Below are 144,179 nucleotides of genomic sequence, written 5' to 3'. Positions count from 1 at the left end.
CAATTATTGTTCAAGAGAAATTCCATGTCCTCAACATTGATGAGAGTTCTTTGTATATATGTGTTTCTCATGCGTGGATAACTTCTTACAGAGTCCCAGGGAACACACTGGCATATTTGCATTTTTTGATTTGCTTTTTGAGGGGTGCTTGAAAAATGTGGGGCTTCTGGTTCATATTCAAGAACCAAGGAGGAGGGTTCCCTTCCTTTGACTGCCACTTCATTCTTATTTGTCCCCTGAGGTGTGACATCAATCGCATCATTACCACTCATGAGAATGGAATCTGATGCTGCCAGTATGGACAGCTCATCTTTTTGCCTTGGTTTCTTTCTTCCAGATTTTCCTTTCCTGGCCCTCATCCTGAGTTTCTTCAAAGAGTAGATCACCTTTTTTGGATGTAGACTTTTCCCTGCCATTATATGGTGGCATGTTCTGAAACTACTACAAGAACATGTTTCTTTTGGGAATAGCTTCACTACATATTCCTTCTCACGTAATCCTCTGACAATGAAGCAGCCAGATTGTGCTTGCAGAAATATGCAATTCTGGTTTACTATTAAATTGGCTAGTCCTTCAATTGTCTTAGATTTACGGTCAACTCTTTGCGATACAGTCTCTTGTTCTGTCTGCATCTTTCCTTGCTTTATAAGATACACAATCTAAAGGAATACAGTCTACTGGAAACTGCATGTCATCAGGATTAAGCTTTCTATTTGTAAATTCCACTAACAGATGGTAGTTTCCAATACCACACAGTCCTCTAAAAATTTCCTTCAGGTAATAGGTTTGAAGAAAGTAAAATGCCAGAATCATTTTGTCCATATGTTGCTCTTTCTCATTACAGAGCCTCTTGAACACAACATTCATGCTTTTGGATACATTTGTTGTGATACCACTTGTTTCCTTATAGATGCCTCTTTTTTCCACTAGCCATCTGCCTCTCTGTCAAAATAACTTTTTGCAGCTTCTGCTCAAAGTAAGCAAGAAAGCTAGCGCTCCACTTGACTTTCAGTTTCCCTAACAATTCCAGAAACTCCTTTTCACTCTTACAATCCAACAGCTGAAGAACATTGTTAGAGTAAGCCATCCGATCAGCTTTTCCACCATCATGTGCTGAAACCCAGAATTCCACATCTTTTATAATATGGTTCCAGCAGAGGACATGCGTACAGTGTGGAATACTTTTTTCTATTCCTTGCAGAATAGCTGCTTCTCTGTCTGTGACTATCACAGCAGAAGAACTGTTTATCTGGGGCACATGTTTCCCCATAAGACAAAAAAAAAAAAAGCCTCGTGCACATTTGTGGTGTGCTTCTCAGGAATCAAAATTGCAAGTAGTACTGCTGGCTTCTCTTCAAAAAACATGCACTGGAAAACTAAGGGGGAAACACAGAAATCTCTAAGCTGAAAAGTGGTGTCATGTGAAAGAAGAGTGGGTTTTTTTGTGTGTGTGTTGCCACTTCTTCAAATATGCTTATAATTTTGTGGTGTGCCAAAGTTACTGAGATTTCTGGGACAAGTGAGTATTGACATACAAACCCTTCCAAGGAATAGTGAAGCCCATACACAGCATTTTAATCATCATGACTAATTCTAGTTTTCTTCTTTTTATACTAGAGTTTGTTTTTTATTTGTTGTATGTCCTTAGGAAGCATAACTTTAACATGGCTAGGGGAAGCACTACTCATAGCTATTTTCTGCTGATAAACTTTGCAGAGACCATCATATGTCTGATCTACAGCTTCTTGCAGAACTGATGGCATGGCACGTACATGAGATATTGTCAGATATTTTTTCATATTTCCATGAGGCACAGAGGGCTGAGGTCTCTCATTTTGTCCAAGATAATGGACAACTACTCTGTCCATGCTTCTATCAGGAAGTTCATCATAATCATATCGGTGGAACATCACTTGCTCTCCATTTATCAGTCTTTGGAAGTACGTCTTTCGTATTAAAGGTTGCTGTCTTGGCAAAAGATGCCTTCCTTTTTGGACCCACTGAAACTGGCCAAATCTCCAATCATCTTTTTTATGTTTGTTTCCTTCAAAGCTGTGTAGAAACATCTGCTCACATTTTGGATTTGAAGCTGGAATAGTTGATATTTTACTTACATCAGGATTTCTTAATATTTCTGCTGCTTCCTGCAGTGAAAGGTGCTCAAACTTTCTCATGTATAATATATTCATTGTTTAGAGCCTCACTTTTCTGTGCTTCTGCCTCACTTTTTCCTACTTTATATAATGAAGAAAGACAATCTAAGTTGCTGCCTCTCAGCCACATTCACAAAATGATTTCTGCTCACATGGGTGTGGTTTGTTAAGTCTACATAGGAAAGTCTCATTCTTTTTCTGAAATACATACCAGACGTTTTAGCGCCCCCTAGAGGGGAAGAGGACTGTACAAAACCCATTCTTTCACCAAAAGATTTCTGCAGTGACATTCGCTTGTATCTAATGAAAAATCTTGAAAGGAAAAAAAATACATAGCCCCCTCCTGTGCCTCTGAGGGACAGAGAGAAAAAGACCAAGCAAGTCAGTCTTCTTGTTTAAGTTTTGCAAAGACTGTAACTTCATTAAAGAATTATTACCTGATTCTTAATCATTTGTTTTTCAATAATTTCATGCTCCAAAAAGTTCACATATGTGACAAGTTGGTGAAATTTCAACCATAAACACTACCCTTCAATTTTAGAAAGAAAGATCTCCTTTAATATTTTGTTCTACGATTACATTTGTATTACAACTGTCTAGCAAAATCAAAATAGTCCCCTAAACTCCAAGGTCCACTAACTAAAATAGGGTATCAGCAGTAAAAAAAATGACCTTAATAGAGAAATCAGCTGAAGTTAGAACTGACAGATCTAATAATTACACCAATCTAGTAATTTCTCTAATTCCCCCCTGAATGTAGTGTGATGCAAGCAAGGTACAATCCTGTGGAACCCCTGTCCATTCCACTGTCTCTTGTATATATGACCATGTTGTTAGCGCACTGTCTTTGAGCAACACAGAAAAGAAAGTAATTGCCATGCTTACAACTCAAGCCTGCATATACAAAACCCCCTAACAACCAGAATGATTAATTCTTCAAGATACCATCTGTGTATGGAATTTCACTTGTAATCAGATCTCAGTATCAGAAAGGCATCTGATTCCTTTGGATGTGTCTTTAGCTTCTAAAACTTTAAAGCCCACATATATTTATTTAAGATAAAGGTAGTCCCCTGTGCAAGCACCAAGCAGTTACTGACCCATGGGGATGGACGTTTTCTTGGCAGACTTTTGTTACAGGGTGGTTTGCCATTGCCTTCCCCAGTCATCTACAGTTCACTTTATCTCCAGGAAACTGGGTACTCATTTTATGGACCTCGGAAGGATGGAAGGCTGAATCAACCTTGAGCCGGCTACCTGAACCAAACTTCTGCTGGGATCAAACTCAAGTCCTGAGCAGAGCTCAGTTATGCCGCTTACCACTCTGCGCCACAGAGCTCTTCCATGCTGATATTTAAATCTATTAAAAGAATCTAACTGTTGTCAACCTTTAAAAGTCTATTTGTACAAAGATATTTGCTCAGAATGTCCCATTAGTTAATGGAAGAGTGCAGGAAATTACAGACTTTCAACCCAAATCACAGAATTAAATGAAACATCTTCCAGAGCGTAGTTTTAATTGTTACAGTCTCTTCTTGCCTGAACGTCCCAATGGACATAGTGTTTTTATTTCTGAGTAAAACATGCAGAGGATTGGTCTGATCCTCTCTTCAGTCTTCTAAGCCATTACTCTGTAGGCACATTTCACAGCAAAGTTTCTCTGTGCTTATGACACATTTTAATCTGGCTGTTATAGTTTGATGTGGAGGGCAAAGCATTGCAACCTCAAGGAAGTCTTTTGGGCAGCATTCTATGCACACTTACTTGTGAACTAATTAAACTAGGGCATAATTTTGCACGAAAATGCACAGGATTACAGCCTGCTGGCAGAATGACTCATTGTTTTGTTTATTACACACCACTCCAGATTACATTCCTCTAAGCATTTGAACCGTACATGTCAGTTTGTGCCTTCGTTCTCCCTCTCTTACCTTCCCAAGGACAGACCAAGTTTGCGGCAGAGCTGCCAATCCCATTGAAAGGTACCTGCGCTCAAATGGAATTCTTTCCTCCTCTGCGGGTAGCCCCAGTGCGATATACGGACCCTGGGAGCTTTTTACCGGCTGAGAAGGACAATCTCTAGCGCCCCTCGTAAGTACCGGGAATCAATTCCTGATGAAGCAAAGAAACCTCAGCGCCTCCTGATTTGCCTTTTTGTAGAGCAGGCAGCGGGCTGCTTCCCGTTTCTCCCGCAGTTTCCAGTTTCCTGCCTCCCTTTCCTCGCTTCCCCCATTACCCTCCCCCCTCTAATTTGCTGAATCATACGTCAGTCTGTATACATAGTACAGTACATCTAGAAGCATTTTATTCATGCTTGTTCTCAGATAACCTAATAGGAGTCCTCCATCAAGACTTAGGTTCATTTTATTGTCCAATGTGAATTTTGCACGTGTGAGTTTTCATGGAGCCATGTGTGAATCATGGCACTCACCCTGTTATTTAATTACCTGACTTGACCATCCATGACCCTGGGGAAGAATTCATTTGATCGACTACACAGATGCCAAAGCAGACTGCAAGATGTTTGAAGTGGATGACAGACAAGTGAACACATCTGTGGTTTGGTTTGTGAGTGATTTTGGCGGTCAAACACCATATATTTATCTGCTGAACCTGTTCATCATGAAGTTTGAATGGTCTTATGAAGTTTGTGGCATCTTTACACCTAAACAAAAATAAGCAATCCTCATTGAAATCAACTCCTTTGCTAGAAAAATGTAAAACTTAAATGAGATTCAGAGCGGGCAGGAAGTTATTTTCTTGTCCTGTCATTGGGAGGTCATTATTTTTTTCTTTTAAACTGTCTAGTTATGCTGCCTGTGGTTTTATGAAATCTTGGTTGGCATTTTTTTAAAAAAAGTCACAGCATGTAATCCTGCACATGCACTGCTTTGCCAGTTTGAGGGGCTTCTAAAGTTTCCAAAATGTTTTTACTTTTTTGTGGTTTTGTGGAAAGCTCTGCAGAAACATCACTCTAGTCTTTAACCTGGCTGCACCAAAATGTCTGTGTTTCGGTCCATACTTTGGCACTGGGCTCCTTATGGGAGGGAGAAATGAGCAAGTGCATCTCCCCCACCACCAATCAGGTCTGCTCATGAGGGGACCTCTCCCCTCCCTGCCTATCAGCTAAAAGTTTGGAAGGAAGACTTCAATCATAGGATGCAATTTAAAAGAGACTCCCCTGGGAAGTAAGCACTGTTGAATAACATGGGACTTACATCTGAGTAGACCTGCTGGGGTGCATCTTGGGTTTTTCTGCAGCACTATCTGGTCACTGGTCTCCCCTCCCCTCCCCCCCCCCCACAAAATCAAAGCACTTGGAATCGCTGCGAGGAAAAGTGCAGGGGTGGGGGGGAGATGGTCTGTTCAATCAATCAACCTTGATAAAAGCCCTGGAAGACTTCAATCATACAGTACAATTCTAAAGACCCTTCCCTGGGAGTAAGCAAAAGGAAACATGGCACCAAAGGTAAACATTTATTGGCACTATAGAAAAAGAAAAAAAGTGAACAGAAAGGATTTTAATGTCTGCTCACCTCCTTTCCCTTAGTCAACCACCTTCTTGCGACACTCACTTTCTTCAGGGTCTGTTGCTGAGTGTGTGTTTGTGTGTAACTCAGGGAAAACCTGGCAGGTCGATGATTTAGAGGGAGAACTGTGTTTTGTGGAATCTTGGTGCCGTAGCATGTAGAAACAGCTGCCTCAGCACCTCATTTCCTCACCCCTCCTTGAAAAGAACAGCCTGCATTTGTGGATGTGCAGCCAATGCCCGTATCTCACATATACAACGGGATGAAATTCATGAAATAAAAAACCCAAAGGGGTCAGATATGAGACAGTGCCAACTGACCCAGAACAAACTAGTAATAGAACAGGATTGTTCTGGAACCCCCACAATTGTTCTGAAATTGAAACTGAAATGGAAACTTTCTAGATGCACACTACTACGTTCACAACCAAGAGCAGCGGTGTGTACATATGGGGGTGACCTGAGCCAGGCCCACCCACAACCATGCCCCATGTCATGAAATGGGGCATACCCCCATGGAAGTGCAACCATTTTTTAAAAGTTTTTTATTAGGTGAGTAAGAAAACATTACAAATAAAGTTTTTATTTAAAACCTAAATATCAATTTCCCCCCCCCTTTTCCCTCCCCCCTTTTTCTCGGACTTCCAACAGCTTTCCAACCCATATCTTATTCTGTTACTTACTCACCTATTCCCTTTACATATTACTATCCCCTATTTCCTTAATAAACTAAATAATATCCATTAAAAACCAGTCTATTCAAAACTTAAACTTAATAATTAACACTTCACTATAAATGGTAAATTATCTCTGATAATTCCCCCAATTAGTAACTTTCAAATTGCCATAATTTCCCCTTCACGTCCCACTTTTTCTCCAAATACTCCTTCAATCTCCCCCAGTAATTGAAACATTCTTCAGAATTCTGGTCTCTCAGCTTTCTTGTCATTTTATCCATTTCTGCCATGTACAGCAATTTTTGTATCCACTCTCCAATAGATGGTATTTCTTGCACTTTCCATTTCTGCGCATATAGTATTCTTGCTGCTGTTGTCATATAGAATAACAGTGTTCTGTGTTGTGTAAGAACATCTTCCATATTTAAGTTCAGTAGCAGGAGTTCTGGGTTCTTTATTATTGAAATCTGCAAAATCTCATTTATCGTTTCTGAAATATCTCCCCAGTACTGCCTAGCCACCTCACAAGTCCACCACATATGATACAATGATCCTTCATGGCTTTTACATTTCCAACACTTATCAGACATCTTAGCATTTCCGTAAGCTATTTCTTTTTGGCGTCAAATACCACCTATATATCATCTTAAAGACATTTTCCTTAATACTGGTACAAGTTGAAATCTTCAATGTATTTTTCCACAAAAACTCCCATGCCTCCATTGTTATGTCTCTTTGACAGTTTATAGCCCACTTCACCATCTGGACTTTAACAGTTTCATCCTCTGTATACCACTTCAAGAGAATTTTATAAATTTTTGAAATTTTCTCATGGAAGTGCAACCATGATGGGAAGAAGGCTTCCCAATACTGGACTGTTAGCACACTCCTTTGCTAGGGATCCCCCTTTCCCTAGGTGGTTTGGGGTACCTCGCAGCTCCCCCATTGTGCTCTGTGGATCAGCTGGTTAAACCAACATAGGAGCCATTGGTTTGCAGGATCAGAGCTCGATGCATTAGCAGCAGCAGTTGATGGAGCAGTCACAATTACACTGAATTTCTTGACAGAATTGGTGTCATTTGGATGGCCACCACATCTGCCTCAGCAGGGTTTCCTGGAAAATGTAGTCCCCCACCCATGGGGGTGGGATTGAAAACCCTAATGGGGATACAGGCATGGCTGTGCCTGGCACGATGTCTGTGCTGTTTGGCACTGCTGCACATGTTTCCATTTAGCGTCTGTACAGAGAGACCAGGGATGGGAGTGTGACTAGTGTAGTCCCGCTTTGCTCAGTTACCAGTTGCATCCAGGCTCCTGGAACATCCTGCCTCAGGCAGATTTCTGACCGGCAAGATCACCTGATGCCTGCAAAGCAAGGGACAGCCTTGCCTGTCCACAGTTCCTGGGAGCAGCTTGCAAAGACACAAGTGCTATACTATGCAGAGGGATTTAGGAACCAAATTGTTCCAAACTCTCCATGATTTGGGAACCCAACTAATCAAAACTCTCTGTGATTTGCTGTTCAGTAAAGTCTGGGGTGTTAAACAACTCTGTCCCTGTCTGTGTGAGAGGTGATGATAAGACGAGGTCCACATCTCTCCCTGTTCTCATGTGTAACTTCCCATTATAGCTATCCCTTCACACATCTGAGAAGGTGGCTGTGGAGTAGTGGTTAGAGTGCCAGACTAGGAGCTGGGAGAACCAGGTTCTAATCCTCTCTGCCATGGAAGCTTGCTGGGTGACTCTTGGGCCAATCACATCCTCTCAACCTAACCTACTTAAACAGGATAAAATGGAGGAGAGCAGAATTAGCCCCACTGAGGGAGCACTTAGCACAGACACCCAAGGGGCAGAGTAAAGTCCATGCCTCTCTCCCTGGCTCTGTATCTCAGAGGAGTTGCTTTTAATGGCCACTGTGATGGGGGAAAGTCCAGCTGAAGGAGGAGCAAGTGTGTAACCATGTCTTTATCTGCCTCCTGCTGGCTCTCTGGCACCAAGAAGTTCCTCTTCATAAATTGGTAAACACCGTGCAGTTTTCAAATGATGAAATGTCGGTGGGAGGACCCGGAGGCTTCTCCATGCCAACACTGTGAAGTGGTTTGGTGCATATCCAGTTCCGTTCTGTGTCGCATCGTGTTGAACTGGCTCCTTCGTCATCCAGGTAAGCACAAAAGCCTTTTGCTCTAATTGTAAACCTGTAATAAGAACCGAGGAGAGTCAAATGCGTTTTCCGATATGTGCCAAGATAATCAATAGTTGGATCCCATGCTTTTCTTTTGCAAAATAAGGAGCTCCTAAGGAATGAATTGTGCTCTTGAGGAGCTTCAGAGCAGAAACCTTTCACAGCAGGAAAAAGTTATTGGATCCACTCCATAGTATTGGGGGTGGGATATACAGTGGCACCTTAAGATTCATCGTAGCATCAATTTCCATGAGCTCACAACCTCAGGTGCAGTTGCTGAAAATGGTGTTTCTCAAGCCCCTCACCCACATATTCATTAAAGTATACTGAAGTTTTGCATTGGGCGCCTGGGATGGGTTATAAGGAACTAGACTTCATGTAGAAAAGAATACTATTAATTATGCCCCACTTTCCCAGGAGATCAGAAGTTCAACGCATAGGTCTTGACTGGGTCAACCGTTCGTTTGAAGAACATGGCAGACATGCAGCATTTTTACAGTATTTGCTGGTATAGGGGTAGATCTCAAGCAGAGGCACTCCTGCATCAAATCCTCAGAGAGAGATCCTGCCCTGACCCAGGGTATTCTGCCCACACACAGCAGTGGCTCATGGCTTCTCTCTAACCACTCCAGCATCAAAACTAGTCTTTCTTTTTACACAAACACACACTTTCCATACTCACTCCCTCTTCCAATCACTAATGGTCGTGAACAAAAAAGGGCTATTTCCACACAGGGGAGGCTGCTGCCAGGGTACCAAGGCAGGGAAACAATGCAGGAACCTGGCATGTGAAAACCCCATTGCCACTGAGCAATTTTGGCTGCCACGGTAGCAATAGGGCAACTACACAAGCCTCCCCTCCTGTGAAAAACACCAATTTTTCAACAAGCCAAAGCCCATTGTAGGGATGTCTACAGTCATGAAGGCACATACGATAGACTTCCACAGTAATCTGCATCCAAGCCCTCAATAACACAAATAGAAGAAAGCTTTTGGGGTGAGAAACACATTTTAAGATGAAAGTTCTATGCCTGCTGCTAAAGCTTTAGAAAGGAAGGCCCCACACCTACCAGTTATTGAAGATGGAATCGTTTGTCCATTTCCATGACTCTCCTACCGTCTGTCTCCGGAGGCCAAACCAGTGATCGGCCGAAATCTTATAACGCATTAGAAAATCCTTTGAATTTAAATAAAATGCAAGTGTGTTAGCTTTTCAAATCTATTTAAATTTAGATTTTGCTTTTTAGATACCATTACCAACCCAGAGCCTCTGTAGCTAAGGTGGCTGCATGGAGATGATTCCGCACATGTTGAATAATGCATTTTCAATGCACTTTATCAATCGTTTGAAGTTGATTTTTTGTTCCACACATGAAAAAATCTGTTCCAAATGATCTATAAAGAGGAGTCAATGTGTGTGGAATCAGCCATGGTCAGAACAGTCAGAGAATTGCATGAGTGCAACAAGGAAATCAGTAGAATTATGTGGCTCACATTGTTACATTGGAAAGGAAGGGAGCAAGTTGAGAAGGCAATGTGGGAGGGAGGCAGCTATCTCTGATATAAGAGGGTCCTAAGTAATAACATTTCAGTCCTGAACAGAGTTATACCCTTCTAAGAACATTGACATCACTGGACTTAGAAAGGTATTATTCTGTTTAGGATTGAACTGTATGGGTTTTATGTGTGAAAAATAGATTCAGAGTCAGTGCCCAGAATTACTAGCCGGAGCAAATGCTGGGGGCACTGACTGAACACCATCAATTTCCAGTATCCATTAGAGGGCAGTGTACCACTGCATAAGTGGAGCTTCCAAACAAACAGCAAATCCCAGCAGCGTTACAGAAGATGCATCACAGCAATCTACTTTGGAGTTTACAAAGATAAGAATTATGTTGCTATGTCTGATGAGACTCATTGGAGTTGATAAAAGTGTTCCTGGCCACTACAAAAAAAAGAGGGGAGATTGAGGCACAGCAATGAATGCACTAGGAGCTGAAGGGTGCAAATCTGAGTAACCAGAGAAGGCTCAACCTTCTCCTTCTATCACAGACGTCAACCGCATCATTAGTTCATTCTTGACCAGATTCACCTTCATTCCAAGTCTTACAGTGCAATCTTAAATGGGGTTCCTCCAGTCTAAGACCATTGATTTCAATGGGATTAGACTGGAGTAACTCTGTTTAGGATTGCACTGTTAGTATGACCAGAGAACACAGTGGTATGAAAAAGAGAGACCATGCACAACATTATCATTATATAGAAGTTCATTAGTGATAATCCTTTCAGGGTCTAACCACCAAGCACATGTTAATCAGCTCCATACTCCATAGCATGAATACCTCTCTTACCATTTCTTCCGGAGTGTCTATTGAAGATAGTGAAGCATTGTAGGAAGAGCACTGCCTTTGGGCGAAGTCCCAGGTCCCTTCAACGTCGGAAAAATAGTAGCACCTTCCTTCATACCCAACCCAGCTTTTAGGGCATGAAATGATATATAAAAAGCATTGGCTAGGTGGTGACGGGCCAGCTGCTGATTTTTTGTGAACTAAAAGTAAGAAAATAACTTTAAGCAGGGATGTTAACTTGATTGAAATTTAGGTACATTAATTTTAGCAGATTAAATAACTTTGGATATGATTAAAAACAATAATTCTGAAGCAACTCTTGGCTTTTATCCATGAAGAATTCAGGTCTGCACTATTTAGTGGCTGTTCTGCAGCTAGGATCTCCAGCACACTAGCTGATCATACCTGTAGAGTGCAGATCTGCCAGGTGGGAAAGGAGCTTCTGCTATCTTTCCCAGCCAGGCAATTCCTAATACAGAATGACCCCATTGACCCACAGACACCACTCTATCCTGTCCTCTCAGGCACCAGCACCCACCTGAGTCTCCACCCAGCAACGCACCACTCTCCTGTCTTGCCTGACTCTTGGAGGGGTTTTCTCTCCCTCCTTCGGTATTAATTGATCATTTTAGGAATTACCCGTCTAGAGGGCCATCGCCTGTATCTCCCACTACCTAGTGTAGGGACAGATTACTGCACTTGTGCCCTCACAGGGAGTCAGTGATTTACCAACTGTACACCTCCCTTCCCCAGTGCCCTTTTCTATAGCCTTTTCAAATGGTGGAGGTCTATGTGGCATGGAGAACAACTACCAGCATTCAAAACAATAATTTGTTAAAAGTAAAATGTCCATGCGCCTACTCTTAGCACAGCAGCAGATATAAGAGAAAGATGTCAACAATCAATTCCTCTGCCCCTCCCTCTGTACATGATCTAGATGGTCTTGTAGGCAGGCTTTTAAAGTTTAGAGATTACAGTGTTCTCAAAGCTTCCCATTACCTCGGTGTCTCTGTTCAGGCCGCCAGCCCTTTGTCTGTTCCATGTGGTAATAGGGGCCTTCACTGGAACTCAGCTGGGAGAGCTCCTTACCTCTAGAGGGAATCAGCCAAAATGGACCCTCGCCCTCTGTGACAAGGAATGTTATTATCTCTGTTTGGCTACCCCCTGTGGGTCAAAGAATCCCTTCTGAAATCTCTATGAAGATACATTCTAGCTTCATTTTGCCACCTTTCCCTCTAGTTTCTGTGTCCCTTCTAGGTGTCAGCTTCCAGTTGGAGGTGTGAGCTGACCATTTTGTGGTCTCCAGCCAGTAAGGGCATTCACATTTCTGAAGCACTGATGGCCAGTACTTGGGGGAGGCTTGAGAGCAACTGACCTCCTCCCTCCTGCATCTCCTCTGTTAGGAGAGAGGAAGACTAAATGTGAAGGGTTTGTACAGTCCAAGCTTTCAAAACTGTATTGTATATGGCCAAAGGTCACTACTATACAACAAAAACAACTGCCTAAGCAGTGCTAAATAAAAACAATAAAAGCATAATGAAGTTGCAAGAAATGTTAAAATTTCCAAGGCCAAAACATAACATAAATTGCAGCACATTAAATGTCAAGCAAAAGTTTAATGTTTATTTTCTTAGCAGTCAGTGCATACAAAGACTTCATTTAAGTAATATCCTGAATGCCACTTCAGTGCACATTAGAATCTGGGAACCCTATGAGTATGGTTAGTTATATGCAGGGCTTTTTTTCTGGGAAAAGAGGTGGTGGAACTCAAGACTGCACAATGATGTCACTTTGGGTCAGCTGGAACAAGGGGGGATTTTTTAGAGTTTAAATTGCCCTTGGTGAAAATGGTCACATGGCCGGTGGCCACGCCCCCCGATCTCCAGACAGAGGGGAGTTTAGATTTCCCTCTGCGCCGCGCGGAGGGCAATCTAAACTCCCCTCTGTCTGAAGATCAGGGGGTGGGGCCACCGGCCATGTGACCATTTTTAAGAGGTGCTGGAACTCCATTCCACTGCGTTCCTGCTGAAAAAAAAGCCCTGGTTATATGATTCTTTCACATTCAACCACTTGGCCAGGGAGGACAGCAGTGACTTCGTGCCAAATGCTTCCAGGGTGGAATGGGAAGAAGCTACAGAGAAGGGCTCTCAGACAACTACCAAGAAGTGAGTCTTAGAAGCCAGAGCTAAAAAATGGCTTAGAACCAAGTACTAAGAAAAGAGCCAGAAAACTCACCTGAAAACCACATAACAACAACAAAGATGTGGAGGCCAATCAGTATAGCAATGATAATAAACATTCTAATTGTTTTCTTCCTACAAAGCGAAGAAGTGGTGCCTAGAGGAAGGCAAGGAGAAGTTAATTTATCTTTGTTAGAATGGGTATTTTCCTGCAGTGATCACATGAAAAATAAACCTTCCAGTGATTTTTGGGCTGCAGTTGCTAGAGCTGTGCATGCCACAGATCTACAGATACCCACTTGCCTTTGGCAAGGAAGAAATTAGTTGTCCCTAGGCAACCCGAGGAGTCTTCCTTCTGCCTTTCCCTTCCCCAAATTGGAAAAGACACAATTGAAGCCCTGGATGCAGCTATCAGTTAGCCTAAATCCTGGAGACTGAGCATCGGGCTTCCTGCACTAGTAGTCTGTCTTGAGACACCCTGCTGTGTTTCCATGCTCGGACCTGGTGGGGCTTTCAAATATCTGGCCTTTCTGTCTCTCTGTGGCAGAATACAGTTGCCCAGCCATATACTCTCTCCTTTAGGGTAAGGGCAGAGACCCAGTGTTGTGCAATGGTATAGTTTGTGCCTTCAGTCTGGCATGCTAACATGTGCTCCAGTGGGGCAAATAGTGACTCTCTGGGGTCATTTCAAGTCAGGAACAACATATGAGAGGAGGCTAAAAACCCCCCTCCCCTTGTGCTGCATTTGTAATCCAAATCACATCCCAGAATGCTTGATTCTCAGAGTCTCTCTACACAAGACATCTGACATGTGAAGAACACATATTGGGAGACACCCTGCGTGATTCCGCACACGTTGGATAATGCACTTTCAATGCACTTTATCAATCGTTTTTGTTCCGCACATGAAAAAACCCATTCCAAAAGATCTATAAAGAGGATTGGAAGTGCATTATCCAACGTGTGCAGAATCACTTAGCCAGGAAAGGTAGTTTAAAAAGACAGAGCTGGCAGTAGAGCAAAAACTTTACTATACTCCAGAGCTTTGTGAAGGGGCTGTAAAATGCCAGAAGGGAAACTTCAGCCCATATAACTTCTCCAGACCCAAGCCTAGCTCTGGAAGGCAGGTCTAGTCCATTTCCATTCTTCACTGCTCTCTGGTTGTGATACCACACAGTTTTAGACTGGAGAGGTGAAAGTGAAAGCCTTTGGAGAGATGAAATTAACAAACCCTTTAAAGAGAGATCTCCGCAAGCTCTGTCTTTTTAAACTACGGTTCCCAGCTAAGATTGTGTCTCCTTACACCTGACAAACATGCACCAAGGTGACTTGTACAGAAAGACTCTCAGAGTGAAAGCAATGCTGGAAAGGCTGTTCATGACATTCCCAGTTTCCTGTTCAGTTGAGTCCTGGGAGACTTGAGTTTGCATCCTTGCTGAGCCATAGATTAACTGTTAGCCAGTTACTCACTTACTCTGTCTCCCTCTTCAGAAATGAAGGACTTGTATGCTGTCCTAGAGAGATAGAGAGGAAGATACACTATATTGCTGTATCTCATGCAATCCCTTTGAGGTGTAGATTGCTACTCAGGGAACTTCCTTCCTCCCTCTTCTTCATCTCTCTTGCTAGCACACACTCTCTCTCCATCTTGCCACTATGGAGGACACGGGGCTTGCCCCCTGTATCAACTAGCATCCTAGCTTTGATAGATTAGATTCTATCTTTCCTCTTTCCTATCCGGAGTTTCCTAAATAAAATGACTCATATTTTCTGTACTAAAGCATGTACAATAAGCTCTGTGTGAGTTTATTGTCTGATCAGCACTCATGTACATGCTTAGCTGTGTTCACTGAGAGCCAAGCTAGAAGTGACGAATGACACTTGCCTGGCAAGTGAACAGACTCACGTGTATTCCTCCCTGCTCACTTGCCATTCACTTGCGCTCCACTGGATCACTAAGTGATCGAGTGAATGAGAGGAGGCACCTTGTGCCTGCTGTTTCCTAACATCTGAGGTGCTTTTTGCCTCCTTTTCTTTTTAAAAAAATATACTGTAATCATTGCTATACTGTAGTAACGCTATAGTGATATATCTACTACCGATTAAAAAACCACTCATTGGTGGCAGAGGGGCAATGGTCAGCACAGGAGGAATGGTGTTACATGTGGCACTGCATGCATTCAAGGAAGTGCAAAAACCCACTTTCCTATCCCAAATCTGTTTTGGGCATGATCATTCAGCAACTAGTGTTCCAAAGCAGATTTGGGAAATCAGTCAGAGGAGCCAGGGAACATGAAGTAAGAGCTCCACGGAGAGGTACCTCCCCACTTGAGCTATTATTTCCCACAGTATACTTAGCCAGAGGTGTGAGATCTATCCTGCTGACCTTATGAAGATGATCAAGCAAACTGCGGGACTTTACAACCTCAAGAAGGAAGGATGTTGAAATATCTCCCCCTAACTCTGAAAGTTATATAGTTAAACTTCTGTTTACTCAAAAGATTGCGAACTTTGGAAAAGGAGATTTGAGTCTGAGCACTTAAAAGATTGCAGTTTGAAGTGGCTCCACTGAAATGTAAACTCCTCTTGAGTTTTGGGCAGGGGATAATATGGTTTATTATCTTTTTAGTAAGCAAAGATTATCATATCCAGATTCCAAAAGCCTACAAAAAGGAATTATTTGCCAACTACCGAAGTCAAATGCCAATATTTTTAACTTGGGCATTTAATCAAAATTGCTCTATGGACTACTTGCTGTTTCCAGGTTGCCAAGGCTATTCATAGCCATTCCACCTTACTTTGCTCTGTTCTTTTAAGAGGCTCCTTCTCATCATCTGACTTCTCTTGCAGGCAGACACTTTCAGACTTACTGTCTGTGGGAAACGTCTCTTCGTTCTCATGGCTGTCCATAGCTGTAAACTTAAGCAGAACAGGTTGTTTCTTCTGTCATGATGCTGAAGTTGTGAATGCGATTTATTCAGGCTTCGGGAAAGATGGCGAAAAATAGAATATAAGACAGGTTAGTTCTCATCCTTAATTACTGCACTAAACACAGCATAAATCTCAAAACGGAAGTACAGATCTGTCAAATAGGATAGCGTGGCAGGGAAGGAACTGGGGAAGATCCAGATAACATCTTGCCGAATCTGTTCTCTTCTGTGCTGATAGGTACTTGCCCAGAGGTGCAAGCCAAAGGGCTCTTATCATTCTGCTCTTAGCCTGAGGGATAGCCTGGAGGGAACATCAGCGAGCAGAGACAGGTAAGACCTACTTGGCACTTAAAAGGCTTCATCCCCCTTTCGTTTGCTCCTGTAGTATTGTTTCTGTATTGTTAGCCACTCAGGGTCATTAGTGGGAAGAAAAGCAGGAAATCAAACCTATATGCAGAAGTAACCCCTATGAGCTAATGGGTTTAGTCCAGTAGGACGGGTCAGTAGCTGGAGTCAGGCAGCAGGGGAGGAAGTTGGTTGCTGGGGAGCTTGATAATAATTAATGGGCTCTTATCACCTTGAATAAGGTAATCAGAACCGTTGTATGTGAACAGTATGACTAAAAGTGGTGTGTGTGTGTATTGTGTTCGGTTGATGTTATTACTGAGATTGTATTGTTCTTGCATGGCTGTAATTCCCCAAGCAGAGGACAGAAGCCTGATCCACTTGCTTCAAATTGGAAGGATTGTAGCAAAAGACTCCAGCATTTGGTGAGATCTGACAAGTTGAACTGTTTACCTTGAGTGGTTTTCAGAGACATTGTTGGCTGAAAATTTTGGAATGGTTGCACTTATGAGTTTAAAGAAAAGAAAAATAGTTGTATTGTACTAATTGTTAAAAGTTTTTTTTTAAGTTTTTTCTTAACTTACAGGTGTGTGAAAGTTTGCTTCTTAAATTACCCTACCAGAACCCATAAAAAAAGAGGTTATACATACAAACATACAGACATGTTATTAGAGACATGCTGATATTTTTTTACAGACATGCTGATATTTGAGATCCTACAGAGAAAATGTCTTTTAAATTTTGGAGACACCATCCCATACAAAAATCTAATACTAATGACTGCAGACATCACACAAACTCTCTCTCTCTCTCTCTCTCTCTCTCTCTCACACACACACACACACACACACACACACACACACACACACACACACACTCACACACAAGTTACTGTTCTACCAAAAAGAGGCTCCCGTGGGGGAGATATACAGAAACTCAAAAACAAAATCTCCCACTTAAATTCGAGTAAGGAAATGGTAGCAAAAATATTGTGTATTTATAAGTGCATAGAATATTCAAAGTGCTCAGTGCATATAATAAATATGATTAAATACATTAAAGTCAATGGAATAAATATAATAAATACAATCAATACATAGCTCCATGGCAAAATGCATCCAAACATCCATCCGACTAATATACATATAAACATACATCTTTATCAACAGTTCATTCACAACCAATCCTCCTTAGTACATTCCATGTCAATTACACTCCTTCAATGGGGTACATCCAATTCGTACATTTCTTAATCTAAATCAAGTCACCGTCTACAAAACGTCTGTGGTTCGGTCTCAAATGTTACGGTCCAAATTACATGAACTATGACAGCATTGAAATGTATGATCACCACTACATATTAGAACAGTATCACTCCTTATCCTTGAGAATTCATGGATGAAGGTTTTGCCAAAAAAACCACTAGCTGCATTTGTTTCAAGCTGTGGCAACCCTATGGCACCCATCAATTAAAAGAGGTACTTCTGGTGTGTAAAAGAACTCCGATGTGTTTATTATTGCCCTTGAAAAAGCTCCAAGTAATTGGATGGGAGACCTCCAACAAAGACCAGGGTTGCAGAAGCAGGCAACGGCAAACCATCTCTGTTAGGCCTCGCCATGAAAACCCCACCAGGGGTCACCATAAGTCAACCATCACTTGAGGGATGGTTGCCCAGTGGGGTGGAGTCAGAAGCTAGAGGCAGGCTGCTGAGGAGTGGCTGTTTGCTGGGGAACTTAATAAATTATAAGCTCTTATCACCTTGAATAAGGTAATCAAATGTTGTATGTAAAATATGATTTAAAGTGGTGTTTGTGTATTGTGTGTAGTTGGTGTTACTGGGATTGTATTATTTTTGCAGGGCTATAATTCCAACAAGAAGACGGAGGCCTGGGGTGCAGCTGCTTCAAATGGATGAGAGGGGACTCATCACTTCTTGGATGTGGAACTGTTTGCCTTTTCAAGGACATTGTTGATTTGGAGTTAATTTTGGTATGGTTGCACTTAAGAGTTGATTTTTTTTAAAGTTGTATTTTATTGTTAAAAAGTTTAAAAGAAAAAAAAGGTATTTCTTAAAATTTTGTGAAGGTGCTTTCTAAGCCCCATAGAAGCCATGAAAAGAGAAGTTACATACCATTCCACACAGAGCTGAGTGAAAAGACTTTCCTCCTTATCTGTACCCAATACAGGTTCAGTTGGGCCAAGGCAAACCGTTGGTAAGGACTCAGAACCAGCATCCGAGGGCAGTTGCTCTCACACACTTCCCTGTACGGAGCTCCTTCATTCTGCACTAGAACCCAAATAAACGCCCAACTGACTATTCTCTGACAGCGGCACAATTATTTCCCTCTCCCCAGAGTTCACCAGGACACTTTCCTTGAACAAGCCCAAGCTCTGGCTGCACCTATTTACAGAAACAGAAATCGAAAGCTGGCAGAATATTTCCATTGTCACAAATATAACTTCCTCCCCCCCCCCCCCGCCATTTGTTGTTTCTTTGGATGATCTCTCTGAATGCCATGCTGCTCAGGGAATGCAGTTTGGTATGAAACACACACAAACAAAACATGAAAAATTGCTTCATGGTATCAACAGAGCATTTTCCTAGGAGAAAACACCATTGAACAGACCTTAGTTGGATTCTGAGTACATCTGCCTAGGAGATCCCTCTCTCTCTGTCTCGCTCTCTTTCTCTCACTCACACACATGCACAAATTTATTTTATATTTATTTTTATATTTCAATTTGTATACCGCCCATCCCCAGGGGCTCTGGGCGGTGAACAGTTAAAATCGATAAAAACAAGAACTAAAGTCAATATACAAACAATAAAACAAATTAACAAAGTGCAGTGGTGGGGAGAACCCTCCCCCACCCCAAAGGTGGGAGGCCGACATGGCACCGCCCCCTTCAATCACCGAATGCCTGGCGGAACAGCTCTGTCTTACAGGCCCGGCGGAACGATAATATGTCCCGCTGGGCCCGGGTTTCCATTGACAGAGCGTTCCACCAGGCTGGGGCCAGGACTGAAAAGGCCCTGGCCCTGGTTGAAGCGAGGCGGGCTTCCTTAGGGCTGGGGACCACAAGTAAATATTTATTCACTGATCGAAGCGATCTCCGGGGAACGTACAGGGAGAGGCGGTCCCGAAGATATGCCGGTCCCAACCCGCTCAGGGCTTTAAAGGTAAGAGAGAAGGGAGAAGCTGAAATAAATAGATCACCAAGATATTAATTTTTTAAAAAAGAAATCCCTGCTTTTCAAGGTTTAGTACTCTCAGTCACTGACAAAAACAAATGAATCCTTTCTAGAGGCAAAGAATGCACCCAGGCTTTCTTAAATCCAGTAGGGGAAATGTATCTGTTTTAACTAACTGTGCATGTAAGCCTTTAAATGCACTATGAAAGGCTGGAAATACTTTTTTTTAACATCTGGCTCCTGGAGATCATACCCGTATCTGCTCCATGAATTAATACAAAGCATTTGATTATACCCTGGTTTGTATTAAGTGGTATCAAATGATGGCCAAATACTTTGCTTGTAGACACTGAAACTAGTTTAGGAAAGAAACCCCTTGATTTATACTACCAATATTTAGAAGGCGAGAGAGAGATGAGAGCCTCTTTGACATTCATAGCTGTGCAGAAAGAGGACTTTTTGTGACTCCTGCTTGTCATATCATGTAAGGTTGCCAGCCTCCAGGTGGTGGCTGGAAATCTCCCGGAATTACAACTGATCTCCAGGGGACAGAGATCGGTTCCCCTGGAGAAATGGCTGCTTTAGAGAGTGGACTTTATGGCATTATACCATTCTGAGGCCCCTCCCCTCCCCAAACCCCACCCTCTCCAGGTTCCACCCTCAAAATCTCCAGGAATTTCCCAACCTGGACCTGGCACCCCTATGGCTGCATGAGTCAGGATTTCCTCTCCTGGACAACCATTCTATTCTTCCGAATCCTTTTCAGCCTGACCCCAGAACTAAGTCACAATAAGTTCAATTAGTGGTACTCCTACTCATGGAATCTAATTACATAAATACACTTCCTGAGTTGATCCTGAGATCTCTCAAAGAGATGTGGGCTTTCCTGCACACTTGACTTATTCCTGATTTTCTTAAGCCATCGATCCACAAGCATTAGAATAGGTTTGGATACAGTTCTTTAGCACGTCTGCCCTCCATCTGCATTTTTACCGTTGTGGAGTCCGTTCATTTTCTTCCTCACATGCCATAATCAGGATTTTCAAGCAAGGGCACTGTTGTCATCTATGGTATCATTGGTGATGTCACTACACCTCCCCCTTTTTCTTTTCTTTTTTTTTGCACATGGTTTTCTATATTGATATAAGGGCTGATTTTTTAAAAAAAGATTGAAAATGAATCCACTGTCAGTCTTTGCATGGGGAAGCTTAAAAGGGGAGCAAGTCTGCCACCCATCTCTATCTCCCCTCTGTGGTCCACCAAGCCCAGGCTGACCCACAGTCAGGAAGCGGAAGACGGCACTGGCAGGGAAAACCAACTTCTGTTAAGATGGTACCCCAAATATATAATATTTGAATCTGTACCTCAGAGGTGGTCTGACGTAAGGAACTCTTCCTTAAAATGAAGGATGCTTGAAATGCAAAACTCCCCATCGCTCCTCTATCTTTTGTATTCACACACATTTCACTCTCAGTTCTGTCACAGCCCTCTTTGTCCCCATCTTCCCTGAAATGGCATCTTTATATAGATAACAGGTACATATAAAATCAGGGCTACCAACCCAAATAGTCCCCAAGGAGAATTTTGTGTACTTCCTTCCTTCTCTTTTTATTGAATTAAAAACATAAATAGGTATATATGCTTAATTTATATATTTTAATAATGCATTTTATAGGTATGTTGTAAACTGCCTCAAGCACAGAACATGATGTAGTACATAAGTTAAATAAATAAAATAAAATCCTATGTATCTTTTACTCACATGCCAGTAGTGACTGTCTTATTTATTTTTTTAAAAATCTGATCCACCCCTCCCTGATCTAGCATGGCACGGAAGAACAGAATTGTCTCCACAGGTCTGGGGAAGGAAATACATCACGTAAGGGACCAGGACAGAACAGAAAAGGGGGAGGTAATGCCACTTCACTGGATGACCTTACATACTCAGCTTAACCAACCTCACTGGTTGGTTGTGAAGGTCAAATGGGAGAGGAGGAGCTACGTGTGCCGCAGGAAACCAGCACGCTTAAGTTGCAGTTTTTAAAAAACGCTAAAGCATTAAAGGAGAAACCACCTAGCCAAACGATGTTATGCTGGAAATCTGTGACTAGATGCTGACATGTAATTTAGCCTTAAAAGGAGCTGTGAGGGTTGAGTGGCAAGAAAGGAGGGGGAAGTACAGCTCTTGCACCCACACTCGCCAGGCTGCTTCTCAAACTAGTGCTCCAAACTAGTTGCTTTTAGCCCTCTTAGAGCAAAGAAGGCAGTCCGAGTGAACGTACCTCTTTCTTTCTCTACCAGAGCTAACGGCTGCCTTTCTGCTCATAGGAGTGGTTTCAGTTGGCAAAATGGGGGAGTTAAGTCCCTCAGTCACACATTCAATCTGATCTGCCGGCACATAGAGCTAAGTTAATCGATATATCTTTTGGACTCACCTCTCCGTAGTGAAGAAAAGAAAAGACGTTTAGGCAGTCTCGTGTGAGCAACTGAAGAAAAGTTCGCTGCAGGCAACAAATGCTTTCATTTTCAAATTACTTTCATTTTCGGCAAGTAAGGGAGCTGCCCCTTCCTTTTCCTGTTTGCTGTTAAATATTGACTTCCCATTTTTCCACCTTTTTGATCAGATATCATATAACCATTTTTTTTACTTCTTAAGTAGAAATTCCCCTTAGTATTGCATAAACTGACTTGCTATTATGCTCCTGACAATCTTCACAAATACATGAAATTAAGAGCAGAATGGAGACCAGAGACAGGGCTTTTTTCAGTGATGGTATCTTGTCTTGGACACAGGTTTGCCACTTGCCAGCCATCTGTCAGCAGCCCCTGAGAGCTTGTGGAGGCAGGGAAGCATGACCTCACAGTGCACAATACCATGATATCTATTTTCAGCTTTTTTCCTTGGGGACCTGGCCACCTTATTTAGATAATTCCTCTTCTGGAAGCTCCCCTGGTACCCATCTTACTCTCTTTAAGCACCGGGCCAAAACATTTCTTTGTTTCCCAAGGTTTTTAATAGTGGGGTTCCATCCTTTTAATATGCTTTTAATGGTCTGCTTTTAGTCTGTTTTATAAATACTGTTTTAAGATATTAAATGTTTTATGCTGTGTTTTTAGGATTTCCAGGCTCAGAATGGCAACCAGTGGGAGTTTGAGAGGACAGGAACATGGGCGGGGTGGCCATTGATGACAGCATGATGGATTTTGCTGCCTAGGGATGTGGTTGGTTCCCCCTCATTGGAAGTCTTTAAGGAGTGGCTGGACGAATGCATGTCAGGGATGCTTTAGGTTGTTCCTGCATTGGGCAAGGGATTGGACTAGATGGTCTGTAAGACCCCTTCCAACTATGATTCTATGATTCACTACCAGGTAGAACTTCCAGGAAAAACTTCCAGGAAAACCCCTGCAAGTGACTTCATGCTGCTGGCCTGATGGAAATTTTATAAATAAACTTTTCTGCCACCACTGTGGGAAACGAGGTAGAGATAAGAGATTCCCCTGACCGCCATGAGGACTAGCAACCTATGAGGTTTTATTATTTTGTTGCAGTCTTTTGCTTGAGAGCTGCTGTGATGGACTGCACTTGAAAGCAGGTTTCCTAAGTGCAGCAATCAGAGAGATGGGAGGGAAAGAGTTAACTACTGCTTAGAATCGAAAACTTGAGTGACAGGCTGCTCCCTCCTCTCTGATTGGTCAGTTAGAACCCAGCTGAAGGGCTGATGTTTCTGACAGGATTGTTCAGAGAGAGTTTGTGAATTGAGTCTGACAGGGAAGATCAGACAGGTTCCCTTCTGGAGTAGGGGAAGAGGAAACTTTTACCGTAACTATAACATCACTGTCCTGAAGAAGAATTCAATTTAAGAATTATTAGTATAAGTGCCAGCAGAAGCTGAAGCCTGCTTGACACAGACACCATAGAACTGGGAGTGTGTTTTGGTAAGAGTGCTTGGGTAGTATGTTATATTCCCTTTTAAGCCGAAAGAAGAAGGGCTATATCTTCTTAGAAGATGATTAATTCCTGTTCAGTTTCTAAAGAGGGTTTGGCTGTGAGGAGGACCCTGGGTCTGTTGTGAAGGGAAAACAGTTTTAAACTAACTCCAGAAAACTTGAGATGTCATAGGAAACTCTGTGAAGAAACGTTGTTGCTGTAACTAAAGTATTAAGTAAAACACCTCTCACTGCTAAGAACCAAGAACATAAGAAACTAAACTTCAAGGAAACTATCTTACCTGTTAATGTGTATTCTGTTCTACCAATAAAATTTTACCTCAGCACTTTCATTCTCTGACTATACTTATTCAATCCTTGGCTGTTAAATAAAGTTGATCTCCAGTGCCATTTCCAACAAAAAGGAAGAGGGCTTCTGCTTCTCCCCATCAAGTTCCTGGGCTGGTCAGATTAACATTTATCTCCCTTTTTGGTTGGTCAAGGGAATGCTGTGGACATTCAGTAAGGCTTTTGATAGGGTTCCGCATAGAATCATAGAATCATAGGGCTGGAAGGGACTTCTAGGGTCATGTAGTCCAACCTCCTGCAAAATGCAGGAAATTCGCAAATACCCCCCACCCTCCACACACACCCAGTGACCCTTACTCCATGCCCAGAAGATGGTAAAACACCGTTAGGATCCTTAGCCAAACTGGTTTGGGGAAAATTGCTACCTGATCTCAAGGTGACGATCCGCCTTACCCTGTGCATGTAAGAAGGGGCCATGAGAACTACGCACTGATGTAACCCTTCCTGCCCTTCCTCTCATGATCTGCCTAGGTTCACAGAATAAGCATTGCTGTCAGATGACCATCTAGCCTCTAATTAAAAACCTCCAAAGAAGAAGAGCCCATCACCCTTTGAGGAAGCCTGTTCCATTGAGGGACTGCTCTGTTAGGCAGTTCTTCCTAATGTTTAGCCAAAAACTCTTTTGATTTAATTTCAACCCATTGGTTCTGGTCCAATCTTCTGTAGTAGTGGAAAACAACTCCACACCATCCTCTATATGACAGCCCTTCAAGTACTTTAAGATGGTTATCATATCACCTCTCGGTCGTCTCCTCTCCTAGTTAAACATACCAAGCTCCTTCAACCTTTCCTCGTAGGACTTGGTCTCTAAACCTCTTGCCATCTTTGTTGCCCTCCTCTGGACACATTCCAGATTGTCTATATCCTTCTGAAATTGTGGTGCCCAAAACTGAACACAGTACTCTAGGTGAGGTCTAACCAGAACAGAGCAGAGCAATACCATCCTTTCATGTGATCTGGACACTATGCTTCTGTTGATACGGCCCCAGATTGCATTTGCCTTTTTAGCTACCACATCATATTGTTGACCCATGTTCAGTGTATGGTCTACTAGGACCCCTAGATCCTTTTCGTACATACTACTGCCAAGATAAGTCTCCCATATCCTATAATAATGCATTTGATTTTTCCTACCTAAATGCAGAATTTTGCATTTATCTTTGTTGAAATTCATTTTATTTCTTTTAGCCCAGTTTCCCAGCCTGTCAAGATCATCCTGTATCCTGACTGTCTCCTACCATATTCCTCCCCCTCCCAATTTAGTATCATCTGCAAATTTAATAAGCATTCCTTCTGTTTTTCATCCAAATCATTTATAAAAATGTTGAACAGAACAGGTCCAAGGAATGATCCTTGAGGTACTCCACTTGTCATTCTTCTCCAAGAGGATAAGGAACCATTTACAAGCACTCTTTGGGTGCAATCTGTCAACCAATTACAGATCCACCTAACAGTAATAGGATCCAAACCACATTTTACCAACTTGTGACAAGAATATTATGTGGAACCTTATCAAAAGCCTTACTGAAGTTGAGATATTCATGATATTGTTGTTGACAAGTTGGTAAAATGTGGTTTGGATCCTATTATAGTTAGGTGGATTTGTTGACAGATTGCACTCCAAGAGTGCTTGTAAATGCTTCCTCATCTTCTCGGAGAGGAGTGACGAGTGCCACAGAGATCTGTCCTGGGCCCTGTGTTGTTCAACATCTTTATACATGATGTCGATGAAGGAATAGAGAGGATGGCTGTTGTGGGTTTTCCGGGCTGTCTTGCCATGGTCTTGGCATTGTAGTTCCTGACGTTTCGCCAGCAGCTGTGGCTGGCATCTTCAAAGGTGTAGCACCAAAAGACAGAGATCTCTCTGAGAGATCTCTGTCTTTTGGTGCTACACCTCTGAAGATGCCAGCCACAGCTGCTGGCGAAACGTCAGGAACTACAATGCCAAGACCACGGCAATACAGCCCGGAAAACCCACAACAGCCATCGTTCTCCGGCCGTGAAAGCCTTCGACAATACAATAGAGAGGATGCTCATTAAATTTGCAGATGATGCTAAATTGGGAGGGACTGCAAATAGAATAGAAGACAGTAAAATCCTAAACAGAATTATTCCAGTCTTACCTGTGCAGTTAGGTTTGGCCAGGGAAGGTACTTGGTCCACATTTCCCCCCATCATTTGGCAATTTGCCTGTGGCATTGAATTTCAGAATGGCTGGATTTAAAGCTTCACATTCTTTTTTATGCTTCCGAAACAGCAAGACCAGTCTTTAAACCCTGGAGCATGGAATGCTGGAGATGGTAATGTAACAGAATGGCTAAAAGAGCAGGGTCAAATCCACATTACTCATTCTAAGTCGCATGTTCCCCGCATTCCCCACACAATCCCGAGTGCCGGTCACATTAACTCATTAAACAGATGCATTTCATTCGCATTTCTCCCGAATATGTAGTCACAGGTTTTCAACGGGAGTTTCACGGTGGCCGTGAATGGGCCAATGCGCAATTTACGTGGTTTTTTTAAAAACCACCCACCTTCCTGTCTCTCCGGCCATTCCGAGAGTTCCTATTGGCTGATTCAACTTGCAAGTGCTCCGTAGTCTGCAAAAGACTGTTTTTGACTTCATAGCATTGGATTTATTGATTATGCTGTTTCTGAATCAAATCTGGTAGTTTGAAAAATCATTTTGGGGTGAATCCATCCTCAGAATGGACTCGCGAAACTTCCTTTTTAACTGTTTTTTATTTTTTTTTATTTTATATTACTGTAATATTGAAATTACAAAATATCGAAATAATGACACTCCAAGGAAGTGAAACTTCAGTAAAATTCAGGCACTGAACTGTCCTGCATAGGAAATGCCCACGAAAGCTTCCCACATGCTTCCAAATTTCCAAAAAAGAAATGGGAGAGAGCCATCAGTGCTGTCAGTGGGGGAAAGAGAGGCATCATTATCTTCAATGATGTTTCTTTATAAGGCAAGATCGAAATAACGGAAAAGTGCGCTCAAAAATTTTTTTTTAAATGGGCGGGAAAAAAAGGTCCCGCCCAAAAAAGCGGTTTTTGAGCGGCCGTATGACCGGAGGGACGCGCGAGAAAGATGGATTGGAAGCAGGAATGTGAACGAAGAGGAAAAAATCACGGATTGGAGGCAAACAGAAGATATCCGATAAACATGCGGGTAATGGGTGAATGTGGATTCGACCCAGGCTGAGATCCAGGAGCCTGTTTAAATCTCACCTCTCACCTTAGTTATTCTCTCTTTCAACCCCTTTCCCCCACTTTTTGCAATGAAGAAACACAGAAATTTGAGGAAGAGGAGGAGGAGTGTCTGCCTCAGACCTTTTTTTGTGCCATGGAACATCACAGATCATTTGCTCTGTGATTTGTTATGCTGCGATCCATGGTCACTTTCATTGTAACAGAGAGCCAACCAAGATGTCACTGCCATTTTAAAGTCATTTGAAAATGCTGTGAGGGCCCTAGCATAGCACTCTTGTCCTCCTCTCCCAACATGCTTTTTCAAATGCAGAAACAGCTATAGAGAGGAGCCATTTTAGCATTTGATAAGGTGTGGGGGGAGGCAAGAGTGCCACACTGTGGACCCAATCAGCATCAGGCTGTTGCAGCATTTTAAATTATTTTAAAACTAGAAACAAAGCCCGTTGTGCAAATAAATACAACGGGCTCTAGAAACCTGGGGCTGGGGCATGCCTAGAAATAGCTCAGGCTGTTTTTAGGCCTGAGGGCAGGTTACCACCATCACCAAAGCAGGATCATCCTTCCATCTTTGTTAGAAACCTTCCAGTTTTTTCCCCTCTTTCCTGCAATCTTCCCAATTCTGCATTGCTCAATATTTTGGGAAAGATCACAGCAAAGCTGGGGCGATACCAGTAAGGGCAGAAAACTCCAGAGCTTCCTGGTCCCATCCTTATCAACACTTTCCCCCCTGCCTTTCTTTTTATATCTTCATAATGAAAGGGGCTAAAGCTGGGGATTCAGAGAACCTGATAAACAACTTGTTATAATGTTATAATGCTATAATAATATGTCAACTGCTGATTTTATGAAAAGCAAGGCCCTCTGGTACCAGGGGGGTAATAGTCTATCAGGGGCTGTGGCATAAGAAATGTAGGGAAATCTGCCATGTGGAAGCCCAGTTGCTACTGTGCTATATTGGTAGCTGCAGCAGCAAGGGGGAAACCATCCAAGCCTGTCCCCCTGTGAAGACCTAAATCAGTTGAGAGAGGCAACATAGATTGACAGAGGCGGCTGGGAGGTGTTCCCTTACTGGCAGCTATAATATTTGTTTCTCCAAGTAGGTCTGAGGCCCTGAATGTGAAATAGAAAAACTATTAATTTTTCTTTTGGGGGAAAAATGGGCTTTGGGCAGCCTTCAGTAGATTAGAGAAAAACCATGATGCTGTGAGGTGGTCAAATGCTCAGAGCCCCCATTTCCTGTGTGACTCTCTTCCTTGACACTGAGAAGCGGGTAGAGTTGCTTCTCCCACAGAGGTGATTTGGGTGTTTTAGAAAAGAGCTCTAGCATCAACCAAACAACATCTTGCTAGATGGAAGATGCGTGCTATACAAACTTTCGGCCAAGGAAAGAGCAACATAGACACAATCCAATGTTACAGTGGCAAGGTAAGTAAAGGCTCTTGTGTGTAAATTGGGTTTCTAGTTGTTAACATTGAGTTGTGTCAGCAGCACAACAACCCTCTGCAGAGCTCAGGATGTGATATTATCATGCTCCAATGTCTCAATATTCCTGCTCATCCAGCCTGCAAATGTGCTTAGCTTTTGCAGGGAGGAGGGGCTAATTTGCAAAAATAATCTTTTGGTTCATTTACAAAAATCATATTTTTTTCTGCATACCAGGGAGTCACCTAAGTGTTTAGAAACTCTTTCTTTGTAGGTGGGTTGTATGATTTTGTTTTCCTGCTGGATCAAATTAATGGTCCACCTAGAAGAGATCCAGCAAGGGCCCGCCAAATGACTCATGAAGGTCCAGGTACCTATAATAATATCTTTTCTCTGCTGTTAATTTCCATAATTTGGTAAAAACAAAAGCAAAAAATTGTTGGTAACACCTTTAATCAGTGCTATTACTACTGCTACTAGTAGTAATAAACCCAAGGAAATTAAGATTTTCTGGGATTTCAAAGTCAAAAAAATAAGAAATTATCATATAATACTCTAGATAATACTGTGGTTGAAATTTAAAAGGCCAAACTGATTGCTGTGGCAATCCCAGGTGACAGTCAAATTGAAGTTAACAAAATATCAAGTGCTACGATCTGAATTTCAGCATCTCTGGGAGAAACATACAACAATTCCAGTAAGGATAAGAGCACTAAGTGTGACCCCCAAAGGACTGACTAAACCGGTTCAAGGTTTTGGTGTTGACCTATAAAGCCCTATGCGGACTGGGCCCAGCATATCTGCAGGACCTCCTCTCCCCATATGTACCCCAGAGGATGCTTCGTTCAACAAATAAACAACTGTTGGTGGTCCCTGGCCCAAGGGAGGCCCACCTGGCCTCAACCAGAGCCAGGGCCTTTTCGGTCCTGGCACCGACCTGGTGGAATTCTCTGTCTGAGGAAACCAGGGCCCGGCGGGATTTATTATCTTTCCGCCAGGCCTGTAAGACAGAGATGTTCCACCAGGCATATGGTGAAGGCTAGGTTGGGCCCCCACTGGCCACACTAAAGATCTGTCCACCACCCCACGTATGAGTCAGGGCTTGAAAAGCAGTATTTTATCATCGCCATCTGAAGAGAAGCTGTATTGTATAAAGTTGTTTTAATGTTATTTGTATACTGTTTTATCTGTTTTTAACTGTATTTATGTAATTTGAAATGTTGTACTCCGCCCTGAGCCCGCCTGGTGGGGAGGGTGGACTAAAAATATAATATAATAAATAATAATAAATAAATAAATCTAGGTGATATTGGGATAGACAGAATAACAACAGGACAGTTGCAAACAACCGCATTACTTGGAACGTGCCACATACTAATGTGCCACATACTCACTGTCACCTAGATTCTTAGATAAAATCTGAGTTGGTAAAGGATCAAAAAATTCCAGCCCAAATATCTGGTGGACTGTGATAACATCACCTAATAATAATTTGCTTCAATAGACTAGCACTCTCTTATCTTTAGAGCTCATAACCTTGTAGTCGGGGCTAAACAGCTACTGAAAATGTAAGCAGAACTTAAGCGATTGGTGATATAATTTTATCCTTTCTTGAATCCTTTCCCTGCCCTTCAGCAGCCAATGACATGGGGTTTGGAGCAGGCAGGGAAACCTACAGTGCAAAGGCATTATATCTTACAATCAAATTAAAATAAACATCATTATAATGAGGAAGGTTTTAATGAACGTCATGATGAGTGTCTTCCATTATGCAAAGTTTGGGCTTTTGAGCAAGAAAATCAGAGTTCATCTCTCTGCTTATCAATGCAGCTCACTGGATGACTTCTCCTATAGATTTACTGTCACCCTTATAATGGGAGAGCCATTTATGCCACCCTGAAGTCCTTGGAGAAAGGCTGGAATGCACATTTAGAAAGTCATCCATAGCTTTTGGAGCCAGAGATGTCGTTGTGCCAGACTCTTGTGTTCAAACGAGTAATAAGGCATGATTGGTAGGCTTACTGGTGTACCTTAAATAGGTGTCCCACTTTCCAGGAGAGGCAGCTGCCGCACGAGGCTAATCCATTCACCTTCTCGTGAGGTAACATGGTGTTAACTGGTTGCCTCGTGAGGTAACATGGTATTAACTGGTAGGGGTGAACCAGGAATTTGTGGATGTCCTATGACTGGCTCTGTTAGGAGGTTATTTTTTGCCTGCTTCTTGTTGCTTGTAGAGGGTGGTATAATCCATGGCCTGGTCCATGGATTGGTTAGGCCAGATTTAGGGGTAGTAGGAATCGGTCGTAAGGCAAATTGTTTAGAGTCCTGAGGCCTCCAAGGATGATGGCCGTTCCTGAAACAGTCTACCACTCAGTGTATGGCAGGGTGGGTTGAGGAGGGAATATTCTTGGTGCTGAGCCACATCAACCAAACCTTTCACTGTCTATGCAGCGCCCTGAAGGAAGGGGGATGAGGTTTAACATCTCTCATCTCCAGGCAAGCAAGACCAGAGGTTATCACTGACCAACTTTGGCACCAGGATGAAGTTGCTTAAAATGTGGAAAGCTGCTGGGCTCCTGAGTTGCAGCCCATCTATAAAAGTAGCATTATTTCTGAGTGTGCCGATCAGCCATTTGAATAAACTAGCCCAACTTACTAATGGAAACACCACCTCTCTACCTTTCCTTTTAGAACACTTTCGATAGATTTTACTCACACTCGCTGTATGACTCATTGCCATATATGAGGAACAAGGAAAAAATTGTACTCTTATTGTGATGAGTGGTCCTGAGTTGGGTTTTGCTATCCTTCATAGTGGTTGATCAGTCTTCTTGTTTGAATACTCTATTTTTTTAAATGTAGACATTACAATTCATGGTGAATGTGAATGCTGATGTTCAATGCTATCAATCAATCCAAGAATAATTTTGTCCATGACCAAAAATAGATCTACTTCCTCATGTACCACTGAATGCTCACAGTTGCATTTAGATGTCTGCCAAGAGGTACTGGTATATTTTGGGGGCTTCAGTTATCACAAAATTTGCCTGGGATTGTTAGTATTTACATATGAATATGCAGGGCTTTTTTCAGCTGGAACGCGGTGGAATGGAGTTCCGGAACCTCTTGAAAATGGACTCATGGCTGGTGGCCCCGCCCCCTGATCTCCAGACAGAGGGGAGTTGAGATTGCCCTCTGTGTGGTGCGGAGGGCAGTCTAAATTCCCCTCTATCTGGAAATCAAGGGGCAAAATATTAATCAGATTTTCCCAGAGGATGTAACAGCCTTATTCCACCATTGTCTGACAACCAGTTACTTCCAATGGGACAACGAATTCTATGAACAGATGGATGGGGTGGCCATGGGGAGCCCTCTCAGCCCAGTTATAGCAAACTTCTACATGGAACATTTTGAAAAAACAGCTCTAGAATCAGCACCCCACAAACCGAGTGTATGGTTCCGGTTTGTGGATGATACATTTATCATTTGGAGCCATGGGGAGGAAGAATTGATGGGGTTTTTGAATCATTTCAACAACATCCACCTGAACATACAATTCACCATGGAGAAAGAAATCGAGGGAAAACTCCCATTCCTGGATACCTGGGTCATCCGCAAAGCAAACTTTCAGTTAGGTCACAAGGTCTACAGGAAACCAACTCACACTGATCGGTACCTACACAAAAACTCCAATCACCATCCCCGACAGAAAAGAGGCATAATGAAAACATTAGTGGATCGTGCAAGACGGATATGTGAGCCGCACTTTCTCAATGAGGAAATTAATCATCTAAACCACGCACTTCAGGCAAATGGCTACTCCAGAAATGAAATCCGAAGAGCAATCAAACCCAGGATGAATCAAACAACCAAAGAAAAACAGTCTCCCACAGGAAAAGTGTTTTTGCCATATATCAAAGGAATTACTGATCAGATGGGAAAGCTTATGAAAAAGCATAACCTTCAAGCAGTATTCAGACCCACCCGAAAAATACAACAGATGCTACGATCAGCAAAAGACAGTAGAGACCCCCTAACCTCTGTAGGAGTATACCGTATACCCTGCAGCTGTGGACAAGTTTACATCGGGACCACAAAGCGTAGCATCCAGACAAGAATAAAAGAACATGAAAGACACTGCAGACTTGGACAACCTGAAAAATCAGCAGTGGCTGAACATAGCCTAACTCAAACAGGGCACAGTATCTTATTCCAGGACACCAAAATACTGGACAACACTTCCAACTACTTTGTCAGACTGCACAGGGAAGCCATTGAAATTCACAAGCATAAGCAAAACTTCAACAGGAAAGAAGAAACCTTAAGAATGAACCGAGCATGGTTTCCAGTTCTGAAAAACACCAGGCTAACAAAACACTCCACACCCGACAATAGCCCTGCAGAGAAGATTAGCACATCAAGTACCAATCCCTATGCAAAAGAACCTCCTCAGGATACAGTGAAGCCTCCCGCCATTAGCATTCCACACCCTGGGAAACTCTTACAGGATGACTCAGCTCAACCCCACCCCTCCTGAGTAGATACAAATGACCTGCCAACATCTTTTCCGCACTGTGACACTGAGAGATCTCTGTCTTTTGGTGCTACACCTCTGAAGATGCCAGCCACAGCTGCTGGCGAAACGTCAGGAACTGCAATGCCAAGACCACGGCAATACAGCCCGGAAAACCCACAACAACCATCGTTCTCCGGCCGTGAAAGCCTTCGACAATACATTGGAGTTTAGATCGCCTTCTGCGCCGCTGGAGCGGCGCGGAGGGCAATCTAAACTCCTCTCTGTCTGGAGATCAGGGGGCGGGGCCACCAGCCATGTGACCATTTTCACCGAGGGTGATTTAAACTTCCCCCTTGTTCCAGCTGACCCAAAGTGACATCATTGGCCCTGGGAGCGTGCACGTACATGTGGTACCAGGGGCACCACCTCCTGCCAAGAGTTGCCCCCTATGCTGGCAACTCATTAAGTTCCTGTGAATATGGATTTTAAAATCTCTGAGAATATGGATTTTAATTACATTTGGGACATTCTCTGTAATACAAATATAGAATCTCCTCCCAACAGAGATTTACTTGGTCTTTTAAGTGCTAGGCGAAAATGCTTTTAATTGTCCAGGCTTTTTATTAACATGTTTTTGTTTAGCTCTTGCTAGGACTGTTTTATTGCAGAAGCTGTTTTATGACGTTTTTAATTCCCTGTTGAATTTGCTTTCCCTTTTTAATAGTGCTATTATCCTGTTGTTATCATGCATTCTTTTATATTCTGTAATATATTTTAGTGCTTTAAAATTGATTTGATGGTAAGCTACAACAGCAGAAAGGCAGGTTTGGATGCTTGTACCTTTTTTTGCGAATGCAGAGTTAATTGCAGTTTTGGGGGGACATTTTAAATTGTGGAGGAGGTATAATGGGTCCTTCCCCCCTCACACACACAAGTGCACCTCTTATTTGGTTTGGTTCTTACTGCATAGACTTAAAAACAGTCCATATTCACATACCTTTAACAATTTGAGCCAGGCTGATTTCCAACTGAAAGCTAACTTGGTATAAGTTCTCCACAACTTTTGTCCTACTCGGCAAGGCTGTTTCAGGATAGCCTCTGGGCATGGGCTAAGTGCAAATTAAACATCTCTTTTCCAATTTATGCATGTTGCATAAATTTCCAGTGGGGTGAGGGGTTATTTCATCACACTGAGTGTTTGTGCTTCCACAACTGTACTCTGGATTCCTTCTACCACCACACATAGCCCTTATTTCCATTCTCATTGCCTGAGCTTTCCATAAAATAAGAACTTCAAGGAACAGGCAAGAGGCATATCAGTTGACCAGGGAGAAAGGTTCAAACTAGGTTTGGTTGTCAGAAACTCAAGACTATTGTTTTGAACACACACACACTTTTTGTTTACTCCTGTACATCTATAATTAATAAGTAACTTATGCTTTGCCCTCAGTCCTGTGAAAACCCTCTGGGGTCCTGCATTTGGTGCCAAGGCAGAAGCACTATCTAAGCCCTCAACCTGGACTTTTGACCAAGGTCCCAGAATATCTTAGACCACTCCTGTCTTTGTCTAAATGCCATTAGGGTGTGATGTGCTCTCAGCAATCTCTTATATCCTTGCCTAGATAGCTGGTTACAAAGCTTATTCTTCCCTTCCTATACTAGTATGTAATTCCTTAGCAATAAAGGGCTTTCATTTATTTCTTAAACAAACAAAGTTCATGTGCACTTTATTCCTAAGGAAGAACCCCCATCTTTTGCTGTGCACAAACAACCTCTTAGCTAAGAGACAATTCCTGAGCATCCCTAGGAAAAATAATCTGTGTAGTTAGGGCTTCATGACTCTGGCAGTCTTTGGAACATATCTGGCAATATGCCTTTGGGCTAGCATACTAGATGTGGTTCTACTTTAGTGAGAGAGAAATCAAGAATGGAAACATCCTTTTCTGATCATCAGACTCAACACTGCCTTAGTGGGCAATACAGAAAAATTCTCAGAAGCCAGCAGGAGGAGAATCACACAGGAAACAATATCTTTGCACCTCTGCTACTCTCTCAACCACTGAAGATGCCCCACAATCTTTGTTTCTAACCCTGGTTTCCTTTACAGTTTTAGTGCATGAAGACTACCTGCCTAATTCAAACAGGCTATAGTCCTTGTGTAGGTGGAAAACAGAGGAAAAATAATCTTCTCTGAACATATTCACAGTGGTGATGAAATTACTAAGAAAAACAACAGGTAGAAAACCAGTGCTTTTTAGTGAGACCACCCATTCCTTTCAGGAGACTGTAGCATTAAACCATAACGTTTTTAATGAATGCTACAGCATCACCTGTACACAATGACATCACTTTCAGGCCACCCTGGAAATGACATCACTGTCATTTACCCTTCCCATCACTGTCATTTACCCTTCCCATCCTTTACCATGGCAACCCTAGTGCTTTTTCATATTCAGTTTCAGGTGAATGAATTTCCATGGTTATAGAACTGTGGTATTAAATCTTCTAACCTGTTCCAAGTTTTAAATTTATTATCCCATTTTCCTTTCACCCTCCAAGAAGCTTGTGGCAGCATACATCGGTCTCCCTTCTTCCATTTTATCTTTGCTAGATCAGGAGCTCCTCCTGACACAGAGGGCTGTGGTCCGAGAATGAATTATTATTATTTAAACAGAGGATCTCCAGTCTTGTTGAGCCTATAGACACTTTGGGAGTTTTGCAAATAGGCAGTAGCAACTAGGGGTGTGTGCCCCAAAATCCTAAGCCAGAAATAAGCATGAAAATACTCTTCCAGGTCATTACTGTGATATCTGAAATGTTAATGACAAGTCTGAGATTCTTAGACATGATGAATCACACACTGCCTTGAAAAAAAATCTGTGTTGTTTTATGTTCATGTGCTTATCTGTCATCATCATCAGCAGTCATCTTGTTTTTCTTTGATTCTCCTCAGGGCTTTTTTTCTGGGAAAAGAAGTGGTGGAACTCAGTGGGTTGCCCTTGGAGAAAATGGTCACATGGCTGGTGGCCCCGCCCCCTGATCTCCAGACAGAGGGGAGTTAAGATTGCCCTCTGCGCCGTGGCACGGAGGGCAATCTAAACTCCCCTCTGTCTGGAGATCAGGGGGCGGGGCCACCAGCCATGTGACCATTTTGAACCGGTTCCGGAACTGTTCCACCGAGTTACAGCTGAAAAAAAGCCCTGATTCTCCTGATCCTTGGCAATGGCATTTCTCTGTTCCAGATAGACCAAGCGGGAGGGCTGATTTCTGGAGGAGCATGGTGCCAGCCAATCAACAATAGAAACAAGCCCCACAGAAGAAATTTAAGCTAAGAAACTTTATACTTAATCAGTCCCTTGGGCCATCAGTGTCAGTGTTGTCTATTCAAATTGGCAACAGCTCTCAAGGGTCTCAGGAAGACATCTTTCACATCTGCTATTATCTGATCCTTTAAAGTGGAGATGCTAGGGACTGAACCTGGGACCTTTTGTGTGCCAAGCAGGGGCTCTACTACTGAGCCACAGCTTGGAATGCTTCTTCCTAAACATGGTAAAGTGGCTCTGGGGAGAACTACTCCATGTCCATGGAAGTATCTATGTCAGGCTCAGATTCCCCCACTCCAACCAGTGGGAAGACATATCTCATAGCAATTGGATGGCTCATACATCACATGAAATCACACACACATGCTCTATTTTTGTTCATTTTGAAAAATTCAAACTTTCAAAGATTACAGTGATGGAAATTGGGATGTTTTCTGCAAAGGAAGCCCTCCTTTGTGAAAGAAGACAACACACCACAAGGAAGGATAGCAAATGCAGTTTTCAGTGGAAAGATATAACAAAAGATATAACAATTTTATCATCAGTCAGTCACTATGAAATACTGGATACAGACTGGATTTTTTTAAAAAAAATCCTAGTGACTAGTGCTCTCTGGCCAGGCTGCCACCATTTCCCCCTATAGGAATCAGTGGCGGGAAGAGCACTTGCATCAACAGGCACTGAGTTTGAGGCTCTGTAAAACTGAATCCCTTTGTTCATTCTGCTTGAAACTTGGAGGGAGGGTTAAATTAGAGAGGGGACTATATTCTGTGCAAATGTGGAGCCATTATCTTTAAACACAGGTGCACCTGACCCTTGAATTGGTTCCTCCACTGAAAATCATGATCCTGGAATTCCAGGACCCCCCCCCCCCCTCAATAGATCTGAATCCCAAACTGGTAGTGTCTCTGCCAAAAATTAGAAATAAATGGTAAAGGTGCTCCCTGAATCCCACATTCAAAATTATAACACAACAAAATGGCTGCCAAAAAGTGGCTGGGGCCAATCACACAAAACATTGAGAAATTCCATGTCAACGTGATTGTTTAATGAGGTCAACTGTTTCCAAATAATAATACCTAATAATAACATTTGATTTATATACTGTCCCTCAGGACAACTTAATGCCCACTGAGAGCGGTTTACAAAGTATGTTATTATCCTCACAACAAAACACCCTGAGAGGTGGGTGGGGCTGAGAGGGCTAGAAACTGTGACTGACCCAAGGTCACCCAGATGGTTTCAAATGAGTGCTCCATGCAGACAAAGGTGATAATTCCTTAGACTTCCCAGTTCCCTGGGTCCAGGAGGGAATTCCCTGTCCCCAAGCACAATCTCCCATCCTCAAGAAACTGAGGAGTTAGAGGGAAAAAAATGATCTCCAAATTGATGTTGTAGGAATTTTCTCTATTCTCTATGGTCATTAGTACCATAAAGATTAGGGGAAATTCATAGAGTGTCACCTAGAAGTGACATCACATCCTCCCCAAATTCCACCATCCCCAGGCATCGCTCCCAGATCTCCTGGCATTTGCCTAAGCAGTGTTGGGAACACCATGCTTTCTGCCTGGCCACATCTGAAGCATCTCCTGCTCCTGGCCCTTTGCTTTGGGGAAGAAATGCTTTGAGGAAGAAGGAAGTGTCAGGAAACACATTAGCAGGCACTATAACACCTTTAGATGCCACGTTAGGGCCACTGATTTAAACCTTGTTAAGACCGTTATTTTTGGTGAGAAGAGTTCACAGCTTTGTATACGCTGGCCTGTGAATAAACCAAGATGGTCAGCAAGGTTGTGCTGCAGAAACATCCAGGCATTTCCTGTTCATACATAGAGAATATGAGGGCTGCATTGGCACCTTAAGAGGAGTTGCATGGGCTGCCTCCTTCATTTTAGTAAAGATGAAAATTTAGGCACATGTGGCTGGTCCATTGAAATGACTGAGGAAGCCCATATGCAAGTTTGAGCTCTGGTCTTAGTAAAGCACTGCTATATTAGAGTGGTGGCCTGGCGCTATTCTCACCAGATATAATACAATACCACATTCTGATCAGTAGCAGGTCATTTTTCCTGTGGTTTCATAGCTGAGACATCGGAAATGGTAGCTCAGCCTTCTGTTTAAAAAAACCAACTGAATACTTACCTAGTTAATTCCGCTATTTTTTGTAACTGTTGAACTGTTCTGGGCAATGGAGGATGAAGAGGGATATATGGTACTAAGTCCTCGGCCGCATAACAAAATCTCCATGCAATATTCAAAAGCTCAGAAGACTAAAGGTATGGGTTTATGGGTCTACCTGGAGGTTAGCTTTTAGCATTTGGGATTTGCGCTTGCATGCTTTTGAACAAAGGGAAGTCAAATTATTTCTTCAAAGTTTGCTTCTGAATAACAATGAAGCAATGTTGCTCATGTATGTGTGAATATCTTTCTGTTGGATCAAGGAATATTGGGAATAAGGTTTCTTTGCCTCTGAAAGCTTGGAGTTTATTAACAGTGTAGAACGCCCAAGTATCACTATAGGCACTTCTGCTGGATTAATAGAAAGAGCTTAATTTGTGACAGGGTGCAACTCTGGCATCTGGTTTCATTGCCAGAACTTAACCCTGAAATAAAAGAAGACTAAATGAAAGAGTATGAGCAGATAGTCACAGCTAAGGACTGTGGCAATGTCTAGCATCAGCTAGTTTAAGATTTTTTCTAATTACTTCAGCTCATAAGTAGAGCATGATGGCTGTTTTCTTCACTGGGTATAAAACCTACATTGATTGGATAGAAGATACATGCAGTTAATGTATATTTTTCTCTCATTGATAACATTCACACATTGTACAAATGGCACCTAACATGCTTAATGTTATCGACTAGTGTTTCCTTCATTAAAATGGCAGCTGACTTCTCCACAGCTGTAGACCTAGAATGTTATAAGTTTGAAGGAAACCTAAATATCATCTTTCATTATGGTACTAACAGGGGTCGTCGTCACACGGGCCCTTATTTCGTCAGTTTTGCACTAGAAATAATTTCTTCTGTTATCATTATTAGAACAGATTCTCCAATCTTTTGATGACTGCTTGTGCTTCCGGTCAGTCATATTAAAAGAGAAAACCGCAATTCGATCGTCTGTCAAAGTGCCTCCAGAAATGGGGCCCTAAAAATCCTGCCCTTTTTTAAAAAAAAAATGTTTTTTGCATATTTGCACTATATCACTCTTCTATTATACCAGTGTTGTGCTGAGCCAACCCAAAAGCCCATAGGTAGCAGAGGTTTCTCACGCATGGCAGAATAGCGCTATAGCACTATAGCGCCATAAGGCTGACATTTTTTTAAAAAAAATTACTTTGAGGCTTAATTGTGGTCACACTGGGGCTTGTGGAAGGCAGGAGAATCAGTGTTAGGTGAGACAGATGATCAGGGAGAGTGAGCGTTTTGGAGTTGCAAAGCATTCATAGTCAATCCAGGGCATTCACATGGAAGTAGATAAAGATGACATAAAGAGTCACAAAGCATGAATTGGGAAAATGTGGAAATCGCAAGAGAGCCAGAATAAGGTGAGCATTCAGCGAGAGATGGCGCTAGTTTGGCGCTAAATTTATGGCCATGTGATGACAGCCAGGGCTTTTTTTCAGCAGGAACGCGGTGGAATGGAGTTCCAGCACCTCTTGAAAATAGCAATAGTGTGTGAAAATAATATTATTTCAAAAAATCTAGTGTGTTTCTTCCTCATTTCCCTCCTGAGCGTTCTGCCACCTCTTTTCCCAGAAAAAAACCCTGGGTACTAATATATTTATTAAAACACAGTCTCTCCTTTTTCAACTGCCTGTGGTGGCTCAGGATCAGTGTGGCTAATAATAATTGTTTCACAAAGAGACAGAGAGAGCAAGCACAAATTCTGTATCCTGAAGAGGACTGCTTCCAACTTGTCTAAATTCTGGCAAATAATCATAGCTTAATTTTTAGGAAGTTAGGGAGTCTAAGCCAGCCATGATAATTCCTGACCATGCCAGAAGGTGAGGAAATTAAAAATATGATATATTGTCGAAGGCTTTCACGGCTGGAGAACGATGGTTGTTGTGGATTTTTCGGGCTGTATAGCCGTGATCTTGGCATTGTAGTTCCTGATGTTTAGCCAGCAGCTGTGACTGGCATCTTCAGAGGTGTAGCACCGAAAGACAGAGATCTCTCAGTGTGGAACAGTGCTGTGAAAGAAGGCAAGATAGAAAGCTCACACAGCCTTGACACAGGAGGAGATCTTTGTGGAAAGGAGAAGAGAGCTAAAACTAATTCAAAATAGCCGGGCAAATCTTTGGCTAGAGTTTATCCTGAATTCTTAACTGCTTCTTTGTTCGAGCTGTGGTGTGCTATATTTAGTGAATACCAAGGTCTTTCAATCTTTTCCCAGAAGCTTTGCAATCTTTCACCACCTTTGTTGCTTCCCTCTAAACCATTTTCAGTTTGACCATATCTTTAAAAAAACCTCTTACACAGACTGAAGATATTTGCACCACTGAGGCCTGACCAGCGGCAAGCCAAGCCAAGCCAAGCAGAATTGCTGACTTGTGTGTCACACACAATATTTCTGTTGATAAACATCTCAGAATTACGCCTGACATCTCCAGCTTTCACTTTTCAGCACTCTTGATTACTCCTTTGACATTTGTGCATTTCTCCTCTTCTGCAATACTGCCACCTAGCCAATGGTCTGCCCCCCAGAATTTCTTTGGTTGATTTACCTCCTCAACAGCTAGTGTAAATAATGGATAAAGAGCTAATAAACCTGTGTTCAAATATCCACTGAGCCATAAATTCACTATTTGGCCTAAGAAAACTACTAGCTTCACAGCCACCAAACTCTGAAATGTCTTGGTGGAACCAGGAATGGATCAATCTGCTCCACATAAGCTTCAGAGTATATGACAGAAGATGGAATGGATTCTGCCATCCACTCTGGGTACACAGAGAGAGGCCTAGCATATCCGAAGAACATAGAACACCTTGATATATTGTCAAAGGTTTTCACGGCACAGTTCGACACTGAGAGATCTCTGTCTTTCGGTGCTACACCTCTGAAGATGCCAATCACAGCTGCTGGCGAAACATCAGGAACTACAATACCAAGGCCACGGCTATACAGCCCGGAAAATCCACAACAACCATTAAAAATATGATGTTATCTGAGGAGACTATGGTTCTTTTCAGAGTATCTTTGTATCTTCTTGTTTGTTTGTTTGTTTGTTTGTTTGTTTGTTTGTTTGTTTGTTTGTTTGTTTATAGTCCACCTTTCTCACTGAGATTCAAAGCAGATTACATAGTGTGAGATTAGTAAAATCAGTAGCAAGGTTATTTCTATACAGTGTTTGAGGTCACATAAACAATGTCATAAGAGAAATAAATATAAGTTTACAAAGACATAGCATTAGCAAGGATCCAACATGGAGTTGAAGAATTGCTGAAACAGAACATAATCAGTTCTAGAGCTGACATTAGACAACATGAGCACAGGTAGTATATAGGAGTACATATTTAAAGCAACAAATAATATATGAGGCAACATAGTGGTGAAGTCTATGGTCCCTAACTCATTAGCGAAGCATCTGAGACTCCCTCCTTATAATATCCCCCTCCTATCTGAGGACAAAGGCTTTTTGAATAATTCAATTTTGCATATTTATGGAAAGTCAGGAGAGTCTCCACAGGATGCAGTAGAAATCTTAGATGGCTGCCTGTCAGACGCGGTGAAATGGCTGAAAAAATAACAAATTGAAATTGGATCCAGACAAACCTGAAGTGATGTTTGTTGGGAAGGCAGAGATCTTGAAAGATATTGTACTCCCCACTTTCGATGGAGTTAATCTGACCCTTGCAAACTCAGTTAAGAGCCTATAGGTAATACTGGATCCAGAGCTACTACTAGAAAAACAAATTAAGGCAGCCACAAAAAAATGCTTTCTATTATCTCCGCCTGGGGCAGGGAATCCCCTGCTCCCACCCTTACCTCCCCTATGCCCACTTACTTGGCCGGGGGGGGGGGTCAGTGGCCTGAATTGGGCTGCACAACACCCCGCAGCAGGCCCATTTTGGACCAAATCAGTGCTGCATTGGGAGCGCGAGGAGTGCCCTTCTGCCTGTGGAGCTGGACTTTAACCCACATAATGATGTCACTCCCGGAAGTGATGTCATCACACATGCTGGGAGAGTGTGCATGTGAACAAAGACTCCAAGCCTCCACAGGGTAAGTGCCAGGCTCCCAATCTCCGACCCGCGGGAGTTAAGGGACATGGCAACCCTACTCTAGCCTGGAAGATGGCGTCTTACCTTGACAGAGCTAACCTGGCAACCTGGATTCATGCTATGGCAAAATCAAAATTTGACTATTGTAATGTACTTCTCTATCTTACAGAGAAATGCCTTTGGATCAGGGCACGGCAGTGATTATTTGGACTCTGCAGTGAAAAAACCAAACAGTGGCAAATCTTAATCTTATTTAAAGGATGGTTTTGTGTATCTTTATTATTAATATATATGAGAGAGGGTGAGAGAGAGAGAAAGGAGAAAAATAAGAAAATGCCAGTGATTAAGAGTTAATGTAAAACCCTTTAAATTCTCGCAGGAATTCACACAAGTTCCAGGCGGTACAAAATCGCACTAGGGATATTAGGAGCTTGCTGTGTCATTCTGGGCTCAGGTGTGATCGTGCTGAGTCTTTTGGGTAAGTGCTTGTATACATCTTTTAAGAAGTATAAGAGAAAAGGCAGATCTAATATTTAAAGAATAGTCTCAGTGAATTCTTCTGTCATGTCATTTTGTCAAATTTACCTCAAGAAGCTGAATGATAATTGAGCTGTCAGTGTTGCCTCTACTGTTGTGTTTTGTTTGCCTTGTTTTATTAATGTGTGCCAGTAGAACATATAGAACATATTCAGGCCCTCCTTCTCATCCTCTCCCTCTTCTGAAAATGGTGGGGGTGGGGGAGGCAGGAGCCCCTTTCCCGTGCCATGGTCCCAACCAGAATTGGGCCCTCCCCTCACGATACTTCACAGGATATTTGCATATTGCAAAGGGTGATAAACACATGGAATTCGTTGCCACAGGAGGTGGTGGCAGCTACAAGCATTGCCAGCTTCAAGAGGGGACTGGACAAATATATGGAGCAGAGGTCCATCAGTGGCTATTAGCCACAGGAGATAGATGGTATTCTCTTTGTGGGGAGGTGGTGCTCTGTTGTCTTGGTGCTGGAAGGAAGGCAGTGGGAGGGCTTCTGGTGTCCTGGCCTCACTGACAGTCCTTTAGATGGCACTGGATTTCTAGCCACTGTGTGTGACAGAATGTTGGACTGGATGGGCCACTGGCCTGATCCAACATGGCTTTGCTTATGTTCTTATGTTCTTATGGCTGCAAGTCTCCACGGTGACCACATGAAAAATGTCATGTCTAGTATGGCTTTCAGCATAATCTTCCTCACAGGAATGTTATGAGGATAAAATGAAGGAAGAGAGATTCATGTATGCCACCTTGAACTCCTTGAAAGAAGGAAGTGCTAAAAATGTAAGAGAATTTTTAAAAATTTGCAAAACTACATCAAGGATTGTGTATTGGTGCTATTGTAGGCAATAGCTAACTGGCACTGTCCGTAGCTGGATTTTGCACGCTGAAGACCTAACTACACGTCTATAGCAGTATTTGCACTGAGCAGCAAGTGATCAAGATTCATTCATTAGTGTGCTCACTGGAGGGAGAAGAACCAAAGCAAATGAAGTATTTTTGTCTCCTACTCCACTCTGTACGGTTGCCAACTGCTAGGTGGGGCCTAGAGTTCTCCCAGAATTACATTGATTTACAGAGATTATTTCTCCTGGTGGAAATGACAGCTTTGGAGGAGGGATTCTGCTGTGCTCCCTCCCCTGCCCCAACTTCCCTGAGTCTCCACCCTTCAATTCTCTACAAATTTTCCAAGCCAGGGTAGGCAACTCAACCCTACCATCAGTAAATGTTTTCTGACTTAGGGCTTCCCTTTCCTATGCCTTTTTTTTAAAAAAAACCTTTTTGATCTGGTTTGTGTAAAAAAAATTTTTTTTATACCAATGTTAATTTGCAATTGTAGGTAGAACAAATTAAAATTGAAAAAAAAATCACTGCAAAACTACCTTGTCCCCACCAACATGTAAGCCAAAGTACATGAACTGAACACAGAGAATACATTTTTTTTCTCGTGTTTATCCTGGAAGTGCAGTCCGTAAGAGGGCAAATGACACCCTGGTGGCCATTTTGGGTCAGGAAAATGGCATGCCCTCCCCTCCAGGCCACAGTCCCAATCTGAACTGAGCCCTGCTGCTCTTGGAAAATAAGTTTCCCAGCAGTCCAACTACTTGCGGAAAATGCAAGTCCGATCAGAAGAAAACCCAGCCCAACCTGTAGCTAAATGTCTTGTGCAGCTTGGCCCACACATAAGACCTTTCCCATCACATATATTTAAAGGTATGATTCCAGTGTGTAACACCTTATGCTTACCAACACTAAACTTCACTTACTGTGTTGTTGATACCCATTGTGTGGAGATCCTACTGAAGCTCTTCGTAGTTGTCTTTAGTTTTCACCTTCCCGAATAATTTGGTATCACCTGCAAAGTTGACTACTAAATGGCCCAGCACCAGTTCCAAATAATTTATGAAAATGTTAAATAGTATTGGTACCGATACTGATCCTCATAAGACCCACTGCTCACTTCCCTCCATAGAGAGAACCATCCATTTATTTCTACACTCTGCTTCCTGTTTTTAACCAAGTTTTAATCCATGAGAGGGCCTGTCCTCTTACTGTATGGTTGCTAACTTTACTTAGGAGCCTTTATTGAAGTTCCTGGGAAGTCTAAGTATATAATACCTACCAATTTTCCCCACAGTCCCTCCCCCTCAGCAATCCTGCCCTTGGTATAGAAGTATTTGTTTTGGTAACTTTCCCTAGGTTTTTAATGCTTGGGTCAGATATGTTGCAGTTCTATCAGATTCATAATGTGATGCATATTGTGCAAATTTAAAACACTGAGGAAGGCCTCATGGCCAAAATGCATTTGGTTTTGGCTTATATGTATTCTGTATTTTAAATAATTTAAATAACCTGGTCACAGGAAAATGCCTGTAAATGTGTGACATCCCCAGCTATACAACTGCAATTATCCACAAAAATTTGTACCTGGAGAAGGTGCTTATGTATGTAACCAAAGTTGATAAATTTTAATGCGCAATTTTTTTTGTTATTCATAATTGATTAAAGAGTCTGTGATTTAATACAATTTTAGCCTTTTTGATATTGACTTTGAGTACCAACACATATCTTTTTTCTTTTTTCAACCTCAATGGTTACCTCGTACTTCTGGGTTGAAGACCCCTTCTTTTTGTAAAACAGAAACCAAGTTGATTACATCTTAAATGTGCTACTTTGTTTTACTTTGCTACAACAGACAAATGCAGCTACCCTTTTGAAATTAGTGCTTGAGTGCTTTACTGATGGTTGTGCAGTCCCCATTCTTTTAAAATACCTCCTTCCCAGTAAACCAAAACATATGGAATGATCACTGTATGCTTGATCTAGTAATAGGTCATTAATGGCAAGATTCAGGTCGAGTAGCACCTTAAATACCAACAAAATTTTCTAGCATATAAACTTTTGAAAGTCAAAGTTCCCTTCATCAGATACAAGTAGTAGAGATTCTTGAGCCTTTATATCCCAGACAGAAGATGAGAAAGATGCTGCAAAGAAGGAGGACAGGATGCAATGGTGCAATGCAACTTGATTAGAGATGGGGGATGCTTAGTGGCAGGATATGTAGAAAATTAGCACCTGTAGTGAGATAAGAAACCCATGTCCTTATTCATTCCTGGGGGGGGGGTGTCCATTGTTCTGAATTTCTGAACAAACTCCAGTTCAGCAATCTCACCTTGTAATCTCCCTTGAAACTTCTCTGCTAATAGTTTATGTTATATGAAATCCTATTGATCAAGTTTTTCAGTGTAGCTTTTACAAAGAAGAAAAGGTAATGGTGTCAAATGCCACTATGTGTGAAGGAGGAAACCAGACAAGGAGCCTGCCAGAATGTTCTCCATCTTTTGAAGACATCATCACTCACCTGAAACATAGTTTGTGTGAGTCACCAACAGGTAAGCACTTCTTTTGCTTTCGCAATACCTGAGAATCTCCCTTCCCAAAGTTTCTTTTGAAAGGTACATGGAATTGCAGTTTCTAATCTTAACTTCTACAGGCTGCTTAGTGCTGTCAGAGCTCTTGGACGAGGGAGGTGAAAGAGGAAATATGCACAGAAATTCCTTGACTGGATATATTATTTGGCTCTTTAAAAAACCAGCCATGGGGCTGCACCAGATCAGGGCTGAAACACTACAGAAGTGGAATCAATTCTTCCTGTTCCAAATGTATTGTGCCTGTCTTTTTCTCCCCCTACTGGAGATTAAAACAACTTCAAAGGGCCATTTCTGATCGAGAAAAGATGTCGAGAGTTTTACTCTCTTTCCTCACTCCACAGAACTGAACAGATCTAGTGAATAGTTCACATTTGATTGATACAATCAAACACAGTGAGTTCAATTGCTGAACACATTCATCACATAATCCATGGCATCCCTGATCCCAGCACAGAACTTGGAATATATAATTGATTGTAAGGACTTGGGGAGGACTTCAGGGAAAACATAATGGCCGTCGTCACACGGGCATCTCTTCCGTTAAATTTACAGCATGTAGCGTCCTACCTGTTATTGGCACAGTAACATTTCTTTGGGTCACCTAACGGCTCTTCGCGCCACCAGCTGTTCACACCGAAGCACTCTGTTCTGTTCTCTCTAACCGTGCAGAAGCAGCTCCTCCCCCTTTTTTAATTATTCTGGCGTTTAATTCCGCTATAACGGAATAACAGCATATAAACATTCTGTTAGAGCAAAACATTACGACCCTTTTGTTTTTCCAACTTTGAAATTATATAAATAGCCCTTTGCCCGCAGAAAACTCCCTGTCTGACGTGATCCCCATCGCTGAAGACTCTGCCATGGCGATTGAGTCATTTTTACTTCAGCAGAAAGTTTGCATTGTGTTATGTCGTTATGGCGTTATAAGGACATAATAAAATAAAAAAAAGGGGAGTCGCAGGAAGAAATGGATTCTGGGATTGAAGGGAGGGCATAGGACGTTGCGAGGCGAAATACATCGATGTGAGGCATTCACACTGAGGCACAAAATAGCGCGACTATCAAGCACAAAGCAGAAGAGAGAAAATCACTACAGTGTTGGAATAAGGTGGGTGTTTGCCGGGAAATAGTGCCATTTTAGCGCTAAATAAAAGCCCGTGTGACGACGGCCAATATGAGAGCCAGTTTGGTCTACTGAAAGCCAGTTTGGTGCCATGGTTAAGAGCAGCGGGACTCTAATCTGGAGAACCAGGTTTGATTCCCCACTCCTCCACTTGAAACCAGCTGGGTGACCTTGGGTCAATCACAGCTTCTAGCAGCTCTCTCAGCCCCACCCACCTCATAGGGTGTTTTGTTGTGGGGATAATAATAACATACTTTGTAAACTGCTCTGAGTGGGTGTTCAGTAGTCCTGATGGGCAGTACATAAATTGAGTGTTTTTTAAAAAAAACATGTTTGGGCCTCTAGGCTAAGGCAGGTATACAAACAAGGAAGAGGAATATTTTCCAAAATAGCCAACTTCCTAGCCAACTGTAAAAGAAGAGAAAATGATGGCTAAAGAGCAAGTTCCCCTCCAAAGCCCACATCTCTGTATCTCTTCCTTCCCTTCCCTTAACAGCAAATGAAATATCTGATAAAAAGTAATATTTACCAGGCTGGTGGTGTCCCCCCACCCAGCCACCTTTTCTCATTAGCTCTGTCTGAAATCTGATCTGTCCCAGACATCTGAATTCTGGGGGAATGCCACAATTGACAGAGAACAGCGGACAGGATGGCATTCATGGGAACACTACAGATTAATGGAATGACATAAGGCCGTCATCCCAAGCCCCCCTCTTCAGTCTTTGGACTGAACCACCTGTAACGCGCTCTCCTGTCACCCCTCCTACAACCGAATCTGCCACAGAGGTTTGTTGTGAGGATAATAAGTAGAGAGGCGTGTACTTGAGCCCATTGGGGGATTACAGAACAAAAAATGCATTACAATTACTTTATAAACAAAAATAAGCAGTTATATGGGGAAGCAAGAGTTAGGATAGTTGGAGTAGCATAGAGGCTAGATCAGGATCTGGAATCACCGCTTTTGAATCCCCGCTATGCCGTGGAAGTTTTCTAGGTGACCCTGGGCCCACCATAATCTCTCAGCATTGCCTGCCCCACAAGGTCGGGGATAAGGTGGAGGAGGGGAGAACTATGTGATAAAGTGCTTTGGGTCCCAATTAGGGAGAGAAGTGGGATATTAATCCTGCTGTATGGTGAGGCAATGAGGATGGAACTGTACATTACAAGGTGAACTTGAAGTGCCATTCTAAAATACTTGACCAAAAAAAGATTTTTTTAAAAAAGTAATTTAACTATTTAATGCCTGGAGTGAGTGATTTATTTTGCGTTTTTTTATTGCCCGCTTTTTTTGCTGAGACTCAAGTCACATTACATAATATATATTTTAAAAAATTCAATCAGACAACATAAGACATCCAATAAACACTGCATTGGGACAAGGATTACAAAATTAGTAAACAGTGCACCAAAGAATTGTCTAGGACAACAAAACTTTCTGAGGCATGGCATGCCATTACAGAGGCCGAAGACATTCAGTTCTGAGGTGGGTGAGTATGCATCCGGCATGCTAACCAGCAGTTTCTTGTAGGGCTTGAGAACTCCCTTGTAGTCATAGAGCTCCAGCATTTTTATGTAGAAAAGGAGATCCACTCTGTGTACAGATAGCTGAACTTTTGTTGAGATGACTGGAGAAATCTGCCTAATAGCAAACTCCAAGGGCACATACATTAACACCTCCGAGTAGAGATGGGCACGATCCAAAAAAAATTAATGATCCAGCTGATCGTGGATCGGCACTGGCGACGATCCTGAATTAACGATCCACACCGATCATCTCCCGTTCCTGAGCCGTGGATCGTGAAGGCTAAAGCAGGCCGCGCTGCTATTCCCAGCTATGTGGGAAGGTGGGTGGTGGTGGCGGCCACTGGGCCTGGCGGGCACGGAGAGGCGGCGATGAGCCACCTCCCCTCAGGTCCCATTCAGCAACACAAGAGGTCTGTGTTTGGCCATCATTGCTGCCTATCAGGGTTTGCAGGGATGAGATTGGAGTGCCCATGGCTACAGAACACACCCTTCCCCCTCCCTCCCCTGGGTGTCTTCTCCCAACTCGTGACTGCTTTGTTGCTCCATGGTTGGAAGGAAGCCCTGCTGATCAAGGAAAGCTGGGCTTCCATTCGGGTTTCCAAGGCGACAGAAGGAGGGCAAACAGAGCTTAGGCTTTCCCCTGGCTCTGTTGCCAGGGGAATAGATTGCTGAAGCCTGAGTGTCTGGATCCCCGATCCGAGCCCGAACACAACAATCCAGGCCTCTCCCAATCACAGGATCGTTGGCTGTGGACAATCACAATCCACCGGGTCATAATCGCACAATCGCCATTACCGTGGGTTTTTTTCTATCGTAATGTGGATCGTGCCCATCTCTACCTTCGAGGCACTGGTGAGGATAAGCAAAGAAGGCTAATGAGTACATTTTAATCATCATCTGAAAGGTGATGACTGCTTCACACCAGGGCTGTGAAATCTGTAGCCCTGAATCATGTGGCGAATGCCATTCCAATTGACAACAGGAATATGTGCAGTAGCTGCATGAAGGCGGTGGTGACCAACACCCTTTGTTTTGTGACATTAATGTGTTGATTTCCTCTGAATTAGGTGTGTAGTTCCCATTCTCCAAAGAATTAGACATCAATCTTCCAGAAAATCCATAGAATTGGTTACATAAGAAGTTGGCTACAATTGCTTAAATTAACTACCAGCCATGCATGTATGTGCCAGTCTGCAAAGCAAATTGAAAGTTGGTTTCTTATACAAAATTGGCATTAACTCATTTGTAATTGGTGCCCATTTGTAATTTGGAAGTACATTTCTGAAGTTGTTTAAAAGGACTCTGTTTAGACAGTGTAGATCAGAAGCCAAAGGGAAGCCCCCGGAAACAGGCAAACGTCAAATACAAACCGGAGAACAACACAAGCAATGAAAAATATATATAATAATTTTATGCAAAAGTGCAAAAGTGCAATTATGTGCAAAGCAGTCTACAGAAATTCCATAAACACAATAAGGAGGTCTGTCGCCAAGGATAATTACAAAAATTCATACATATACAGTGATAGGCTCAACTGGAGGTGGAAAGTGCAAACAGAGGAAAGAACAGTCCATATGTCTATAGATGGAGTCAGAAAGACATAACTAGCCGACGGGCTTCAGCTTTCATTTTCAATTCCCGTTTCGGATCTTCTTCTTCCAGGGATAGTATCTATGGGCTGTTAAACAAAAATAAACTAATAAACCCTATTTCTATATATAACCCAGCACTCAAAGCACATAGTAAAATTAATACTTACTATCCGTTGCCATCTCTCCTCACACACCACAAACAGTTCTGAGCACTGAGTAATCGACAGATACAGTTACTCAACGACCCACCCCGTTATTTATAGTGCCTCCCTTGGGTTACATCATGTATGATTCTTAAAGGGGACGTTCTACTATGGACACATATTGTTCTTCAAAGTAATAAATACACTGTGAGTTCAATGACCAAATGTCACAATAAAACAAAGCTGGAAGTGTAAAGGGAAAAAATCCTCTTATCCAAGTCTCTAGGGTCATTATGTTTTCTAATGATTTTATTTATAGCCCCCGTCATGGATGTGTACTCCAAGGACCATTTGATTCTCGTGTTTACCTGACGGGTTTTAGGCTGCAAAAGTACCTCGCGCAAGGTGGATAGAAAACATTGGCATTTGGTGAGTGGGATCACCGGATGTGAGCAACACCCTCTAGCGGGTCTCAGAAGAACCAGAAGCCTTAAAGACATTTTAGTTAGATCCGAATATTGTGGAGCTGCCCCCGTTCGTTCTCTGCCCACTGGACACTTTCCATGTGGGGACTGTTCAGTATGTAACTTGATGGTGGAATTACCGAGTCTAATAACACTCAAGAGAACTTTTCCATTGAGGTTCTCTACATGTAAATCTTCCAGTGTTGTATATATTATTCAATGTGGTTGCCGCCTTAACTATGTTGGCAGCACCACGCGCCAATTACGCGTTCGGATTCAGGAACATCTGTCTAGGATTAAGAATAACGTCAGGGAGGCTCCTCTAGTTGAACACTTTCTATCTAGCCATAATGACCCTAGAGACTTGTCAGTTTCAGTATTGGAGGTATTAGATGCAGAATGCACCACTAAACTTTTACAATCTGAAAGTAGATGGATTTTCGAGCTCAAGAGTTTGAGTCCAGGGAGGTTGAACCTTTCCATTGATTACTCCTGCTTTCTTGGATAAGAGGATTTTTTCCCTTTACACTTCCAGCTTTGTTTTATTGTGACATTTGGTCATTGAACTCACAGTGTATTTATTACTTTGAAGAACAATATGTGTCCATAGTAGAACGTCCCCTTTAAGAATCATACATGATGTAACCCAAGGGAGGCACTATAAATAACGGGGTGGGTCGTTGAGTAACTGTATCTGTCGATTACTCAGTGCTCAGAACTGTTTGTGGTGTGTGAGGAGAGATGGCAACGGATAGTGAGTATTAATTTTACTATGTGCTTTGAGTGCTGGGTTATATATAGAAATAGGGTTTATTAGTTTATTTTTGTTTAACAGCCCATAGATACTATCCCTGGAAGAAGAAGATCCGAAACGGGAATTGAAAATGAAAGCTGAAGCCCGTCGGCTAGTTATGTCTTTCTGACTCCATCTACAGACATATGGACTGTTCTTTCCTCTGTTTGCACTCTCCACCTCCAGTTGAGCCTATCACTGTATATGTATGAATTTTTGTAATTATCCTTGGCGACAGACCTCCTTATTGTGTTTATGGAATTTCTGTAGACTGCTTTGCACATAATTGCACTTTTGCACTTTTGCATAAAATTATTATATATATTTTTCATTGCTTGTGTTGTTCTCCGGTTTGTATTTGACGTTAGACAGTGTAGATGACTGACATTGTGTGAGCCACGTAGTTATATTTGGTATCAGATTGCAATATTTTCCCACATCACACAGATACACATGCTGCAAGCCAGTGGCTATCAGTGTTTGATTCACTGATAAGTATGCCTGCCAAAAGGGTAGTGAAAAACAAAAACTAGAAAAGTGAAGACAGTCACCCTTCACTGCAGAAGAAAAAAAATGGGACAAGCCAGCTGTCCAAACTAGCAAATGTCTATTGACATGGAATTTGGCAGTATTCCTGCTCTTAATCTTTATCAGCCTGCATCAGGTAAGTGGCAATCGAGGGAGAAGCCAAAGAGTCCTGGAAGTACCATACTGAAGCAATGTATACGCAAGAAGGATCTGGCAGTATGGAGTAATTCAAGAACTAACCACGGGTAGATTTACACCCGTGCATTAAAATATGTCCATATTTATTATCATTTATTGTGAGACCTCATATGCCCCAAACTAGCATTAACCAGTGTTTGGAGTGCAGAAACTTTATGGATTATTAATCATGTCAATTTTCAGTAATGTTAAATTTTGTTCAGTTATGTAAATAGGTTTTCTTTGTTTATCATTTGCTCTGAATTTAATGTACTCTGGGTCAATAATTATAAAAGATTGCTAACTCTGTATTATGAACTCGACTCCTTGTCAAACAAACTGAAATAGTGTAATGTTGGGAAATCTCTTTATTCTCATAGAGATCTCTGAGTGTAAACTCTGTCCCATGAACTGGGTGTCAAAAAAGGGAAAGTGTTATTGGTTTTCCGAAGAGACGAAGAACTGGTTTGAGGCCCAGGACTCTTGTTCTAGGAAGAATGCCCATATGATTGTGTTCCAGAACTCGGAAGAAATGGTAAGAGGCACAGTATGGCTTGATCAAAAAGAGTCCAGTAGCACCTTTAAGACTAACCAATTTTATTATAGCATAAGCTTTCGAGAATCAAGTTCTCTTCATCAGATGCCCAGTTTTGATCAGGCATCTGATGAAGAGAACTTGATTCTCGAAAGCTTATGCTGTAATAAAATTGGTTAGTCTTAAAGGTGCTACTGGACTCTTTTTGATTTTGCTACTACAGACTAACACGGCTAACTCCTCTGGATCTATGAGTATGGCTTGAAAATCATTAAATTTATGGTGGTTTCTAGTGACTGTCTAAGGGACTCAATTAGACAATGCAAGTTATACCCAGTTCAACTCATGTCACACGTAGCAATCTCGTTGAGTCCTACAAGTCTAACACAGACATCTATTCGGTAAGGTTCTCAGTGTTAGAGATAGAACTACATATTGCCTCAGCAACCACTATTTCCATATGTGCTAGGTAATAGCAATGTGAGAAGAGGGTATTGCAAAGAAGTTATGGTTGTTCTAATTGGGTCTACTCAGATGCAAGACCCATTTTTTTCACAATCTAGCTTACTCCTAAAATAGTGTTCTTAGGCTTACCGCCTTTCTCCTCCTTCCTTGACCACCTCTTGAAAAAAACAATTTTTGGTTTAGAGAGGGAATAGTACATGCACAGGAGTTGTTTTTCCTAGCAATGCCCTACCCAGTTTCTGCCGATATACAGGTCCTAGCTGGATTGGGGTGACTCATTTCCCTACCAATAGTTACTAATTTGTTCTGAGCTCAGATCTGGGTGGTTTAAAGCATACGCACCTGGTATCAGTGGCTGAAGGCTCTGTGTATTATGGTCTTCTTCTGGCAGAAATTCATCCAGAACATCATCCAAGGAAACTATCGTTTTTGGATTGGACTTAACTTTACATCTACATGGAAGAACTGGACCTGGGTGGATGGTTCATTGTTAAATCAAACATTGTAAGTTTCCCTTTGTCTTCACTGTATAAATAATTATTTTTATAATTTGATTCACTGTGATGTTAATAGAAGCAACATGATCATTTATTAAAATATTTAATTCATTAAAATATTTATGTACCACTTTTCCTCTTGGCTCATGGTGGGCAATAGTTGGAATTATGAATGCACCAATTCTTCCAACCTTGATGATTTCTGTAGATTGCATGTCATTATTTTCTACCATTATGCCAAGATCTCAAGAAAGCTCCCATTTTAAGAACTGTGCTTATATACCACTCTTCTAGACAGATTACTGCCTCACTCAGACCAGTGAACAAAGTCAATGTTATTATCCCCCAAAAATAGCTAGGGAACTGGGGCTGAGAGAAGTGGCGTACCCAAGCCAGTTTGGTGTAATGCTTAAGAGCGTGGGACTAATCTGGAGAACTGGGTTTGCTTCCCCACTCCTCCACTTCAAGCCAGCTGGGTAACCTTGGGTCAGTCACAGCTCCCTCAGAGCTCTCTCAGCCCCACCCACCTCACAGGGTGTTTTGTTGTGGGGATAATAACATACTTTGTAAACCGCTCTGAGTGGGTGTTAAGTCATCCTGAAGGGTGATATATAAATCAAATGTTGTTGTTGTTGTTATTACTGAGCTCACAGCAGTAATAGAATTCAAACCAACATAGTGCTAATTTGCAACCTAACCACTTAGCCATTATGCTACACTTCCCAACACCACAGGGTAAAATCAAGCTAGTAAAACAAAAATTATGAGCAAATCAATCAAGGAGAAGCAAAAATAATAAATCAGAGCAGAAAGATGAGTGTACAGTTTCATTCCAAGAGACCACTGAAACATGATTGTCTTCATGTACCAGCTAAGGACTAATAATGAGTGATGTGAGAGTACACCCAGAGACAGTGTTGCACAAATCCCTGCTCAGGTGAACCCAGTACATCTCAGATGGGAGGGACATGTGCAGCAGAGCCTCCAAGGAAATCTTAAATTTCAGGTAGGCTCATACAGAGGAAAGCAGCCCTTCATGTACCCTGGACCTAGATTGCTCATGACTAGACATGGGCACGAACCGCATTATGAACCAAAAAAACCCACGAACCATTTGATTATCTGTTTGCGAACCGGTGGTTCATGAGGGTCCATGGCCAATGAACCAGCATTCATTGGAATCCTGGTTCGTTGCATTCGCCCATGGTTCGTGAAGCCAGACAGTCAGGCACCATCAATAAATTCCCTTGGAAATGGAGCTGGGGGAATGCCTGAACTCTGTCTGCACTCCTTCTGTCACCCTGGAAACCCGAATCGAATCCCAGCTTACCTTGATCAGCAGGTCTTCCTTCCAACCATGGAGCTGCAAATTGGTTACAATTGGTAACATTGGAGAAGACACCCGGGGGGAGGGAGGGGGAAGGGAGGTGTTCTGTAGCCATGGGCACTCCAATCTCATCCCTGCAAACCCTGATAGGCAGTTCTGATGGCCAACCCCTTGTACACTGGGCCAATGTCAACTGGTGGCTGTAATTGTATCGAATGGGAGTTTCCTAGGGGCCTCGGATTGGAGAGGGTATAACTCCAAGATTCCTATTGCAATCTTGACCAAACTTGGGTGCTGGCTAGAGGAGAGCCTGCTAAACACTCCCTGGGAATATGGGCTCTCTAAGTCTAAAGGGGACCGTTCTGATGCTCATGAATCACGAACCTTGTACCGGTTCATCAGCGGGAAATGTTCGTTTCGGTTCGTTAGTTCGGGTGCAGTGGCGGCACTAAACCACGAACCACTGGTTCGTTAAATTTTTTTGGTTCATGCCCATGTCTACTTATGACTTTGTAGATCAAGCACAATACCAGCACTTCAATCTGGAAATACACAGGAGGCCAATGTTGCGACACTGGTATGATGTATGTGGCCCATTCAGACGGGAGCGTTCATTTGAACCAACTAACGGTTTTGAAAAGCAGCCCCATATAATCTTCATTGCTGCAGTCTAATCTAGTCACCGCTACAGACAACTTTCTTTGGCTTGGTCCTTAATTAACTCCCGCAAGAGGTAATGTAAATCTCCTCTGGTAACTCCCTCCTTCCTATTATATGGTTGGGGAGAACTTGGTGCAGCCCCTGACAAAGTTAAATTTTCCTGCCTCTGCTCTTGTAGAAGGAGGAACTTAGTGATATTTGTGTACATTCTCTGAATCTGTCTGGGCGTGGTACATAGAAATCACAGAAATGGCACTGCAAACACGCATGCACCACCAGCTGTTCTCCAATAAAAGTACAGAGGAACCATTTCGTTCTGGTCCAAAGAGTTCTGGAGGAAAATGGTATGAATTCACTCTGGAATGTGGAAGTCCTGGCAATCATGGCTCCATTCCAGAAATTCTCCTACACTAGCTGGCTCTTGGATAAATTTAGAAAGGATCCCTGCTCTTGATTCAAGGTTAAGGTCCAATAGCACCTTAAAGACCAACTAGATTTCCAAGGTGTGAGCTTCCAAGAGTCTCAGCTTCCTTCCTCAGATACAAGTGGGAAAAGGAAGGACTCCTTTCTTTTTCCATTCCTCCTATCTGTCAATGGGAGCTTCAGCTCTCAAAAGCTCACACTCTAGAAATCTAGTTGATCTTTAAGGTACTATTGGACCTGAATCTTGCTCTTCTAGTACAGACCCAACACAGCTAACCACCTGAAACTACTCTTGATTCAGTTACTCAAGCTTCTATTGAACAAGTAGGGACATTTATTAAAAGTCTTCAGTGACTGAAAAATGTCTGAGAGGTATAATCTGTGTCAGGCTACACACATCATTTACCAATGCTGCAGTAATACAGACAAGACTACTACTATAAGAACTTTGTCATAATAAGGGCTGAGTACCTCTATAGAAAATTGGAAGAGAAGGCACTGCCTCTTCCCTTACTCTGGCATGTTACGTGATCTGGGCCAAGGTATGTTCCCTTATTTAAATTGCAGTTCTTCCATAGGTTGGTTCTGCATTCCTCTGCTGCTGTAAGGTGCAGCCTAGCACATCCTATGAATCTTATGGAACACAGCAAACCCTGCTGTCAGAACCACATTACATGTTGCATTGTTGGCTTCTCATTTCATTCCACAGGTTTCCAATAACTCTCCCAAAAGACGGACATAGATGTGGAGTTCTTAAAGTCAATCAGGTTCTTTCAGAAATGTGCAATGATCAATTTAAATGGATTTGCAAGAAGGATGCTGTTCTAATTGACCACACGACACTGAAAAGAGGCTTGCTTTAATACATCAACAGAACACCCTTCCTGGGACTGCAAGATTCAACTGTAGGCAGAGGTTCAAGAGGATGACTTCATTCAGTCCCCATTTATGTTCTTCAATATTATGTCTTTGCATTCTCAGTTACAAACCTTCCCAACAATCAAACAGGTACTTTCAATAAAAAGGTCTCTACCCAACTTCCACTTCTTGGCCAGCAAATTTGGTTTTATATATAAGGCTGCTTTTTCAGGTGGCATGAACTCACTTTGAAGAGCAATTAACTTTGAATGTACATTGTGATCAGTGTAGCTTTCTCCTTCAGTGCTCCCACTTCCTATTTTGGGGGAGCTGTTGGGAAGGCCAATCCACCTACTCCATGTTTCACAGCGTGGAAGGGATCATGCCATTCGAAGAGGTCCTGGGATGATCCTCCATTAGCAGTGAGCCATATTTCAGATACAAGACATGATTCCCTGGATGTATTGTTGGAAGCTGCCTTAAGCCCGCCTGTGGGAAGGGCAGGGTATAAGTCAAATAAATAAACACAGGCGGGTTCCAGGTATTCATGCAGTTCAAATAGGCAGCTGACCTGAAGACACTGAACTGGGTGGAAAGATGGAACAAAAATGTTTAAAATGAGTTAAATGAATAAATTTACACCTGGCCAGACTACAGATTATATGTTTGGATGCTGTCTCATGAAAAATATCCTGATATTGAAAATTAGGATGTCATTGAATAAGTCTGGTTCAGCATCTTCTCTTAAGAGTCAGTTTTTTGTGTGTAGTGATCTTTTCAGTAACTACTAGGGAACCAAGGATTTGGCTGGTTACCTGTAATCTTAGCTGATGTGGTCCTGGAACATTTTTAGAACATAATCTACCATAGGTGTGCACTATACCCACTCAATGGTCTTTTGCATCTAACTGCAGTATACAGAATCATGCTAACCAAATTTTAAAAGACACTGTGAACCCAAGAACTATTAAAACAAATTCAAATCAGACAGAGCTTGAAATATTGAAAAAAGTAAGAATATAGTAACAGTAGAAACAGTAAGAATACAAATTCTATTAAGACCCAGTTTACTTCTGCAAACCATACAAAATATACTGGATGCATATGAAAATCAAATATAACAACATTCAATTTATATACCACCCTTCAGGACAACTTAATGCCCACTCAGAGTGGTTTACAAAGTGTTATTATTACCCCACAACAATCACCCTGTGAGGTGGGTGGGGCTGAGAGAGCTCCAGAGAACTGTGACTCGCCCAAGGTCACCCAGCTGGCTTTTGTGGAGGATATAATCAGATACCATCAATATTCCCAGGGCTCATTTCAAGGGGGAACACATAGGAACGCAGTTCCGGCAGTTCCCCAAAGAGGTCACTTGACAGGTGGCCCTGCCCACCTGACTCCCAGCCATTTTGGGCCCATTTTGGCCTGGATTGGGGCCAAAACAGCCCGGATCCGGCCTCTGACGGGTGGTGGATCACTCTCCCACTCAGCAGCAGCCTGATCCTGACCATTTTGGGCCCTTTTTCAGCCATTTTCAGCCCCTTTTTGCCATTGTGGGCCCAGTTTCGGCCCTGAATGGCCAGGATTGGGTCTAAAACAGCCATGACAGGTGATGTCAGGGGGTGTGGCACATGCAAATCAGTTATGCTAATGACACACTTCTGGTGCTGGCAAGGAGCATAGCATATGCTAATGAGTTATGCTAATGAGTTCTTCCAGCTCTTTTTCTACAAAATGACCCCTGAATATTCCCAAATCCCCCAAATGGTTGGAAAGGACCTGGTTGTAAAGTTACATTACAAATAAGCAACACAAGATCCACTCTGTGGTTGTTTGTTCAGACTGTACAGAGTTTCTCTAAGCAGGCCACAGTGTGGCTCACTGTAAATTCCTTCCTATGAGTTGAAGCCCAAACATCACTTCTCACCCATGAACCACCCAAATCCCCCCAGAATTACAGATCATGTCAATTTAAGCGATTCTGTGTTTTGACATAAAACTGAAAAACTATTGTAATAAGAATCAGGTTTAAGAGTAGTGGTGACCAACCACAAGAAGCAACAGTGACAGAACAGATGAGAGATTACCCTTCTGCAGGTTAAAAAAGTCTCTTAGCAAATTAGCAGTCTGCAAAGTAGTGCACCCACAGAGCAAAGGAAACAAAAAATAGTTAAAATACCAAAAAAAAAAATCATATTTGAATTTCACTTAGCTAAGGTCTGTTGGCTGTTACAAATATGGACAGCTGCAAGGATGCTATTTCTTTGGTTTCTGTCTTTTTTAAAAACCAATTTGCCCATCTACTGAGCAATCTTTCATGACATAAAGACAGTAATTCACATGACCTAAAACAACCTCTTCTGGCAAAAACTAAGTTTGGCACTAAATCCATCACAGTAAACATCCCTCATCTCTAGACGTTGCCACAGGCTTTAGATCTTTCAGCCCCACCTTTCAATCTCCAAGATAGAGGAGTCTTCTCCCAAAAATTAACATCTTAAATAAGGTATTTTGTTCTTTAAACTGCCAAGCCTCTGCTTAAGCATGGGATGAATTCAGATCACACAGAAAAATGCTCACAGTATTTCTTTTGGGGGAAAAAACCCGATGTTTAAGTGTTCAAATTATAAATGTTGAGGTAACGGGATTCATCAGTCACCAGCTTGCCATAAATGTCATTTTGGAGGAAAAAATACGGGCAACCCTGGAACGTCAATAACAGGGAACAAACAACAACTCCAGGGAACAAATTCACAATAGTTGTGTAATCTGTATATCATATGAAAGTGCAGAAGTGCAATAGTGCAATTATACAGTTAATAAATACACAATACAAAAATACAGTCATATTCAGTAAACCTATCATTTGAAAAATCTTTGTCGTCCGTACAGTTCGTTTCATTCAGTTAAAGTGCCACAAGCCATAGGAGAGCATAGCTGGAGATTGTAACACATTTGTGTCCAGTCCTGAATTCTTTCATGCCCAGGATGAAGTGAGTTTCACTCACGAAACAGGTTAATGATACTTGCCTGCACATTCCCGTCGGCGTTTTTTGAATAATTTAAATTATTGGACTGTGAATGACATAACACCTCTCTATGAATCTCCACCTCCGGCTTTCTATCAAAATAAGACACTTGGCACTTTAACTGAATGAAACGAACTGTACGGACGACAAAGATTTTTCAAATGATAGGTTTACTGAATATGACTGTATTTTTGTATTGTGTATTTATTAACTGTATAATTGCACTATTGCACTTCTGCACTTTCATATGATATACAGATTACACAACTATTGTGAATTTGTTCCCTGGAGTTGTTGTTTGTTCCCTGTTATAAATGTCATTTTGGCTGACTGGGCACCAAAGTTACTTAATAGTTACAAATAATTAATTTTCCTTCGCTGAACACACATTATTTTGCCCCCTCCCCCACATCTAAAACAGTATTCTGTCAGTTTGATGCTAAAAAATCCTTAACTGTTACTGCCTTTTTAAAAAAAATTTTTAACTTTGCCTGTCCCTTAGAACTGTCATCCTATAGGCTCATTCAGCTATGAATGCTTCAATCTCAAGCCATTTATCATGGCTGATAGGGGTGTGCAAGTCCATATTCCCAAGTCGAATATACACCTGAAAATACCTATTTGGTATTATTTGGGTATATCCAGATATATCCAGCTTATTGGGGTATATTCTGATAAACCAGTGTTTATGTTCCTGAATAATCCAGATATATTTAGAACTATCCAGGAATCTCATTTTAAAGATTGCAGCAGCTTGCCCCTCCCCCTTTTGCAGGCTTCCCAGGCAACGGGGGTGGGGAGCAGCGTTACTTTTGTGGGTGTGTGTGAGCGCACGCACATTCATATGCACACATCTCTCTGTATCAGTGTTGCTTGCTTGCCATATGCCATTGCCAGGTCTGGCTGCTGCCTTGCTATTACTAGCTTGTTAGATTAGATGCCGGGATTCTCTGATTGGATGTTGGTTCAGTTGTGCTTTCATTGGCCCTGTGTTCTGCCTGGCATCTTTGAGAGACACTGGTTCTCTTGGACTTGTAACAGTGTCCTTTGCTTTAGTTTGGTTTTTGTGGGATTCTTTAGTTTGACATTGGTTCTGATGGGCTTTGTTGGTTCTGTTTGCATCGGCAGGCTTTTGGTCATTGGTTGCTGTTGTGTGCTTGGCAAAGGCTTCCTATGTCCTGGAGAAAGCCCTAGAGAATGGCTGGGGTCAGCTTGTTCAAGGGCTGGTAGAATTGGGCCAATTCACTTAAAACTTTGGCGGTGGGGTTAGTGGAGAGGAGGACAAGGTTCCTTATAATGTTGGTGTTGTTTGCTTGAAAGGTGGCCCTTCCAGCCCCTTGGAAAAATTTCGCCACAAGGAATAATGGAGCTGAATACATTTGGAATTCCAAATAAAATTCAAATTTGAATACTATACCAGTGTTTCTGGACCGAAAAATTGGCAATACCGAATATATATGGTATTCCAGATACTCAGATCCAAATAATAGCCATTTTTAAGCACACTCTTAATGGTTTCTGTCTAGGGGCATAAAAGGCCATTGCTCTTGGCTCACTGTCTCAATCCCCCACCATTCACTTAAGCCCAAACTGATGCTAAAAGTTTACAGAAGGCTGAAGGAAAGGACACCCAATACAATACAATCCGCCTGGGTTTGGGAAGCAGCGCAGCTCTCAAAGCTGCATTACAAGCCAGCAGCTCAAGATCCACTCTGTGCTTGCCAGGCTCAGTAAAGTCTATTTATGAAATCTGGGCAGGACTAGTTTTGGGAAAGGAGTGTAGCTAAACAACTTACATTAGAAGGCAGCAGTCCATGATCCACTTTGGGCCTGCTAGGAAGAACTGTGCACTTGACTGAGAGACTATGTAACGCCTCCCTGCCAGATCTGACCTAAGTGGGTCTGCGAAGGAAAAAGGCTCTGCAATTCACATGCAAAACCAGCAGCTCAAGGGCCACTCTGGGACTGCAAGGAAGAAGCCATATGCTTGTTCGTGATGCCTACTGGCAAAATTTAACTCATTTGGGGTTTGGACATTGAAACGGCTTTGGAAGAAAAATCAGTAGAAATGCTAAGGATGTTCACAAACAGTTCTAATACTCATCTTCAAACTTGTTCTAAAAAGAAGAGAGTGGAGAAGTTTCAAGATGAACAAAGGCCTGTCAGTGCTGTGCAAAATTATTAGAGTCCTCTCTGAGGCCACGCCTGGGAAGAAAGCTGCATGACCGTCTTACAGTGTCATCCCAAGCAGATTTACACCATTCTAAGGGATAATAATAACACTGACTTGTTAACCACTCTGAGTGTGGCACTAATCTGTCCTGAAGAGCGGTATAGAAGTACAAGGTTATTATCTGCTCACAGGGAATCATCTCCATATTAAACAGGCATCCACTGCCTCTACTTACAGCACAAAATCGCTAGTACTAAGTTAACAGTTATTGAGTTTTGATTATATAGGAAAATGAGATTTTGCATAGCTGTCCTCTGCTCAAGATTAGAAAATGCAACTGAGAAATTGAGACCTGCCAGAAGCTTAAGAATTCCTCCTTGTAGGCAAGCATTTCCAGTTTCTCTCAAACACCATGAAGCGGTTTGCGACATATCCAGTTGCGGGGCTGGTCGCAGTCTGTGGAGCTCTGCACACCGTCGTTGAGGGTGGCACAGGGGCTATCCCCTTTAATTACAAACCTGCAACAAAGAAGTCAGACCAGATGAGAGCATTATGTTATGTCACACACGAGTTAACAAAATGGCCTTTTCACAGCCACATTCCTCCCAACTCCTTTATTCATTTTCACATCTTCCTTTATATTCAATATACCCCCAAAGAAACCATCTCATTCCAACTATCCCAACCACTAAGAGCCAGTGAGGTCTAGTGATTTGAGGGTCAGACCAGGATCAGAGACACTTTGGTTTGATTCCCCACTCTGCCATGGAAGCTTAGTAGGTTGAACTTAGGCCAGCCATATGCTTTCAGCCTAATCTACCTCACAGGGTTGTTGTGAGGATGAAAGAAGAATGAACTAAGCTGCTTTGGCTGAGTCCCCATTGGAGAGAAAAGGGAATATAAATTAAGAAAATAAATTCATCAGTCATAGGGATTTCGGATGGCACTCAGGGATTTTCCTGCTGATATGGTTGGCCTCTGGAATGAGTAAAAGACCTGGGCAATTGCCGGGATCTCTCCTAGACACCCTTTCTCAAGTCTAAAAGACCAGGCAGTCCTTTGGGTTTACTGAGAAGCTACAGATGATGAAAAGACAAGAGAGATTGCTAAAGCAACAGGGGAGAAAGACTTGGGATGAATCCAGTAAGGCAAGGTCAAGAGTTCATTTTAAAGCCAATTGCACAGTGATGAAGGAACCATATTTCTCTGCCATCACTGCACCCACACTGCAAAGGGCTGCAGAGCTCTTCTTGGGAGGTTAGGGGTCTATTAGGGCCAAGCTACACATGGCGAATGACACTTGAACGGCAAGTGGATTGAGTGGAGGGCAAGTGAACAGGGAGAAATACACTCGCTGTTCAAGTGTCATTCGTCATGTGTAGCTTGGCCCTTAATCTCTGGCCTGCAAGAGAACGTAGACTGCAATCATCTGGTTAAGAACTTTGCGCATAAAATCTCTCACGCATTCTGACTTGCATGGTATATTAGTAAAGGCAAGATCAGATGGTTCCAAGGTGCCAATCTGTCCAGTTATGCAGGATGCCTTTCAGCTTGTTCTGTCTGAGGATATGGACTGGATTCTTGGAAGTTTGTGACCTACCACCTGCTTGGAAGGCTCTTGCCCCTCCTGGCTGCTTAAATCTGCCAGGACGGGGGACTGGCAGACAGAAATGGCCTCAGTTGCCCCAATGGACGACATGCCCCAGGAGATGGACCAGGGGGGGTGCAACCCTGTTCAAACGCCTGCAACTCTTGTCTGCTTTTAAAACTATTAATCACAATACCTTTCTAGGCTGCCTTTCCGGGTTGATTGGAGAGCAGTGTTGAGCAGTGGTTTCAATCCTACCTCAAAAGTAGGCCTCGGTGTGATGCCAGGGGACTACTGCTCTGCCCCTCATCCTGTAGCCTACAGGGTCCTGCAAGTTACTGTCTTGTCCCCATGCTTGTCAACATCTATGGAAAGCCGCTAGAAGAAGTCATGCACAAATTTTGGCTGACCTGCCACCAATAAGAGGATGACACTCAGCTCTATCTCACACTTCCAGCAGACCCCAGGAAGGCCATGGAAACCACGAACAGGGTGTCTGGAGGCAGTTTCAGAATGGATGAGGATGAACAGGCTGAAACTCAATGCTACTATTTGGAGGGAGGTTTGGCTCAGGAAATGGGACATCTCTTATTAGGGATGGCACTTTCTCTAAAGGAGAGGTTCATACCTTGGGGGGGGGGGTGCCCTGCTTCCAGGTCTTCTGCTCGATAAACAGGTGGTGACAGTGGTCAGGAGTACCTTTCATCTGCTTTGACCCTTCTGGGGTGGGGGAATGCATGCCTTGGTGACATCTAGATTAGATTACTGCCATGTGTTGTACGTGGGGCTGCCCTTAAAACTTTTCAGAAGCTACAGTCAGTACAGACTGCTGCCACCAGACCATTGGCTGGAGTGGGTCATAGGAACCATACCACTCTAGTCCTGTTCATCTACTGTGGCTTCCAATTTGCTTCTGGGCCCAATTTTGAAAACTGGTATTGACCTTTAAAACCCAATGGGGCTTGGGCCCAGCATAGTGAAGGTTTCAATCCTACTTTGAAAGAAGGACCACCTACTTCCGTATGAACATAGCCATCCACACCAGTTCTCTTGGGAAGCCCTGCTTTGGGTGCCCCTGCCATTCAATACAAGGCAGATGGCAGGCCGAGAAAGGGCCTTCTCACTCCTGGCATCAGCCTTTGCACTCCCTCCCCATGGAGGTTCATTTGCAACAGCCTCTGCTGTTGTCTTCTGCCAGAGGATGAAGACTGTTTTTGTCTGGCATTCCCCAAAATTAATTTGAAACTTGAAGCTAGATGACAATTTCATGGATATCATAGATAGCCAAACAGATAAATAAGTGGGTTCTAGATAAAATCGAGCCCGAATCCTCTCTTAAAGCTAAAATGACTAAACTGATGCTGTTGTAGTTTGGTTACATCAGGAGAAGACAAGGTTCTCTGGAAAAGACAATAATTCTAGGAAAAGTGGAACGCAGTAGGAAAAGAGAAAGACCCAAAATGAGACAGATTGACTCAATAAAGGAAGCCACGTCCTCCAGTTTGCAAGACCTGGACAAGGCTGTTCATGATAGGATGTTTTGGAGGTCTTTCATTCATAAGGTTACCATAAGTTAGTAGCAACTTAACAGCACATAACCCACACATACCACTAGTAATGGTTACTTGCCCTCTTCTCTGGTTTTGGTGTTATGTGTGTTTTTATTGAATTATTTTATACATACTTCATTTTAAATGTTTTAATGCTGAAATGTTGTAACGTTTTGATGTTCATCACCTTGGGTGTCCCTATTTAAGTGGAAAGGTGGCACAGAATTTTTAAAAATAAATAAAATATGGTTCATTCCTTCTGTCTCCACTTTATTGTTTGCCATTGATGAGCTCTGATCTGGGATTAGTTAATCGCCAAGCTACACTTCCAGCCCCCTGACCAGTATCTGCAGAACATACTGATCCACAAGACAACAAAAATTAGCCAGCCCTTCCTTAACACACTGAAATCCCACACTGAAATCCTAAACCTATTAAGAGGATAGTGAGTTTGATCTAACTTTGTGGGCTTACTTTTCAATAAACATACGTAAGATCAGGCCATAAGATACTAAAAAAACCCTATACTTACATAGCCTTAACATCAGCAGCATGAATGGGGGGGAAACAGTTGTCAATAAAGAGACCCAGGATATTTTAGTAGCACACCAATAGCAAGGTGAAACAAATATATTAAACTAAGAAGTTTGGCACCATTTTGAAGTACCTGAACACAATTACAGTTCAAAATGAACACTGGAATTGTGTTGCAACAATACAAGAAATCCACCAAGCATCTAGAAGGTGAACCGTCAGCCACTTGAATTATTTGATTACTTTTTAAAGCTGCCATGATGACATGATGCCTCACCACAGATCACAAGCAGGTGCTGAAAGTTAAACTGAGTTTACAGAGTCCTGCTGGCTTGGCCAGCACCCAGATGGAGACGTAACTCACTGAACTATTTTAATCCCAGGACTGAATATGACCAGCACTGGATTGTGGCTGTGCAGTTTGTGGGACAGAAGGATTGAGGGAATTATACCATCAGAATTGCTCTTGAAGTAGTGGTGGAAAGTTCCAGATTTCATGAGGTCTGCGTGGGTCCAAGGTGAACGGGACCTCACTTGTTAACCCTATTGTTTACCCAGGACTGTGTACTAATTGGTTGTCTGTCAGCTAGGATTAATTGTGAAGGACAAACACCCAAACAGAAGAGATGCCAATCACCACAAATCTAAGCATCTAGCACATCTGTATCCTGCCCTTCCGTCAATGAGCTCAGGGTGGCATATGTGGGTCTCCCTCCATTTTACCTTCCACAACCACACTGTGAGGCATGTTAGACACAAAAGTGATTGGCCAAAGGACAACCAATACATGTGGTAAATTGTGCCAGATCTCCAAGAACCTAGTCTGACACACTTATACCACCCTAGATTTCAAACACTCAAAAAGGTTTGTCTTTAAAAGCCTTTCTCCCTCAAGCATTCCTCAGCCCCAATATTCAGAAAAACAACCAACACTTACCGTTTGTTAAACTCTGTGCCATTTGTCCATTTCCAGGGCTGTCCTATCTTCTCCCTTCGCAGACCAATCCAATACTCAGTAGCGTCCTTATTCTTGTTTATAAAATCCTTTTAGAAAAGTGTAACGTCTTACTATTTCAATATTCTGTTTTAGAATTGGTTTCCTATGCTGAATCTTCATGGATAGGGTGAATTATCCTACTATATAAAAGGCTAAGCGTATTCTAGACAACTCACTTCCTACTCTGGTGTGCCTCCAGAGGGCGCTGCTGTGGAAGGAAGCCCAAATGAAGCAGCCAGACCTCCAGAGAGCATGCTGCAGCAGGACGTCCAAGCCAAAATCAGGCGTGGAGCAGGTGGCAATGCCTGACCTCTGACTTCACCTAGCTGGGATCCAGAGTGGAGCATGTGGCAATGCCTGCCCTCTGCCTTTGCCCAGCTGGGATCAGGAACATAGAGGGGGCAATGCCTGCCTCCACATCCAATCATCTGGGATCAGGAGCGGAGAAGATGGCAATGCCCAACCCCCACCTTCATTCAGCTGAAATCAGGAGCAAAGCAGGTGACATTGCCCATTCCCTGCCTTCACCCAGCTGGGATCAGGAGCAGAGAAGGTGGCAATGCTTGTTCCCTGTCTTCATCCAGCTGAGATCAGGAACATAGAGGCAGCAATACTCGCCCCCCCCACACCTTCTCCCAGCCAAGATCACGAGTGGAGCAGGTGGCAATGCCTGTGCCCCACCTTCACCCAGCTGGGATCAGGAGCAGAGTAGGTGGCAATACTGCCTCCTTTCACTCAGCCGGGATCAGGCGAGGAGCAGTTAACAATGCCTGTCCCCTTTACCTGGCCAGGATCACGAGTGGAGCATGAGGCAATGCCCATCCCCTTTCAACCAGCCTGGATCAGGTGCAGAGCTCATGATAATGCCTGCACCCAACTTCACCCAGCAGGGATCAGGAGAGGAGCCCACCCCCTTCACCTGGCCGGGATCAGGAGCAGAGCATGCAGCAATGCCCACTCACCCCCTTCACTTGGCCTGGATCAGCCATGGAGCAGGAGGCAATGCCCTCCCTCCATTCAACCTGCTGGAATCAGGCTTGGAGAAGGCGGCAATGCCCGTCCCTTCTTCACCCAGCTGGGATCAGGTCCAGAGCAGGTGACAATGCCCACACCTCCCTTCACTCGGCTGGGACCCCCTTCACTTGGCCGGGATCAGGTACAAAGGAGGTGGCCATGCCTGTCCCCCCTGCCTTCATCCAGCTGGGATCAGTGATGAAGGAGGAGGGAATGCCAGCCTGCCCACTCTCTCCTTTCTAGAGCCTGTTGTTTTTTCCCCACAATGGGCTTTGTTGCTAGTAAATTAAATATATCTACTCAATGCTCAGATTACGCCTTCAATTCTTGTGTCCTGTGGACTGAGGAATTTACTTTTCCTTCTAGGATACAACACAGATTGATGAATTCAATTGTCTTATTTTTCTTTTTATAGTCCATCTCACTCATACTGGAGATGGATCGCAAAATTTAGAGCAATGCAATATGACTAAGCATGTAATAGAACTGGACTACAAATTTAGAAAACGATGCCTTAAACAAGATAATGCATACAATAAACAGCGTCAAACTACAGCCCTTGTCCCTTTGCAAAGTGTCCTCCATATTATTACAAATCCTTTCACCTTTTGTGGAATGAAAGAAGTGTGGGAGCCCTCCTGATCTCCTCAGGCAGGCCGTTCCACAAAGCGGGAACCACAACACAGAATACTCAGGTATTGGCAGCTGCTGACCTTACCCGGTTGCAAGCTGGGACCTTCAAGAGGCTTCGTTCAGAGGAGCATAGCTGTGACAGTGCGGCATATGGGTAGAGGCCATCCTTTAAATATGGGCCCAAGGCCATGGAAGGCGTTGTAGGTGGATTGCCAAAGGATAATGGGAAGTTCCATGTTCAAACTGGTTCTATAGGCAGCATATAAGCTATGGGGTTGGATGTCATCAATATGCAGATGACACTCAACTCTATATCTCACTATCCAGGTCCCCACAGGATGCAGGAGAAATCTTAGATTGCTGCCTGACAGCCACGGTGAAATGGCTGAAAAACAACAAATTGAAATTGAACCCAGACAAGACTGAAGTGATGCTTGTTGGGAAGGCAGAGATCTTGAAGAATATCGTATTTCTCACTTTCGATGGAGTTCATCTGACCCTGGCTGACTCAGTTAAGAACATAGCGGTTATACTGGATCCAGCGTTATTACTAGAAAAACAAGTTAAGGTGGCGGCAAAAAATGCTTTCTACAACCTCATTCTAGTCTGGAAGATGGCTTCTTATCTTGACACGGCTGACCTGGCCACTTGGATCCATGCCATGGTAACATCAAGGCTTGACTATTGTAATGCTCTATACATAGGTCTCCCATCTAAGTTAACTAGGAGGCTCCAATTAGTGCAAAATGCTGCAGCTCGACTGTTATCAGGAGCGAGCAGGAGCATGAACATCACTCCCATCGTACAGTCACTCCACTGGCTACCCATCAGTTATCGTGCTCAGTTCAAGGTATTAGTTATTACATACAAAGTTCTTCATGGCTTTAGTCTGGCATACCTACGGGACCGCCTCCCTCCCTATGTTCCTCCACGGTAGCTTCACTGATCTGAACAGGGTCTTCTGCAGGAGACAGACTGCACACAGGTGAAGTCAGCAGCCGCCCATGCACAGGCTTTCTCTGTGGTGGCCCCTATCCTGTGGAATGACCTGCCTGAGGAAGTCAGAAGAGCCCCCACTCTCCTGGCTTTTCATAAACGATGCAAAACTGAACTATTCAAAAAGGCTTTTTACTCAAATGGGAGGCCTGTATTGTAGGGATGAGATCTCAGATGCTTCGCTAATGAGTTAGAGACCATAGACTTCATCACTATATTGCCTTACATATTATCTGCTGCTTTAAATATGTACTCCTATGTACCACCAGTGCTCCATGTTGTCTAATGTTAGTCCTAGAATTGATTATATGTTCTGCTTCAGTATCTTTTCTACTCTGTATTGGATTCTTGCTAATACTATGTCTTTTAAACTTGTATCTATTTACCCTATGGCATTATTTATGGAGAGGTCCTTGATACTGTATGGAAATGTACTTGATACTGATTGTACTAATCTCATATTGTGTAATCTGCCTTGAGTTTCAGTGAGAAAGGCGGACTATGAATGAATGAATGAAACAAGGTAATAAGTAGCCACTGGCTATATCACATCCTTGGATATGCCTCTTACCTTATTCCTGGAGGAAAAGAGGAGGCAGCAGGCTACGGAAAAGGAGAAAGTGATTTCTCGTATACAGAAGCCCTAATCCATTGGGGGCTTTAGAGGCAAGAACTAGGGTTGTGCCTAAAATACCAACGGCTTTCTGCACCAATTGTGTCCAAACTATCCTCTAAGGGAGCTCTCTAGTCTACCATTAAAAGTTACACAGGGCACAAATGGTGGTCACCAGGTCTGAACACAAACTACAGTGCTACAGGCTTGGCACTAAATGGAGCTGATAAGAAGCACTCCTGCCCACAGCAACAAATATTCACATTAATGGTACATGGGACTTGATATCAAGGCTGTGGTCCTGAGTGACCAAGGCAAGGATGAACTTTGCTAGCAGCTAGAGACTTTGACTTCTCTAGGTTACAAAGCCCAGCCTTGCCTGGACTCAGGTCGTTTGCCCACATTCAGGACATTTCTTGACACAGAAGAGGATAAAACCAGTGTCGTGAAGTCAATGAGCAGAACCACAAGTGACAAAAGGCACAGACTGGACACTTGTCAGCTTCCCTCAAGTTCTGATGGGAAATGTAGGCATCCTGGTCTCGCAGCTTGGCTCTCTGACTGCTGTCCAGTGGACTTTTCAACTGTCACTTGTCCAACATTCCGCCAAGCTGCCTACATTTCCCGCCAAAACTTGAGGGAAGCAGACAAGTGTCCAATCTGTGCCTTTTGTCACTTGTGGTTCTGCTCAATGATGTCCCTATTCTTAATCTCCTTGTGGTCTCCCCTAGTGGCCACTAATAGCTACACAATCTGTGCCAGATCCATTCTATCAAGTTAGAATGCCTCACCATTTCCTGGCTAGTGTCCATCATTGGAAGGGAACCACCAGACGACGAACAGTTCTTGAGGGACAAGTCCCAGGTGCTTTCAGTGTCAGAGAAAAAGTAGCAATATCTTTCTTCATCGCTAATCCAGCCTTGGGGGCAAGAAGCATTCAGGAGCAGGTTAGGGGTTGATGTGGCTTGCAATGGCTTTTTTGGGGCTGCTGTAGGAAAGAAAGACAGAGAAACATGATTTGCACCACTCCCACCCCATCTGCTCCTACAGCACAAGACAGTGGTCAGGAGTGGGGGGGGGGGACTGCTGCATTTCCAAAGCAGGGGATGAAGGGATAGACAGGAAAAGCATACTACATTTGTTAAGCAATCAAAGAGCACTTTTGAGTTCCTAGACAGCAAGAGCTTTTGGTAGACAACTTCTCTACAACTTTATTTCTGCAGTGGAGAACAAAAAAATCCTGTGTTCTGTTTGCATGTACCGAACATTCCTCAAGCTTGATTTCCTGCACCAGGAGCAACCAATTCCAACACTAAAAGAAGAAGACCCAAAAAAGACACCCTTTTTCAACTGTTGCTACAGAAAAAGGAATACAAACTCTTAATAAAGCAGAGGAAGAAAAAGTACACTAGGGAACAGTGGGGTGAACTCATAAATGCAGCCAAAGGTAAAAATACATCTCTGTTCTGGAAGTTGGTGTCTGGTAGAGTATTGGGAGTTAAGTCCCCCACAACTGCATGCATTCCCACGGACAGATGGGTCACCTACTTTAGCAAAATGTATGATGACCATAATGTCTGCCCTTCTCTGGGAGTATCATTAGATGATGCTCCAAAGTGGTCTCCTGTAAAAACTGGAGAGACTGAATCTCTCATTAGCAGATTGAAGATCGCCAAAGCTCCAGGCATTGATGGCATCCCACCAGAACTTCTGAAAGAGAGTAAAGTCTGGTGGACCTCCTTTCTAGCTCCTCTTTTTACATATATTGATAATACAAGCTGTATCCCCAAGTCTTGGGGTACAGCCATAGTGGTTCCAAAAGAAGAAGACTAAAAAAGAATCCCATTCGGCGCGACATTCAATTTTGCGTCCAACTTCAGTGCCAGAAGAATATGGATGTTTTAAAACTTTAAGCACATAAATACTAGGTTTTGTCTACATTGTCACTAATGTCTCTCTACACAAGACATTTTACACAGGGACGCTCAACTGTAGGGAGTCACAATGTTAGCTAGGAAACATAGTTTAAAAAGACAGAGCTAGAGATCACGCCTCAGAAGGTTTGTTAATTTCATCGTCACATCCCTGAAGGCTGTCAATTTCGCTGCTCAAAGTTGAAATTAACAAATCTCTGAGGAGTGACTGCTGGGTCTGTTTTTTAAAAACTATGCTTCCCAGCTAACACTGCAACTGCCTACACTTGAGCATCCTCGTGTAAGATGCCTTGTGTAGACAGACTCTTAGTCCCCAGTGTGCTTTGTCACATTCTCCAGTTCTTGGTTATTTCACCTGTAGATTTTCAGTTTGTGAAGTAAGGGAGCAACAGTGCAAACTGTTAAAATGGCCTCTAAGCTAGAGTTTATTGGGGGTTGATGGAACCCAGTAGGGGATTTCTCCAAATAAGAGTCAGGGGCAAAGAATTTTGCGGGTTTTCTGCTCCTGTGGCAGACCCCCATCTTCTCGCTCATACTCCTGGGGGGTCCCTCGTTCCCCCAGAGCAGCGTGTCAAGCTGCAGCAGAAGAGGGGACATGGTTAAGTCCTGCTTTGCTGAGGGAAATCTCATCCATTAGCGGAAGTTACCACTTGATCTAAGCCTACATAAATACAGCTAGGCTCTTAAAAGAGGCAAATGAAAAAATCACCATAAATTGGAAATAAGGGAATTGAAAACTCACCAAACAGACACAAGAACGGCAATGACAAAACCAACAACAAAACTATTATTGCTATCACAATCTTTTTCTTGCTGAACTTCTTTCTATATCTGTTAGCTAAAAGAGAGACAAACATGTTATCAGTTAATGCAGATAGGCATTATAGTTGGATTTATAGTACCTTGAGTACTATTTATTGTCACATGAACTTTCTTCATTATTCATTTATACATGTTACTTGTAGTCTGCCTTTCTCACTAAAACCCAAGGCAGATGACACAGTGCAAGTCAATATAATCCACAGCTAGTACATTTAGTGAACGGGTATGGGTTGCGGAAATTTGAAAACAAACATAGATTTGAACACAGAGATGAAACATTGCAGAAACAAAGCATATACAATTAATATGACATCTTTAACAACATACAAACTACAGCGTAGGAGCATACCTACATCAGCAGAAAGTACGCAGTAGAATAGTCTACAGTTCCTGTCCCTTACTTAGACATCTCTCTGAGCCATTTCTTACAGGACAGCCCTATTACTTGAGTTTAAAAAGCCCTTCTGAATAATTCAATTTTGTATAGCTTGCAGAAAGCCAGATAAGCAGGAACCTTCCTGACCTCCTCAGGCAGGCCATTACATAAGGTGCGGGCCATCACAGAGAAAGTGTGTGTATGGGCAGCTGTCGATTTTGCCCAACTGCAGGTTAGTATCAGCAGAAGGCCCATTTCATATGAGTGGAGCTGCCGTGGTGGAACATAGGGGGAGAGGTGGTCCCACAAATATGAGGGGCCAAGGCTATGAAGGGCTTTGTGATAGTCGAACTGAGAATAGGAACTACTGGGTAGCCAGTGGAGAGACTGCAGAATGGGAGTAATACGCAGGGCTTTTTTCAGCAGGAACGTGATGGAGCAGAGTTCCGGAATCTCTTGAAAATAGTCACATGGCTGGTGGCCCCGCCCCCTGATCTCCAGACAGAGGGGAGTTGAGATTGCCCTCCACGCCACTGAGCGGCGCAGAGGGCAATCTCAACTCCCCTCTGTCTGGAGATCAGGGGGCGGGGCCACCAGCCATGTGACCATTTTCTCCAAGGGCAGCCCACTGAGTTCCACCACCTCTTTTCCCAGAAAAAAAGCCCTACACATGCTCCACCAAGCTCCTGACAGTAAATGAGCTGTGGTGTTCTGCACCAGCTGGAGACAGTGTTGATTATGTTGCAGTGTTGCACATTACAGAAATGGAGTCTCAATGTTACCATAGCGTAAATCCAGGTAGCCAGATCGGTTGTGTCAAGGGAAGTTTCCATCTTCCAGGCTAGTCTGAGTTGCAAGAAGGCCTTTCTTTGCAGCTGCATTCACTTGCCTCTGTTGCAGCAGTGCTGGAGTCAGAATAACCCCATGGCCCTTAACCAAGTCAGCCCGGGTCCACTGAAACCACAATGTCCTTCAAGCTCTCGGCCTTCCCCACCAGCATCCCTCCTTCTTGTCTAGGTTCAATTTCAATGTGTTGGCTTTCAAATTAATTTTATCAATTTAGTTTTATCAATTTTTTGAATTAATACATGTATCTTTGTATATTGGTATCTATTTATGTCCTATATTAGCTCTTTCCATTTGGATTCATTTAACCTTCCAAATTCTTAATTCATTTTGTGGGTGTTAAGTCTTTTTACCCTCCTCTTTGTGTCCTTTTCAGCCACAGGGGAGGCCCACTCCTCCAGGAGTTGATAGGTCCCCAGTTCTTGGCACCTGGGCTGTGGCACTGGCCATCACCGTCTGGTGGGGAATCTGCATCCCCTGGCAGGACATCCCCACCTGCTTCCCAGTCTTTGGACCCTGCTGTACTTGGTTGACTATGCCCTTGCATGCATGCTGGAACCTGCCCCAAGGGCTGTGCCAGGTTCAATGGAGGCTGCCCTCCTGGCGGCACCCTGTGCCACGTGAGTCCATGATGCACACCCCACTGTCACCTGTGATGGCGGGACTCCTGCTCCAAATATCAATTGTAGGTTTGTTTGGCCCCGTGGTGTCTGCCCCAAGGTGCTCGGCAAGCACAGAGCACTGGTTGTGACACCAGAAACCACATGCCCTGTGGGCCTTGCCTTAATGCGGACTAGGGGCGTGGACATCACCATCTTCTCAGCCTGCCCCTGTGCCTGGGGACAGAATATGGATGCTCCCCCTGTTGAAGTGACCAACTTGCTGTCAAGTGGCATGCTGACTGTGCTGCCCAGTCCCCACTGCATGTGCCATCCAGCAGGGGCTGACTGGGGGGACCACATATCATTTGTGCTGTGTACAAGTACTCACTTCCTTCCATGTTGTTTGGCACTTTATTGTCCTGTTGCATCCCCTCCTGACCCGCACCATTGGCAAGGGGCGATGACTCCAGCATTTGGCTGTCTAAAGCATCTGTGCATTCTGCAATTGTAAACATAAACTCAACCATTGTTGTCCACCTTTTCAGTAGACCCATTCCTGGCAGCCTGTGCCCACCCAGCAGGCTGAGCTGGGCACTGCCAGGGCATGCCCTGGCTGGAGGCCAAACTCCCTTGATGGTTGCTATTGAGGGGGAGGTCTTGCCCTGTGGCGCAGAGTGGCAGGCTGGAGTACTGCAGCCCAAGCTCTGCTCATGATCTGAGTTTGATCCTGGCAGAAGCTGGGTTCAGATAGCCAGCTCAAGGTTGACTCAGCCTTCCATCCTTCCAAGGTACCCAGTTTCCTGGGAGTAAAGTGTAGATGACCAGGGAAGGCAATGGCAAACCACTCCATAACAAAAGTCTGCCAAGAAAACATCATAATGCAACGTCCCCTCACCATGGGTCAGTAATGACTCGGTGCTTGCACAGGGGACTACCTTTACCTTTACCTATCTGTACAGTATAACCATGCCATGCTTACTTGTACTGTCCCATAAGGGGACAGATTGAGGAGTAGGAGGGGCCAAGCTCTGATTTGGATGTAGGTTTTCTGGAGATAAGAAACAAACTACTGGGAGACAATTTTAAGGACTACACAAGATTCCCACAAAATTTATAGCATAAATTATGTATGGATGAATCTGGGCTCAAGATGGCGCTTCACTTTTGCATTGTACTCTAGCTCCATCTACTGAAAGGCTCGTACCTCTATCTCTAGCCTCTTCCACAGAGAAGGTTTGCTTACCATTCTGCTCACTTCTTCCTGAGCATTCATCCAAATCCTGATTCCCCAATCCATTTTCTGGGTTTACAGGGTCAAGAGGTATGTACACTTCTGGTTGCTTTCCAACAGAATCCATGCTTGCCACCATTTCTGTTCTTCCAAATGATACTTGCATTAGAAATTGTTCCACTGGCCTTCATTTCTGCATGATTTATATGGTACTAACGCAATTTACATGCTACCACGTAAATGTTAATCCTTTAATTGCTTAAATGTCTATGTGCATATTTAAATCTTATACTGCAAAAAGCTATTCAAAACAGTTAAGGCCTATGATGTAGAGGTATGTCATTGTCACATTAGACTCTGAGAAGTAAAGTACCATGCCTACTAAAATTAATTGTGCCATGGTGCTGCTTGACATGGAGCCAAAGAAGGTAATGTGATAATGCTACTTGCATTTCCCGGGGCATTGCAACACTGTGGAAGAATCAACTATATCAGGGGTGGCCAAACTTGCTTAATGTAAGAGCCACATAGAATAAATATTTGAGAGCTGCAAGACATGATGCATTGAAGTGACTTCAGATGAGGAGGTGGGTTTGGGGGAGTGTCTTGAAAGTGACATCACAGGAAGGGGTGGGGTTTGGGTGCCGTATTCTGGAAGTAATGTCATCAGAAGGAGTGGAGCTTGTGAAGAGCCATCACATGACCTTTGACTTGGAAGTGACATCACAAAAGTGACGTCACATCCTTGTTAGGCTTCACTCCCAAAGTCCCCAGGTATTTTCTGAGTCAGACCTGGAAAACCCAGCATTTTTATTGAAAATATAAAAAAGACATGGAAAGAAAGAAGGAAGGAAAAAAGGAAAAGGGAAGGAAAGACATGGAAAGGAAGAAGGAGAGGGAGGGGAGAGAAGGAACTCAAATAAAATGTAAGGCCACGGCAATACTCAGAGACCTCTGGGAGCCACACAATATGTCTAGAAGAGCCACATGTGGCTCCTGCGCTGCAGTTTGGCCACCCCCCTAACTATATCCAAGCAATAACTTCTGAAAACAGCAGATCATGCTAGCAGTCAGCTTAGGATAAGTGAACTTAAGTGAGATCACCCACTCATCTGTTATTGTAAAATGTCAAGTCCTCTGAATTTATTTCTATTTATTTATTTGTCCAATTTATATACCACCTCTCTACCATGTCTGGTGCTTGAGGTAGTTCTTCTTTCCACTGTTTTGCCCTAGTAAATTAGGTTAGGCAGAAAGAGTTACTGGCCCATGGTTATCACACAAGTTTTCGGGTTATGGAGGATTTGAACCCAGGTTCTTGCCTCCTGAGTCCCAGTCCCATACTTTAACCAGTGTGCCACCGTGTACATGCCAGTCTTGTCATCCCTAACAACCCATTTAGTTTTTCAGAAAAAACAAGTTGCGGATCCTTATCTAGAAGCACGGTAGATGTTATACACTTCACAGCAAGTTTCTCACGCTGCTGCTATTGCTTTATACAACCAAGTTTTTCAGCTGGAGTTTAAAATTGCAGACTGTACAAATACATCTAATAATTTCCACCCTCCCAGCATATACAGGTTTATGGACTCCAGGCTATTGGCTTCAACTCGGTTCCTCTGTCAGCATCCTGATTTCACAAAGACTTGCAGTTAACTAAAGAGGGCTCCCCCTGCAACTGGGTAAATATTAGTAAAGGTAAATTCTGGCAATTTACTTATCTACCTTGATGACTGTGAACAGAACAGGGTTATAGATAACTTGCAGTGGCCAGCATCACACTAGTGAGTTGTAGGGTTTTTGCAACAGAACCTGCCAGAAGTAACTCCCCCCCCCAACCCCACCCATGGCAGATGTTTTTTGGTGGCGTCCTCTACCCTCTTTCTAAATTCCAGAAGTACTCACCGGCTCAGTAGGTCCCGTTTTGTGCTCTTCCGCAGGAAACAAAATGGCTTGAGCTGGCAGTGGCTGTAAACAGGATTGCTGGAGGCATAATCAAGATTCTGGCATTGATAATCCCATATGAAGAAAGTTCAAGTGATGACACAATTTAACAGTTTGGTATTGAACAGTCCCTCCCTCCGCAGCCTGTTTGTTTATAACAGGAAGGAAGATGTGGTTGCTTGAGCACATTTTTCCCGGATCCTCTGGTTTTCTGGCAACATTGCTAAGGCATGGTATCCGGTAAGTTACTGACCATTTATGATTAGGTTTTATGAGATGGAGATAACATGATCTTCATCTTAGCAATAAAAGTTGCAATAAAATGTTGCATTTCTGTTGCAGCAGAACACCATTAAATGTGACTGTCCTGGTGAAGCCTTATTGCAAAAAGATAAGTAGGAGACTAAAGCCCAGACTAGACTGCGCAGGTCAGTTTCGCAGGTTCAGTTCCCATAACTTTCTTAACCATTTTCACCAGACTTGCCACCAGGACTTGCCACTCTGGCCCCTATGCAACTTTCTCCCGGCTTTCTTGGTAGCTCTTAAACCCGACTGCAGTATCCCCACGCACACTCTTCATTCCGTTTTTGGGTCTTCCGCCTTCTTCCCCCCTCTCCCACTCCCTGCCAGCCCACTACATTGTGATTGTCTACGCTAGTCTAGCCAGCCACTCCCCTTCCCCTCCTTTCCATTCTTCCTCACTCCCCTCTTTTTAAAAATTTGTTTAAAGTCAAGCACAGCTGGAAAGTGTGGGTGGAAGTTCCCTTTTTTATTATTTTTGCAGAGAGAGGGGTGTGTGTGTGTGTGTGTGTGTGTGTGTGAGAGAGAGAGAGAGAGAGAGAGAGAGAGAGAGAGAGAGAGAGTTTGGTGTAGTGGTTAAGAGCGCAGGACTCTAATCAGGAGAGCTGGGTTTGATTCCCCACTCCTCTGCTTGAAGCCAGCTGGGTGACCTTGGGCGAGTCACAGTTCTCTGGAGCTCTCTCAGCCCCACTCAGAGCAGTTTGTAAACTGCTCTGAGTGGGTGTTAAGTCATCCTGAAGGGCTTTATAGAAATCAAATGTTGTTGTTGTTGTTGAATAGGGGGCAAAATATTGGGGTCTCAAAAGTAAAGATTTTAATATCGTTTTAAAGAAGTGCAAAAAGGGATTCCATGCTTTTGGGCTTGACTTCGGGGAAAGTGAGGAGTTATGCCCCCCCCCCCCCGGTTCAGAAGGGACTTTAACCGCGACGGCGACCGCTGTTCCTAAGGGCTCGAGGGGCGACAAGCCCTAACCGATTATTGACCCACCACCCGCAGAGGAGAAGGCGAGGCTTCCGGTCACCGCTCCTCCATGTGCCGCCTCCCGCCCTCCAATGGACCTGCACTACAGATGGCGATGGGTTAATGGGCGCGCCTGGCTGCCACCTGCAGGAACCTTCCGACCGACGCCGGCTAGCGTCCTGCCACTCCTTGGGTGGGGGTTTGCAAACCAACGCCCAAGCCCCAAGCCTCTGTCTTCCTGAAGCCCCTTCCCCCAGCCAGCCGCCCGCCCCCGAACTGGAGAGGAGGGTGCTAGAACTCTCCGAAGTCACAAATCCGTGCGCGGCGGTGGCGGGAAACTAGTTACAACGCGTGCCTGCAAGGTTTCGTGTTCCGAAACGCGTGATCTTAATAACAGGAATCTGACTGACAGGCTGCCCATCCTCCGCACCCCGTGCGGAAAAAAAAGGTTTTCTTTATATCATAACTATCACAATCGACCAGATGTGCCACCCGCCCCGCCTTTTCCCTCCCTCGCTGTGCATCTGGAAAATCAAACAGTGCTCGGAAGCTTACCCCAAGAGACGAACAGCAGGATTCGAATCCAGTAGTCCAATAACAGAGTCCAATAAAACTTTCAGGTCGCCAGCTTCCGACCGTCAAACCTCACGTCTTCAGATAAGAAGCGGCGCTTCCCAACCTTTATAAACTCACGAAGCAGGCGGGCCCGGGGTGAAGCCGTCAGCGGAGAATGACTGCCCCGAGGCACGCTGGGATCCCTCGAAGAGAGCTTGCTGTCGCCTGCGTTAGCGTTACTCATTCTATCTTCTTCTTTCTGTTTTAGTTATATTTAATTACTTTAATATTTCTATTTTCCCTCAATAATGATTCTATATAACTATCATCATATAGTCAATCAATTTGACTCATATATATCTTCAAATAAACATATTCAATTTGGTACATTGTACACGTCTTACCAAAAGAAAATATTGTTAGTTAATCAATCCTTATAGTTAACCCTTATGGTTAGTTATTTTCTATCGATATTCTGTTTGTTAATCTATATATATCTATATATATATCATTCTATTGATCTAACTGCTTAGAAATTCACATTTATCTCTTCTCCCCCCCCCCGTAAAGTCACCCCCCTCTACATTTTATTATACTTCAATAGTTCTCAAACTGCCACAGTTCTCCTCCCACCTCCCATTTCTTCTCCAAATATTGTTTCAGCTTCTCCCAGTCTGTGTTAAACTGCCCTGAGTCCAGATTTCTCAGTTTTCTTGTCATCTTGTCCATTTCTGCCATGTACAGCAATTTGTAGGTCCAATCTTCAATAGTTGGCACTTCTTGTACTTTCCATTTTTGCGCATACAAAAGTCTAGCTGCTGCCGTCATGTAAAATATCAACGTCCTATGATGGGCTGGAATTCCCTCCATTCCCAGGTTTAGTAGCAGGAGTTCTGGGTTTTTATTGATTTGAAATTGTAAAATTTCACTCATTTCTCTTATTATTTCCCCCCAGTACTGCCTGGCTACCTCACACGACCACCACATATGATAGAGGGAGCCCTCATGTTTCCTGCATTTCCAGCATTTATTAGAAGTGTTCAGATTCCCTAGCGCAATCTTCTTTGGTGTCATGTACCAACGATAAGTTCTCTTCGTCAGAACCAGGCCCTGCAACAGACCCAGAACCAGGCCCTGCAACAGACCCAGATGCCAGCTCTGCCCCTATATCTACCCAGGGAATACAATTACAGGACCCAATAGCATCAACTACACTGTCTCTGGCTCTTACTGCTGCTCATCCTCCAATCTGATATATGCCCTCATGTGCCAACAATGTCCTTCTGCTCTGTACATTGGACAAACCAGCCAACCTCTACGCAAAAGAATAAATGGACACAAATCTGACATTAGAAATGGAAACGTCCAGAAACCAGTGGGAGAACACTTCAATCTACCAGGACATTCCATCAAAGACTTAAAGGTCACTGTAGTTCAACAGAAACCTTTCAAAAACAAAATCCAACGGGAGGCTGCTGAATTGGAATTCATATGCAAATTTGACTCTGTCAAGCTGGGACTGAATAGGGACTATGAATGGTTATCATATTACCACAGGTAACAGATTTCCTTTACAGAGGTGGGGTCTGGGGGAGCTCAGTGGCACCTGGTGTGGGCTTTCGGGAACCACAGATCTCTTTGTCAGATGCATCTGGCAGGGAGAGCTGTGGTTGTCGAAGGCCCATACTACATTGGAATTGGATGGTCTAGCTGTTTGGCTGCTACAAACTAACAGGGCAAACTCCTTTGAAGCCAACTGATACATATACTAGCAAAGGAATGTTTTGATTGCTCCCTCCCCCTCCCCCCCTAATTGCCGCCTCTCTTCTCTCTCCTGCTCTTCTGTATTTGGCCAGTATCTGTATCAGGCATCTGACGAAGAGAACTTGATTCTCGAAAGCTTATGCTACAATAAAATTGGTTAGTCTTAAAGGTGCTACTGGACTCTTTTTGATTTTATTCACCATCTGTTTTCCTAATTTACTCAGTTCCTCATATAAGAGGAGAAACTAGCAGAGAGAACAGCAGGATTTGAAACAGTGGCCCCTTAGAGACCAACTGTCTGGGATCTGAGGCTCAACCCCCAGAATTACCAGGAGGAGGGGACGGGAGGCACTTGGGGGACAGCCACCCAGACACCCCAACGGACACCCAGGACCAGAACAGACCAACAACTGAAGGGGAGAGGGAGGCATCTCAGCCACGGGAGGGCAGAGAAGCACCCAGAGAGTCAGGCGAGGCAGGTGGAAGCCAGCTAGCCCCGCCCTCTGGTGGGAAGCCAGGGGGCCAGGCAGGGAGAGTGAGGACCCCCCAGGAGGGAAGTAGACCCGAGGGTGGAGGCGCAGGAAGCAAGGGCAGTCAGCCAGCAGCCTTACCAGCCCGGGAGGAAAGGCAGCCAAAACAGCACAGAGCCACGCCCCAGCCTGCAGGTCAGCTAGACAGCAGTATAAGTTGAATGTTATTATAATTATAAATGGAATGTTATTATAATAGCATCAATCTTTTCTTGCAGTTCTATTGGCTGACTCATTTCACACTTATTTTCTCCTAATTTGGGAATTCTTATTTTTGGTAAAAAAAATTCTATTTCAATATATTTAGACTTTCAATATATTTAGACTTTAGGCAAAGCTGGGAGCAAAACAGGTGGGGCTGCCTGAGGCACTCTACAGAAAGAGCTTGGCAGCCAGCCAAGGAGCCCCTGCCCCAAGCAGCCAGCTCAGTAGAGAAAGCTTTTACACAAACTTCTATAGCCGTCAGTGTCCGAAAGAAAATAGTAGTCTGTGTCCCTTTTACTTTTACTACTCATGCTTTTCCAAAAATTTTTTTAGCTTATACACCAAAGCTTCCCAGCTTTATTACCAATAGGATTGCCAGCTCCAAGTTGGGAAATTCTTGGAGATTTGGGGGGAGAAACCTGGAGAAAGTGGGGTTTGGGGAGGGAAAAGGACCTTGGCATGGCATAATTCCATAGACTCTACCCCCCAAAGTAGTCATTTTCTCCAGGTGAACTGATCTCTGTGGCCTGGAGACCAGTTGCAATTCTGGGAGATCTCCAGCCTCTACCTGGAGGCTGGCAACCCTAATTACCAAACTCATAATAACACTGTGGGATATGAGTGGGAAGGGGACCACATGTAACAATGAATATGATGTGGTTATGTATATGAACTATATGAAATAAAGCTACTTCATTCAAACTTATTTCTATGTAAAGTATAACCATATGGATTAATCCTACTGTTCTACTGCAGACCAATGTGGTTACCCACCTAGAACTATCCTCATGGTAGAAGAATTTTTTTTTTCATAATCTCTACTCTTCCTGGAAGTCTAATCCATCTTCTTCACTAGCTTTAAATTGGACTGTAAAGCAAGGCTGTATTGTAATTTACTCTCTCTTTAAAACCACTGGCAATTAAGATCAGAGATCCCATTAACTGGCTTGAAGACTGGATCTCATAATTAAACAGTCTTTAGGCTGATGACACTGTAATTAATGTTCTTGACAAGCAGAAGCCTCAAGCCAAGAACTGAAGAATGTTATAGGCTCTTATTCTCAAGTTTCAGGTTGTACACTGAATATAGAAAAAACGGAAGCTCTTTTACTTCATGAGTAATACTGACCTTTCTTCCCGGAAATGATTACCAAATATGAATCTAAACACCACTGTGATTACCTACTTAGATATAAATATTGGACAAGACAATACTAATTTGCTGGAAGATTATTTCTAAGTAGTAATATTTGGCATTCAAAATAAACTCCATTTATGGGAGTCCTTCCATCAGTCTATATTTAGCCACATAAATGGAGTCAGTATATTGTTGGTTCCAAAGCTTACCGATTTGTTAGCTTAAATACCTCTGGTAATTTATGAAAAGACCTTAGAAACCTGGCAAGTTTTGATAAGTGGATTAATTTGGGGAAAAGAAGTTCAGAATCAAATGGTCTGTTACCCAAAGTAAATGAGAATATGGAGGTTTAACTTTATTTATTTACTTTATTGATACCCCACTTTTTTCACATTGGGGACCCAAAGAAGCTTATATCATTTTCCTCTCCTCCATTTGATCTTCACAAGAACTTTACAAGGTAGGCTAGGCTGAGAGTGTGAGTCTTGCCCAAGGTCACCCAGTGGAGATTCAAACCCAGGTCTCTCACTCTCTAACACTCTAAACACTACACTACTGCTCAGTGCCCAGTATTCAATTATATTATGCTGTAATATTACTTTCTTGGATTAATAGGTAAGAGCTTGTAAATCCCTCTGAAGCTGCAATAAAACAGGCAGAGGTAAATATGGTATTAATTATGTTCTTATGGCTTAAGAAAATGGAAAGAAAATGGGGGTATAACTATAGTAACTTGGTAGTAAATAATCTTTTAAAATACTGGAATAAATTGAGTAGGAAGTTATCACTGGGAACATCTCTCTTATCTACTGTAAAGGATCTTGATAAATTATATCACCTTATCTAAGTGGGAGAAATTAAACTTATATATGTACACATCTTTGATTGTTAATAACAATATAATCTCATTTCATCAGGTCTCCATGACAAGTAATGGTCAAGTTTATGCATTTGAATATCTTCAGTTTAAAAGGTTTTTGTCCAAATTAGAAATGAAAAGTTTGGACATGCTATACAGACTCTGACAAATTGTTGAAACATGGTAGAAAGCATATGTTAACCAGTCTATATGGCATTTTGATTAAGTCTTGCTTCAACCCCAAACCATTCTTCCAGCAAAAATAGACGTGTCCTAGAATATGTGAACTCAGAGGAAGTAAGGAAGTATTCTTTAACCTATGGTTCTTTATTTGCTGCATGTCTCCTGTTTAAGGAGAACATTATGAAGAGGGGCACTTGACTCCCCTAAAACTGTGAAAATTTACAAATCAGACACTGGTCAATGCTGGCTTTGCAAAATCCCAAATGCGGATTTCATCCATATATGGTGGAAATGCCCACAGCTAATGAGATTTTGGAATATAATTATAAACACTATAAAATCAGGTTTTGGAATAGTTTTACCATTAAGACTCTAAGTGCTACTCCTAAATTATCTTCCAATGACATGAAAAAAATTTCAGGTGATATTTCTAAATATAATTGCTTCAGCATGTTTGGCTTTTGCTAAATTCTGGTGTCACAATACATTTCCAAATGTATAGCTACGGGCAAAGAAAATCAAAGATCCGCTTGTGGTGATTAAACTAACTCTTTTACAGCAAGGTAAAAGTGTAGTGTCTTGAACAAATATGGACTCTAATTAAATGTACAGATATACAGTTTTGTAATGTTTATAATATATTTCCTTTGTAAATAAATAAACAAAACCAAGTTGACACTACAGGTTCTTTCTCTATGTCTACCTATCTTGTGACAGATATGGAGAGTCACTTGGGTTAGGGTTTTTTTCTTTTAAAAATGGGGTTACGGAAGAAATACCACTGCTCCAGTTAGTACTTCCTTAGGAAACTGTAACTGATTAAAGGTGTAAGATTCCCTGGGCACCTGTCTTTTGTGCCAGAACAAGTGTACATTTCCACTTGTAGGACTTACTTTAGGGCACGGAAAGCTTGCAGGTGCCCCAGTTCCTTTTTCTGAGCAGTTGATTGGTCTCAGCACTACAACCAAGCTGTAAACAGGCTTTAGGGGAAAGAATTTCTTGCAAGGAAAACCCCCTTTATCGTGCTTTTTCCCATTTCTCCCCACAAAGCCTGACTTATGGTATGGAGGGTTGGAGAAGCTGGAAGGGATTTGTCACTTATCCCTATATGTAAATGTTGGTTTCTCCTGGAGTTTTCATGCTATATGTGGGTATTTTAGATAACTATCTTTTTTGACATCTATCTTATTAAAAAGAAACTCTGTACTCAGTATAACAATGGGAAATGTGATGCCTCGTCTGTCTATCAGAATATCCTACATAATTACAACGGGAGAAGTGGCAAAGCAATCTTTTCCTTTTCCCATCTTGAGTCTCTCACCCTTTTTCATTTCCCCGGCTATTTCTAAAAGGGGGAGAGGGGAAGCTGCAGAAAGAGAGAGACCGAGAGGGCCCTTAGCACCACCCTCACCTCTCATCTTCCTAAGTTTAAAAGTCACAAGGACTGTAAATTAATTAACTTTTGCACAGGACAACTCCCCCTCCCCTGCCAATTCCTTTTCTTAAAATTTCAATTAAAATGGAGGAAAACTCTAAAATCCAGAATTAGAAAATTTAAAGAAGAGAAATCACCTATGAACACCTGGAAGTTAAGAGTAGATTTCCAAAATTGTACAAAGTTTTCCAAATGACAGCAAACAACAGTTTGGACTGTTTTCCACCCTTTAGATACATTCTGTTAATTAAGTCAATTTCACTATTTGCCAACATTTTAAACCAATTCCTTGATCGAAAAGTTTCTGACCAAGAGGAGCTCTCCTCGATCATGACTCCCAGAGCTCGGAAAGTCAAGGGAAATATAAAATAGGTTTGACAGTTTTTGTTTTCAATATTTTGCTCAGCACTTCTGGTGGCTGCACTTCTTGACAACAGTATATTAATAAATAACAAAACCAGCAATAACAATAATAATAGCGAGAGAATTCATGCTGCTTCCACTCTTCCGATACTAATACCACCATAACACCTCCTAATAAATACTATATTAAGCATCCAAACTACGCAAAAACTCTCCTCGAAACTGTATTACAAATGACATCAGGTCATAAACAAAAGGGATGCTATCATTATTATTTTATTATAGATCGATATATTGTATTATTCCTTGAAGTCATAGTATCCGTGTGCACGCAGCCCCAAAGTTTCTGTCCTCGGGCTTTTGCCTCTCCGCCCGCTCCCTCTTGCCTTGCAAGAACGCCGGCTGCGATTTGAGCCGGAAGAGATCGCGTCCACGTTCTCCCCGCCGCGCTTCCATCTGGAGCAGTCAGATTACACACTGGAAGCCAATCCGAACTTCTTTGTCAGGTCTGGGCCAGGCTGAAGTTCGCAGCGATCCGCGGCGACCTTGAGGCAAGATGAGCTGTTTGGCACGGCGGTGCCGGTGGGCGGCCTGGAGCCGCGCCGCGTTCCTGGGATGGGCCAAATCCACATTACCCCTTTTTTCCCGCGTTTTCCCCGCATTCTCCCCGCAATCCCGAGCCACGGTCACATTGGCCGTTTCCACATGCTGTTAAAGAGACGGTCTCCTTACTGAAGGCTGGCGTTTTTTCCCACAGATTCCAGATGCCTCCGATTTCAAAGCAGAAGCAGGACTTTTGTCTTGCGTCTAATCAGCGTCTTTTCTGAGACCGGGAGTTCCCGCTCTTTCCTGTGCCGGGTCAAGGACGCTGATCAAACGCAAGACAAACGGCCTGCTTCTGCTTTGAAATCAGAGGCATCTGGAATCTGTGGAAAAAAACGCCAGCCTTCAGTAAGGAGACAGTCTCTTTAACAGCATGTGGAAACAGCCATTACCTCATTAAACAGACGCATTTCATTCGCATTTCTCCCGAATATGTGGTCACCGTTTTTCAACGGGAGTTTCACGGTGGCCATGAACGGTCCAATGCACAATTTACGCTGTTTTTTTAAAAACCACCCCCCCCTTCCTGTCTCTCCAGCCGTTCCGAGAGTTCCTATTGGCTGATTCAACTTGCAAGTGCTCCCTAGTCTGCAAAAGACTGTTTTTGACTTCATAGCATTGGATTTATTGATTATGCTGTTTCTGAATCAAATCTGGTAGTTTGAAAAATCATTTTGGGGTGAATCCATCCTCAGAACGGACTCGCGAAACTTCCTTTTTAACTGTTTTTTTTATTTTATATTACTGTAATATCGAAATCACAGTGAATCAATCATTCAAAATAAAGAAAACACAAGGTAGTAAAACTTCAGTAAAATTCAAGCACTGAACTGTCCTGCATAGTTAATGCCCATGAAAGCTTCCCACATGCTTCCAAATTTCCAAAAAAGAAACGGGAGAGAGCCATCAGTGCTGTCAGTGGGGGAAAGAGAGGCATCATTATCTTCAATGATGTTTCTTTATTGCACAAGATCAAAATAACGGAAAAGTGCGCTCAAAAAGAATTTAAAAAATGGGCGGGAAAAAGGTCCCGCCCAAAAAAGCGGTTTTCCAGCGGCTGTGTGACCGGAGGGACGCGTGAGAAAGGCGGATTGGAAGCAGGAATGTGAACGAAGAGGAAAAAATTACGGATTGGAGGCAAACGAAAGATATCCGATAAACATGCGGGTAGTGGGTGAATGTGGATTTGGCCATGGAGAAGGCAGCCATGCGCGGCCAGAAGGAAGAAGAGAGGGGAACACGGCAGAGGGCCGGGAGGTTTCGGGGAAGGGAAAGCGAGGGGCGCTGAGGGCGCTTTGGCTGAGCACTGTGCAAAGTGTTTCAAAAGTCTGGCTCCTTTTTTTCTACAAAACAGATAAGAGTCCAGCAGCACCTTTAAGACTAATTAACTTTACTGTAGCATAAGCTTTTGAGAATCACAGTTCTCTTCATGGAGGGTAAGAAGAAACTGGCCAGATATCTATAGGCGATGAGAGGGGGTGGGGGTGGGGAGCGGATGCAAACCAGTTCGCTTCTTACCCTCCATGCATCTGACCAAGAAAACTGTGGTTCCGGAAAGCTTAAGCTACAGTAAAGTTGGTTATTCTTAAAGGTGCTACGGGGCTCTTTTCTATTTTTCTTCTACAGAGAGAGAGAGAGAGAGAGAGTGGGGGGGGGGGGGCTACACACACAGCTCCACCTAGCCCAAAGCCGAGTGAGTCACTGGCGCTGGGCACATTTGGTTAGTTGCTCGCCCAGAGAGGAGTTAGAGCGGAGTTAGAGCGAGGGAGTGAGGACTGCGCCGCCCTGAAGATGGGCTGGATGGCGCGGCTGTGCTGCTGGGCGGCCTGGAGCCTCGCCGGGTTGGTGGGATGCCAGGAGGCAGCCCGGCATCAGCTTTGCGCAGGTGAGGCCAGCTGGGGCGCGGCCGGTGGGAGGAAGGCGCTGGGGGGGGGGTCGTGTCGAGAGAGTCGAGGGGGGGCAGGGAGGCTTCGGGGGAAGGACGCGCGAGCGGGCGGCCCTTTTCGGCTGTCCTGGGCGCTCGTCTAACTGTTGCGAAAGCCCTCGAAGGTTTGCTTCCTTTTCTGCTGCAGGGAGCTCGAAGCTGAACCTCTGAGTTGCCCTCGGCATGCTGCCCGCTGATCTAAGGGGGGTGGGGGTGGGGGATGTCCGCTGCAGAGCCTGGCTTCGCTGCCGGCTGGTTCATTCCTTTGATCCTCCCCCCCCACCCACCCACCCCCCACACACGGTTGCCAAATGTGACATGTACAAGCGTTTTGCCAGAGGAATCTGTTGCTGCTGGACTCACGTCTACCTGAAGTGAAACACTTACAATTGGAGGGGGGGGAGGGTGACACTAAGAGGCTTTGCTGCCCTGTAGGGTAATCCTAGCCATACCCTCCTAAACTCATTTGATGTCGGTGGGTATAGAAGAGGTGGCCTTCTGCTTAGAAACGCTCCGCCGGAGTTGCCGAAGGACTAGATCTTCACATTATCATGGAAGAATATCAAGAAACCACTGGAGCGGAGCACCAACGTTTAAATGACTGTAAGAGGAAGAGATAAACTGATGCATTTTCCTTTCTTGGTGCACTTATTGACAGATAATTAATATACCTGAATCCAAAATTGAGGGGAAATGATTGGGTTTCCTGACACTGTATTTAAATGTATTGTTGAAGGCTTTCACGGCCGGAGAACGATGGTTGTTGTGGGTTTTCCGGGCTGTATTGCCGTGGTCTTGGCATTGTAGTTCCTGACGTTTCGCCAGCAGCTGTGGCTGGCATCTTCAGAGGATGATCTCTGAGAGATCTCTGTCTTTTGGTGCTACACCAAAGACCACGGCAATACAGCCCGGAAAACTCACAACAACCACTGTATTTAAAATTGACTGGGGGACTTTTTAATTTATGAAAAAGATGGCAAAAGATCTCTCAAACAATTTCTTGGTATCATGCAAGCTTATTTGGATATAACCAGTGACTTAATGAAAATTATGTAGAAACTAGCAAGAAAGCCCGTTGTGAGAAAAAATACAATGGGCTCTTGAAACCTGGGGCTGGGGAGGGCTGTCAGATGGGGGTGGGGCATGGAAGAGCTGGCAGGCAGAGGGGATATGGAAGGGCTGGCAGGCGGGAGGCATGGGAGGGCTGGCATGCAGAGCGGTCATGGAAGGGCTGGATGGCAGAGGGTGCATGGAAGGGATGGCAGGCAGGGGGCATAGAAGGGGTGGCATGCAGAGGGGTCATGAAAGGTCTGGCAGGCAAAGAGGGCATGGAAGGGCTGGCAGGCAGAGGGGCATGGAATGGCGGGCAGGTGGAGGGGTCTGGGGAAGGCTTTTCCGTGGCTCAGATGGGGTTTCGGAGGACTCTGGGCGGTTTGGCCTTCGCTCTCCGCGCCGGGCTTGGAAGGGCGGTGGGCGGCTCACCTTCCCTCTCCTTCCCCACCCGGCTGGGGCTGCGGAGGGCGGATCAGCCTCCCGCCCAGCTCGAGCAGGGCTTGGGAGGGTGGCGGGCGGCTCGCTCTTCCGCGGCTCAATTCTTGCCTTCTCCCTACCCACCTGCAGGGGGGGGCGGGGACTGGCGAGTGCTCCACGGCAGCCCCCCCCCTCGCCTGCGGGCCAGCTGATCTGGGGGCAAGGGAGGGGGCAGCAGCCTTCTTCTGCCTCTCCTCCACTGAGCCGCCCGTGCTGCAACAGGCCCAGCAGCCCTGCCTTGCAACATGCTGCTGGGCGGCTGCGCCAGCACTGGGCAGTGAGAGCTGCCAGGCATGACTGCCCCTTATCCCTGCTAGGGGAAATGTAGGCAGCTTGGCAGAATGTTGGACAAGTGACAGTTGAAAAGTCCCTTGGACAGCAGTCAGAGAGCCAAGCTGCAAGACCAGGACGCCTACATTTCCCATCAAAACTTGAGGGAAGCTGACAAGGGTCCAACCTGTGCCTTTTGTCACTTGTGGTTCCGCTCGTAGGTGCCTGCGCCCTGGGAACTTTTGTGAGTCTCAGATGCTAAGGGAATTATGTTATAGGATAATCTGGGATTAGCCCTAAATGAAATGTATCTTAACATGGGAAGGGCAATGAGCCAAATCTTTCCTCTGAGCCAGTTACAAGGCTACCTAGTAAATCTCCAGAAGTCAGTAGAGGACACACATTGAGACAAATACTGTTGCAAGTGTGATTAAGAATATTACTGCACAGAAAATCAATTTATTTATATTTAGTATTATAAATATATAACTTTAAAATTGATGGTGCTGGAAAGTACCATCAAGTCATAGCTGATGTATGGTGACCCCCCCCCCCTGTGGGGGTTTCAAGGCAATAGAGGTGATTTGCCATTGCCAGTCTCTGCAATCCTCAGTTTTGTTAAAGGTTGCCCATTCAATTACTAACCAAGTTTGACCTTGCTTGTCTTCTAAGATCTGACAAGATTGGGCTGTCCTAGGCTGTTCAGGTCAGAGCAACTTCAAAATTAATCTCTATATGGTTTCTTCTAGCATGTTGTAGATATTTATTATTTTAATTATTAATTATTTTAATTAAAAATAACTATTTAATTATTTTTTAAATATAAATGCTAAATTATGACCTGCCAACATCTTTTCCACACTGTGGCACTGAGAGATCTCTGTCTTTTGCTACACCTCTGAAGACGCCAGCCACAGCTGCTGGCAAAACGTCAGGAACTACAATGCCAAGACCACAGCTGTACAACCCGGAAAATCCACAACAACCAATGCTAACTATGTTTAACAAATAGCTCACTTATACTTCCTTTCAAAATAAACAGGTTGTGTGTTCTGTCCTTGTAGACTTCTCATCCAACTTCTTTATAAGAGCATTGTATATATCTGACCTCCTGAAACATCCATTGGCACTTGAAAAATGTCCCCCACTTTCACTGTTGTTGTAGTATGCAGCTTTAATATATTCCTCTGCCTTAGGGCTGAACACTTTGTTCTTGCACCTGCAGAAGTGATGCTGTGAAATAACTGGAATGTGAAAGGGTGATTATGGTCTATGGATAATTATTGATGTGTATGTGATAAGGGAACTAGAATGTACGTAAGAACTTTACCTTTGAGAACTGAAAGAAGTATTAGAACAGAAGGGACATGTTAAGATTTAAAAAGGGTTTTAGTGCTGTTGAGGGTCTAGGGTGAGAGGGGGAGGGAGGGTGGGAAATGTTTATTTTAATTGATAAATGTAAGACAATTCGTATTTAGAAGTTAAAAGGAAAATGGATGATATATGTAATTTGTAATACTTATCTTAACCTACCCAATAATTTTTTTTTTAAAAAAGAAGTGAAGCTGTGAATCATGAACTTGGACAAGCACACTGATGATCTCACTCACTGTGAAATTCATTCATTTATTTTTCGTCTTATCAAGTAACTCTTTAAAAACAGTCTAAAATATCTGCTTGTCCTGACTTGGATAGCCCAGGTGAACCTGATCTTGTCAGATCTCAGAAGCTAAACAGAGTCAGCCTTGGTTAGTAATTAGATGGGAGACCTCCAGCAAAGACAAGGGTTGTAGAAGCAGGCAATGGTAAACCACTTCTGTTAGTCTCCTGCCATGAAAACTCCACCAGGAGTCACCATAAATCAGCTATGACTTGAGGGCACTCTCTATCACCAAACATCTGCTTACACTATATACACAGCTTGTAAGGAAAATGGCCAAGATGCTGTGAGTTAAATCAGTAATTTAGATCATCATTCAAATAATCAAGAAAATAAAGTAAAATAGAAGAATAATCTCAAACTGGCTTTTGGTGAAATTGTTCACTATTAAGTAGTCTTGGAAATTTTTATAGATTTAAAACTTCTTAGTTGTCCCATTCCAAAGTCTCCAGCTTTTGTTTGCCCTACTTATGAAGTCAAAGTACTCGTTCTTTAAATCAATGGGCCTAGCACATATGAGTTGAATCTATCAAAAAGCACTTCCTGTGATACTTTTATTTGTGTTCATGTTATTTAGACTTGGCCTTTTCCTCGGAGATTCAAGTCACGCAGTACAATACAATCAACAGTTGGGGCATTCCGCTTACAATACAATAGTTATAGATTGCCGAAATTTGAAAACATGCAGAAATCTGATACAGAAATCTCTATATCCTATTATATTGTTTATTGGGATGCCTTTGAATTTCAATCTACTGACTCACACTTTGAGTCTCATTGAGAAAAGTGGACTATAAATATCGTAAATAAAGTTTAAACATTAATTAAACACCTGCTAACCCTTGAGCTAGCCTTTCGTTTGTCTTGACCATCTTCTGTACTAGAGTGAGTTGACTTCTTGTGTTGTCTCAGTGTAAGTACAGCCTTTTCAATAACTTTCTTGCAAGGACCGGAGTCCATTCATTTGGTGAATCACGACTGTGATCTTAACCTCAATAGCTGTATGGTGTCAGTCTCACTATCACTTGTTTTCAATAGGAACGAACAGCAACATTTTCACCATGGAAGTACACACAGGTGACAGTCGGTCACTCAATCTCCCAATTCATCCAAAAAAGCTGAAACTGGTGGAGAAATATGACCCTGAAACAAAGAAATACAAAGAACAGATTCTGGCTGGTCCTGAGTTCTCTTACCATCTAAAGGACAAGAATGCATCGATTTCTTTGGTTAACCAAAACTTCACTGTGTGGAATGCAACCAGGACAGAAGAAGGCCTCTACAGAATCATACAACACATTTATGGTAGATGCCTGGCTGTAGTCAATGTAACTGTGTTAGGTAAGTTGTGAAAATGGTGCAGGCACATGGAGACAGTTCATCACTGGATGGAGACCCAAGTGCTGAGGCAGATCAGTACAGAAGAAAGCCAGTCCTTGAGACTCACTATTGGTTGTCAGGGCTGTGATGATTAGAGGGACTTTTGTTTATCATCTCTCAGGATTTGTGGGGGCTCAAGCACAGGGCTCAGCATAGCTTAGCTGCCACTGCACTATAAGACTCCTTGTGGATCCAAAGGCTAGATAGAAGTGTAGTAAATGAAACCAGCTAATGATCCTAGAGCAGACTTTAACCACCCCTGCAAACTCCTCTCTCTGCCAGCCATTGTGGCATAGGCAATATGATGCTGGGTCCACTGACTAGCTCCCTGCAGGGAGAAGTAATATGCACTTCTGTCACGTTCAACCATAACCCAATGAGCACGTCAGCAGAACATGAAACTAATCTTGTCAGCGAGTGACAGTGAACGTTGATCCTGATCTCTTTTTCCATTTCATTTTCCAGATCTTCCTTTACCTGCAACTGTTACATCATCATTTAATGTATCCTCCAAGGTCACAGAAACAGTCAAATCCTCTTCTCCAGGAATAGGCTGTAAGTTTTGGGGGTAGGGGGTGAATTCTACTCTTTCCTAAAACACATCTTAGGTCATTTTCACTGCTAGCTGTATTGTTAATGAGGTAGAGGCAAGGTGTAACATCAAGGAGCAGGAGGTAGAAAATCAAGCCCTTGTTGCCTCATGGCAACAACAGAGAGGGTTTTTTTTACCACTCTGGAGTCATCATGGCTACTAGAGGCTTAGGCTGCTACCACACAGCAGGAAGGAGTGCAGAGGCATTCAATGTGGCAACTGAGCATCCATATGACAGCTTTCCCCCACATTTGTCTTGCCTCAGTGCCCTACAGCCACCTACACCCCAGTACCCTGAAATGAAAAAGTAAGTCACAAGCCCTTCTTGTTGTGATGATATAATGGGAAATGGTGGCTACCGGGGCTGAAGCAAGGAGAATAGAACTGACATTGTTTGGGGTTTTCCAAAAGTGCACTAGTGTTCAAGAGCACTTTGTTTGCATGGTTTAAGAAAGATCATATCAAGCCAGGTTTGGGATAGATCAGGGTAAAGCAGGAGAAATCCTGACAAGCTGGCAGTTGGAGCATAACTGCACGAGAATGCCTCACAAAACCCATGCCAAACAAGAGCAAAATTCTGGGGAAGCAACCCCAGATATTGCCCATGCACACCTCTCTAATCTTATGGGCTTGAGTTGATCATCTTCTGTTTGTGGGATGCAGTGATAGTATAGGAAAAACAAGATGCCTCAGGAGACCTACTTAAATGAATCATGCTTTGCCCTCTGATCGTAATATAGTCTCTCCCTTGGGCCTTATGAGACTAGGATAAATTTGGTCTATACAGTGAGGACAATTCCTACACATGTGAAATCCTGCCTGTTCCAGGCACTAATTTGCGGGGTAGATGTCAAAGCACTGCTTGCAAAACTAGTGATAGATTACTAGTGATAGATTAGAAAGGTAATAAACTGCTTGGTTCAGAACAGACTTACATGCAAAACCATACTAGCATTTTGTGTACAAGATAAAACTGCGGTGTAGTCAATTGTGAAGTAAGTAACAGAACAGCCTAAATTCTGCCATATAGTCAACAAGTGGAACAACAGGAATGGCTGTTCTTCACAGCTTCCCTTTGCAGCCCCATTGGCTGCATTGAGGACTTAACAGAATCATGCAATTTTGAAAAAAGAATTTCAGAACTTCTGAATGGCAAAATATATCTTGAAACACGATTTAGATAGCCCAGATTCAGAATTTGGATTGGGTGGGCGGGTTTTGACATCTTGTCTTGGCTATATTCCAGTCATATTGCATATTGATAAGCGAATGCTGTCATTCTCCTCAAACACTTTGAACTTGTATTTTTTTTATTGATTTCAGATACTGCTGTATATGTCGCAGTTCCCACTGCAGTTTTCATTGCAGTTGTATTATTGTTTTTATTGTGCAGAAGTTGCTAAAAAAAAATCTAAATGCAGAGCTAACAACTCTACCTCTGCAGTGGACCTTGAACAATCTATGAGTGGATTACTAAATCATCAGCAACAGAGATCACAGTAGTCTGGTGAATTAAAAAAGAAAGAAAGGATGGGGCTGGAAGATTCATATTTTCGCATTGCCTTTGGAAGGGTTTCTGTCTGTGCCTCAGATATTCATGAAGATGGTGGGACCCTGTCTCTTTGGAACCTCTCAGTGGCATCCTTATGGTTGAGGTCACCTAGGATTTTGAGCAAGGTGTCCTCAGAATGGCCAGCTCAAGATTTGCTTCCCAAACTCTGTTCTCTGTGCCCCCGCCTAATTGTTTTATAATGCTGAATGTTGATTTATGTTGGGGGAGGGTTGCCCTGGTTTTTTTTTCTATTATTTGCTTTAATGTTTATTGTTTTATTTGTCTTATTTTTACTTTGAGTGACGACAAACAATTCTCTCAGGAAACGGTATAAATTATGTAACTAAATCATGTACTGGTATGTTCTGGGCAGGTTACTGTTTTTGAAAGCCCTAAAAAGCTTGGACCCAAGGTATCTGAAAAACCAAATCCTTCTCCCATGTGAACCTGATTTTTTTTTAAGAGTAAAGAATTTATTTAAAAAGAAAAGATGTAACAATAGAAAACTATACAAAATTACTGGGTATGGATTGTGAAAATTTGAAAAAAGAAATCCTATACATAGCTAAAATAATGTTGAAACAAAACATAAGCAATTTAACATGACATATTATATTACAAATTATTTCAATTATTGCGACTGCTCTCTGTCCACAGACAGGAGCTCTGCTGCAGAATGATGGTTGAGGGGGTGGGTAGAGGGAGGGGGGTAGAGATAGGAGCTGGCTCACCCCAGTAAGTCACATCAAGAGCCAGAAAGCTGGGGCGATGGAAAGAGAACTCTTCCTTTGGGACAGGAAGGGCATCACAAAAGGTGAGTGGAGAAAGAAGTTTCCAAACCAGCTTTTCAAACAAAAGAGCTGGGTCCAGTAAAGAACTCAAATTCTTAACCAAGTGACTCACCCTATCAAAGGCAGGCAGTACAATCCCAGCTAGAACATCAGTCTTACCTACCAACATTAACTTAAAGGTGCTCCTTAAAAGTACAGGAGCCTGGCCTCCTTTTGCTTCTGATCATTATATCAGAAGTGTGTTGATTTCTATGGTGGAAGTAGATTGGTTACCTGGCATGCTAATCCTGGACCAAAAAGGAAAGAGAAAAGGCCTCCATTCCATACAGTCCTATTCCAACAGTAGGAAGTCAGTCGGTTCAGTTTGATTTGTTTGTATGAAACCAGTGGTCGGCAGATGAAAAGTAAACAATGCTTTAGAAATCCAATCTATCATCTGATGTTTTCACATTTAATGGTCTCCACCATAAAGGGTGGGATGCATCCATTTTTTTTTCTTGCAAGCTTCATTTCGTACAATCAGTATAAAATATACAGGAATGTCTAGCTTCAGAATCAGGTTTCCTAAAACTGCAGAGGGAATGCCTTTATCTGTATTCTGAATTGGCTGTCTTTTGTTAAGTTGAGGGAGTCAGGGTCCCAGGGATAATGACTGGATATTTCCTTGGTGGCAGGCAGATGTTGTCTTAACAGGCTATCTATCTGCAAAGGGTGTGTGTGTGGCTAGAATCAGTGTTCTGCCCATGTGTGGGCATGCATGGGGCTGAAAAAGACAGAGTCTGAATACAGACAAGTAGGGATGTGCATTTCGGCTTTCTGAAAGCCGAAAGAAAGCCGAAACAAAAGGGCATGGAAGCAGTATCTTACACAAAAATAACACAACTCACTTCACATTAAAGAATCACCCCCCAAAAATTGCTGTCAAACGCACTTTATTTCTGTAACTGCTTTAGGTTACACAGTAGGAAGGCACAACAGAGCAGGAAAGCAGTGTACTACACAAAAATAACACAACTCACTTCACATCAGAGAATCACACAAACACAATTGCTGTCAAAAACGGTGAAGTGGGTTGTATTATTTTTTGTAGTACATTGCTATCATGCCCTGTTGTGCCCTCCTACTGTGTAACCTAAAGCTGTTCAAGAAATAAAGTGTTTTTGCCAGGAATTGTGTTTTTGTGATTCTCTGATGTTAAGTGAGTTGTGTTATTTTTGTGTAAGATAGTGCTGCCATGCCCTTTGGTGTTCCCCCCTGCTGTGTAACCTAAAGCTGTTCAAGAAATAAAGTGTTTTTGACAGGAATCGTGCTTTGTGATTCTCTGATGTTAAGTGAGTTGTGTTATTTTTCTGTGTGGGGGACTGCTGGTGTAATGTGTCATAATGCTTAGCCTACTTGTACTTTGGAAGGGAGAAAATAATTTTTAAAAAACTTTATTTTGTGTTGTTCTTGTTTTATTCTTTGTTGTGCAGTTGGTTCCCATCATAGGGAACAATGGGGCTGGCTGGCCAGCCATCTCTGTAGGTGGTGGGGGAATTTGAGGGAGGGTGTCTGTGGTTCAGGTGCTCTTTCACAGGGACCAGCTGGCACTCAGAAGTGTGCCCACCATTGTGGCACCCCTGGGCTGTGCAGAATTGCCCAGGGAAAGAGAGTTTAGAAGTTCCCAGCATAGGGAACAAAGGGAGAGGGCTGGCCTTTGCCAGCCTGTTCTTGGGGTTATGGGTGTGGGGCAGGTGGGGGTGGATTTGGGTCTGTGAGGGGCTAATGTGGGGATTTGGGTCTGTGTGTGGCAGCTGGGGGGGAATTGGGTTTGTGTGGGGCTGTAGGGGGTGGACTTTGGGGGCTGAGAGGACCTACTTGGGGAGGCCATGAAATGGCCCCCCAAGTGGGAGCAGGCTGAGCCTTGGTGGGGGGTGGGAGGAGGGGTGGGAGAAGGGCCCCTGAGGGCTGGGGGGCATTTTGCATGCAAAATGCCACCCCTGGCAAGACAAGCCTCCCCCAGCTGTCAGTGGTAGAGATGAGAGCAGAGCACCTACTTGGGGAGGCCATGAAATGCCCCCCCCCAAGTGGGAGCAGGCTAAGCCTTGGTGGGGGGTGGGAGGAAGGGTGGGAGAAGGGCCCCTGAGGGCTGGGGGGCATTTTGCATGCAAAATGCCACCCCTGGCAAAGGAAGCCTGCCTCTTCATTTTTTCCCCATAGGAAATAATGAAGAAGATGAGCAGCAGCATGCTAACAATATGCTGCTCCTTCGCTTTCTTATGGGAGGATAGGGGGACCTGCTTTGGGGGGCCATAACATGGCCTCCCAAAGTCCAATAGGTCTGAAACTTGGGGGGTTTGTAGAGAGGGGTTAGAGGAAGATCCCCACCAATTTTGGGCTGATTCGGTGGGAAAATGCCTCCCCCAGACGTCCGGGAAGACACCGGAGGCATTTTCCCATTGAAAAAACCGAAAGCCGAAAGTAAGCCGAAAGCCGAAACGGCTGGCCGTTTCGGCTTTCGGCTTATATGAAAGAGAATCCTCTTTCGGCTTTCTGCTTTCGGCTTTAGCCGAAATTTTTTGGCTTGCACACCCCTACAGACAAGTACAGTCAACCATTGCCTTCATGCATGCATCATTAAAATGCTGGAAGACTGAGACAAGTTTGTAACTCAGCTTTCCTGCATGGCTATCAATCAATTTAAGAAACCCAGTATGAGCTGGTTTAAAAATGCCTTTAGTTTTTGCATGTGCACACCCAGACACGCACTCCAAGAGGAAGAAGCAAAGCGCTTTAAATAGAACCGGTGACGTTGGACAAAGAGCTGAGCAGTTTCGCAGGACAATCTCTTGCAGTTACTCAGTCTGTTGAAATCGGTAGACTTAAATGAGAGCATCATTGCATAACATTACTAAAAACTTGGCATAACATTACCAAACCTTTGGATAGCATCACTAAAATCTAGGTTGCAGTCTGTAGCAATAGGGGGCTGCACATCAGTCCTGGTTCTTTGGCAGTCTGATGCAGCCTGTGTTACCAGTTGCGTTGCCTGCTTCAAAAGCCTGTCTTGCAATTTATAAATAGATCATTAGAAAGACCCCGCAAGCCTCCAGGGTGCTCGCCTCTCTCACAAGGACCCTGTACAGTGGCACAAGTCTGGAACTCCGTGCCTCCCAGGGAAGTGAGCCACAAACCATCCTCTTTGGGGGAGGGGGAATTTTTAATTTTTTTTTGCTGCTTAGCAGGTGGAAGGGGCTCGGCTTTCTGTTGCTAGGCGGCTGGAAGGGGGTTTGGCAGCTCCAGCCGTGCGTCAGGCATGCCTTGGCAAGTGTGCCCTGGCCGTCTGTGTCAACAGCGCAGCGAGTGAGGCTGCGCTCGAATCCGGCTGGCTACGGCGCGCCCCCGACGCGCCCTGCCCAGAGCTCCCGTTGGCCTCGGCTGCAGACCGCGCTGCGCTGCTTCCGCTTTACCCAATCTATGGAGAAAAGCCAGAACAAATAACCTGCGTAAGAAGACCTTCAGTTAAGAAAGGCTATTCATCCAGTGTGAAAGTGATGCTCCCTACAGGCGCAGCCTTCCGATGGTTTCAGCAGGAACAAGAATCCAAAGCTTGGCCATCCAGGGCCATGTCACTGCTTGCTTGTGTTGTCTCAGGCACGAAATATTTTTGGCGGAAATGAACGGATGTGCCTGTGTCTCCTTTAGAACCAAAAATATTTTCTCGCAGATTTCATTCCTGTTTTTATAATATTTCCAAGTACTAGCAAAACAAACATTAACTGCTTTTCAAATAATTTTTTAAAAAGGAATCCATAAAGTACCAAGACGTAATAGAGTATGGACAATCAATCGATTTTATTTTCCTGTGTTTTGGTGTTGATGTGGTTTATATGTGGAAGATGCAGTTCTTGTGTAGAGAATGTAAATTTACAGTAACCTTTTAAAATCTAGTTACTAATAAGCACTACTGTAATTAGCACAGCTGTTTACTCATTCTTTTTTTTACTTGATTAATGTCCATCATTAAAGAAAAATAGCGTGGATAATTTCTAGAATGCCTCAATTTCATGTCTATAATTGAGAATATGTTTAAAATAAAGTAGTTTCCCTTTCCCTAACCGTACACATAAGATAAGGTTTAATCAGCAAGATGTTTGGTATTAAAAAGTGGAAGCATACTGCCAAACAGGCAAGATTTTAAAGCAAAATAAAAATATCTATTAAGTTTAGAAACAAAAAAAAACAAAGCTACACACTAAAAACAAACCCTGGAACTAATTGCAACGATTCTCTTTTAGAAACCATTTCAAAAATGTTACTGGGAATTCAGATAACAAGCTATTGCAGGACCTGTGCTGAAAAACATTTGCAAGGAGTCTCCCCCCCCCTCTGTTCGAAGCCCGCGTCTCCTGCTTTCTCACCACCGCTAAAGTGAAAGGTTGTTTGTAATGTTCTAGCAATTCAGGCTGTTTTGTGACTCAGGAGGTTGCAAAGCTCCGTGATGGGAACAGGGATGAATGGAACCCCACAGCCAAGGCTGGTGGAGGGGGTGAAAAGTGTGGCTCGCAAATATTTGAACTTTATGGTGCTGTTGTTCCAGTTCTACTTATGTTACCAAAGTAGAATCCAATATATGCACACTGATAAATTTTTCCCAATGGGAGTAAAAAAACAACAACAACACTTGAAGGGGTGACTTTCAATGAGAAAATAGTTCTGAGGGAAGGGTTTTAAAAGTTCCTTTTGTTTTAAATTTTTGACATGGTATATATGTCAAAACTATATATGTTAGTTAAGTTGATTAATATAACATAATTAGTACTAATTTTTTAATGATTAGCATACCTTTTAGATAGGTTGCTGTAAAAATATTTTAATAGACAACACAAAATATTTTATAGATTATCTAATAATGAGATTTAAGGAGGAAAAGAAGAAACATTTTTGAGTATGGTTGTGTTAGATATTTGAAAACTATATTTTAAAGGCCAGGTGGCTGCTGCATTTTTTATAGTGCTCATAATGCATATTTTTAATTTTCTTTTGGTTGTAATTTTTGTATTTCTTGCTCCCCTTCCCCTTTTCCTCTTTGTACCCTTTTTCTGCTTAGAAAAAAATGAAAAATGAAAAAGCTCCTCTTCACACACACCTCTCTGTTAGAATATTCCTTTAAATTGCAGCTATACTCTGTGGCTCAGGAGCCATATGCTGCTCTTTGATAGGATACCTATCTTCCCAAATGTGGCAGCCTTCCTGTTCCAGTGAAGCAGACAAGGTCACTGTCCACGAGGGCTTGTGATTGGCAGGTGGTTACTACTACCATGGAACAGCTGGCTCTGAAGGGACTGGAAAACGGGCATGCTGTGCACCTCCATAAGCCATGGGCCTCATTCCAAGGACAGAAGTAAAAGGCCCATCCTCGCCATCATTCCCCCTTGTCTGCAGCATCTGCGCCCTCATCTGGGAGCTACTGGGAGAAGATCAAATGGACTACAGAGGAGACAGAGTAAAAACACCACCTTAGCCAAAGAAAGAGCAAGTTAATCACAGTGGGATGTTAGTGTTTTTAACGCCCCTTTCTCCAGGGCCAGTTGGCCTTCCGCTGGGTGCCACAGAAATCTCACTGCTCTGACTGCCCTGCTGTGCCCCACGCAGAGAGAGGAGAGAGAAGCCCTTCCTCTCACTTCAGATGCTCAAAGGCTGGTTAAGGTTCAACAGTGGTGGGAAGACTCGACCCTGCATGCCCCGATTTAGAAAGCTATAACATTCTATAATTTAGAAAGCTATAACTACCTACAAGATTAATAGTTGCATCTAATATTATTGTATGTGTATTTCACAGAGCTCTTTTAGCTGCTAGTAATTGCAAATGTGGGTCTCTACAAGCCATGGAGTGAGTACCACTCCTCTGTTGCATAAAATCAGTCTGCAAAAAGGAATAGCAGACTTGCACACAAGACTTGGAGATTTTATTTTGGCAAAAGTTGTAAAGTTGTGAGACAGTCAGGTTTAGGGACACGAGTCATAAAATTCAGCTTAAGCCTCCATGAGTTTGTTTAATCCTGTCAAGCTCAGGCCTCATTTAAACTGAACACTCATGGGGGCAAAAAAACCTGGTACTTAGCTAGTATATCTTTTCAACCGGGCTGCATGCCAAGTCAGCCACTCAGCCTATGTAATTTGGGGATGCTAACTAAGCACTCAGTGGTGCTTAGTATATGTAGCAGCCCAGTTTAAAAGTGGTACCATGGGAGTGCAGAGTCCCGCAGATAAATGTGCGCCCTACTGAGTGTCACTGTTGACCACGGCTATTTCTCAAGAGTTTAGATACTTCAAGGTGCTTCAGGAGATTTATCTCCCTCCCCCCATTTTACAAATTTCACATGTGTGCGTGCACACACCCCCTTACATCACTTGCTGACTATTGTCTGGTGTTGTTATTCATAATAGAATGACATTTCTGCAAATGGACTAATTCACTTTAAAGTGTGTTTTTCTGGTCTTTTTAAAACAGCAAAATCATAAATGAGCCCCCCAAAGTCAACTTCCCTGCATGATCACAGTCAACAGGCAAAATATTGAGGTGGCTGATCTTACGCCACAGTAGTAAGTTCTTGGTGAGGCCTACCCAACTGAAACGTCTTGTCAGTTTCTACTGGAGTCTCTGGCAATGTGAAAGAGGATCTGTGAGGCTATGCCCACTTCACTGAAAATTAGCAGCCATTTTTATGTAAAATTCTCTTAATAAAACAAAAGCAGGTGTGATTCATACATAGCCCTTTCCAAAAGTCTAAATCTGGCCCACCCATGCATAGACAGGAAGAGAGCTCCGTCCTGCACTCCTCCCCCCAGTGCTGAAGGGAAGTGGGAAGTTGGTGCCGCCGCCTCTCCCTTCTTGTGCTGCAGGGAGGCAGAAAGATTGTGCACACTTTCTTCTCTCCCCCATGCTATGGTAAGGTGGAGAAGGTAGTGCCCATTCTTCTTTCTCCCTTCACACCACGGGGAGTTTGGAGGGGGAGGGGGGAAGACAGTACCCTTCCCCCACCCCCATCAGGTCATGAGGAGGTGAGAAGATAGCACCTACTCTCTTCCTCCCACCACCGACAGGAAGCATTGCCACTGGCCATCTCCTCGTCCTTCCCTTCCACACTCAGGCAAGGCCAAACAGATCTGAATAGCATAGATGGGTGGCTGTGGGACAATAGGGTTGGGTGGTGAGCTGCTGTAGCACAGTGGTTAAGTGTTTTAACTGCAAATCAGCACCCTACTGGTTTGAATCCCACTACTGTAATGAGCTCAGCAGGTGGCCTTGGGTAAGCCACTCTTCTCAGCCCCAGCTCCCCAGCTGCATTGTGGGGATAATAATAACACTAATTTTTTCACCGCTATAGGTAAGGCACTAATCTGTCTAAAACAGCAGTACATAAGCGGAGTTGTTGTTGTTACTGCCAACCTCCAAGTGGGGCCTGGAGATCTGGAATATTCACCAGCCAACAGAGATCAGTTCCCATGGTTGTCTTAGAGGAGAGACTGTATGTCATTATACCCTGTTGAGGTCCCTCCCCTGCCCAAACCCCACTGTTCCCAGACTCCACCCCCAAATCTTTAAGAATTTCCCTAACTGGCACCCCAAGCAATCACTTAGGGCAGGGCATGTCTTTGTCTGTTCATACGTGCCCAATGTCCAGAAGGTATTAACACTAGCTGCATTATCACTCAAGCGACACACTCTTATTTGCAGAATATGATACTTTGTTAGTATCTGAATCATGGTTAGCAGAAAAATTTGTTAGTTATTATGTACTTCATTTATACCCCACCTTTCTACCCAATGGGAAACCAAGGTGGTGTATGTAATTTTCCTTCCCTCCATTTTATCCTTACAACAGCCCTATGAGGTAGGTTAGCCTGAGAGTATGTGACTGGCCCAAGGTTACCCTGCAAGCTTCCATAGCAGAGCAGGGGTTTGAACCTGGTTCTCCCAGATCCTAGTCTGGTACTCTAACCCCTACAACACATTGCATTCTAATGGTCTTGCTGACCACTGTAATGCACGTCTGTTAAATGCTTCTCAGAGGAATTAAGACCGTTTTATTTTTCACTGACTGAAATCCTATTTTATTTCAAGACAGTTCATGCATATCAGGATACTTTTGTTTTCTCAAGCCAGAATGTCTCAGTGAATATTGAGGACACATTAATGAGGGTGCAGAAGGATACAGTTTAGCAGGTCGGGGGTGGGTGGGGAGAAACTTGCTAGCCCAGACTGCTTCAACATTACTTTCAGGAAAAAAATGAGGCTAAATGCCTTTAAAAGAAGCTGTAACATGGGGATACTGGCTGATTCCAGATGGCCCTCCCCATCCCAAAACGTCGTGCATCGTTGCGCGGAAAACGCGAAATACCACGTTTTCTCGCGTGAGTTTTGCGCGATGTCACGCAAAACTCGCGCGAGAAAATGCGGTATTTCACGTTTTTCGTGCAGCGATGCACAACGTTTCGGGACGGGGAGGGCCGTCTGGAATCGGCCACTGTTGCCTTGTGCCTGGAGAGACTTGAGCTGTTTCCCATGTCCTTATAGAGATGACCCGCTCACAGAACATTGGCAGCTTTCCCCCAGGAATTCAGACGTCTCTGTTTGCAAAATGGTTGAGGGTTGTTTGGCTTCTGGTTTTTTGGCACCTTTTCTAGGACCGCAGGAAGTGCAGTCCCAGAAAAGGTGCTGAAAAAACAGAAGCCAAACGGCAATGCAGCCAGCATTCCGTAAGTGGGTCATCCATATAAGGGTGTGTGGAAACAACCTTGGTTAGTTAATAGTTAATAATTTGCTTTATTATAAATAGGATTTCATATTTATTAACCATCTTGGATATTCATTTGAAGAGAAAGGTGGGGTGTAAATAAATAAATAGCAAATCACTCTTGAGGATATGTATGAAAACTTAGTATCAATGACATGTACCTATATAAGGTGTCCAGATACTGTGAGATTTACTAGAGCCTATGAAAAGCACTGTTACAGTAGAACCAGCAATATTCTCAATAGTGACTAGTTGACCTGTCCACTAGCAGGCCTATGTAGGGCTGAATATAGGCCTGGGCCAGGTGGGAAATGTAGGCCCCATTTCTAACTGTACTTTTCAAGTACTTTTGTTATCAATGCTACATACATATGATTTATGTATGGCTATACATATATATGTACATGTGGTATATGATATACTTAAAACATTACAATAGAACACAATAAAAGAAATAGAATGGTAACGACTAAGGAGCCGCTAGTTTGGCAGAAAATCATGACCACATACAAGAAATTAAACAATGTAATCTTAGAACTATATGAAAAAACACTCTAACTACATCACATTAATGACAAAATGAATGATTTCTACAGAACGATTTATAAAAAAAGTAATGGCAAGCAATTTTATTCAAGAAGTATGTAATACTAAGATGATAATAAAATACTGTACTGTAATGAGAAACTCTAAATACATTCTGTATTGGGAATTTCAGATCAGAAATGGGCATCACTTCTTCACATTTCGAAATGCTTTACATGCTTTTCTTTGGGAAAATTCATGAATAACATCAAAAAAACTTTGCCTTGCCACTGTTGATGTTTAAAATGGCTAAACCATTCGACTGTACTTGCACCACTGTGAACTGAAAGTATGACTTAATTCATTTTAGAACACTAAAGTTCCTCATTAGAGGCCACAGTTACTGGTAATGACAGAAAAACGCACAATGTGAATATGATATTTGGAAAAGTATTGCCCAATCTCAAGTTCAATATCTGGCCATAATTTTTTTTCAGTGACACAACATTGAGTTTAAAATTCACATCAAAAATTATTCTAAGTACTTCACTCTGAATTTCACTTGAAATGTGATATTGTAGCTGAAAATAACTAGCTTTTTGTGACAACTCGTTCTTATATACTCGTTCTTATATACTCGTTCTGCTTAAGCTGCCACAAAAACATCAAAAAGTCCACAAATGTCCCTGACTGCAGAAAAGCGACAAGAAAGGCCATCAATAACAAACTCAATTGTGCTGTAGAACACATTCATCCTAAAATAAGTTTTGAGGCTTTATCTATTGGCAGGCGCAGATTAACGGACAGGCTTTGCCCAGGGAGCAATTATTTAGCAACAGGGTTTTTTTTAAAAAAAAAAACACACTTAAATTACTTAATGAAAAGATCTCCGGCAAAAGTACATGGCTGCTAGATTGATTCCATAGGTGCACACATAGTTTGTGTCAAGCTCATTGCTATGGTCTGACTGTTGTAATAAATGCAACATCACAATTGGGAAAAAGCTAGTTGCTAGTAGCAAATGCAACACTAGTACTGTGCGTTGCCCATTTATGTCACAACAAATAGCCCAGGTCCTAGGGGCCCATGACCACCTTAATCCACCCCTACCTGTTAGAAATAGAAGAGAATCAGAATGAGTTACAATTCTACATTTACCTGTAAAACTACGGTGACTGCTGAGGCAAGTCAGCACTGTCACAACATCAACAAACATCTCGTCAAAATTTTTCTGTACCTCCTTGTTTTCCATGAATTGTCACTTAAATAAGCAAAGAGTTAGTTTCTGTTAATGACTCTTATTTGTTTATATTTTATCTGTATTAATCCTCTTTAAATTTTAATATTTAGTGCTAATGGATGCCCCTTAACACTCTTGGAGTAGGCCCTCTCAAAATCATAGACCCATGCCAACTAGTCCCACTCCCCCCCCCCTCTGTTCTGCACAGGGTCAGAGTCCCCAACTCTTTTAAGCCTGCGGTCACTTTTGGAATTCTGACACTGGATGGTGGATGCAATCACAAAATGACTGCCACAAGGTGGAACCATCCACAAAATCTCAGAGAATGAGGTCATGTATCACTTAGTATGGCATTTAAAGATACTGGCATTTAAGTGGTTGGAAGCTGTATTTGGTCCCTTTAAGTAGTAATGGGGTAATTGAACTAATTGTTATATAAGTGGGTATTTGGAATAATTAAGTACCTGTTCCATCGCGTCATTGTTCTTTCAATATTGGAGGTTGAAATAGTAGAAGAAGATATGATGGCAAGTATATAATTTCACAATTTTGTCACATGTTCGTACGGACAAGTTTTGGTTAGCAGCTTAGCACATTATGGTTTATTATAGAAGTAACGGCCTGAAGAAGGAAGTGGGTAAAAGTGAAAGAGACCGGTTGAACTCGTCGCCGTGCTGTGGACATTGCTTTTAGTGAAGTTAACAGCCACTATCACTATATCGTGGCATTGCTGCTACTACTGACCATTTTTTGGACATTGGGTGTATATGTATATATCCCGCATGAGCGGTGCACATTGAATTTGTACTAATGAAGGCTAATTTGAACTGGATATACATTTGATTTTGTATTTCATTAGTCCGTATACTGGGCATTGTGTCGTAGTGAGTCTGGGACTGTATGAGAATTATTATTGTAATCACACTGTATCCATTGTGTGTACTTTGGAACTTCCTTGAGCCTGCGTGCTCTTTCGGTTTTGTATACTTTAGGAAGTGGTTCCCTTTTGCTGGTTGGTCTTATATTGAGCTGGCTTATCCAACACTGAACAATGTTGGTCTCCACAAAATGTTGACTTTTATCTACATTCGCATTCAAGCCAAGCCATTGGCTCTATGAAGTTATCTACCACTAGGGGTCAGCCTTGTACAATCTCTTTCTAGCCCTTCGGAAAATTGCAGGTAGCAGAGCATCTGCTTTTAAAATTATTATTATTATCTTTTTATTAATTTTCCAAACTCTCAAAGAAGAAAAAAAATCTTTTAACAAAATAGAACTTGCAAAACATTTTAAAAGTGACAACCTGCCAACATGATTTGAAACATTATATATAGCTCACTATTGCTCTTTACATTACGGTTTTAAATAGACATAAATTTCAAAGCATACTTTTTGATAATTACCATAAGCCCAACATTTCTAAATTACCAAGTGTTTGATAAGGAAGTTTTGTTACCAAAAAATTATTTCTAGAAGGAAAATCTAAGAAAGGTTCCCATTTAGTATAAAATTCTGTTGTTCTCAAACGGGTTTACTTGTAAATATAACTTTTCCATTATATTTTCCATTATGATTTGATCCCAAACTTTGCTATACCAGGAGTCCAAGTTTGGTAATGTTGGTGATTTCCAATGGGAAGCAATTCTAAATTTCTACCAGGACATTCCATCAAAGACTTAAAGGTTGCTGTAGTTCAACAGAAACCTTTCAAAAACAAAATCCAATGGGAGGCTGCTGAATTGGAATTCATATACAAATTTGACTCTGTCAAGCTGGGACTGAATAGGGACTATGAATGGTTATCACATTATCACAGGTAACAGATTTCCTTTACAGAGGCGGGGTCTGGGGGAGCCCAGTGGTGCCTGGCGTGGGTTTTCGGGGACCACAGTTCTCTTTGTCAGATGCATCTGGCGGGGAGAGCTGTGGTTATCGAAGGCTTATACTACATAGGAATTGGATGGTCTAGCTGTTTTACTGCTGCAAACTAACAGGGCAAACTCCCTTGAAGCCTCACCCAAGCCAACTGACCCTGAAAGGACACCAAAAGGAGATGTTTACATTTACTAGCAAAGGAATGTTTTGGTTGCACCCTCCCTTTCCCCCCCTAACTGCATCTTCTCTCTCCTCCCCTCCTCTTCTATATTTGACCAGTTTATGTACTATGCATCTGACGAAGAGAACTTGATTCTCGAAAGCTTATGCTACAATAAAATTGGTTAGTCTTAAAGGTGCTACTGGACTCTTTTTGATTTTGCTACTACAGACTAACACGGCTAACTCCTCTAGATCACAGGCCTTTTTTGCACAGATGATTTTTGACACTTCTGGCCCCACTCCTCTTCAGATTTTCTTTCAAATTCTGGATGCTCAACTCCCCCTTCAGATTTCAGTGTGGCATTTCAAGGGTTCTCTTCTGAATTTTCTGCTGCACAACTAGCTTTTCCAGGCTTGGATTTTGTGACTAAAATGCAGGGGAAGGGGGCAGGACCATTTCCAGGGCTGTTTTGGCCTTTGAGTGGAGACTCAAGAGGCAAGGCCGGAGAGCAACCAGTGGGCAACAAGCTACCCCTTGACTTGCATGACTCACCTAGGTCTGGCTGCTCCCCACCGTTTAATAGCCGCCACCCCAGAAAAAAACAGTGTGCTTCACTGGTTAGTGTTTCAGACTAGGATCTCAAATCTCCATTCTATTATGGAAACTCATTGGGTGACCTTAGCCAATGTACACACTCTCAGCCTGATTTACCTCACAGGCAGGTCTGGATTGGATATTAAGCCGGCTGAAGGCCTCCACCTTCCACTTGGGGCTGGCCAGCCCTGTGACTCACCAGGGCTGGCGATTTGGCCGCAGGGGGCGCTCTTCCACAGGCCTCCTATAGCCGCCCTAGCGGGACGCTGGCGGGCGGAGGAGGCGCTGCGGCACCTTTCCCTGGCGCGCCCTTCCGTGGTCGAGCCTTCTGTACGGGCTCAAAGGACGCACAGAAAAAACCTCTTGGCTTTCGTCCTGGCTCTGCTGACCTCGGCCAGCTGCCAGTATCGCTCGTTTCTCTGCCCAGGTTCTGCACAATCCAAGGGTGGAGAAACAGGGCAAAGGGTGTAACTGAGATGGCGTAACTCAAAACGCTTCGATGACAGATGGATTAAGTTGCTGGTTTCTGATAGGAAACTAAAAGGAGAACTAGGCTGTTTTCGCAATCTCATCCAACAAGAGCCAGGGCAGAATGGTCAACTTTTTCAGGTGGGTAGCCATGCTGGGCTGCCGTAGAAGAGCAAGATCTGGGTCCGGGTCCAGTTAACACCTTAAAGACCAACTAGATTTCCAGAGTATGAGCTTTCCAGAGTCAGCTGCCCCCTTCCTTGCTGGAGTTTACATGCCTTCCTCTGTTCCACTGAAGTCTCTGCCTGTTTACTCCGAAGCAAGCCCCGCTGAGTTCTAGGGGACTCGCCCCGACTCATGCAAAGGATCGCGACCTTGCCCGACTCTCAACCGGTAGATCGTGTAGCCCTGAGTCCTTTGGCGGCCCCCGTGTCTGCTCGACCTTCATTACTGGTCCGCACCCCTCCCCCGCCTGTGGGAGAGCTGATTCTCTGGTGCTGGGGGTGACTCACAGCTCACCCCCAAAAGAGCACATTTCAAAAGACGAGTTGCTGCAATGGCACAGCCACATGTGTCAAAGCAGATTCCCCCTCTAAAGGGACACGTTCTGAAATAAGAAGCAGTCCCTTTACATAACTAAAGCTTTAAAAAAGTACAACCATCTATTGCTGCACCCAATGGCTATAGGATCTCGTTCCCACCTTCAAAGCCCTCTATGCCCTTACCTCGCATTTTGTTTCCGCTATATTAGAACCTTCTTTACACAAATATAAAGCCAGAGTCCCGCTGCGTTCAGTGGTGCTTACTGCCAGTTAGGGATAAAAAGGATTATTCATTTTTATTTGGTATTTATTTAATCCGCCTTTCTCACCGAGGCTCAAGGCAGATTACACAGCATAAGTCTACACGATCAACAGCTGAGACATTCAATAAACAAAACGATAGGGTATGCCTTGGAGAAATCTCCAAAGAAGCATAAATTCAAATGCAGGAATACAGAGATGACGCGCTGCTGAAACAAAACATAGGTAATTTGAGGTGACATAAGCGACTGGAAACTACCCAGTAGGAGCCTATCTGCATCCAAAGACAGTGCCAGCAGCATCAGAAACAAGCGCCCCCAGAATTGAAAGAGAAGCAGCAGGCAGTTGTTTTTATCCAAAGGCGTGGGGAACTATTTTGCCTGCTAGAAGTACAAGGCAGAGACTCCTGAACTGTCATTCAGCCTCTCTTCGAGGCAGCGGGGCAGAGCCGCAAAACCTTTCACTGCGCCTGTTTGTTGGGGGGAGGGTCCCCGCAAAGCAACTATATCCTGAGCGCCAGGGGGCTGGGCGGGAAGAGGACGGTTGTACTCACTCCCATTTCTGCGATAAGCACGGGTACTCTGGGCGTCCCACTGCCGATCTGCACAGGGTGGATCCCGCAGTACTAGAAATACTTCGCAGGAACCGAAATCAGCTGACGCAAACCAAATTGGGAATGAGACTACGAAGCAGCGGGAGGCAACCTGCTCCTCGCCCCTCCTAGACCCAGCTCTCGCCATAAAATCGCTTCCGAGGCTAACATTGTTGGTGGGGGTTGAGTTTCCCTGGACTAGGAGCGAAAGAAACGCCCATTCTCAGACATGGTTTCTTGCCTGGAAAGTTCTTAAGAAACTGCTTAATAAGGGAATCTATTTCCATGCAAATACTTGGAGCCTGAGAGCAGAACCACAAGTGACAAAAGGCACCGGTTGGACACTTGTCAGCTTCCCTCAAGTTTTGATGGGAAATGTAGGCATCCTATTCTCGCAGCTTGGCTCTCTGACTGCTGTCCAATGGACTTTTCAACTGTCACTTGTCCAACATTCCGCCAAGCTGCCTACATTTCCCATCAAAACTTGAGGGAAGCTGACAGGTGTCCAACCTGTGCCTTTTGTCACTTGTGGTTCTGCTCTGAATCAAAGTTCCATGATCTTATATAGGTTTTTAGGATTGAAGGCACATTCCCTTACAAGCACACAAAACAGATTTTTTTCTCTTTGCTGTAGATAATGGATGGGTTCAAAAGGTTGGGGGTTCCCCTACTGTGTGGGCACAGTGAATGGCACACACCAGGCCATAATATCACTACTCCAGCAGCTCCCCCTACCCCCACACTATGCATGCATGTGTGTTGTGTGGTGTCAACTTGCCTCTGACCTGTGATGACCCTTTGAATGAAAAATCTTCAAAACTTCCGGCTGTTAACAATTTTATCAAACGGTTTTCAAACACTGACTTTGTAAGATTGTCTATTATGTATTCATTGTTATGGATTTGAGTACTTTTTGCACTAATTGCATTTTATAAAGATTCCTTGGTTATTTCCATTACTGGTCGCTCCGGGTAGTTTCTAGTTGTTCCTGTCTGTCATTACCGGAGGAGCCCTCTTTGTGTTTTAGCTGTTAACAATCTTGAGGCTGTTTTTACCCATGCTATAAGGCTGGAGAAAAAGAAATAATTCCCAATCTTACTAAGCCAGCTTTCAGCATTATATTACTAAGGGACAAACTAGATGAGACATTTTGGCACAAGTGGGGTCTGGGTTATGATAATCAGAGTCAGGTCAGGGGAATCCCTACTGATCCCAAAAGTCTCATCTAGTTCAGACCTAATTAGAATCATAGAATCATAAGGTTGGAAGGAACATCCAGGTCATCTAGTCCAACCCCCTACAGAGTGCAGAAAATTCACAACTACCCTCCCCCAACCACCCCAATGACCCCTACTCCATGTCCAGAAGATGGCAAAACACTCTCAGAATCCTTATCCAAACTGGTTTGTGGGAAATTGCTACCTGACCCCAAAGTGGCAATTGGCATTACCCTGGGCATGTAAGAAAGGCCACAAGAACTAAGCACTGTAAATGTATGGTGTATTTGAGGCATCTGTCAGTAAGCATTCAAAGGATTTACGCCCCAGAGCTATGCTTTTGCACCATGAAACACCTTGGATTGTTGGCCCTGTGATTCTCTATGGTGCATAGTTGCTTTCATTGCAATGTAGAGCCAAACAAAATGAAAGGTTGTCCTTGCGGCCCCCACAAGGATGCCACTGACATTTTAAAGCCATTTGAAAATGCTGTGAGGGCCCTATCATGATCAGGAGGCTAATGAAGATGTTGCAACACTGGTATGATGTATCTACCCCATTCAGACTGGAACCTTTCATTTGATTCAACAGCTTTCAAAGATGGCCTCGTGTAACCTTCATTGCAGCAGTCTAATCTAGACATCTTTCTCTGGCTTATAGACAGCTTTCTTTGGCTAGGTCCTTACGTAACTCCCATAAGAGAGAATGTAAACCTCCCATGGTAACTCTGTCCCTCCTGTCATATGGTTGGGGAGAACTTGCTGCACCCCCTCACAAAGTTAACTTCCCCTGCCTCTGCTCTTGTACACTGATGGTCTGCATTGTAGGAGAAATTTAGTAATGTCATGTACACAGTCTAAATCTGGCTGGAGGTGGTACAGTCAATACAGAAACATCATGGCAAACACTCATGCACTACCATTTGTGCAAAACATTTCATTTGTGCAAAACTCAACAAATGAGCCAGAAATACACATGGAAATGGCTGCTTCTGTTCATGAATGATGAACCAAAACCAGGAAACCCAAGTTATAACAACAACCTCCCTCTGAAAAGTTTGTGTGTTTCATTTTGGTCCTTATCTTTGCAGCAGTGGCAGCAACAGCAGGCAGGCAGGCAGTGGGACACCCCACCTCACCTATTAGCTTTGGAAACGTTTGGAAGGGAGAATGTGCTCCCCCCCCCCCGCAGTGCTGCCCTGAGCACTGGTCTGTCTCCCCCATTTCCATGAGGGCACTTAGGTCAGTTGCTGCGAGGAAAAGAATCACTATAAAAAAATAACAACACTGCCGGGGTTCTTTTTTCAGGGACTGAGGGACTCTCCTGGAGCGATACGGTCTGTGTACAAAATCTTTATATTTATTTCGGAGCTTGACAGAAGCATGTATTTTTGTATATGAATTGATAATTTTGAATCTTGAGTAATTAATTCTATATTTATTGCACTGAGCACTTTGACATATGAAATGATTGATGTTAATTAATGTTTATTGAGAGTTTAATTAGTCCCAAGTGTTATTTTTGTTAGTGATTCTATTTGTCCTTGGGAATGCCTCTTTGTTCTGAGTATGTGAGAAAAGAATAACATGGGACTTACATCTGATTAGACCTCTTTATACGGGAATGTGCATTTTGGTTTATTTTGCAGCACTACCTGGGCACTGATCAATCTCCCCCACCCTTTCCTAGGAGTAAACACTACTGAATAACATGGGACTTACATCTGAGCAGACTTGTTTAGGATTTGCCCCCCCCATCCAACATCTGCCAAAACATTATTTAAAAACAATTTCCACATCAATCTTAAGTCAAGCCCCCAAGCCATTCAACTACTCTGCCCTTTCAAAAATCATCCTGCCTGCCTACAGTCAAAAGAGTATCTATGGGGAAAACACAGGTCTATGGTGGGGGGAGAGGCTCAATCATGCTGTCTGCCTGCACTTGGGCAATGGAAATTGGTGGTGATTAATGTGAGAAAGAGAATGCTGAACATCAAAAGGAAGAATTTTTCCTTCAGTGTGGGAATGAAATGGTGAAGCACAAGAAAACATGGCAGCAACAAGATGATGCACTATCATAACTTAGAAAAAGAAAAAAGTGACTATGAAGCAAGATTGTTTATGGGGCCACCACTGCCCTGCTACTGCTTTACCAGCCAGCCATAGCACAAACCTACTGATAATCACCTTATTCAGGGTCTGTCGGTGTCTGTTTAGTGTAAACTGAGGAAAAACTTGGTAGAACATTGGTTTAGAGGGAGGGAGAGTAACGGTTGATGTGAGTTGTTGGTTAAGAGCAAAAATAACTGCCCTAGAGCCTCTTTTCTCCAAGCCTCCCTTGAAAAAAAAACCCCAGTGTACTCATGTGCTGCCAACACTTGCCTTCCCCCAAACATGCTTTATGGTCCATAAAACCAAACCCCATTGTGTGTGCTCCCAAACTCAGTGGGCTGATGGTTTAGAGGAAGAACTCTGTTCTGTGCAATTTTGGTGTTGTTAACTGCAAAAACAGCTGCCCCCAAGAGCCTGGAAGCCCTCATTGCAAAGAATGGGACCAAGACTTGTGATAGTGGAAAAACCCAAATGGATTAGATTCAAACCAGTACCCCCACCCTTGGGAAAAAAATAAAGGTACATAGTTTGTTCAGAAAACCCAGCTTCAAAACTGAAAAGTTTTTGTGCACGCACCTACCACCATTTATCTTATAATAAAAGTACAGTGGAACCACTGAGTTCCACTCCAAAATATTGTGGTGGAAAATGGAATGAACTCATTCCAGAATGTGAAAGTCCTGGCAAACGCGGTCCCATTCCAGACATTCTCCTGCAGTGGGCTGGTAGTTGGATGGACTTTGAAAGGATCCCTACTCTTGATTCAGTTACTTAAGCTTCCATTGAACAAGTGACAGATTTATTAAAAGTCTGTCAGTATGAAAACTGTTCGAGAGGTATAATCGGTGATGGGCCACACACATATCATCACCCAACGCTGCAAGTGACACAGGCAAGTCTACTACTATAAAAGCCTTGTCAATATAAGGGCTAAATAAGGCTGCTCTTACAGGTGGTATGAACTCATCCTGAACAGCAATTAGCTTTGAATGTACATTATGATCAGTGTAGCTTTCTCCTTCAGCGATCCTATTTCCTATTTTTGGGAACTGTTGAGAAGGCAAATCCACCCACTCTTATGTTTTACTGTGTGGAAAGGATTCTGCCATTCGAAGAGGTCCCGGGAAGATCCTCCAGTAGCAGGGGGGGTGGTCCCCCCACCATTGCCCTTTAATGTACTTGGTCAATTTATTATTGCTTATTGTATATTGATTTTAGAATCATTGTTTTCTTGCAATTATTGATTTTAACTGTTGTTCACTGCTCAGAGCCCCTGAGGACAGGCTGTTTATAAATAAGTAAGTAAGTAAGTAAGTAATAATAAAGACCCATATTCCAGACCAAAGAAGTAACTACATTTAGTAATTCTCTGGATGTGCAGATGGGTTCTAGGTATTCATGCAGTTCAAATAGACAGTTGCCTTGAAAACCCTGAACTGGGTAGAAAGATGGTGTTAAAAGTTTAAAATAAGTTTTTTTTAAAAAAAAACTTTCTCCTGGCCAGACTGCAAGTCATATGTTTGGATGCTTTTCATGAAAGATACTCAAATATTGAAAACTAGGTTATCACTGGAGAAGGCAGTTTTAGAATCTCCTTTTAAGAGAAGGTTTTCTGTGCATAGTGACTTTCTTGTTAACTGCCAGGGATCAAAGGATTCAGTCTGCTGCCTGTAATCTTAACTGACATGGTCCAGGAACATTTTTACAATGAAATCTACCTTAGGTGTACACTACGATTTCAGTACCACTCATAGATCTTTTGCAGCCAGTTGCCTTATACAGAATCAAGCAAACAATTTTAAAAAACACTGTGAACCCCAACTATTAAAACAAACTCAAATAAAACAACAAGCTTGAAATACTGAAAAAGGTTTATAGAAACAGTAAGAAAATGAATTCCATTACATCTGCAAAGCATATAAAATATACTGGATGCATATGAAAAATCAAATATAATCAGATGCCAGCAATATCTACAAATTTATTATGATAAAGTTACATTAGAAATAAGCAACCCAAGATCCACTCTGGCCTGCTTAAAGAAACTCTATACAGTCTGAACAAGCGACCACACAGACTGCTATGAGACCACAGAATTTTAGAGGGAGCGCAGAAGGACCCACCTCATATCTGTTTTTAACTGATGCAATCCGCCCTGAGCCCGTTTGCAGGGAGGGCAGAACAGAAATATAATGAAATAAATTTCCCACCCATGAATCATCCCAATCCCTCCAGAATTACTGATTATACAAATTTGATTACAATAATTTTTCCAATTTAAGCTAAAAATGTAATCCAAAATAGGTTTGTAAGTGGTGAAAAACCATAAGCAACAGTAACAGAATATACAAGAGATGACCATTTTGTAGATCAGTGTTCTGCAAAGCAATGTATCCAGGAAGCAAAGAAAACAGGTGAATTAAAACGAGTAAAAATACAAATAAGATTACCCAAATAATTTGAATTTTGTTTAGCCAAGATCTGTTGGCTGTTACAAAAAAGGACAGCTATGAGGAGGCTGTTTCTTTGGTGTATTTAAAAAAAAAACAGTTTGCCCATCTACTGACCAATCTTTCATGATGTACAGATAGTAATTCATATATCTTGACCTAAAACAACCTCATCTGGACAAAACTGAATTTTGAGCTACATCCATCACAGAAAACATCCCTGATCTCTAGAAGTTACCACAGGCTTCAGATCTTTCAGCCCCACTTTTCATTCTCCAAGACAAGAGTCTTCTCCCTAAAATGAATGTCTTCAATAAAATATTTTGTTCTGTAAACTGCCAAACTTCTGGGGTGAGTTTAGAGCACTCAGAAAAAGTCTCAAAGTTTAAATGCTATTCCTATTCCATATTATATGGAATCCATCTTATTTTGGCATATTCTGATATACCAGTATTTATATTCCTGAATAATCTAGAGAGATTTAAGAATATCCAGAAATTTCAGTTTAAAGGTTGCAGCACTTGCCTCCCTCTTTGCAGGATTTCCAGGCAGCAGGAGGAAGGGGGAGAGAGGCAGAATTACTGAATGTGTTCTTTGCTATATGCCATCACCAGGTCTGGCTGCTGCCTTGGTATTACTGGCTTGCTCAGTTGGATGCTGGGATTCTCTGGATTGATGTTGGCTCCATTCGGCTTGCTTTGACCCCGGTTTCTGCCTGACAATCTTTCAGTGAAGCTGGTTCTCTGGGGCTTGCAACTGTGTCCCTTGCTTCCATTTGATTCTGGTGGGATTCTCTGGTTTAACATTAGTTCTGGTGGGATTTGTTGGTTCTGTTTGCTTTTGGTCTTTGGTTGCTGTTGTGTGCTTGGCTAAGGCTTCCTGTGCCCTGAAGAAAGCCTTGGATTCCTCCCAGGAGACTGGCTGTGGGCAGCTTGTTCAGGGACTTGTAGCATTTGGACCCTTCTGTCCAATTCTCTTAAAATTTGGACATGCAAGGGTAGGTTCCTTGCAATTTTGGTGCAGTTTGTTTGAAAAATGCCCCCCTCCAGCCTCCCCTCGCTGAATGATCTCCCCACAGGGAATAATGGAGCTGAATATATTCAGAATTCCAAATAAAATACAAATCTGAGTAGTATGCCAGTATTTCTGGACCCAAATATTGGCAATACCAAATATATATGGTATTCCGAATACTCAAATCCAAATAATAGCCATTTTTTAAATACACACCAATGGTTTCTGTCTAGGGGCATAAAAGGCCATTGCCCTTGGCTCACTGTCTCAATCCCCCACCATTCACTTAAGCCCAAACTGATGCTAAAAGTTTACAGAAGGCTGAAGGAAAGGGCACCCAATACAATACAATCCGCCTGGGTTTGGGAAGCAGTGCAGCTCTCAAAGCTGCATTACAAGCCAGCAGCTCAAGATCCACTCTGTGCTTGCCAGGCTCCGTAAAGTCTATTTATGAAATCTGGGCAGGACTAGTTTTGGGAAAGGAGTGTAGCTAAACAACTCACATTAGAAGGCAGCGGTCCATGATCCACTCTGGGCCTGCTAGGAAGAACTGTGCACTTGACTGAGAGACTACGTAACGCCTCCCTGCCAGATCTGACCTAAGTGGGTCTGCGAAGGAAAAAGACTCTGCAATTCACATGCAAAACCAGCGGCTCAAGGGCCACTCTGGGACTGCAAGGAAGAAGCCATGTACTTGTTCATGAAGCAGCCTAAAGCCTACTGGTAAAATTAGACTCATTTGGGGTTTGGGCACTGAAATGGCTCTGGAAAAAAAATCAGTAGAAATGTTAACGATGTTCACGAACAGCTCTAATATGAGTTCATATGTCTTGAAAATCTGTATTATGATATGAGCACTCATCTTCAAACGTTCTGAAAAGAGTGGAGTAGTTTTAAAATGAACAAAGGCCTTTCATGCTATGCACCTTCAATCCCTGCTCTACTAATAAAACATTCCCCTCCGAAGCCAAGCCATGACCATCTTAAAGTGCCGAATTACACCATTCTAAGGCCACTGATGCCAAGGGGTTAGGAGGGCACGACTCTGCTTAGGATGGCACTGTCAATAGCCGTGAGGATGCTTCCACAGCAGGCTCACTGCCAAAGCTATGCCACATTGTGATCACCCAGCTTTTTTAACTTGTACAATGACGGCAACTGCTGAACCCAAACCACACACTTCTCAGTTACCACGTGTCCCAACAGCATGATAAAAAACTTTTGCACACTGCCTGCAACACAGGTGACATGAAGACAATTGGTGGTTCTGAGATCAAAGGAAATGTTGCTATTAACTTAATATTTGGTCAGATACTATGGTTTCTTCTCTTTAGAAGCCCAATACAAAAATTCTGCTGTCGGCTCTGAATTCAGCCACTCTTGCAAGATCATTAATCATCAGGATTACTTCATGCTTGTGAAATCTTTTTTGCTCCAGTCTATTTGCATACCGATAGTATTTCTGCCCATAGGGAAGCTCCTCCACATCCATTTGCACTACTGAGGCATCCACTGCCTCTACCTACAGCAGAAAATCTTGAGTACTCAATTACCAGTTAGTGGGGTTTGATTATTTTATTTATGTCATTTATAGTCCACTTTTCTCACTGAGACTCAAGGCGGATTACACGGTATGAGATAAGTAGAATCTCATACATTAGTCAGAATGATGAGATTTTGCACAGATATCCTTTGCTCAAAATTAGAAAACAGAGAAATTGAGCTCTGCCAGAAGCTTAAGTAGGGAAGCATTTTCAGTTTCTTTCAAACACCATGAAGAGGTTTACGACATATCCAGTTGCGGCGGTTGTCACAGTCTGTGGAGCTCTGCACACCATCGTTGAGGGTGGCACAGAGGCCATTGCCTTTAATTCCAAACCTGCAACAAAGAAGTCAGACCAGATGAGAGCATTATGTTATGTCACACACTAGTTAACAAATGGCCTTTTCAAAGCCACATTCCTACCTTCTTCATTTTCACATCTTTCTTTATATTCAATATACCTCCAAAGAAATCATCTCTTTCAAACTATCCCAACCACTAAGAGCCAGCGTAGTCTAGTGATCAGAGTGTCAGACCAGGATCTGGAACACAGAGGGCCAAACTACAAGTGACGAATGACACAGGTTGGACACTTGTCAGCTTCCCTCAAGTTTTGATGGGAAATGTAGGCAGCTTGGTGGAATGTTGGACAAGTGACAGTTGAAAAGTCCATTGGACAGCAGTCGGAGAGCCAAGCTTCAAGACCAGGATGCCTACATTTCCCATCAAAACTTGAGGGAAGCTGACAAGTGTCCAACCTGTGTCAGGCGTCACTTGTAGCTTGGCCCTCAGATTTGAATCCCTGCTCTGCCATGGAAACTCAGTAGGTGACCTTAGGCCACTCACATGCTCTCAGCCTAACCTGCCTCACGGGGTTGTTGTGAGGATGAAAGGAGGACAGAAGAATGAACTAAGCAGCTTTGGCTGAGTCCCCAGTGGGGAGAAAAGTGGAGTATAAATTAAGGAAATAATAGACTCTTCTGGAAGGTCAGGTTCTATATGGTTCCAGAGGACTGCTCCGCAGTTCACTGCAATCAGTCTGTTAACAACTTTGCAGATTAAACCTCTCACGTACATTGCATATTAGTAATGACAGCATCGCATGGTCCTAGGGTGTCGATCTGTCCACTTGTGTGGAATACCTTTCAGCTTGATCCGGCTGAGGGTGTGGACTGGATTCTTGGATGTTTGAGATCTACTACCTGCTTGTAAGACCCTTGCCCTCCTGGCTGTTTAAATCTGCTGGGGGGCAGGCTGGCAGACAGAAATGGCCTCAGTTGCCCCTGGTGAGGGATACGTGCTTGGAGATCGGCAGGGGGAATGCAACACTGTTCAATCTCCTGTAACTCTGGTCTGCTTTTGATACTATTGATCATGGCACCCTTCTGAACTGCCTTTCCAGGTTGACTGGGAAACAGTGTTGTGCAGCGGTTCCAATTGTACCTCCGAAGTAGGTTTCAGAGTGTGGTGCTACTGCTCAGCTCCTTAGCCTCTAGCCCACAGGGTCCTGCATGTTACCGTTGTGCCCCCCTGCTTGCCAACATGTATATAAAGCCGCTAGAAGAGGTCATGCACAAATGTTGGCTGACATGCCACCAGTAAGTGGATGACACTCAGCCCTGTCTCATGCTTCCAGCAGATCCTAGCAGGGCTGTGGAAACTGTGAACAGGTGGCTGGAAGCAGTTTCAGAATGGATGCAGGTTAACCAACGGAAATGTAATCCGGACAAAATGGAAGTGCTACTGGTCAGAGGAAGGTTTAACTCGGGAAATGGGACATCTTGTGTTCTGGATGGGGTTGCACTTTTCCTAAAGGAGCAGGTTCACAGCTTGGGGTTGCTCCTGGACCCGGGCCTCTTGTTGGATAAACAGGTGGCTGCAGTGGCCAGGCATACCTTTCATCAGCTATGGCCCTTTTAGTGGGAGTGGGGAAGTTCTTGCCACTGTACTACATGCCCTGGTAACATCTAAATTAGATTACTGCAATGTGTTGTACGTGGGGCTGCCACTCTAGCCCTGTTTATCTATGGCAGCTCTCAATTTGCTTCCAGGCCCAATTCAGGGAGCTGGTATTGCTCTTCAAAACCCAACGTGGCTTGGGCACAGCATACCTGGACAACCTATTTCCATATGAACACAGCTATCCGCACCAGTCTTCTTTGGGTGCCCCTGCCATCCAATACAAGGCAGATGGCAGGCCGAGAAAGGGCCTTCTCACTCCTGGCATCAGCCTTTGTACTCCCTCCCCATGGAGGTTCATTTGCAACAGCCTCTGCTGTTGTCTTCTGCCAGAGGATGAAGGCTGTTTTTGTCTGTTTCCCCCAAATTAATTTGAAATGTGACGCTAGAAGATAGTTTTACGGGTATCATAAATGGCCAAATGGACAAGTGAGTGGGTACTAGATCAAATCAAGCCTGAATTCTCCCTAAACGCTAAAATGAGTAAATTGATGCTGTTGTAGTTTGGTCACATCAGGAGAAGACAAGACTCACTGGAAAAGACAAAAATGCTAGGAAGAGTGAAAGGCAGCAGGAAAAGAGGAAGATGCAACATGAGACAGACTGACTCAATAAAGGAAGCCACAGCCTTCAGTTTGCAAGACCTGAGCAAGGCTATCAATGATAGGATGCTTTGGAGGCCATTCGTTCATCGGGTCACCATAAATCAGAAGTAAATTGATAGCTCACACACACTCCTGGTAATGGTTACTGGCCCTCTTCCCTGGTTTTGGTATTTATTGAATTATTTTATACATATTTCATTTTAAATATTTTAATGTTGAAATGTTTTAATGTTTGCCACTGTGCGGTCCCTATTTGGGTAGAAAGGTGGCATGGAAATGTTTAATAAATAAAATACGGTTCAAGTCTTCTGTCTCCACTTTATTTTTTGACTTGTTCTGATCTGGGCCAAACTTCCAGCAGGCTTAACTGCTGACTGTAGAAGATGTTGGTCCCCAAGATACTGAAAATTAGCCACTCCTGCCTTGCAGTCCTAAACCTGACAGCAAGTCTAATTTAACTCACGGGGCTTTTATGAATAAAAATACATAGTATCAGGCTGCAAGATACTCAAAAGAAGATACTTACATAGCCATAACACATCAGCAGCATGAATGGGGGGAAATAGTGATCAATTAAGAGATCTAAGATATTTTCGTAGCACACAAGCATCAATTACAGTTCAAAATGGACACTGAAATTATTTTGCAAAAATGCAAACAACTGCTACACTATTGAGCTTTACACCTGGAAAAGCAGGTTCGGCTACTTATCTGATGACTATTTAAAGCGTCACGATAAGGTGACTCACTGCAGATCACAAGGTGCAGTGGAGGTACAGAAGGCTAAACTGAGCTTAGCAGAAGAGCTCCAAGCTCCCCTACAAACCCCTGCTGGCCTGGTCACCACCCAGACAGAGGTAAAACTCACTAAAATATTTTCACCTCAGGACAGACAGTAACCAGCACAGGTTACCTGTACAATTTGTGGGACAGAAGTGATGACGAGAAAATGCTGTCCGAATTGCTGTTGAAGAAGTGGCAAAAAGTTCAAGAGTTCACAAGAACTAATTAGATCTAAGATGAACAGGAATTGTCTTGCTAGCCCCATTGTTTACCCAGGACTGTGTACTAATCAGTTGTCTCTCAGCTGGGATTCATACTGAAGGTTGAACACCTAAGGAGAAGAGATGCCAACTGCCAACCAATCTAATCATCTAGCACATCTGTATCCTGCCCTTCCTTCAAGGAGTTTACGGCAGCATATATGGGTCTCCCTCTATTTTACCTTCACAACCACACTGTGAGATAGGCTAGACACAGACAGTTAGTGGCCAAAGGACAACCAACACATCTCATGGTGGTGTGGGGATTTGTGCCTGGGTTACACAGACCCTAATCTGACAAATTTGATGTAGCAGCTAGAGTGCCAGAATAGGATCTGAAAGTCCCGGGCTTGAATCCTTGTTCTGCCATGAAAGGTTGCTGGGTGACTTTGGGCCAGTCGTACCCCCTCAGCCTAACCTGCCTCACAGGGTTGTTGTGAGGATAAAGTGGAGGAGAGAACAATGATGTAAGCTGCTTTGGGTTCCTGGTGTGCAAAAAGCATTAACAGCAGCAACAACACTGACAGCACATTGGATCTCAAACACTAAAAATGTTTGTGTGTCTTAAACAACCCACCCACCCTCTAAGCATTCCTCCGCCTCAACAAACCAACACCACTTACAAAGAGTTGTCAAAATCTGAACCATCTGGCTGTTTCCATGGCTGTCCTATCTTCCGTCTTCGGAGTCCAAGCCAGTATTCGACAGAGCCTTTGTTGTTGTTTATGAAAGCCTGTTTTTGAAAAAAGTTTAATGTCTTACTTTTTAAAATGCATTTTACAACCTATTTTTAATACTACAACAACAACAAATTTCAGTATTTTGTTTTAGTATTTGTTTCCTATGCTGAATCTTCATGGATAGGGTGAATTAGAAATCAAAATTATCTACACTATGTTCAGATTTTGCTTTCAGTTCTCTCTATCCTGTGGACATAAGAATTAACTTTTCCTTCTAGGATACAACACAACTAGATGGCAGAATTCATTGTCTTGTTTTTTATTTATAGCCCACCTCCCTCATCCACACTCAAGATGGATTACAACATTTAGAACAGTGCAATATGACTAATATAAGTGATAGAGAGTGTGATGTTAGAAAGTTTTCTAACGAAGTTAGAAAACAATGACTTGAACAAGATAAAGCATACAATAAACAGTGTCATACTACAGCCTTTGTCCCTTTGTAAAAAGGTTCTCCATTATTACTACCAATCCTCAGGCAGGCTGCTGCACAATGTGGGAGCCACAACCGACAATCCTCAAATACGGGCATCTGCTGATCTAACCTGGTTGCATTGGGACTTTCCACAGACTTTGCTCAGATGAACATAGTTATCGCAATGGGGCATGCGGGGAGAAGCCATTCTTAGGGCCCTAGGCCATGGAGGCGACTGTCAAGATACTGTGAAGTTCCAAGTTCAAACTGGCTCTTTAAGCAGTAAAACAAGGAAATAAGTAGCTACCAGTTATATCACATCCTTGGATAAGCTTCCTACTTTTATTACTGGAGGAAGAGAGGAGGGGACAACTTTCAGATGAGCCAGGATATGGAAAAGGAGAATGTGATCTCCCATGTTCAGAACCGCTAATACACTGGGGGCTTTACAGGCAAGAACTAGGGCGGCTGAGTAGTGCTTAAAATAACAGCAATTTTCTGCACCAAGAGATGCGTTCAAACTACCCTCTAGGAGGGCTCTGTGGCCCAGCCTTAGGGTTACAAGGGTGCAAATGGAGGTCACTAGGCCTGAATCCAATTACAGTGCTACAGACTTGGCCCTAAATGGGAGCTGGCGAGAAGTTCTCCTGGTCCTGATCGCTGCAACAAACATGCATAGCAATGGCTCAAGAAGTTCACTATCAAGGCTGAGATCTGGAGGGACTAGGGGGAGGCTGCACTCTGGTGGTAGCTGGAGATCTCCCTAGGTTACAAGGTCCAACCGCCCCCATTTCTTCAGCCTCGCCTCTACTCCAGTAGTGCACTCACATTCAGAACCTCTTGTAGCACAGAAGAGGACAAAACTAGAGTCAACAGGATTCCGATGTCGCTTCATCCTTAACTACCATGGGGTCTCTCCTAGTGGCTGCTAATAGCCACACAATCTGTGCCAGATCTGTTCTATCAAGTTGAAATGCCTCACCTTTTCCAGATCAGTGGCCATGGTCACCAGGGAGCCGCCAGACAATGCGCAGTGGTCACGGGATGAGTTCCAGGGGCTTTCCGTAACAGAGAAAAAGTAGCAATATCCTTCTGCATCGCCAATCCACCCTTGGGGGCATGACGTCTTCAGGAGTGGTGTTGAGGTTGATGTAGCTTGCAATTTATTAATCTCTGCTTGCAGTTCTTTTATTTGTGCTGTCAGGGAAAAGAAAGTCACAAATCCATGACGTGCACCACCACAATACCATCTGCTCCTACAGCTCAGGATGAAGCCCAGGGGTGGGGGAGGAATAAAGCATTTCCAAGGCAAAGGAGGAAGGGAAGAGGCAGAAAATCATCCCATATTTGTTAAGCAATCAAAGAGCACTTTTGAACTCTAATCAAGCTTAGGTATGCTACAAGACCTTTTTGGGGACAGGTTCTCTTCCACTTTGTTTCTAGGGTGGAGAAGACTCCCGTTTTCTGTTTGCATGTACCAAACATTCCACAAGCTTGTTTCCCAGCTCCAGATGGAAATAATTCCAACACTCAAAGCAGCAAACCAAGTAAGAATCCCAGCTTGAGCATTTAATTTTACATCCAACTCCCATACCTGAAGAATATGGGTGTTTAAGCATATAAATACAAGGTTTATCTACATTGTCCCCAAGATGTTTTGTCACATTCTCCAGTTCTCAGTTGTTTAACTTGTAGATTTTCAGAAAGGGAGCAAGTGGAAACAGTTAAAAAAGGCCTCTGAGGTGGAATTTATTGGAGGCCAATGGAACACTAGCTTGGACGCAGCAGAGGATTTCTGCAAATGAGGGGGGGCCTAATTTTCCTGACTTTCTACTCCTCTAACTTCCCACTCGTGGTGTTTTGGGGGAGCCCCTCATCCCCCAGGAGCAGCATGTCAGGCTGCAGAAGGAGGGGGGAGGGGAGGAATAGCTGCTCTGCTAAAGGAAATCCCAGCAGTTATAGCTGGAGCCAAGCCTATATAATTAAGTCTAGGACCTGATAGGAGGCAGACTGTAAAAAATCACAGAAGACTGAAAACTCACCATGCTGGGCCACATTGTAAGGGCCCGAGATCAGCAACGATAAAAATAAGATGATTGTAATTACTATTATTGCAGTATCTTTCTTGCAGCACTTCAATCTACATCTGACAGCTAAAAGAGAAAAATATGTTGTCATTTTATGCAGATGGATAATCATGGCCAGATTTATAGCACTCTGAGTGCTATTTATTGGAGCATGCACTCTCATTTATTTATTTACTAGCAACAAAGCCTGTTATGGGAAACAATAAAACGGAATCTAGAAAAGGGAAGACGGACAGGCGGGCATTGCCTCCTGCTCTGCGCCTGATACCGGCTGGGTGAAGGCAGGGAGGCAGGCAATGCCACAAGCTCCATGTCTGGGTGAAAGCCAGGGGCAGGGGGGGATTGCCGCCTGATCCCAGCAGAGTGAAGGCAGGGGCGGGCACTGCTCCATGCTTGATCCCAGCCTGGATTTCCTGCTGTGGCAGCACCCTCTGGTGGTGCACCAGGGTAAGGAGCGAGTCATCCAGAACACATTCTTTTATATAATTGAACTAGCAATAAAGTCCGTTGTGGGAAAAAATACAATGGGCTCTAGAAAGGGGAGGGCAGGCAGGCAGGCAGGCATTGCCTCCTCCTCCATCCTCTGTCACTAATCCCAGCCAGTAAAGGAGGAGGGTGGGTATTGTCACCTGCTCCAAGCCTGATGTCAGCCACGTGACGGGGAGGTGGACTTTGCTACCTGCTTTCTGCAAGATAATAGGCCAGGTAAAGGGGGGGGCAGCATTGCCACCTGCTCCATTCCTGATCCCAGCTGGGTGGAGGGAGTGCAGGCCTGCCACCTGCTGTGCTCCTAATTCCAGCAAGTTGAAGGGGCAGCATTACTGCCTGCCTGGCACCTGACTCTGGCAGGGTGAAGATGGGGCGGGCATTGCTGCCTCCTCAGTGCCTTATTCTGGTTAGTCAAGGGGGTGGGCACTGCAACCTGCTCCACTCTTTAACCCGGCTGGGTGAAGGGAAGAAGGGCATTGCCTCCTGCTCTGCACCTGATCCCAGCCAGGTAACGGCATGGGGCGGGCTTTGCAACCTGCTCCACTCCTGATCCCAACCGGGTGATGGTGGGGGGGTGGGGCGGCCATTGCTACCTGCTCCGCTCCAGATCCCAGCTGGGAGAAAGGGAGTGGGCATTGTCATCTGCTCCGCTCCAGATCCCAGATGGGTGAAGGGTGGACAAACATTGCCACCTGCTCCGCTCTTGATCCCACATGGCTGAAGGGTGGACAAACATTGCCACCTGCTCCGCTCCGAATACCGAACGGAAGTGTGAAACCACACGAGTAGAAAAATACACAAACTTAAATGGAGGTGCAGGTGGAGCCAGCATAAAGACGCCGGATGTGATTCATTTTGCGATGATGTAATTGATTGTATGATAGAATTTGTTAACTGCTTCACCTTTGGTATGGGGGATGTTTCTTGCCCCTGAAGAGGTTGCCTTACTCAAGCTGATGCTGCATGTTGGGCGATGCAGGTTTGCATTCGGTGCCCCGCCCTCACCAGCTCCACCTGCAACAAAACACAAAGATGAATATATTCATAAGAACTTTTCTAAGACTTACCTTACAATTACTTGTGGAAGCTTACCTGTGGGATGTCTTCCTGTATGGAATCTCATTGCACCTTGATAATTGCTATTCCTGTTGGATGCCTCTGTACTTAAGAGTTTTTTGTATTACTGTGTTGATTGTAATTTTCTGATTCATAAGAGAGCTTAGCTCCAATATATACTGATTTGACTTTCTTAATTTACAAAGTTAAGTTTGTGTATTTTCCTACTTGTGTGGTTTCACATGAGTAGGCACCTCTTATTGTTATATCCTGCTCCTAATACCAGCTGGGTGAAGTGGAGGGGGGGGCGCATTACCACACGCTCCCATCCTGATCCTGGCCATCACCACAGCACGTTTTCTGGAGGGTCAGGGGGCCTTGCCTGGGCTTCCCTCCACGGCAGCACCCTCTGGTGGTTCATCTTGAATACATTTGCTCAATTATATAGTAAGATAGTCCACCTTTCTCACTGAGACCCAAGGCAGAATACACAGTGGAAGTCAGTATGATCAACAGCTAGGACATTCCAGGAACAAATACAATAGGGTATGGGTTGCAGTAATTTGAAAACAAGCATAAATCTGAACACAGAGATGAAACAAATCATAAGAAATTAAACATGATGTCTTTTAACAACATAGAAACAACCCAGTAGGAGCATATCCGCATCAACAGACCATAGAATAGTCTATGGTCCCTGATAGTAAACAAGCTGCAATGTTCTGCACCAGCTGGATCCCCCTGCTCCCAGCCTCTTCTCCCATCACCTCTTGCCTGGCCAGTGGGGGCAGGGGAGGAGGTGCTGGGAACAGGCCCAGGGACTCTGGCATGCAGAAACGGCCGTATTTGGTTGATGGACGAATTATGTCCTTATGTGTGTTACGTGCCGTCAAGTCATCTCCAACCTCTAGCAACCCTATGAATGAAAGACCTCCAAAACATTCTGTGTGTGCATGCTGGAAATTGCCACAAGGCTTGTGCCAACTTCAACGGAGGCTGCCCTCTTCGTAGCACCCCTGGGGGGTGGCCCTGCAGCCACCTGAGTCCATAACACACATTCTGTTGTGCCCTGTGATGGCAGGACTCCTGCTCCAACCAATGATTGAAGGTTTGCTTTGCTCCCATGGTACCTGCCCCCAGGTGTCCTGCAAGGACAAGGCACAGGCCATGATACCAGGGGCCACCTGCCCCATAGGCCTTGCCCAGGTGTGAGCTGGGAGGACGTTGCTCCGACCTCCAGTCCATCCTGCCCCGTGCCTGTTCCTGGGGACAGAATTGATGTGACCAGTCCGCTGTCAACTGGCATGCTGACTGTGCTGCCCACTCCCCCCTGCATGTGCCAACCAACTCATGTGCCTTTAGGCTATCCTGCTGGGCAGGTGGTCCACGTAATAATTATGCCCCACTGGTAAAGTACGTGGATGGTCTTGACAATTCTGCCTTTTGCGCAGTGTACAAGTACTCACCTTCTTCCATGCCATCTCGCACTCTGGTGTCCTGTTCATTCTCATTCTGAGAATCACCGACAAGCAATGGCATCTGCACTCTGCTTTCCTCCATACGTCCTGCAATTGTATACATAAACTCAACCACTGCTGCCCTCTTTTGGCTTGGAGACAGTAGAATCATCACAGGCAGCTTGTGCCCTGCCAGCAGGCCGAGCAGCACTGCCTGGGCATGCCCTGGCTGGAAGCCTAGCTCCCATGGATAGTTGCTATGGGGGAGTACTTCTTGCCCCCTTTGGCCTCTGAGCCTGGGGTTGACCACCTCCCTGCATGGCCTTTTGGACCCATCCCTCATCTACTGCCAGAGCAAGTCAATCAAGATGGCTGCTAGGACCTGCTGATGTGGTCAAGGAGGGTAAGTTAGCCCCAAATGGGTGGGTTACAGCGGCACCCTGCCACTCCTGATGACCCCCTTAGTCCCCCCCCCCACACACACACCTTTAATGTTGAGGGGAGGGCAAAGCAGATAAAGCAGCCAGAAAGACAGGCTGAGTGCAGTAAAAAACCTATAGCTGTAAGACACAGCCCAGGGCTGCCAATCCCCTGTGGGTGGGGGATACCCTGCCCCCAGTCCATGCTCCCCCGGCTCCCCTCATCAGGCTAGCAGGGGGGTACCTGGGGGGGGGTGCAAAAGCATGAAACACTTCTGCATCATACCAGAAAATGACTTGATTGAATTTCTATGTCATGCTGGAAATTATGACATTTTTCTGGCATGACCGATGGGCGTGATAGGTTTCCGCTGCCTCCTCACCCTCAATTTGGCCCTTGAAACACCCAGCAACCCTTCTTCAGCCTGAGCTTGCAGCAGAGATGCAGGAAAAATACCTCAGGAGAAAAAAAGGAAGCCTGAGCACAAATGCAGAAAAAATACCTCAGGAGAAAAAAAGGAAGCCTGAGCACAAATGCAGAAAAAATACCTCAGGAGAAAAAGAAGCAGGCCGGAGCACAATGGAGGTTCGGCCTGCCTACAGAGCCTATCAGGGACGCTGTCTCCTTTCTGAGGGAAGCCAGGTGAGCTAAGAGCCGAGAGATACCTCCAACTCCCCCCCTCCCTTGATATTTATGTCTCCCACTGGCAGTCCTCCCATGCTGACCAAACTATCAGGGAGACTATTCTTTTTCTGAGGGAAGCCCAAATGATTTGGGAACCTACGGAGACCTCCCTCCTCTCCCAACTCTGGGACTTACTTGTCCATGCAGCTGTTCCCTTGCTTCGTCCTTATGCACTATCCTTCCATTTGCTGGGATAAAAGAGAGCTAGACTGTACACAGCTTGGCCCTTGTATGGTCTCCCCGGGCTGTCCATGACACTGTGCGTGCAGCTGCATCAGCTCAGGTTGGCCCTGCTGTGATCAAACTCTGCCCTCCCTCCCATTTCTGTGAAGGGCGGTGTAGAACGGCCTTCTCGGCCCACTGATTTCAAAGGCATTAAAAGGGTGAGCTATGTTTAAGACTGCGCTGTTTAAGACTGATAAGGTGGCATAAACTTTCATGGATTACAGCCAGTTTGTCCGTTGTTGCATTGACCAGTACACACACACACACAGGTTTAAAAGGTGAAGAACTATGAGGCCCAGACTCCATCAAATGCAACAACAGTGAGAATTCATAATATGCCTTAAATCATCAGCATTTTCAAGCAAGGAGTCACACTTTCCCCTTTTATTTTTGTGGAATTTTCTGTTATATCAATACAAGGGCCGGATTTCTTTTTAAAAGATCAACAATGAACATATGGGGAAGTCTTTGCATGGGGAAGCCTAAAAGGCACACAATTTGGCCACCCATGCCTAAGCCCCATCCCCATCCCCACCCCAAACCAAAGGGCTGGCCCAGGACTAGGAGGCAGAGGCCAGCACTGATGGGGCAAACTGATTTGGGGGGGGGGATGGAGCCCAGAGGCTTTTCAAACCACGCTGCTTTTTCTGGCACCAGAAACTGTCTCCCCTTCCTTGGGCCCCCAGACCTTTTGCAATTTTTGTTTTTTAAAACCACCATTCTCCTAGCATTTACAGACAAATTAATGTAGGCTCAAGATGGTACGTTCCCTTCTGCATTGGCATCTGGCTCCTACTGAAATGTTAGAACCTCTGTCTCACTGTTCTTTAGCAGAGAGAGTTTGCATACCATTCTGTTCACTTCTTCCTGAGTGTTCACTGAAGGGAGGTCTCTTCTGCTCCAAAGTCTGATTCCTCGATTCATTCTCCGCGATTCCAGGGCTAAGCAGCATACTCACTTCTGGTTGATTTCCAACAGAATCCATGCTTGCTACCATTTCTGTTCTTCCAAATGATACTTGCATTAGAAATTGTTCCACTGATCTTCATTCCTGCATGATGTATATGGTGCTAATGCCCCTGGGCTCTGCTACCACATAAATGGAAACTTTATTTGCTGAAGTGTATGCATGTTTAAATCTTGTATTTCAAAAAGCTTTTCAAGCAGAAAAGGCCTATGAAGTAGACGTATGCTGTGTTACATAAAACACTGAGAAGCATTAGGCCAGCTAAACATTAATTGTGGCATGGTGCTGATCAGTATGGAGTGAAAAAGGTAACGTGATAATGGGGCCGGCTTCTCCCAGGGACACGGCAACACTGCGAAGGAATCAACCGCATGCAAGCAAAGACTCCTGCGAACAGCAGATCATGCTAGCAGTCTGCTCTTGGGAGAAGTGAACTCAAAAGAGATCAACTGCTTGCTTAATAAATATTGCAAAATGTCAAGACCTCTGAGGAGCACAAATAATTCTCATTTCCACCATTTTACCCTAACAACTTAGTAAATTAGGGCCATTTCCACACATCCTTAAAGGGACATCTCACTCACCGAACGTGGGTGGCTTTTCCCTTCACTCTAGACGTCTACATTTTCAAAACGGTTCCTTTTTTGCCACCTTTTCTGAGAATACACTTTCCCACGGTGCCAGAAAAGGCACCAAAAAATTGGAAACCAAACAACCTGCAACCATTTTGAAAACAGACGCCTGGAGTGAAGTGGGAAAAGCTGCCCTCATTCGGTGAGTGGGACATGCCTTTAAGGACATGTGGAAACAGCTTAGGTTAGGCAGAAAGAATTACAGGCCCAAGATTTTCAAACAGTTTTAGGATTATGGGGGATTTGAACCCAGATTCCTATCTCCAGAATCCTAGACCCATGCTCAAGCCAGTATATCACCCTTGTCCGTGCCAGTCCCTTTGTCTCTTAAGAACTCAAGTGATTTTTCAGAAAACATAAGCAGATTCTTCACTAGAAGCAACACAGATTTTATACACTTCACAGCTTGTTCCTCACTCTGCTACTGTTGCTTCACAGCCAAGATAAAACTATCTTTTAGCTGGAGCTGTAGGTTAAAGAAACAATTTTCTAGTCAAACTAAATAAAGCTATACAAAAAAACATTAAAAGAGATTTGATTCCAATTTACAAAAGCTTACTAGTTCCTATGTTTTGTACCATACAGAGGAATTCTTTGGTAAATCTGAGATTTGCAAACCACTATTCTCTTCAATTTAACTCTTAGCTTACTTTATTATGACTAGCGCCTACATGACTTAATAGACACTTGCTCAAGTTTAAAAGATGTGAGCTGTGTGCATTTTATCACTTGGAAGGGGAAAAGTGGCATGGAGTTACTTCGCATGTGGTTCCTGAAAAGTACAATACATTTAAAAAGTAGGTTGAGACCAATACATTCCAAAGTCTACACAGCTTCCAAAAGTTTAAGAATCACTAGATTAGGGCAGGAATCCCTAACATGGTGCCTGTGGATACCAGGGTGCCTACCAACACCTTTCTTGGCACCCACCAAGTGCTTTTAGAAAGTGGGTGGGGCCAGGTTAGGTTCTTCCCAAGCAGGTCTTCTGACTGACCATTGAAAATCTGATTGGCTGTTCAGATAACATAATGGTGTTTTAGCAGCACTTGTCACTAATTTTTTTTAAATTCACTCCTCTTCCACAGTATATTTTTAAAGTGCCCCTCCTACATGTGAACTACTTCTATGTGTGTGGCTCTGCCTCCTGCAGAAGACATTTTGAGGTTGGCTGTGCCTCCTGAAACAGCCATTCTAGTGGATTCTATGGTTGTGCCCACCATCCTTGGTCAGAATCCAAAGGTGCCCCCAGGCTCAAAAAGGTTGGGGACCTCCGGACTGGAGAGAAGAGGGAGAAACAGCTGTTCACTGGGAAAATGGAAACAAAAGCAGAGGTGAGTTCTGGTATTAAATGAGTGGCAGACAGAGGTGGACTCAAAAGTAATGATCTTGACTGAATAGAATATCTTCCTGGTGCCACATGCAAAAAAAAGGGGAAGGCAATGAGATAAAAAATCCCCAATATGGTACCTGTGAACACCACGGCAGAAATGAATGGGTTTCCTGGCATCTACTTGTTTCTCCCTGCTGCCACAATTCTATACCTCATTTCAAGAACTTTTTCTTCTCCTCTTCACACTCCTTCATTCTCTAACATTTCTTTCCCCCCCCTTTTACTACACCCCCACCCTTCTTCTCTTTGTCTTCTCAGCCCCTATCCCATGCTACCTCTCCACCAACTTTGAGATGTGCTAAAGGGTGACCAAAGAATAGAGAAAGTGCACTAGTAGCAACAGATTAGGAGAGAGAGCCAAGCTCTAACCACCTCCTGGGAAGCTCTAGCAGTAGCTGCAGGTCAAATGATAATGGGCACTGCAGCTCACATCTTGGCTCCACTTGTCTTTATTTGGGTCACGCATTTGAAACTTTGTCCCAACAAAAGTACTATCACCACCTGAGACAGAATGTAAAAAAAATTCACTCCAAGAAGTGAAAATATATCCAAGGAAACAAGGAAAGAGGAGGACATAGAAAGAAGAAGGATGAAGGTGGGGGGAGGGGAGTTGAGATTTCTACCCTCCCACAGTTTACAGACTCAAGACTATTGGCTACAACTGGATTCCCCTGTGAGCATCCTGATTTCACAAAGATTTGCAGTTAACCAAGGAACACCCCCCCACATTGAGTAAGTATTCATAAACTTGCAATTTACCTCATAACCACCTTGTTGACTGTGAGCAAGACAAGGAAGATGGCAGCTATTTTTTTGACTGGCGCCCCACCCCCTCAATGGTAGCCATTTTGTGTCTAGCACCCTCCCCCCTAATGGCAGCTATTTTGTGGTGGCATCCACTACCTTTTTTCTAAATTCCAAAAGTACCACCCAGCCAAATTGGTGCTATTTTGTACTCTGCCTGAAGCTACAAAACGTCTTGAGCTGGCAGTGACTATAAACAGGATTGCGCCATGCATAATCAAGATTCTAGCATTGATAATCCCATGTGAATAAAGCTCAATGACATAACTTAACAGTTTGGTATTAAACAGTCCCTCCCTCCTTCTTCAGTCTTTGTTTATAACAAGAAAGAGCACTTGGTTGCTTTGTGCACTTTCCCTAGATCTCTGGTTTCCTGGAAAAGATGCTAGTTACAGTAGGGTGTGGTTTCTAATAAATTACCAACTATACTTTTTTTAATTTTTATGAATTGGCGATAACATGACCTCATCAATAGAGGTATTCTACACTATATTTTCCAGTAGATAGTGGCAGAAGACCGTAAGATTTAACTGTACTGGTAAAGCCAATCCAAGGGCAATTTTTACTCCACCATCCACTTTCAGATGATAGGAGAAGATTCTCTTTTTAACTACCCTTCCCGATTAACATTGCGTCTCCCTTCACTTGAGCCTCCTCCTATAATTCGACTCAGCCATGATCTCCTGCAGAATCTCTGACTACATTATATTATCCTTCTGCAGGAAACTTGGGTCTACAAAATCCATTAATTTCCCCAATTATACTTCGCCATCTATTTCTGCATATAAACAAAACAATAGACCCAAAGCAAGATTAACCTGCCATCTCTGGCTAGAGTGCTGATTTCAGTCCCTCCATTTGCTCTACCGCTATTACTTGAATCCACCCATATGAAAGTAATCCTAATCAATGTTTACTGAACGCCTCCGTCTTCTACCTCGAACCGATGAAGACTTCTGGGGAACTTACTCGCCATTTAGTGTCATTTTGGCTGGCCTCTACGCCGTACTCCGAGCAACAGAACAGGGAAGAGTTCCTGCACAGCCGCGAGAAATAACTCGATACGAGCCACAGAGGCCTCAACCCAACAACTCCCTTCTCCACCAGATGTTGACCAATTACAGGAAAAGGCTTTTCCCGTCACCAGCAGAGAGTACCAATGCAAACCTAGGGAGCCGCAAAGGAGGCGCTGTCGCGCGGGATCCGCGGCCGCGGGCCACCGCTGTTCCTAACCGCGAATGCACAGACTGCAGCCGAGCAGCTACACGCTTACCTCCTCATCTCGGGCAGCCGACACAAGGCTGCCGCTTCCTACCGCTCCTCCATGTAACCACCCTCACCCCCGAGGAAATGCTCGCTAGAGCTCGCGACAAAAGTACAGGAGCTCCGTACTGCTTTGCTACCAGCCACCTACCTACTCCTTTTAGTACATCCCTACCTACACACCCCTCCCGATGCCGGCGTGCGCTCTGCAAGGCCTCCGGTGAGGTAGTTTGCAATCGCAAACCGTACACACGCCCCAGGACTGGCGAGCCCCGCCTCCATAAGCTCCCATTCTACCCTCCGACTCAGAAACTGCCTGGAGATAGAGGGGGGATGAGCGCTATCGGAAGTTGTAAGAGCCTGCAAGAATTTGCGCTCCCAAATGCACGATCTTAAGTCAGAGTGACTGACAAGCTGGTCATCCTCCCTCCCCGCGGGAAAAAAAAAATATCCATCATAATCCACCGGTTGCACTCATTCGCCCGCTTGTTTCCCTCCCTCGTTGCGCATCTAAAAACCAAACGGCGCTCGGAAGTTTACCGTAAAAGAAGTTCAGCAGGACTGGAGTCCAGCGGCACTTTAGCGACTGGCAAGAGTTTGAGGGTTCCCGCTTCCAAGAATCACAGCTCTCTCCTTCGGACCGAAGAGGCGTCGCTGAGCTTTTATACTCGGGGAAGGCGGGCTGAAGCAGAGCGTGTAAAGAGGAGAGGAGGCATCTGATTGGATTATCGGGATCGGAACACATTTCTTAGATGGACGGTAGAAAAGGTTGCCGCGAGGCACACGGGGAAAGCCCTCACTTCCTTGAAGCTTATGAAGACTTGACTTCCCTTATTGTACTTACTTTGCCGTTGCAAAAGACTTTGGTTCACCTTGTTAGCCCTGAGTCAGTTTAGCTTTGACTCTGGAAAGCTCATGCCCTTAATGATAAACTACTTAACACTAACATGGACTCTGGTACCAAGGCCTGCAACAAACCAAGATGCCAACTTTGCTCTCATATAGATTCGAGCAACACCATCAGTGGACACAGCAATATCAGCCATACCATGGCCGTTTCCACACGGCTTACCTCTCTTCGTAATGTCCGGGTAAATCGCGCAAAAAACGCAGAAGATCGCGTTTCCTTGCGTGATGTCATGTGACATCATGCAAATCTCGCGCGAGAAAACGTGAACTTCCGCGTTTTTTGCACGATCTTCCGGGACATTACGAAGAGAGGTAAGCCGTGTGGAAATGACCCATCTTGAGTTCATACTCCTGCTCATCCTCCAATGTGATTTATGCCATCACATGTCAGCAGTGCCCCTTCACTCTCTATCCCTCTACTCTCTACAGTGGACAAACTGGCCAATCCCTTCTGCAAAGAATTAATGGACATAAGTCTGATATCAGAAACCAAATTATTCAAAAACCAGTGTGGGAACATTTTAACCTTCCAGGATACTCAGTTGCTGACCTAAAAGTAACAGTTATCCTGCACAGGAATTTCAAAGGGAGATTAGGGAGACTGCTGAATTGCAACTGATAACGAAGCTCCAGACTATGCATCCACCTGGAATGAATCGAGACATTGGCTTCCTGTCTCATTACCAATGCTAATTTCTCCATACTCACTACCCCTCTGCATAGGTAAAGGTAGTCCCCCGTACAAGCACCAAGTCACCAATGATCCATGGGGGACACCACACCATGATGCTTTCTTGGCAGACCTTTTATGGGGTGGTTTGCCATTGCGTTCCCCAGTCATCTACACTTTACCCCCAGGAAACTGGATACTCATTTTACCGACCTCGGAAGGGTGGAAGGCTGAGTCAACCTTGAGCCGGCTACCTGAACCCGGCTTCTGCCAGGATCGAACTCAGGTCATGAGCAGAACTTGGGCTGCAGTACTGCAGCTTACCATTCTGCGCCACAGGGCTCCGCATACCCCACCCTATTAAATCATGCCTGCCATTGTCGTTCACTGGCTATTATCATTTGGCTTCTAAAATCACTCCACTCTCCAAGATATAAGGATAGATGAACTCACGTTCTAGATATATCTGAAGAAGTGAGCTGTGGCTCACGAAAGCTCTTACTCTACCACAAATTTTGTTAGTCTTATAGGTGCTACTTTTCTCCTGAAAATCTAGTTGGTCTTTAAGGTGCTACTGGACCTGAATCTTTCTTTAAACAGAGGACTTCCTAACATGCCCTGTAGTACCTTTTTCCTTTTAGTTAGTTTCAAGCTGAAATACAAAAAGTTCTAAAGGTAATTTGAAGTTTGTGATTTTTTTCTATAAGCTCTAAGAAAGGAGTTATACTACTGTTACCCTTTTGAGTCCTGAGAGCCAAGCTACAAGTGATGCCTGACACAGGTTAGACACTTGTCAGCTTCCCTCAAGTTTTGAGGGGAAATGTAGGCATCCTGGTCTTACAGCTTGGCTTTCCATTTAATTGAAGTTTACAGAACCTGCCCCCTCACACCCATCGGAGGGGAAGGGGGGTGCCCGGCAAGAGCCCGACGTCTGCACTCCCCTCCTGACCGCATGTTCTCCCTCCCATACACTGCTGCTCTGTAAACTGTAATTAAATGGAGAGCCAAGCTGCAAGACCAGGACACCTACCTTTCCCATCAAAACTTGAGGGAAGCTGACAAGTGTCCAACCTGTGTCAGGCGTCACTTGTAGCTTGGCTCTGATCTCATTCTTCTCAATAGTGCTGATCTCTGTTCATTACTCATGGTTTTCTGTGCTAAACAGAAATGTCACTCCATCTCTGCTGTGACAAACATTTATGGCCAAATTCTTACCTAGGGTTCCCAACCTCCAGGTGGAGCCTGGAGGTCTCATAGAATTACAACTGATCTCCATATTACAGAGATAAATTCCCCTAGAGAAAATTGGCAGCTTCAGAAGGTGGATTCCATGGCACCACATTCTTGCTCCCCCCCATCCCCAAACTCCATCCTCCACAGGCTCTGCTCCCAAATCTCAAGGAATCACCCAACCCAGAGTTGGCAACCCTGTTCAGAAGCACTGGAGAAATGCTTGGGTTCAGCTGTGGTGAAACAGATACGATGCATCTGAGCATGAACAGGCTGTCTACAAATCCAGCACCTTTATAACTAAAATCCATTTTTTAAAAAGAAGGATTAACCTGTCAGTGGGAATGATTCTTTGATTAGCCAGGCTAGGAAAGGCAGCACCCATGTTAAAAGACTAGGGTTGCCAGCTCTGGGTTGAGAAATTCCTGTAGGTTTAGGGGTGAAGCCTGGAGAAAGTAGGGCTTGGGGAGGGACCTCAGCAGAATATAATGCCATAGAATCCACCCTCCAAAGCAGCTATTTTCTCCAGGGGAACTGATCTCTGTTGCCTGGGAGAGATCTGGAGGTTGACAGCTCTAGACTGAAGCCTGAGTATAGAAGACAACCAACAGGAATGTTTCTGGGGAGGTTACAAGCAATGCCTGAAGGCATCTGGGTGGCTGCTTGTAAAGAAAAAAGGTGCTGGATTAGTAGGGTCAGGCGATCTCCTGGAATTACAATTGATCTCCAGACTTCAGAGAGCAGCTCACCTGGAAAAAATGGCTGGTCTGGAGGTTGGACTCTATGACATTGTGCTGAGGGCCCTCCCTTCCCAAGTTGCACTCTTAAATGCCCGGGAATTTCCCAAACCAGAGTGGGCAACCCTAAGAATTAGATGTGGTCTGGTTTGATCCAGCTGTGCTGTTCTTAGCCACCATCACACACATCTGGGATTAAGAAGAAAGGATTGGGGTTAAGGAAGGAGGCATTGTCCCTAAAGGTTTGGCTGTTCTTTTTTAGGGATTAGGAAGAAAGTATTCTGGGTAGGGAGGGGGCATTTCCTCTAAGGGCTTGAGAGTCAACTCTTAAAAAAATTAAAACACTCTGGGAAGGAGATGCCACCAAACTCAAACCTTCCAAGCCATACCTTCTGACCTTGAGTTTGTAACCTTTAATGCTAGATGTGTTCTGATAGGCTGTGGTGATTCATCACTTTGAAAGTATGTGGCAGGGAAATGTGTAAGTCTCCAGAAATACCATCAGCTCCACTCCTGGCACTGAGCCCCATCTGCCTCAGCTTGCAGCGTGTTTGCAGCATGTAGCCATTTAGCTGCCTGTAGAAAACATTGCCTTTTTGATAGCACAGGTTATTTACAGCATAGTATGAGTATTTGGGGTTTTTTTTAAAGCAGATTTTATGTCCATGCATTTTTTTAAAAAAGCATTTGGCCTCTTTTATCCCCCAGAGCATTTAATTATTCCTAATGTGAGCTCCTTGGGAACATGAAACCTGGGGGGGGGGTCTGGAGATTTGGGGATGGCACCTGGGGGGAGGGCTGGGACCTCATCTATAACAACGATGACATTTGATTTACATACCGCCCTTCAGGACAACATAATGTCCACTCAGAGTGGTTTACAAAGTATGCTATTATTATCCTCACAACATATGCCCTGTGAGGTGGGTGGGGCTGGGAGAACTCTGAGAGAGCTGTGACTAACCCAAGATCACCCAGCTGGCTTCAAGCGGAGGAGTGGAGAATCAAACCCAGTTCTCCAGATTAGAGTCCCGCGCTCTTAATCGCTACACCAAGCTGTCCCTCTGGGTATGATGCCATAGAGTCCACCCTCCAAAGCAGCCATTTCCTCAGAGAGAAACTGATCTCAGTAGTTTGGGGATCAGTTGTAATTCTTCTAGATCTCCAGACTCCACCTGGAGGCTGGCAGCCCTGTGAGACCAGCACTATGCTCTCAGCTGTACCAGGACAGCCCTTTGAAGTGGTTGATAATTAATAAAATAAAAATAAAAACCTATTCATTTGAAGTGACAGAAGCTCAGATGGAGACTGGTGTTGAGACAGCAGCCAGAGGCTTACTGCTACCTGACATCTCGGTAGGGGCTACCTAAGCCCTGACATCTGGCAGCTGCTTGGTGTGTGTGCCATTAGATTTCATTAAGAAATTTTCCTCTTGCTAGCAGTTGAAATATATCATTGGGATCTTCAGGTGATTGTGCGATCCATACAGTTCATATGGCTGAACAGAAACTAGGGAATTCTTATCTGGCAGTTGTTAATCTATATGAGAGCAAATGTCAAAATTTATTGGGCAGGAGAGTTCTGCCTTTAATGCAACTTTTCATGTGCAAACCAGCTGCATATCAAACTGGATGGCTTATTAGGAAGACCAATGCTAATCAATGCTCTCTTTTAAAAAATCCTAACACACAATATTTAGATTCCTCTTAACAATGACTGAATTTTATTAAATTGCTTGGAGAAGTCTCTTTAAAAAAATGTTTTAATTGTGATCTTACAGAGAGAAAGGTGGACTATAAACAAAGTAAATAAATAAACATTCCAAAAAGCTTTATGACCCAAGTCTTCCATGTAAGTAAAGGGAAGATCGACACTCTAGCATTTACCAGATTAATTTGTTGAACACATTGCCAGAAAATGTGCTTAGTGGCTGGTGGCTTTGATAGCTTTTTAAAGAGAAAACTAGACAAACAGATTTCAATAGGCTTAGACTGAAGTAACTTTTCTTAGAATTGCACTGAAAGTCTTATAATGTAGATCTGTCGGAGGTGTTAGTGATAACCAAGCAGCCCCATTGTGTGGTTGGAAGTCATGCTATAGCTACTTTATTGAAGATAAGCAGGTCTGGGTGAGATCAGTAACTGGGTGGGAGACCACCTATTTATTCACTGTTTGCCACCTTGGGTTAATGATAGAACGCTGAGGTCAATGAAATCAGCTGTGTTCAGAATCTGTACATGTTGAAACATGGAAGCCTGCTGGTCATCCTGAACATGATTATTATTCAATTTTTAACCTGCCTTCCCCACAAGCAAGTTCAGGGCGGGTTACAACAACAATAAAATACATACAAAAATATGAAGAGAATAAACATACACAGAATCAAGAATGCATAAATACACAGGATAAAATAGAAGTCAACATTATCCGTCCAAAATATGGTGCCTAAATATAAATCAAATATGGCACTCAAAGTGTTGTGGGGCTGGACAAATAAATAAAAACCTGCCAAGATCTGAATGGCAGAAAAACACAGCAGAACCAGAGCAAGGAAGGCCAGTAGGACAATGTGCCTTTGCAAGATAATCTTATCAGAAAAGACTTCTGAAAGCTAAACAGGAAATGAAAGATCACACCCACCTCCTCCTGGTCCTACAGAAAGAGAAGGTAATTTTTCTAAATTTAAATGGCCCACATCTTCTCACAATGATGAAATAGCAGGATTTGTAGTCCTATTCTCTCTACGGCTTCAAAATGATACACCAAACAAAGTACACTGACGACCGGTAGTTTAAATGACTTTAAGAGAAGATTAGAGGATCAGTCATATCCACAAGCTATGACAGCTAAATGGCACCTCTTAACTGGTAAGTGGTAACATATTCCTGAGAAGCAGAAACAGGGGCCAAACAGCAGGAGATGGGGATTGCCATACTGTCCTGTTGCCAAGCCTCCATGGGCACCAGGCTGACTATAGTTGGAGACAGAATGCTGGATAGGGCCACTCTTGAACTCGTTCAGCCAGGCGGTGCTCAGTTCCAATTCATTCTTATTTGCTCTGTTTTACCTAATGGCAGGAGACAAATCCCTCTACTTCAAAATTATAGCTGAACCTCAACTGTATTCATTTTTCTATTAATAACTGTATTATTGTAAAGCCCTGACCTGGATGGCCCAGGGTAACCCAATCCTGTCAGCTCTCAGAAGCTAAGCAGGGTCAGCCCTGGTTACTACAGGGATGGGGGACCACCAAGGAAGGTCAGGTTTGCTACACAAAGGCAGGCAATTACAAACCACTTCTATTCATCTCTTGCCTTTACTTATGGAGAGACCATAAGTAAGTGTTTTTCAGACGACTCACTTTATACCCTGGTGTGCCACCAGAGAGCGCTGCAGCAGAGGAAAGCCCAGGTAACTCACACTATCGTTCCAGAAAACATGCTATGGTGGGAAGCCCAGGCCGGGAACAGGAGCGGAGAAGGTGGCAATGCCCACCCCCCCTTCAGCTAGCTGGTATTAGGAATGGAACAGATGGCAATGCCCACCCCCACCTTAACCCAGCTGGTACTAGAAGCAGAGCAGGTGCAAATGCCTGCCTCCCCTTCAGCCAGCTGGTAGTAGGAGCAGAGCAGGTGGCAATGCCCATCCCCCACATTAACATAGCGGATATTAGGAGTATAACAGGTGGCAACGCCCTCCCCCGCCTTAACCCAGGTGGTATTAGGAGCGGAGCAGGTGGTAATGCCCGTCTTTGCCTTAACCCAGCTGGTATTAGGCCCGGAACACGTGGCAATGCCCACCCCCACCTTAACTCAGCTGGTATTAGAAGCAAAGCAGGTGGCAATCCCCCCCCGGTGCTTTATCACAACTGGCATTAGGAGCAGAGCAGGGGCAATTCCTGCCCCTCACCTTTACCCAGCT

At 43.6% G+C, this 144,179-nt stretch overlaps 3 protein-coding genes across 11 annotated transcripts; 1 reads left to right on the top strand and 2 right to left on the bottom strand.

Moving 5' to 3' along the window:
• Nucleotides 1-6,312: 6,312 nt before the first annotated feature.
• LOC129326870 (C-type lectin domain family 2 member B-like) lies at nt 6,313-22,054 on the bottom strand. 6 transcript variants are annotated; one of them, XM_054975169.1, is made up of 8 exons: nt 21,974-22,042; nt 19,473-19,545; nt 18,477-18,632; nt 15,868-16,051; nt 13,125-13,226; nt 10,893-11,089; nt 9,612-9,718; nt 6,313-8,554 (listed from the first exon to the last, which is right to left on the bottom strand). In XM_054975169.1, the coding sequence occupies exons 4-8, from the start codon at nt 15,977-15,979 to the stop codon at nt 8,368-8,370; spliced, it is 705 nt and encodes a 234-aa protein (XP_054831144.1). In that variant the 5' UTR covers nt 15,980-16,051; nt 18,477-18,632; nt 19,473-19,545; nt 21,974-22,042; the 3' UTR covers nt 6,313-8,367. The 6 variants fall into 6 exon arrangements, with proteins under 6 accessions (XP_054831144.1, XP_054831149.1, XP_054831146.1 ...); XM_054975174.1 differs by having other exon boundaries at nt 15,940-16,051; XM_054975171.1 differs by lacking the exon at nt 19,473-19,545 and having other exon boundaries at nt 21,974-22,050.
• Nucleotides 22,055-52,066: 30,012 nt separating this feature from the next.
• On the top strand, nt 52,067-57,755 carry LOC129327001 (killer cell lectin-like receptor subfamily F member 2). 2 transcript variants are annotated; one of them, XM_054975366.1, is made up of 4 exons: nt 52,067-52,107; nt 53,232-53,386; nt 54,243-54,355; nt 57,468-57,755. In XM_054975366.1, exons 1-4 carry the CDS (start codon nt 52,095-52,097, stop codon nt 57,619-57,621), a joined length of 435 nt encoding a protein of 144 aa, XP_054831341.1. In that variant the 5' UTR covers nt 52,067-52,094; the 3' UTR covers nt 57,622-57,755. The 2 variants fall into 2 exon arrangements, with proteins under 2 accessions (XP_054831341.1, XP_054831340.1); XM_054975365.1 differs by lacking the exon at nt 52,067-52,107 and adding an exon at nt 52,554-52,810.
• Nucleotides 57,756-61,026: 3,271 nt separating this feature from the next.
• Nucleotides 61,027-137,322, bottom strand: LOC129329319 (C-type lectin domain family 2 member D-like). Of its 3 annotated transcripts, none has more exons than XM_054978826.1 (8): nt 80,321-80,399; nt 78,466-78,543; nt 76,573-76,701; nt 75,718-75,828; nt 73,426-73,521; nt 71,541-71,737; nt 67,434-67,540; nt 61,027-63,342 (listed from the first exon to the last, which is right to left on the bottom strand). In XM_054978826.1, the coding sequence occupies exons 3-8, from the start codon at nt 76,697-76,699 to the stop codon at nt 63,228-63,230; spliced, it is 753 nt and encodes a 250-aa protein (XP_054834801.1). In that variant the 5' UTR covers nt 76,700-76,701; nt 78,466-78,543; nt 80,321-80,399; the 3' UTR covers nt 61,027-63,227. The 3 variants fall into 3 exon arrangements, with proteins under 3 accessions (XP_054834801.1, XP_054834802.1, XP_054834800.1); XM_054978825.1 differs by lacking the exons at nt 61,027-63,342; nt 67,434-67,540; nt 71,541-71,737; ... (3 more) ...; nt 78,466-78,543; nt 80,321-80,399 and adding exons at nt 120,556-120,809; nt 124,704-124,813; nt 126,221-126,435; ... (3 more) ...; nt 132,506-132,655; nt 137,253-137,321; XM_054978827.1 differs by lacking the exons at nt 78,466-78,543; nt 80,321-80,399 and adding an exon at nt 137,253-137,322.
• Between the last annotated feature and the right edge of the window lie 6,857 nt (nt 137,323-144,179).

This window comes from Eublepharis macularius, chromosome 4, assembly GCF_028583425.1.
Source record: "Eublepharis macularius isolate TG4126 chromosome 4, MPM_Emac_v1.0, whole genome shotgun sequence".
Classification (NCBI taxonomy): domain Eukaryota; kingdom Metazoa; phylum Chordata; class Lepidosauria; order Squamata; family Eublepharidae; genus Eublepharis; species Eublepharis macularius.
The sequence above is the reverse complement of the archived record's forward strand: the minus strand, read 5'-3'. Positions and strand labels throughout refer to the sequence as shown.

Coding starts and splice junctions, on each gene's coding strand:
- LOC129326870 (XM_054975172.1), bottom strand. CDS start 15,979: ATGGACAGCCATGAGAACGAAGAGACGTTTCCCACAGACAGTAAGTCT. Junction 9,719..10,892: donor TAGACACTCCGGAAGAAATG/GTAAGAGAGGTA, acceptor TTAAATTCAAAG/GATTTTCTAATGCGTTATAA. Junction 8,555..9,611: donor GATTCCATCTTCAATAACTG/GTAGGTGTGGGG, acceptor TTCTTATTACAG/GTTTACAATTAGAGCAAAAG.
- LOC129327001 (XM_054975365.1), top strand. CDS start 52,750: ATGTCTATTGACATGGAATTTGGCAGTATTCCTGCTCTTAATCTTTAT. Junction 52,811..53,231: donor TCTTTATCAGCCTGCATCAG/GTAAGTGGCAAT, acceptor TTATTCTCATAG/AGATCTCTGAGTGTAAACTC. Junction 54,356..57,467: donor TCATTGTTAAATCAAACATT/GTAAGTTTCCCT, acceptor TTCATTCCACAG/GTTTCCAATAACTCTCCCAA.
- LOC129329319 (XM_054978825.1), bottom strand. CDS start 132,653: ATGGTAGCAAGCATGGATTCTGTTGGAAATCAACCAGAAGTGAGTATG. Junction 126,436..127,280: donor TTACAATGTGGCCCAGCATG/GTGAGTTTTCAG, acceptor TTTCCCTGACAG/CACAAATAAAAGAACTGCAA. Junction 120,810..124,703: donor TCAGATTTTGACAACTCTTT/GTAAGTGGTGTT, acceptor TCTTTGTTGCAG/GTTTGGAATTAAAGGCAATG.